The sequence below is a fragment of the Hippocampus guttulatus genome, chromosome 1 (genome assembly GCF_054856545.1).
Source record: "Hippocampus guttulatus isolate MCC_2025c chromosome 1, RoL_Hgut_1.0, whole genome shotgun sequence".
NCBI lineage: Eukaryota > Metazoa > Chordata > Actinopteri > Syngnathiformes > Syngnathidae > Hippocampus > Hippocampus guttulatus.
Window position 1 is genome coordinate 21072482 of NC_141261.1, and position 140535 is coordinate 21213016.

A 140535-nucleotide genomic window follows, 5' to 3' on the forward strand; every position below is an offset into this window, starting at 1 on the left:
CCGCATGCGAAGGAGGAAGCTTGGCTGTGAGGCGGGTAAAGTTTCATTATGTCCATCAAAAATAAATAAATAAACAATTACCCGACTATGGATCTGACTGTCACGGAGTCTCGCTGTTGGAATGAGGACACGGGCAGCACTTTACTGATGCACAACCACCAGTAGACAATGCTGATGGCCCATTTTAAACATTAGGATGAGCAGTTTTTGAGTCCATGGGAGAAAAGGCTGCATTTTGTGCAACCTACCCCCTTATTTTTTATTTTTTTTGTTTGTTTTTTTTACAACCGGTAAAAAAAAGAATTCTTGCACATCGGTTTTGGAGATATTTAAAGTTTTTGTTTTTAAGTTTGACCTATACAATCTTGCACAATATGGATTTCACCATGTTCTGATTTATAGCCATGACTTTTCAGAAAAAAAATCCACCTTTCGCTGACCCTAACCCTTCATTTGCAAAAATTGCTAAATATATTACCATATGCCATATGATATGATTATGAAAAAGTAATCCACAAAAGTTCACTTGCATCTCTGATTGAAAAAATGGGAGTAAATATTTGTTGACCAGTGTGACTGACCAATCTAACATGGTAAAAAAGGCTGTTGACGACGCAAGGTTAACGGCACATCAAACATGATGTTTTGGGGGTCTTCTGAAAAGTGACTACGGTACTTTGGAGGTACAAGGATTCGGCCTGAAGCCTCTGCAATACACAATTGCCACCATCATTCGGCTGTGAGTATGGGCAACAGATTGCACTTAAAATCAAGTCATGGAGAATCGTGGCAACCAAGTGTAAACACTACGTTCAATGAAGGTAGTTCACGACAAAAATATGCTGATCATTTCTGTTAAAAGTCCAGAAAATTGCAATTTGTTACAATCAAGTTGATTGTAACTCTGACGGGACTTCCATTCTTTTTTCTTATTTTCTTATTCGTGACTGACTCCTTCCATGCTGTCCCGCACGCAATGTGGTGAGCGCAGCCGACAGGCAAATATTTGAAGGTTCTATTGAAGTCCTCATGCCGCAACAACTTGATGGACATCTGCTGTCATCAGCTCTTTTTTGTCAGCCAGAGCTCACCAAAACAGATGACACAAGCAGAATAGTTTGGAAATGTAAAAGACCGCAGTACATTTGAAGACCGTCTTTGTTATGATGTTTGCAATGAAACCATGCCAGGGTGAAATTTTGTCAAATTTTCTAACTTCCGATTTCAATTCTTAAATAAAAATAATAACCTCAAGTTTACCTCTATCGTGGTCACCTTTGGCCAATTAAAATCCATGAAAACTAAGTTTTAAATTCCTTGCTATTGACTGGATTGAATCTTGGCATAACAGGAAAAGGACATTAGAATTTACGAAGTTGAAGCAAACAAACTGCCTGTCGACGGGTCTAACAAATGAACTTTCATTCATATTCTACAGTAAAGATAAGAATTGATGTAAGTTGAAATGATAATTAAAAAAAAAAAAAAGGCAACCCCGCAAGAAACTGTCAGTTGTGTCATCAAATCCAACCAGGTGTTTGGGATAAGTTGATCCCTAAGCATTTTCTGCAGCTGATTCGGCAAAGAAATGACTTATCTCACATTTGCTTCACTAGTCATTTATTATAAATATAAATTCGCAGTTAAAAAGCTTATCTTCCATAATAAAATCATTACATTCATTGATTACCGTAGAGTTTAAAATATTAAAATTGATTTAAAAGTAAGTCATTGAAAATGACGTTTCCTACTGCGGGCACTCATCGGAACAAGCCCACCGCTTTCTTCTTCTTTGCTTTGGAAGGCGCTCGCTCAGAGCGGCCACAGGTGGCGAGCTGCGGAACATTGACGTTGTCAAAATTCAGCACAAACTTATTTTGTTGAGCGCATGCAAAGATTGGACCAAACACTCAACTAAGCACACCAACATCGGACATGTCCACATGTTGAAGGACAAACAAACATAAAGCCATAATAAAATATGTGAAGAATATTCACCTGGGCAGTTATTTAATGAGTGAAATTAATTTTAAAAATTAAGACATATCTATGAATTTCTACATTTTCGGGAAACAAATGGCTAAAATAACAAATATTCCAGGACTCTTGATAACGTCTGCTCAACAGCAAATTTGAATCAGAATTGGCTTTACGAGTCGCTGAACATATTTTTGATGGCGATTTCAAAAATGTCTTTACTTTATTTCTAGCACATCGGGTTTTTGAGGTCCTATCATTTTTGTTTTTAAGGTTCGAACTCTGTCAAAAAGTGATTTGTTGTTGAACGTGTTTGTGTGGACATGGTCTTTGACTGCCATACTTGCTGTGTTGTGGCTGTGCGGACGATGTGGTCTCCCGCTTCCGCCACCGGACTGGTCTGGTTCTGCTCGCTGTTGGCTTCTCCTCGATCAGCGTCTGAAAGATGCGGTGGCCCAAACACGCAAATGTTCCTGGATTTTACAAATCTTTCAGCTTGCAGACATTGTTTTTGTACATTCTCGGTACCGTTTTTTTTTCTTAGTGTTGTTAATAGTTGTCTTTTTCTAGCCATCCGTGGGAGCTTCCACTTCTTAAATTAAAATGTAATTCTTCTCTTTGGTGTCTTCACCTCTTACAATGAACATTTTGGCATTCATTTACTGCAGTAAGGCCATACATGCCTCTTTTGAAAACTATGAATATTACATGAAAACGTGCCATTGTCCCAAAATTGATAAAGTATGTAATCTGGTATACGGGACAATTACAATTTTCAAGTGTTGAGTCGAGAATGAAACACACTTTACCCAAATGGTATGACTTATTCAAGTAAATACAATTCTAAAACATGTTCTTCAAGGGGTTTTCCTGACCCAAAAAGTCCACAATAGACATTGTCAACTCTTTCATATTTGAAAGAGTTGACAATGGAAATAACAAAATTCGACAAAAATCTTCATCTTGGGGAAGTTGTATTCTATTTGCATTACGCAAGCTAAAATGGTTCTCAAAAGGAAGTGAGGTGAACAAATGGGCAGCACACAGTTGTCAGAAGATTGGTTAAACCCTAACCAATCTTCTGACAACTCAAATAAAAGACGTTGGGGCCCAAACCTGAGGAAGTCGTGGCGGCGTCCACAACCGTGGCAACTAATTCGTCCTCCGCAGACAGTTTGCGTTTGCGCATGTTTCCGTGTGCAACGACGGCAGTGTAAAGCTCCTGGAGGTCGACTCCAAAGTTCTTCACGCTGTGATGGTCAGAACAAACCACGGCAAGAGTCTGATGAGAAGAGATCACGAGTGGTTTCTCATGTTATGTTCCACCAAGATCATCATTATTTCAGTGTATATACAGTACTTTTTGTGGCATTTTGAGGGGGGACTGTGAGACGCAATGTAAAATATGGGCCTTTGCTCACTATGGATCGGGAAACCCAACCCGTGTTAATGCGTGGCGATCATACTCATCAAGACTGCAAGCAGAAGTTGCGCCTCATAATAAGATAGAGAAAAAGACTAGAGTCTCTAAGTCCTTCTTTCCCCCGATGGATAGCATACACACTCCAAATTAGCTCCTCAAATATTGACCATCAGAAATTGGTGGTCTTCTGCTCGCTTTCGGGGGCTGAGGGGGCTCCTCAGCACACTCTGGTCAGGCTTCAAGGTTTTGCATTGATTTATTTTTGTGATTTGTTTGTTGAAATACGTGGGGACCGGGGTTCTTAGTTCTGCTTTAGGCACAGAGGAACCAATGTGCTGAAAGGGGTCAGGGGGGTGCCGACCAAGCAGAAAGCCAACCTTATACTGTATTTTTGTTCACAGTAACCCCTCCGCTCACTGGCCGTCCTATTCTGCAGCCTCTTTTGGATGATCTAAGACGCTGAGCTCCATTTGTTTTGCACATATAATCACATAACCAATACAGACTAGAAGATTCTCAGTTCTTGGTTTATTTAAAAAACAAAAAACAACAAAAAAAAAAATCTGATCATATGCCAGCTTTCAGAGCTCAGCAAAACCCAAGTCAAAAGCAAACAGTATGATTCTGGCTTCACTCGACAATTAAACTTCATATTAGTGTTGGATTTAAAGACATGGTTTGCTTCAGTAGCGCTCTGGTAATAAATCAGTTCCAGGGAAGCAACTACGCTTAGGAATTTAAGGTCAATCACAATTCCACATTTTCCTCAGACAGAGAATTGATCTGCAAGTACTTTTCTCTTCTGGTAATAGGACAAAGTCCTCCGAGGATGACAGAGAGAGGTGGGGAGGGAGTGCTCACCTGGTAGCCACACCCCTGAATCCTGCCTCCTGTGGTGGGGAAGGTGAGGAAGTCTATAGCCTGTTGACGTTTGGCTATTATTAGCAAGTTAGCAGCTCTGATTTTAGAAGCTGTTGTTTTCTTAAGGGGGGATGTGGGGGCAGCGGCGGGTTTGCTGGTGCCAGCGAGTCTCACACTCACTCACTTTCTCTCGTCTCTGTTGACGACCTCATGTTTACTTTCTCTACACCATGTGACCTCAGCTTCCTGCCCCAAATCAAAAAGTCATCTATGGCGACCTGCTTCCCCGAATTAATGATCACATTTGACAAAGACAAAAATTAACAGACATCTTGTCAACATTTTGTAGACTGAGCACTAAATTTGGACTATACGGAGGCAGATTAATGACGCACAGAAGTTGAAAGTGTTACCCTGAAATAAAGTATAGATCTTTTTGCCATGATGTCACACATGCATCAAACACTATGAAAAAGTCAATGGCACGTTGTGATTTCGGGGGCTTAAACCAGAACCAACAGCTTGGCCAGGAGCAGCCAGAGTCCTAACTTCAGAGGCTCAGTGACGAAACAATCCAGGAGAATCAACAAAAGCAACAAATAAAAAGGTTCATCCAGGGACCCAGCCAATGTGGTCTACGGTCTACCCTGTCAATACCTAAATTAGGTAGAGTCATTGGTTTCATCACACTGTACGCCCCTTACCGCTAAGGCAGGATGCAAGGTGGGCTACATGTGAGCACTACAAACGTCCCCAAACACCGGGCCACGGACTGGTGCCGGTCTTTGGCCAGATGAAGAAGAGCAAACAACTTTTGGAAATGACTGTGGTGGTCTTAAAAGTTCAGTATCTTTAAGACAGAAAGTACTTAGTTAAAATCTGAAATGGTTGGTCAGATTTAATGGTAGTGGCTTGTGGGATCCCACACGGGTCCATTCTGGTGCCCCTTTCATTCAATGTTTCCATTCAGCCCCTGGCAGTAAAAACGTGTCCTACCACGATGACACAGACATCTCGCTGACAGCGGGGGAATATGGGCCTTTGGACTCTCTCTGTCACAGCCTCAAATATTCTATAACTTCACTCCGACAAGTCTTCGGTCATTGTTTTTGCCCACCAAAAGTCAAGAATTGAATTTCTCAATGTAAAAAAAAGGAAAAAAATGGACTTGGACCTAAACATGAAAACCGTCACATTAAATCAAAGGTGTGCCGTCTAAAATAAAGAAAGACGCATCCATGCATTTTTCTCAAGCAGGTTAGATTACTGTACTGAAAGACAGGTGCTGTAGTGTGCATTCAGAGAGTACAATACTATTCTTTCCTGTGCTCATGTATCTGCACGGCCTTCCTGTCACTTAGAAAACAGACTTTAGTAGAGCTCAACATTAGTATAATCCTTTCTATGGCCTAGCACTAGTAAATCTCTGACATGTTGACCTCATATGAACCCCGACAACCTCAGAGGCAGGTCATATGATGGTGCCCAGAGTCAGAACTAAAACCGATGAAGCTGTGTTTCAGTTCCATGCAGTTAAACTCTAGAACTATATTCCTGCTGACATGAGACAAGCCTCTCCTCTAACAATGTTTTTAGTCCAGCCTGAAAATGGTTTGGTTTAGTAAAGTTATGCGTAAAGTTATTCAAACTGTTCTACCTGCACACTTCTATTTTACTTTACTCTGATGGGATATTGTTTGTTTTATTGATTATGTTGTATTTGGAAATGCGTTTTTAATTTTTGTAAAGCAATGTCAATTTCCCTGTCTGAATTGTGCGATACAAAAAAATTGGAGTCACCTCGCCCTTACCTTGAACACATTTTTTTAGGTTCCATTAAATATTATGAATCTGTTAACGTTTGTTAAGGAATACAAATGAAGAAAACTCCAATACTTTGTGTCGCTATATTCAAATCATTTTCAGCACTGTGCAGTGGCGTGCAAAGAATCTTGGCATATGGGAAGCCACCAAGAATAGCAGAGGTATTTCATTCGAAAACAGGAAAAAGAAGCCCCACAAAGAATTTTGTGGGCTGCATTTGGAGATTTCAAATTGTGAAAGCTTCGAACAGTATGAGGATGTCATCATCCTTCAAAAGGATGCTTGCTGTCCCTGGTTTTGGAAAGACCTGAAGCTATTCCCAAAAAAATAAACCCTTGAATTTGCTGGATTCTGGAAGTTGAAGTGTGTGTTTAGGAAGCCATTAACCTCGATGGTGTGTGAATGTAACGATAGGGTTTCCTGTGCTCTTTTACACACATTTAGGAAACTAGAAGGCATCTTCAAATCACGATTGGTCACATGTCGACCTTTGAGGAAGCTGATGTGGATCAAAGACGCGCTTGGGCTAATTCTAATCAAGTCAATGTTGACTTGAACAGGGAGGAAGAGGCTTGAGGAGAAGACCGCAAGCCATTCCACCACGGTCCCGACTCCCTTCTTTGTCACCAGGGAGCGAGAACTGTGGTGGGAAAGGCCACAAACACACAAAGAAGACTTTTGTATGTAGTCGGTTAAACACCTCTATAATAACTTCAACCTCCTCGTGACAACTCAAGTTACTATCAGGCAAAGGTGAGTCAAAGGCGATTCACCAATGATCACAGGCTGATTCACACTTGCGTTGGATGCGGCGTGATGGGTGCTCCTATGGTAACTGAGAGCCAGACACGCAAATAGCGCTTACATAGAAGGAGAGAAACAAAAACTCATATGAGTGTATACAGAGTTGGCCTTGATAAATATTACACACAAACACTAAACGCCTTCACCCAAACCTACATACACTTACACACAGAGCTAAATCTGGTGTGTGGCTCTCTCTCTAATGCATCATTTTCGAACAACCTTCCGATTTCGGTTGCCTCTGAAGGCGGCCTTGTCACCACCCGGTGGAATTTGCCACCAGAGTCCAAAGACCAAGTCTTTGTCTGTGCCTTCTTCTGTGGTGTTTACCCACCGAGGGTTGTGACCAGCCAAGGACGAAAAATAGCAACCATTGCGCCACATGCATTTGTCCACCACTGTGGAACCAGAAGTAACTTTCCATTATTGCACTGTCAGAAGTGCTTGCTTGTTTTCAATTTGCCCAAACGCAACCGATGTTTTCATCTCAAACGAACAACTTGTGTCGCAACACTCTTTCATTTAAATTACGTGATATCGTCGAAGCGATAGAGGGACAATAAAACAGCCAGTGACCTGAAATAAACTTGCGATCAAAAGACAGTCGGGCAGACACACCTTAGACATTCCTCAAGTTGATATGAAATGTTTAATCACTCACTCACTCACTCACACGAGGAGTCAGGGGTCAACAAAGGCAGAGACATGAAATTCCACACCTCAGCACAGTAAACACAGAGCTGCTATAGATTTGAGGCAAAGAGCGCAAGGTTCTCTCCTCAGCTTTGTGACGACTGAGCTCAAGATCAAAAATGGCGGGACTGTGCCACGTGTCGGCCTCTCACCTTTGCCAGGAAGCTGCCTCTGTAGGTGTGTCGCTCAAATATTTCTGTCTGCAGGCGCGCTGCACATGAGAAGGAACATTCAGCGTTAAAATTGCTCGGTCTTTTTACAATGACGTTACATACATTGTACGTCCAGGAGGAAAAAGTCGAAGTGCTTTCCAATGTTCCCACTAGTAAACAAACTCTTCTATGTCATTTGACCGAGGCGCATCAAGCAAGAGACAGAGGTAATGGCTTGAATGATGATTTTAGCCTTTTCTGTCCCGCGGCAGTTTGGATCTGTTGAGTGGCATTTGAAAAGAAAAAGGTTTGCGAGCTAAATTGCTTTCAAGGGAAAAGGACCGCTGGTCGTCATTTACATTTTAACAAGTACGTTGATTTAAAAAAAAATAAAAAATAATAATAATAGATGTGGAAAGTCAGACAGCGGATACCATTACTGAGGGACTGGCTACTTAATTTTCTCTTTCTTGGAATTTTAGCACAGAGATGCTCTTTTATTGCTGAAATGGGTTGCATGCTGTAGACTAGAGCACTAAGCTAGCATGCTAAGATATTATGTTTTTCAAACTGTAATTACTCAATGACAGCCAAGTAAACATTTTATACATACATAAATGAGAAACTCATATATATATATATGCACACACACACACACAGATATCTATATGAGTGGTTCTTAACCTTTTTAGAGGTACCGAACCCAACCAGTTCAGATGCACATTCACCGAACCCTTCATGAGTGAAAAATAAAAATATATATATTTTTACATATTCAAGATATTAAAAAATGCATTTATTAAAAACAGAAAATATTAAATAAAATTTCAAGAAATAAGTATTCTTTTTTTTTTTTAATTGTACGACGTCCTATCACGAGAGTCCCACGTTGACTACCTAAGCGAACTAAATTTCCCACAGCACTGATTGGACAAGCAATGTCATGTGATGATCTGCAGCCAGTGATGGCCAAGCGGGCGTGTCATAACTAACATGTTGAGTTGCGCGTGTCCTACCCTCCATGGCAGAGGCTCCATCGACCCCCTGAGACCGACACACCGAACCCGGGTTAAGAACAACTGATCTATATATATATCATTCCAAACCAACTTTTCTACACGTTGCATGGGCTTCTCCTCCTGGCTCTTTCCAGTCCGTTTCCTTTCTCTTCTGCCTCTCCTTCAGCTCCTATATTTCCTCTCTTTTATACCCAGCCCTCCTTGCTTCAATCAAGTGGGTTAAGCAGCCACACCTGTTGGGGTTGTGAGGCAAGCTGGAAAATGTAGTGTCTGTTATCATCTTGTTGTTTGCGTCAAACTCTTTGTTGTTGGGTGAGAATAGTGGATCTTTCATACATGCATTGAAAATAATGTATTATCCTGGCCCGCGACCCTAGTGAGGATGAAGTGGTTCGGAAGATGAATGAATGAAATATATGGTGTTGAGAGCATACATTTTGCGCGTATTCGGAAGTGCATGGTCCTATATGTACCCCTACAGTAGCATTGATGAGAAATTGTGGCCACCTCCAACATTTAAGTTGCCTATCCCTGGTCCATGCAGAAAACAGAAAACAAGAGCAACATGCAGAAATGAATGACAAAAATGAATAATATACATGTGTGTACCACATGAACGAGCTGTGTGTCGTACCTCTGCTGAGTGTGGCTCCATTCTCCTTGTAGTCCTGAATCTCGGCATCCTTGCTGACTAGCAAGCCTTCCAGCTGCTCCACCTGCTGCTGCAGCGTGTGGCTCATGGACAACAATGGCTGCACCAGATGAAGACACACCTAGAAGACGAAGACGTCTTTACTTTTAAAGACGACCACTATCATTCTATCAGGTAAGACTTTCAGATCCCTCACAAAATAACAAATTAAATCAAATCCAAGCATACCACGGTGACTGGAGCGGGGGTGCAGTGAAACTCCCAATGTAAAGGCAGCCCTGCGAGCTTGCTCTTGAGCCTCAAGCTCAAGTTGCCTCCATCCAGCCACATCACAGAGATGTTGGCTTCACCTTCGGGTGGCTGCCTGCTGCCTGACAGATGGGGCCGAACCACCTCGATCAGGTGCGAGAAGAAGGCTTTGACGGGGGCTTGCAGACGCTTGTTCAGCTCCTGGCACAACCGTTTGGCAAACAACCACATGTTTGTAAGATGACAAAAATATTCTCTCATTACGACATCGCGGTTCACCTTTTGCGCCTCGCCGCTATATTGCAAATTCATAACTTCTCATTTTTTATGAGTTTAACCATATTCAGGTACCGGTAAGTTTGAAGTTGCACGGCTTTAGTGTAGTGCCACTTGGTGCCGCAACATGCTGGGCAGCACTGTGCTCTACCAGAAGACATTCAGCGTAACAGAAGAAGCAGAGATGGTACCCAATTAAACTCCATTTTTACCACGGAGCAGAGCAAAGATGCACACGATTATTGTTGTATCTTGCCTGAATGTTTCGCTGCCGAGTGTGTGTGTCAACGTTTATAATTATCGTAAAATAAATGCTTACTTCCTTATGCCTGTTTATGGTGGTTTAAATTATGTGTTAGCAATAATTAGAATCAGAATCTCTTTACTGTCATTGTACCACAAGGTGGAACACAATTTCCATTTTGTTCCACCCTGTCCAAAAAAAACAATGACCAAACGAGGGATACAGAAGGTGAGTTGGCCATCTCGCCTTTTACAGCGCGCCGCTTTTGCAGATGAAAAGAGAAAAAAAAACAAAAGCAAGTGGGAGGTGAAAAAGTACAACCCCAGATTAAGCTCCTGTAAAGGGAGTACAGCAAGATTAGAACACCTCTGTAATCATGTTTGGTTGAACTTTTTGGTTTAAATATACAATATTTGCATCACTTTTGTTTCATGCATCAGTCATCAATTGGGAGAGACAAACAAACAGCTTGGAGCAAACACAATCAGCCTCTTATTTGAAGAACTGTGCAAGCAAGAGTCCCACTCAAGAGTCACACAAACTCAAGACTTGCCAATGTCATGTCACCCAACCAGATACTGTATATGCATGTACAGATGCTACTGAAATGACAATATATTTTATGATGGCAATTTATTTATGTTAAAATGTTTCCAATGTATTTTGAAAGTCTACTTTATAAGTTTATTTCAATGTGTTTAAGCATGTGAACGAGGTAAAACTATTTAAAAATGTTTTAATTATATGGTCTCTCTATATCACAGACGTTCACTATCAGAAGTGTGTCTGGAGAGTACACCTCACGATAAAATGAGGTGCCCTGTGTGAGAATAAAAACATTTTTTTGAATCTGTGCACCTGAACGCGGCTCTGGATGGCTGCAGAGTGCATGGTCTCCTCCCACACGCAGTGCAGGTCAGTCAGCAGGATCTGGTACCTTGTCTCGCCAAAGCAGCTCTTAGCAAGAAGTTGGCAACCATCAATGGCGACAGGAAGCCATGGATGCTGAAGGAGACCATCATTGGGTGCTCCGGTGGTCTCCATCCCAATCGACTGGTGTGCTCACAGGCTGCAAGTAAGAGATGACATTTTAAATGTCAAGTAACAACAACCATGAGCAGAGTGTTTCAATTCAAGTTATTTATAATCAAAGTTGGCATGTAAAATCTGACAAGAATGAAGACTATTTCTAATAAGACATTAAAACATGAAGCTGTGACACAATACACTTCTGCAAACAGGCCATCTCAGCTCATTTGTCACAATAACACACAAGACACGTTCTCCTGGTTCCAGATAGTAAAGGCATACTCACAGTTCCGGGCCGTGGCAGGCAAAACTAACGCTATTTCAATTAAGAAAAAAACCAAAATGACAACTTAAAACGACACGTTGTCTGATGAGTTTAACTAGCCAGTTGCTCTTTCTTTTTCGTTCGCTGCGACACTTTTCTATCACATTCGCAAAAGTAGCACCTTACTGATTACAGCAGCTTCTAAAAATGAGACATAAAAGTTTTAAAATAAAATGCGTTTTAACGAATAAACATTATCTCCGGACGCAACTGCTTCTCGATCCGGTGTGTGCGGGTGAGTAAAAACACCGATGTGATACAAGTCAATCATTCACAGTTCCGCTTTTATTCAAACGCTCACAATTTCTTTTTTTTTTTCGTTCTGGGTTATTCCTGGCTCTATTTTACAAAAGAAAATAGTGTGTGTGTGTGTGTGTGTGTGTGTGTGTGTGTGTGTGTGTGTGTGTGTGTGTGTGTGTGTGTGTGCGTGTGTGCGTGCGTGTGTGCGCGTGTGCGTGTAATACACACACACACACACATTCTATCACAGATAAATTTTTTAGGCACTCGAGTTTAAACATGTCATATCTATATTATAATATGTTAAACACCCCCAGCCAAGAGTGGCCCTTCTGCATTGTTGAAGCACACAGAAAAAGAAAAACTAACTGTTTGCAGCACTTCAACACGAAAATATTTATTTATAATTCCACAGTTATAAAATATCTTCTCATTGAATGTCATTTCTTTTTTTTTTTTCATTTTCAAAATTGCATGAGGTATACGACAATACAACCAATTCAATGGCACACAGAAAAGGTTTCTGCAGGTGGGAAGTTTACTGTCAAATGGATATCAATGATCACAGACCAGTATCAACCCTCTTATCTTGTACTTTAGGAGTAAATCATATGACATTATGCATTTTACCAAGCTTCTCTGTTTCCAACATACACTTCCTGAGACAAAAACATGATGTATGAAACAGCACAATTTACAACAGACCAATACATGAGGCTCCCACAAGAAGACCATCACAGCATCTTCAGGTTGGATTTGTGCAGGTACAGCGGATACCTCGATTTTAACTTATGGTGTAATTACATACCGGTACTTCCAAAAGGTTTTGGGGCGGGGGGGTTTACATGAGTAAGTAGCAGGTAGGGACATGGCATCTCAAAGTGTACATATTGTGTCGTTGTTCTGATTTTACTCAAGCAGATATGTTTTTATTATATGTCGCAAATACACCCCACAAAATTAAACGTGAGTTATGGCTGTAAGCCTGTACAAATCCTTCCCAAAGGATACATTAACAGACTGCTTTATTTTTCATGGTGAGACATCACTGTTAACTTTCAAGGCAAAAGGCAATCAAGAGAGAAAAGGAGGTTAGAGGTCATCAGACAGACATTTGGTACCGCTTTACTGAGGCTGCGCTTTCAGGACGGCATTCACCTCCTCAGCCACAGCAGTCAGGGCAAATTCAAACTGGTCCTGAAAAGAGGAAACCGGAGCCTGATGATGACTTTGGCAAATTAGAGCCATTTTGTGCGAACTGTAAAAATATGATTTTAGGATAACAAAACAGGCAATATCACCACATTATTTCCTCTGTCTATTTAGATCTATTTAGATCTTATTTGCAAAATATGTCTTGTACACAAATGTTCACCTTCGTGCGAACCATTCCAGGCCTCTGGTCACGAATGTGCTCCAGCGTCGCAGCGATGTCTATTTCCTTCACACCTGAGGAAGGAAAACAAAAAACAAAAAAACGAATGTCGCTCTTGCCACTTTTAACTAGGCCAAGCCTTTCAAAATTCAAAGCTCACCTTTAGCCATTCGATTTAGAACCATGTCGATCAGGATGTAAGTACCAGTCCGACCTGTTCCGTTACTATGGAGAAAATGACAAAACAAGAAAACCATCAGTTCACAGCATTTAGTGACTTTCACCAACACCTTTACGCACATGAACATCCTCAATGTACACACGGTGAATGAAAAGTAACTCCCTACTTTAAAATGCAGTACTTGCTAATTATAACTATTCCCTCGGGCCTATTAGTTGTCTCTTAGGTTTCCATTAGTTCTTTAATGTGTTTTGGCTTCATTAAAGGTTGAGAAACGCAAGCAAACACTCACACAAAAAAGAAAATACCCGCCATTAAAATAAATACATGATATATAAGTACAGTATGTTAAAACAATAAGAGTTACTTTTCTATCACCGTGTAGGTTGAAATGAACATCATATCAAACCTGCAGTGGATGATGATAGGGCATGCGCGTCCTCGGTAGCATTTATTCACCTTCCTGGGGAGAGACAAGAGGCAAAATGTTGCCCATTGTGAAAGTCTGCAAGGTCAAAGTCAACTAAGGTTTACGTTTGAGTGATGGGCCTCTTGCTGCAGCCACATCAGTCCATGATCATTTTTGTGACTATGCAACTGGACTCAGACTACTAGCTGCAGACCACAAGAATGACACAGACAGATATGTTCAACAATAAACCACTGGCATGACGAGTAGGGTACGGGACAAATGAATGTTTTCTTCACCACATTGTTGTCGTTTTAAGATTCATATCTTTTCGTTTGCTGGCTCAATGTCAGTCTTTTTGCTCTCTCTGGGGTTGTACCTGCGGAAGTCCAGTAGAGGGCGTGTGGAGGCGGGGATCCCATTAGCAGGCCAGCTGAGGAAGTGGAACTGAGTCAGGGTTCGGGTCTCTTGCGTCTGAACATTTTTCAGGTAGAAGCTCCGCACCAGGAAGTCGTTGCACCAGATGTGCTCAGACACCAGGTTCACCTGCAGATAGATAGCAGTCATAAGGCGTAAACAAGTACAAATACCTGCAGAAGAACAGATATTTCTGTAAAAAAAAATTATATATATATATATATATATATAGAGGCGGCCCGGTAGTCCAGTGGTTAGCACGTCGGCTTCACAGTGCAGAGGTACCGGGTTCGATTCCAGCTCCGGCCTCCCTGTGTGGAGTTTGCATGTTCTCCCCGGGCCTGCGTGGGTTTTCTCCGGGTGCTCCGGTTTCCTCCCACATTCCAAAAACATGCATGTCAGGCTGATTGGACGCTCTAAATTGTCCCTAGGTGTGAGTGTGGGCGTGGATGGTTGTTCGTCTCTGTGTGCCCTGCGATTGGCTGGCAACTGATTCAGGGTGTCCCCCGCCTACTGCCCGGAGATGGCTGGGATAGGCTCCAGCACCCCCCGCGACCCTAGTGAGGATCGAGCGGTTCGGAAAATGGATGGATGGATATATATATATTTTTTTTTAATTTTTTTTTTTACAGAAATATCTGTTCTTCTGCATCTGGCAGATGGAGACAGTGAAAGAACAATTACGTCACATAGCATGTGTGACGATGAGGATATAACCGCTGAGCACACCTCATAAATATGGTAGAGCGAGGAACCTTCATCTGGCCAGTAGCGGTCACATTGTTTCTCTCCCTCCTCCACCAGAGCTGTCATCATGACGATCACCGTGCAGCCCGTCTCCCACACCATCTGCACACCAACACGTCACATGCACAAAGTGGTGGGATAACATAACACCAAGTACAGATATTTTGATACTGAAGTCGACTTTTTAGATATTTATATATATATTGATTATTTCTTTTTGTGACATTTTTTCACCCTACATTTGAAAATGAACCTCTGCATTTTCTACTACTTTTCCATTATTGGCTTGTTGCATTTTACATCGGCCCAACATTCAACCATACAGTATTTCAACCATCGATGATGAACTCAGCTCAACGTATGTCAAATGCAGGCAAAGTGTGTCGCTGACCTGCCAGAAGTCAGAGATGGTGTGGGACAGGGGTCCCTGGGTGGCGATATAGGCCGGCATCCGAGGGTCATGTTCAATCTAAAACCAGGGAGGGAGAGGATGAGGTGATGGGCAGGTTTCCATGGGAACCAGCTGCAATGATGATATTCTCTACTCACAAAAATTTAGGTTTATTTGGCTTTTGGGTGAAATTTCAGGATGTACTATAAACTTTCAAGGTGACCCTCTGTAAACGTTTTCAGTCTCACGTGAAATCCGAATAACCCTAATTTTATATGTGTAGTGTAGAACTCAAAGTAGAGGCTCACGATGGTGCTGGCGTTGATGTAGTCGGACCGAGAAGGGTTGATCTCTGGTTTAAGCTTCACCCTGGTATGATCATCTAGGAGAACCAACATAGGAAGTATTTCTGATATGCTGCACATAGCAGTGTGATAACCAAAACTGTTGCTGAGGCTCACAGGGCAGCGAGTGGTGAAAGCGGTTCTTTTTGGTGTTCAGCTCGCTCTGAGCCACAGTAACGCTGCTGGGCTCTGCCTGGTAGGAACACAAAAGCTCCCACTCCTTCAACAGACGGTCTTTGTTGCTCAGGTGGTCCTCCATGTATGCCTTTTTAAAAATGACATCACAACAGTTAGTGTCTCTCATATAACTACAATACTCGCAAAAAGTTTGGAATATGGAGCGTCGGGGTGACATTTCGGGATGAATTTGAAATGCTCCATAACCCTTCTCGGAACAAACTGTTCAATGCTTCAGTACTTTTTGCAAAACTTGCTGTACTCTAACAAGGAGCTGAAAGTCAACATTTAAAAGAGTTGTTGGATCCATGATTGGATAAATAAATGGCCTGGTTCATTTAGAATTGGTATTTAAATGGTCCAGTATGAAGCTTTAAACAGGGAGCGGCAACTGGGATTAGAGTGTCATCAGCAGCCTGCAATATGAACACTCTCAGACTGGAAGAGTCACAGAAAGGTGGAGACGTAGATATCCTTATTGGGGGGAAAACCCCCCAGATATTTTGCCATTCAGCTCCTTGATAGGGAACAGCAAGTTGTGCAAAACGTAGTGAAACATTCAACAGTTGGATATGTGCCTTCAAAAGTATAGAAAAGATCAAAATAAGCAGAGGTGGATGCATCAGTGAACTTCCATCATTCAAACAGCGGTGGACCCAGAGGTCCCTCATCCTCTGTAATCATGATTTCGGACTACCCCAGTCCGTCACTGCGTCACTGCGGTTTTAAGTCGCTTCCTTCATTGCTCAATTTTGACACTCCTATTTTAGGACCGTAATTATAAACCTGGGTAGCAGCACACAGCTCTATTGATTTAGCAACAGTTTGAACAACGTTACACAGACACAAAACAAAAGGAAGGTCCACGGGTCCGTCACTGAAAACATGGTGTAAATGCCCACCTCTGCAAACAAATTCACCTGTAAAGGGTATTTTAGGGTCATTCTAGAACCCAAAAGTCCAATTTCGCAAACTTTTTTTGTCAGGAGTGTAGTTACAGATCCATCACCGGTAAGCTGATTATTGTACAGAGCTTTGATCTCGAGGAACACAAGGATGCCCTTTTAAAGCGTACCAGAATCATGTGGCCAGTGGAAATGTCCAGGTTGGCCTGTGCAGGCTCCTCGCACCATGACGGCGTGCTGCTGTGGGAACTGGGACTGGGCTGGGCTCCGTCGCTGAACTGGGACGACATGCTGCTCACTCTTGAGTCGGCGCCCCCAACTGCTCCGGGCCCTCTCCCGGCACCAAGCGCTGCTCCTCCTCCGCTCGGCCCCCCGACGGCGCCCAGGGCGGCGGCTTCCAGGCGTCCGAAGGCACCTTTGGATGTCATATGCTGGCGACACAGGTCCTGGTGAGCCAGTAATGCATGTTGTTAACTCGGTTCTGCTTTTACTCACTTTTCATCCTTGATTCAGCCAAGGTCCCACTAATTTACAAATCAAATCTATGAACATTCACATTGTATCAAATCATATTGTGCTACTAAAGGCTGAAAACAAGAACACCAGAAAGCATTCAAAATCAAATCTAAGTTGACAATTTCACTTTATGTATTTTTATTTTTTTTAAGGCTTCAACACTCACGGGCTTCCTCACCTGGTACTCCTGGTGGCTGAAGCCTCCACCCTCAGCCCCGAGGCCCAGCTTCTTGGCCGCCAGTCGCTGGGCGTGGCGACGCAAGCAGGTGACGCTTAGGCCCGCCACCAGGATGCCACCGATGCAAGCCAAAGCCACCAAGGTAGAGGAGAGCCAGCGAGAGTCAGGCTGGACTCGGGTAGCCAGGGGCAACACTTTGCCATCATTCTTCACTCGCTAAGGAAGAGTACAGAGAAAAATGTTAAAAAGATCACCAATTATACTGCTTGTTCTCATTTGCGGTTAACTGGAGGTTAACTCGGATGACTTCAAGCAAGAGTGGCACCATTGACTGCTCTCCAAACAACCACTCACACTCACATTTCCAAATATGGTTAAATCTGAGTCCTCAATTAGCTGGAGAAAAGACAGATTTGAACCCAGATCTCTTGACTGTGATGCATCTATGCTACCCATCAAATTTTTATTTTCCCTGTTGTATTTCATTGCCAGCTAATATTTGGATTGTTTTGGTGTCACTCACTTATTTAGTCCCTTTTAGGATTACAGATACACACAGGTGACAGGAATTCCGCTTCTGAACCTAAAATCAACTTTTAAGAGGCGCACTTAGTTAGTTAGTTAGTTAGTTCCGCCCGCTCCTATTTGGAACATTGGGCGACGAGTCTCCTCCATTTGTTCCGGTCACTGGCGACCCTTCTTGCTCCATGCCAGCTGACACCCATCTCACTGAGGTCTTCTTTGGCAGTCTGTCTCCACGTCTTCTTTGGCCTACCTCTCTTCCTCTTTCCACCCTCTGGCATCCAGTCCATGGCCACACTTGCCGGTCTCTCTCTTGGCAGCCGGAGTACGTGGCCGATCATTTTCCTTCTCCTTTCAGAGACAATGTCTGACAGTTCAGCCACTCCTGCCCTCTTCATCACCTCCTCGTTGGTGATGTGGTCTCTCCATGAGATCCTCAGGATGGATCTCAGGCAACGCCGATGGAAGACATCTAACTTGTTGGTAATGTTGGCTGTCTTCATCCATATCTCACAGGCGTAAATCGCTGTTGGGATAACCACTGACATATAGAGACGTAGCTTGGTGGTCATAGTGATGGCTTTCGATGACCAGATGTTGCGGAGGCGTTGGAACACTCCCGCGGCTTTACCAAGTCTACTGTTGACGTCTTTCTCCACACCACCTGTATTTGAGATGTTACTCCCAAGATATGTGAAGCTGTCAATGTACTCTATGTCATGTTGGTGTAGAGTGAGTGGTTGAAGGTGTTGGTGCTGTCCGATGGTCATGGCCTTGGTCTTTTCCTGGCTAAATCGTAAACCGACCTTAACTCCGTGCTCATGCAGATTGTTGGTCAACTCCTGGAGTTCAACTGTGGCATTCAGGCCCCTTCTGTCATTATCCAGTTTTGCGTTGAAGTCTCCAATGCTGATTGAAGACTTCAACGCAAAACTGGGGATCTCCTCAAGCACGGTCTGGAGCTGGTAGTAGAAGGTGTCTTTATCGTCCTCTGGGGCAGCTTTGGTTGGGGCATAGACTTGTACAATGGTTACTTTGGCATATCTGGTGTAGAGCCTTGCTGTAATAATCCGTTCATTCATCGGCTTCCATCCAATCAATGCTTTTGCTGCACTACTGGAGAGGATGATGCCGACTCCATGGGAATGGTGGTCTTGCTTCCCAGAGTACAAAAAGGTTGCTCCATCAACCATGAGGCGCCCTTGCCCCGTCCACCTCATTTCACTAACGCCTAAGATGTCCAGGCGATAGTCCCTCATATTCTTCAGCACCTGGTCCATGCGACCAGATTGGAACATTGTGCGCACATTCCAAGTGCCTACTTTTGGTTCCAAAGATCGGGGTCATCAGGGGTCGGGCTTCCTGCTGATTTTCACCCGGCCCCGTCATAGATACATCCAAGGATGTGCCGTCTCTTCTTCGCCGTGGTTTACCGGAATGGCTTCCTCTCGTCGTTTCTGTAACAGGTTTTGTTTTACAGGGTGAGGTTGTTAACCTCACGCCCAACCCCCAACCTGGAGGACCAGTTGGATGCAGTTTAACGTCGTACCCAGGACAGAGGCACACTTAGCAACTGCAAATAACTGGAGGAGATCAGGGCTGTTCTTTTTTCTTTTCGAGAGGCTAAGTCAAAATAAACTACTGAGTGATGTGGTTGCACAAGCGCATAAATGGGGATGTGGCTGTGTTCAGAATTAAGAAATCACATCCAAACTCATGTTAAATAGGAGTAAGCACACAACTGCCACATTTTAATGGGCCTCCGATTAACCCTAAATATATTTCAGATGTTGTAGTCGGCTTTTCCTGACATGTTTTACGTCATTTCTAGAGGAAGCGTGAAGGTTTTATGTTCACACTGACTGCTATTTGCAACAGTTCCGGATTGCTCCCAGCTTGTCTAAGACTTCCTGTATTATTATTACGAGTCGATATTTGTGAATATTGAGTGTGTGACTATTTAATTTCGCTCACTGGATGAATAAATAATCTCCCCCTTCTCTATTGAGCTCTCTTTCTCTTCATCACCAATACGTTTGTTTCTTGCTGTCACCTGGCCATCGCTGTTCTGCAGAATCTTCGTGCTTGTCTCAGGCTCCGGGATGCTCTTATCTGGAACTGACCATGTGCAGACTTACAACAGCTTTGTGACACTAAAACTTTGTGACTTAGATATTACGAATACATAACTATGGCAAACTCCCCAAACTGATTCAATATTAACCTTCTTTCCCCGACAGGTTCATTAAGTTTGGTTTGGTCTCGTAGGTTCTCACTGGAGCGAACACTCTGGCAAAAGGGAAGAAGAGAGCATTTGTTAAGAAAAGAATTCCCAAGTGTTTGTTGATATCAACTATTGTTATAGTTGATATCAACTTATCACTAAACTATGTTGGTGACAGTGTAGTCATACTTTTCGGGTATGTTCTTTTCCAGTTTGCCCACCATTGCAAAGTGAGTATCCTTTTGGACCTCCACTGGTTTGGAGGACTTGATGATTGGCAGACCGTCTGGGGCAGCCATTTTGTGCTCCATAACACCCTCTGTGATCTGATGAATATAATGTACTACTGTCACTTTCACAATTAAATATGTAGTGGGAAAAAGTGAGCTTGTTCAGCAAATTAAAGTCCCTGTAAAGTGAAAATAAATATGTCTTATAGCCTCCTGACTACCAGGAAAAAAAATGTTGTCCAATCACATTTATTTTGAAATTCCCCAATCTATGTGAAGTAATTGGACTACTCCAAAAGAAATTTTTGAAATCCCACTACATTTTTTAAACAGGCTCAAATACACTGAGAACAACTCAAACAACACTTTAACGCGTTCATAAGAGTCTTATAATTAAAATGCCAACAGCATTTCAAGACAAAATGTGTTTGATAAAAAATATTACTTTTCTTCTTCCCATAAAAAGTGCTTGCACGGAGGGAAGCCATTTTCTTACTTTTTCGAACCCCTACAAATTTGGTATCATTGGAAAGCACTGAATGTCCTCTTTAGAGTAGCAAAAGGAGTTAATGCGATTGGAGGCACCGGGTGGGAGATATTTAGGTTCACAAATGTCCTCTACAGAGGACACATTTGAACTACTGGTAGTCAGGAGGATAGGTACAGTATTTTTAAAATGAGGCTTCGCAAAACCACGACAAGGCATTCAAGAAAAAAATCCCCGACATTCCCAAGACAGCCCGAAGCACTGGTTCACATACTGGCTGTTAAAACAGAAAGAAATAAAAGTCCTGGCACTTAGTGCTAGCCAGTCCTAAAGCCTGGTGCACATGCTAACTATCAAGGCGGACGAATGATGCAATGTTGATTTAAAAAACGGAGGAGTTCCATTTTAATCTAAGAAGCGGAAGCTCACCTCTGCTTGTTGAAGAAAAAGGGTATCATAATTTTAATATAAGGAAAAAAAATGAGAATATACAGCATCCAAAAATGTTATTTTCAAGGTTTTTTTTATTTTTATAAACTCCGCATTTTGCCAACTACCTGAATTTAACCCACGGGGTCAAATTTGGCCCTAATACTAAATTAGGATTAAAGCATTAAATATTTGAAAAAAACATGTATTTTGGTGTTCAGTGAACATATAGCAGTCATTTAATGTAAAATTCATCATTTTCCAAAGAAGAAAAGGCTTCTTGGGTTCTCCAGGGTTAAATGATAAAACACCAACATGAATTGATATTTTATCTTAATGGCAAGAACTTAATTTAGATAAAAACGTCATGCAGTAAGAAAAAAGGAGAAAAAAAATCATTACCGGTAATTAATTTGACTGCAAATGTACTGTATGTGGACAAAAATGGCCACAAAGAAGCTGCAAAGGGTATTCAAAATCCTACAAGGCCTGAGCGTTACGTGATTGCTTGACAGAAGTAAGTAGTCCAGAATGCTGCTGTGCTAATGACATGCCTCATGCTCACCTTCTTTCCGGTGCTGACATTTTTCCCAGAGTTTTCTGGAAGGTGAACACATGACAAGATTAGCGATGATTTGTTGAACTGAATGCGCATTCAAACTGTGTGAGTAGCAACACTTGGCAAATGTGAGTGCGCATCAGTATGCCCATCCATCGTGTATCCTCGCTGAAGTATGACAGTTTGCATTGAAATGTGAGAAGCGGGATGCAGAGACCTTTGGTTGCTTTGTGGCTGAAGGAGCTTTCCAGCTGAAGCTGCTTGAGCAAAGCTGGCAGTTTGTCTCTCTGCTCAGGGGACAAATCTTGGACTTCCAGGCCGTAGTGATCCAGCAACTGAGTCAGACGCTGCACAGAGCGCGCTGCAAAACAATTCACCGTTACGCCGAATATTATTCATCATTTTATCCTAGGTGTGCTGCGAGAAATTATCTAATGTCAGTTGTTTGGAAGAAAAATTATTTTCGAACAAAAAGTATTTTTGTAGAGTATAGTACATTGTACAGTACAGTGTAGCAACAAGCAAAACAAGCAAATATTCTTCCAGTAGATGACAGAAGGTACACAATTAACATGTGAATCCACTTATTGTGAATCGTTTTGCGAAATTGTGTGCCGTGAGATTTAAAAAAAAAAAAAAAAAATTTAACCAATGTGAAATATGTGCCATGACTCAATAAGGGTTAGACAACCTTATTTTAGAGGTTTGCCGAATATGGGGGCGGATGTGCAGGGACAGTAGCAACATCATGGAGAAATGTGAACCAGAGAATACTGTATTAACAATGACGGCAACAGAGTTAGAGAAAAAGGTTCTCATTTTTGTTAGTTCGTCCACAACGTTAGCAAAGTAAGATACGATCAATACGCAGGAGAAAAAGAGGACAAAGTATTTTGTCTGCAGAGAAGTTATTTTTAAAGCGTGATCAAAACTGGTATTGTATATAACTGACAGGAAAAGAAAAGAAAATCATATTTCCTAATTGCTTTAGTACTCAACATTTCAGAGTCTGTACTTTTCTATTAATATTAATATTAATATAAATGAGCTGTGGTTATACTGTTGAACGGTCTGCGGCTGGATGGCAGTAAGGCTTGAGGAGCCGATGATGAGAAGAAAGGAGCGTTAGTGCGGAGCGCCGATGCGGATGTGGAACTGGGAGTCGCGGCTTGGAATTGAAGTGGATTTACATGGGACAGGAGATGTGAGCCAATCTCTTTGCTTCGTGTTTGCTTTCAAAACTTAGCTTGTAGCATACGTGTGCACATTTTCAGCATGACGTCTCTGATCCACTGGTGAAAGGACACTTTGATCCTCTCCTCTTTCATCTATAAACTGCTTCAGACAACAAGTGTATGCAGAAAAGTGGTGAAGATTGCACGACTGTCTGTGTCCTATGTGTTGTGTTGTGTTATTTTTGTTATTTTGACTTCAAAATGGCGCCGCGTGAGCGGCTGCCTTTCCAGCAGCTCCTATAGTTTGTTGTTCTACTTCTTCCTTTCATAACTTTGCTGCTGTGAATCGGGAATTTCTCCATTGCGAGACTAATAAAGGTTTTCTTATCTTAATTTTACCACTTTTACGGTGTGTTAGTACCTTCTACCACCTCTGTCTAATTTCTTGTGTTTCTTTTATTTTCACCCAACGACAGTATGACCTTCCTGACCTGCATCACATTATTTGGACAAAAGGATCTATCCATTGGACATTTCTCACCGTCTAATCCTGCGAGAGCATCATACTTCGGCACCACATTGCTCAGCGGCTGCTTGCTAAGACCTTTGATTTGGGAAATGTAGTCTTGGTCATAGTCTCGCGGGAAGTCAAGCTCTGGGAAGGAGGAGACTAATGCAAAAGATTTCGCAGGTGCCCCCCTGTAACGGGAAGCAGGCTGGACAGTGGAGGAGGAGGAGGAGGAGGAGGAAGAGGAGGGTGGAAAGGTGAGATAATAGGACACCAAGTTCTGGAGAAGTTGCTTGTCTCTCTCCAGAGCCTTTCCTCTGGATCCGGTGCGAGGAGACGAGTAGCGGACGAATGGAGAGGTTGGATTTTCTTCCAGGGAGTTGAGGGATCGTTCTGCCTCATCCTGAAAATAATAATAACCAAGTTCATGTATGTAGCACCTTTTAAAAATGTGTTTATAAAGTGCTTTGACAGGAGAGAAAAGTACACTTCAAACAAAATAAGATTTTATAATTATAAGCAATAATACCCAAACAGGCATACAGGACTGTCGATACTGTCACATGATCCTTCTCATATATTGGCTTCATTGAGGAACCCAAAAAATGCAAGAGCCCAACAGACGCAACTGATAGCAGCAGGGCTGATGTAAATTTGCCCTGTTCCAAAATGGCACCCTGACGGAGAATACTGTTTCATCTGTACTTTTAAGCTTTGCCTTTGGCCCTCAGAAGATTCAAAGACCCACAAATCTGAAAATCACTTCTCAAACAAACTGGAAGCCAATGTTGCAACGATGCTAAAATGAAAAGAAAATGCCAAAGAAGAAAGAGCTGTGGAGAAAATAAGAGTATCAATCTTTTGTGATGTCTTTTAATAATTAGTGATTTTATTCTGGCTATGGTGCATTTGATGGCCCAACTCCTGCTGCAAGTGCATTCCTGCAACACAACAGCTCACATTTCATGCGGTCACTTCTACTTCGCTACCTGTTGGTAAATGTACGGCTCCAGCAGGGGCATCTGCCCATGTATCGAGGACGAAGAGGGGTCGAGTACCAGGTAGTCGATGTGCTGTTGTATTTTTTGCGGGCCGCCTGCCTCTTCTGGTCTCGGAAGCCTTCGCTGACTGAGCAGCCTGGAAACACGGGAGTGAATACAAGGATTTTAAAAGGCTCCTTTACGATCTTCGTCGGCAGACTGTGCTGGTGTGACATTTCTTACTGATTGCGCTGGTGAAGCTGTGAGGACCTAATTGAGGGAATGTGACTCAACTCTCGTCCGATTGTCGCCTGGGTGATCTCATCCCTCCAGGTCATGCCTGCTCGGCCCGCACGGGTTTTAAGGGTGATATCTGCATTTTTTGCAATGAAGGTTGTTGATGAGACTCACCTTGAGCCATCAGGTCTTTAAGAACCTCCTGCAGCTTATGCAGAGCAGGAAGAGAAACCAAATACTGGACCGGATCGTGGTGAGGAGCCCAGCACTGTCCAAACAAACCATCTGCAAGGGAATGCAGTAGATTACTGCTGTGTCATACCTAACTCGTTGTCGAATATATTATTGCTCTGTGGTTGTTTTAAATACATATGTAGGTCTCTTTGTTTTATGTTTAGTTTGACCGTAAACTTCACCAGGGAGTGAAATAAACTGCTTGAAGTCTCCTTTTAGAAGGATTACTCAATATCTGCCAAACCGTTGCTTCTTGTGATGTGACTTTACTGCCAATGAGTTGACTGCACTTTCACACACGCATCAACATGCACCGCAGAGGTGATATGACTCGGCGTGCGTGCGTGTGCATGTGCGTACGTGTGCGCCAATGACTCATCGCATCTCTACTCCCTCTATCTCTGATCAAAACAAGCACGCAGACACACGCACACACACAAGGAAGGAACACAGTCGTCAGGGAGGTGATGTCACTGTCACCATAGCAACAGCTTCCACAGCCTGCAATTGGCGGATAGCCGCTGACGGTGGAGACGACGTTCACGTTGCACTTCCACCCACTTTGATTCTTTCGCTCTCTATCTTCGCGTATGCTGTCGTGAATCTCGTAGGCAAAACAATCCTCTTCACAGACATACACTTGTTTCAGTGCTCCAAACATATCCACGTTAGGTTTTATGCCACTTAAGGATGATTATTTCTGCAGAACTCCTGGAGTGCAAACTGATCTATTTAGTCGAGCTTTACACTCATCAATTGCACCCTGAAATCTAGTGGAAGTAGGAAGCTTTAAAAATGAAAGCCACAGGTTCACGCTGAGTTGAAATGACATGTCATTAAGTTAGAAGAAAACCGTAGGCTCATTATGGGTTGAGGGATATCACAAATGGTTATGACTAGAAAGAAGCATCAGGTTGTAAAAGCAGCACTCCAAACTGACGGCCGATGTACAAACTCACCATCACTGCACAGCTCATCTCTGGGACAAAGCTTCTTCTCAAATAAGCAACCTGTAAACAAGGAACAGACTGAATTCAGCGTAGACCCCCTCGCCCCACCCCCAAATAAATAATAAATATAAATAAGAATAAATAAAATAACAAATAAAAAGACAGAGCTCGGGTGGATTTTAACCTTAGTAAACGTGTGTATTCTCCACTTGACCTTTCTAAATCTTGCGAGGAGGTAAACAGCAGCAGATGGGAGGCCACTCGCTCTGTTCTCATTATTCATACCTGTTTGACTTCATTAAGGTTCTATCATGATGCTGTGTGTAATGTGTGATGATTTCCCGGGAGGCAGGGGTGAATCAGCTGACTTAATTAAGAGATTTGGGAAAATATAATTTTCATTCCAAGAGCGTCAGTTGCTTATTCAGGACACCGTGTGGAGTACAAAAACATCACACTGACATGAGAAAAGAGATGCAACAATTGCCGCTGAATGGCTAAATGACTGTGGCTAAAGGCCCAGGGGTGCCCATCACATCGATCGCGATCAACCGGTAGATTGCGATCAACCGGTAGATTGCGGACTGGTCCCAAGTCGATCGTGAGGGGTGTCGAGGAGAAAACAAACAAACAACTATTTGTGTGTCTTTGTGCATGTTAGTAATATATATTTTTTGTTAATGTAAACCAATTAATCATCCGATCAGTCTCATTTTCACAAAAAGTATTAAAAAAATACAATAAAATAAAGCAGGTAAATCTTTAACCTACGGTGGTTGCGTGATCTGCGTCACCGGACGTTGTTAGTGCTCAGCAGTCTGCAATTGCAGCTTGTGATCAGAGCTGTTGCGCGATATCTTTTATCGTTATTATTCTCATTCAGAGTTTGTTTCGTGTACAATTCACCGAGGGCACGGTTCAATAGGAATATAGAGGGCCGAGTGAAGGACAGTACTTTAAAACGGCACATGTGCGCAACGATAGTTAACAGGCTGCAAAAGTGCGTCGTATGCCTCCGTGTCAGGCTGTTGTTCATTATGGCGTGCGTGTGTATGTGCGTGGGCGGTAACGGGTCAATCGCGGGAGGTTGGTTGATCGAAAAGTCGATCTTCGGTCCAAAACGTTTGGGCACCCCTCGAAACGTACAGGGAGCCACCCACACATGCAACACCACCCACCCCACCCGAACCCACCCACTTGGCTTGGGCCACACAGCTAGAGAAATTACAGGAATCTCGTTGGGCTACTGAAAGGAAAAAAAAAAAACATTGTTCGTGAAAATTTCACAAAAATTTAGCAACGAAATGTGAACTTGAACATGTACCAAAAACATGATGAAATGTCATACACTGCAAGACCCTTGAAACGATCCCCTAAAAGGAGGTAATGGTTTCAGTGGTGTGCAGGTTCAATTTCAACAAAAAAATTCTGGGTGGTAGAATGGGCCCAGAAAGAGCCATTGAACATGATTACATTTCCATTGCCCAACCGAGCTTGCATTCTATTCAAGGTTTCTTCCTTTGAGTGTTTTTTTTCCTTGATTGTTGTCACGTTGCGAGGTGGTGGTGGACCCCAAAAAGCAGGCAAGAGAGAGGAGCAGGGTGTACTTGACAAATTGTATTAAACATAGAGAAAACTAAATCCAAAAACAAACCAAGTCCAAAGTATCAAACAAAAAACATGACTGAAGCTGAAACATAACAGTGACCAAAGCATGACTGAAACAAACGTGACAGCAGCAAACAATGACCCGACAATGAGTGGTCGGGAGGGAGCTCCTTTTATACTACTAATAGCATAACGACCAACAGGTGTGCAGCTGCATGGGGAGCCCTACAGTGCCACCTGTTGGTCACAAACAGAATCATGACAATTGTCAAGCCCTTCACAATCAGGCCCCCTCCTATCTTTCCAACCTTCTTTACCAATACACTCCTTCCCGCAATCTCCGCTCCTCAAACACAAACCTCCTCGCCATCCCCGTGACCAAGCTCAAAACCTGGGGGGACCGAGCCTTCTCTGTCGCCGCCCCCACCCTCTGGAACGCTCTACCACAACACATCCGCAACTGTACTGACCTCCAATCCTTCAAATCATCGCTTAAAACTCACCTGCTCCGCATTGCTTTTAATACCTTTTAATCTCTGTACCCATTTTGCTTTTTGTTCATCTAAATGTGCTTTTGTAAATTATGTATACTTGTTTTAAGTGCACATTTTTATCCTGTGTTTTAAGCTCTTGTAAAGTGTCTTTGAGTGTGATGAAAAGCGCTTTCAAATAAAATGTATTATTATTATTAATTATGTTGCCAAATGCTTGTTCATGAAGGGTTCAGTTGATTTTCTATAATGAATGAAGAGTGTGTTTCTTGACCATGTATAGTGTCTTGAGATAACTTTATTTGTCGATTGGCAAAATAGAACCTTGTCTGTACTTATAGTTGCTGAATATTCTGAAAGAGAAGCACACAAGGCAATGATGGAACTCCTGCTGAGTGGCAGGTGAGCCAGCAAGTTCAACTTTGGACCCTAGTGTTAGGCCAGAATCACTGTGACTGCACCACCGTAAGAGCAGCTCGAAGCGGCTCAAGGAAATGGGCGAGCGTGTGAGTATTATTGTCCCTCTGTGAGCACACACAATATTGACTCCTTCTCCAATGGTCTGCTCAAGGCCTCATTTCCTCCACCATGATCCCGCTTGACAGGCCAGTATAGACTTGATTGATAGCATCTCTATAACATCACTACAACTAGTGGTCAGTGATTAAAAATATCCCTTGAAAGATAAGATGTGTAGGATAAATGTTCCCGAGGAGGGAATTTCCGGATGATGAAAGATAAGAGAAGAGACTCCACATGAAAAAATACTCTGCTCAGATGATTGTCAAGGAAGACGCGGATTGCCTTTGAGACAATAAGAGGAGAAATAGTGACTATTTTCAGACTGTTGGCAATGGTCGATTGCCGCAGTCCCTGGCTTCAACTGTGCATTTCAATGACAGAGACTCTCCAACTAGCTGTGTCTCGTTTTTCTCCTTTCATGTGCATCTTGATTGGCTGTTACAGCAGCGATATTCCGATGCCGTTTATCAATTATTCAAATTTTGAATCACTGCAAAACTATTCGCCAGCAGTTGGCCACCCATGAAAACAGTTGCCGAATCCCGTCGACTGCTCAACAGTTCATTCAAGTTTGGGCTGTAGAGAGTTTACAACTTAAAACAACGTTATGGATATCAATGTTACTAATGTCGTTGTTGTGAGCCAGTAGCGGGTAACCAGACAACAAGCACTCACATTGTCACTTAAGGATAATTGAGAGTCGTCAATTAACCAACATGCTTGTGGGATGAGGTCGGAGTTCCCATATAAACCCACTCAAGCACGGGGAGACCATCAAACGCTACACAGGAATGCCCCCAACCTCGGAATTGTGAGTCTAACCAATTATCCACTAGCTGCATCTCGTTGGCTTACAATTCTATTAATTATATTTAGGAATAAAATCCCCGTTTCGGTGATGACGACTACTACGCCTGCCACACAACTGTATTCTAATGCTGGTCATGATAGTGGTACAAAGAGCGAGACACACTTTTTAGGTGGTATTTAGAGGATAAAAAAGTTTGAGAACTATTGTACTAGAACATACAGCAGTGTAATATTCTCATCGTGTAATGCACAGGTATCAAAGTCAAGGCCCGGGGCCAGATCCGGCCCACCAGCTCATTTTATATGGCCTGCGAAAAAATCATGTGTGTCAACTTGCTAAAATCTGTACCGAAATGTCAAATTGTCACGTGTGATAAATAACATTGAGATTTTTCTACTCTGTTTACACTCACTTGAACAATAATTGAACACACTATTATAATCGACTTGACTGATTTCAAACCTAGTAATCTATTAATTTGTTGTGTCCAAGTAATCATTTTGTGGTTCCACTGTCATAACGGCCCTCCGAGGGAAGACGTCACTCCAAATTGGACCGCGACTAAAATGAGTTTGACACCCCAGGTGTAATGCTTCAGATTTTTTTTTAAACTTTATTTTATAGGCTTATCATATCTCCCTGCTCGTTGCTTCCCTCTGGATAACAAAATTATCCATCCGGCCAGAAGCCATGATTTGCATCAGATGGTGAGTTGGACTCATTACAGCTCATCATATAGGCTACTTGATCATTTACATAACCGACAAGGCTCAAACATAATGCTGTTGATACAGTAAGTGCATACTATGATGTAGGGACTGAATATTGCTGTTGAATCAGCTCGGGGGGAGAGGTGGGGGGTTTAAGGAGTGTGCAGAGGAGCTCCTCTTACCGTGTCGGGCAGCCAAACTGAAGCGACAGGAGGCGTTGAGGAGGAGGCATATGGCCACCCACAGCCGACAACACTTCATGGTCCAGCCGAGATTCACTGGAGTGAAGAGGGGAGTGAGCCGCTCACGCTGTTGCCCGTCTAGCACCTGTCCATGGTCGAGAATAAGGTACAGGCTGCAGCTCGCCAGCTCTCCTGTCTCTTCTGCTGCTGGGATGGAGGCAAGTGGGGGCGACGTGTGCGAATCCTCACCAAAAGGGGGCGCCACAAAACACGACGACATACATAGGAAGTCATTTTAATTAAAGGATGGTCGCCGTGACTTTTCTGATTGGGGCTGCCAACATAGCTTTAATAATGGTAATTTCCAGAGTAAACATCCATCCATTTGCTAATCTGTTTATTGCCACGTGGCTCGCGGGCATGCTGGAGCCTATCCCAGCTGTCTTTGGGCAGTAGGCGGGGTACACCCTGGAGCTGGTTGCTCGCCAATCCCAGGGCAAGCATAGACGACAACCATTCGCGTTCACAATCACACCTAGGGACAATTTAGAGGGTGCCATTAGCCTGCCATGCATGTTTATGGAATGTGGGAGGAAACCGGAGTACCCGGAGAAAATCCACGGGGAGAACATGCAAACTCCATACCGGAAGTCTCGGGCCGGACTCGAACCCTGTACCTCTGCACTGTGAGGCGGATGTGCTAACCAGTCGCCCGCTGTGCTGCCCAAAGTAAACATGAACAAGTAAATATTAAAATCACACTAAGTCCTGTGGTCTGCTCCATTTTGTGTTTTTGATCTGAGACTAAAGCTGAATTTAATGACAGTACAATACAAAAAAAGTCTTAACATTTTTTGCTGACAAGGAAAAGGAAAAAATGACACAGATTATTACGGCTCACTATTTTTGATAAACTGTATGTAAGTATGATAGTTTTTCATTCAGAGATAAACAACTTCAAGGGGGAGGGCACATATGAATGTACTGTACATACAGTACTTTATAACAAGAGTAAGACAATTCTAGCGAACGTCTACACCTAAAATGGAGTTATTCAAGCTGTAAAACTTGGGACGACTCACCTGTCAATCACAGGTCTGACAGGACCTTGGTCACACTTCAGACAATTCCGATTTGTTGACTATGCACAAAAATGAGCAGTGAAAAAAGGAACTAACATCATCTAACAGTAAAATCGTAAAACGATTGACAATGAAAACTGTACTTGACTGTCACTGTGTATTGGAATGCTGTTAAGTAGTCTCTGCACCTCCTGTGTTTTCATAACGTCAGTGTCATGTCTCAGTTTTGCACCTAAGGACAAAATTACTTCAAATATGTTTTTAGTGCATGTGGTTCACACATCATTCGCACAAATAAGTTTAATCAAACACTCCATATCGGTGTGAATGTGAGTTTACATGTTTGTCTATATGTGTCCCATGAGTGACTGGGGGCCAGTCCATGGTGTACCCAAACAAAAAGACCCTACCCGGGATTCCATCCACATCCCAAGCCAAACATTGTTGCTGAGACGAAGCAGTGCTAACCACATGTGCCACCGCAGTGTTGAAACAGTTGTTGTATTTCAGATATTGTAATTTCAGTAGAGGCACTACAATCCTACCACATTTCCCCATCACTGGTGGCTGACAGCAAGTAACTTAAAATCATGATAACCAAAAGAGTTGAAACAGCTTCCAGAGTAAAGCAAAGCACTTCAGTCCTTCAATGCCTTTTATTGCAAATATAATGACAGGTGGTTGCAGCAAGTGATAACTCTTCTTTATCAACAAATACCTTCATCTTTTGAACTGACTCCAACTCATATTGGTTGTTTCCATCCTCCTGTTTCTAATCGACCACCAACACACTCCTCACATGGGGAAACAACTCAAAGAAAGCCTGCAGAAAGACGAATACAGATCAGCAGGCATTGTCACAGACATTTCTTGAGGTGTAGCAGTGAAAAACAAAACGAAAACGCAACAAGCCAGAAAAATACGTAAATATCAACAAAAAAATGTCACTTTTTTAACACTACTTTCTAAAAAGTTAAAATTAGCTTTTTTTTCGGCATCATATTAACTAGTATTGTGATACTCAGTGGTTTGCTGTGTTTCACAAAATGGGAGCTTACCTTAAAAAGGATGGTGCTTTGCAATATGCTGGAAGTACAGCACATCTCCCGGATTGAGTGCATGGCGAGCTGGGGAGCACCAATGTCCACCACGGGCACACCGAGCCCAGCGGCCAGGATGGGGCCGATGGTGGATCCGCATGCACTGTCGTTACGGACCATCACATCCTGCATGAGGAGGAGCCAGAGGTCACACTGGTCACTGAAATTTGGGTGGGCAGTAGACAGTATAGGAAATTTCACTATGACATCACACATTCACTACAGCCCTTTTGGGATAAAAGATGGCAGCATTACCCCAACAACGGTTTGTCATTGGTTCAGTTCAGTCCAGTCGTACTCAATAAAATTTCTTCCGCCTGAAAGTATATTCCCCACTTATCGTTTCCAAACATTATGAAATGGTCTACACTTGGCCTGTACTAACATTTGATCAAGCAATGAGAGCTCTGTGAAACTGCTGAAGAAGCAAAGTCCTCAGGGGCTGACAGCTCAGGAGGAAGGAAGAAGGACTGAACGTGTAGCTGTTGCAATTTTCTTACAACACCGACGCTACCTGTAGAGGAACGCCGGCCTTGCTGGCAACCTCTCGGACGATGGCGGCAGTCACGGCGGTGGTGGCGTAGCGTTGGTTGCTGTTGAACTTGATCACTGGACCCTGAAAAAAACAAGAGCGCAAATACAGGTCTAACACAGAAACAATTCACTCATTCCACATTTCTCCATCGAGGGACAAGTGCCCCAAATTTTAAGTTTTTCCACTTACAAGGCATCGCTTGCTTATTTTGCTTTGTGTTGAGAGACAAAATCTGAACTGACAGTCACCAATGCATCTTCAGCCATTTATTGACAGGACAGTCAAACACATAAAAATCAAAATGAAAACACACACGATGAACAAGGAACACACACTGAGACTAAACTAACCATGAGGTAAATGACCAACCAAGGTAAAGAAGTCAGAGCTTGAGAGTCATTCACTAGGCCACCCCCCTTAAAGATTCATCACCACTAATACAAAATATGACAGTGTGTCTGACTTTTGGCTTAATTACACTTTTCATAGCCAGTTTCTTGACATTCTCCATTGTTATATTTTAATATTCAACTTGACAATCAGTGCTAGTTTCCTTTATTAATTTTATATACAACCCCCCCCCCCCCCCCCAAAAACAGTGGTGTATTTTTCGAGATGCTGGTACTCAATTACATTTCATTTCATTTTAATGGGGGGACTTACCTTGTGAAAAGCTGGCCGATGGTTCTCCTCATGCTTTTCCCTGTGAAGACAAGACATTTCATTAATTTATTGAAACACCTTTTTTTTGGGGGGGGTTTGATGGTCTTTGTGATCTGACTGGTAGTTGGGGTGCACAGCATGAGCCATGTCAGCGCTAATCATGAAGGAGAGTGGCACCGCCTGCTGGAAAGCGGTGGGGTTGGAGGAGGAAGAGGCGAGGCGGCTGAGGATGAGCTCCGTTAAATTGGACTCCGCCCCCTGAGTGCTCCTTGAGCCCACCTATAAAACACAGTCAAGAGTCAGAGGTTATTTTGCATTACTATTTAAGATTAAGATGTCCTTTATTTGTCCCGCAATGGGGAAATTACAGTCAGAATTCAGAAAGGAAAACACTGGGTAGGGAGAGGGGGAAAAAAAAATTCCCACTAAGGTTACACAATTTTGTTAATTTTCCAAGCTGGAAACCTTCCATGGACATTATTGGGACTAAACGAGGGATTTTGATTTGAAGGTTCACTCTCAATAGGAAACTTAAATATAGTGGAAGGAAATGCATTTGAGCATAATGCTGATTTCAACAAGCAGATTTCATGCACGTACTGTTTAATTTCAGGGCGGTTACAGGATAACCAAGTCAATCTGGGAACATCTACATATGATAATGACAAGAAGAGGCCAATATAGCAGGAAGATCAGTCATAGCATCACAAACCTCTTCGTTGTCGAAGAGCGTCACCATGCGGATGTTGGGATCTTGGCTCAGCGAGTCTCCCAAGCAGGACTCAATCAGGCCCTGACACAAGTCAGTAACAAGTGGACCACATCAGAAAATGATCAATAATGGTGACTCACTACAACGTAGGTCTGGGCAATATGGCTATTAAAATAGAAATCCTCTTTTCTTCATTCAATAATAATAATAATAATAACAGTAACACATTTTAAAAGGGGAAACAACAAAGGTTTTATACTAGAGTTTGGGATTTTTCCTCCTTTTGGAAAATTCTTCTGGAAACCAAATACAGGCTTCAAACTGTCAAGCCCCCCACCCCCATCAACTGCATTAAATCACACAGAAACGTATATTTTTTCCCTTTACAGACAATTTCCTCTAGGGCGTGTCAAATCCGGCCTGTCACAACACGTTAAGTGGCCTGTGAAAGCAAATCATGCACGTCAACTTCCATGGTCCTTGCTGAAATCAGTACTAAAATGTCAAATTGTCATGTCTAATAAATAATGTTGAGATTTTGCAACCATTTTGTTCCCCTGTTTACACTCACTCGAAAAATAATTGAACTATTACAGTTGACTTGAGTGATTTCAAAATTAGTAATCCATCCATTTTGTGGGTACAAGTAATAATATGATGAGACAATTTAAAATGTTTTTGGTTAGACTGTCATAACGGCCGTCCTAGCAAAGACATTACTCCTAAGTGGCATGTGACAAAAATGAGTTTGGCACCCCTGCTCTTGGGGGGAAACATTTTAAATATTTGTTAATAAATGAATAAATTTACAAAAATATTCCTTTTGGAAATATTATGTAACAAAAATGACACTGCACAGAACATGAATAATAGGCGTTACTTCAGCACAAAATTTTGGCAAAGAAAACCGGTCTGTCTGCTTCGTTACAATGCCACTCCCAGGGGTGGGATGGTCATCGTGAATTTCAGGAAAATGTCATCATTTTCCCCAATGGTGTAGTTACGGGCCAGGCCTGGGCATTTTATTTTTCAGGACATGACAGCCGGTCGACGATAACATTTCAACGCATGATGGCCACCGAGGCTCAGCATGTATGTAAATGACTGCTTTTGCAACATATGAACCAGTGGTTCTCAACTGTTGTCACCCTGGAAGCCGCATCTTCCGATTATTGCAAAGTCAACCCCTACATGCTTGCAATTCAGAACCCAAGGATTCGCATATTTTCCGATTTTTCCCCCCAATTTTTTCTTTTTTTTTAATTTCTGGGGCTTTTCGGCTCATTTTTTTCTGCATCCCCTCCTCCTCCTCCACTCAATTTCCCCCATTTTTGTCTCATACAAAACGCATTGAATATTCATCAGTCTTTTTTTGAAGAATTGTTTAAAAAAAGTGCATATTTTTTCCAAAAATCAGTGGGCCCACTCAGAGTGGGGTCAAGCCCACAGGCCACCATTTGCCCATGCTTGGTCCACAGACTGCAGGTGTTTAGATGTGAGCGAGTCAGACCTGCAGGGCACAGTAGCAGCTGTGGAGGTTGTCCAGGCGAGGAGAGTAAATAAACTCTTCATACACACCTCCCAACGCCTGCACACGTATAACAAGATGACAGATGGAGAAAATGTGACAAAATACCTCCCAAGTTTACAGGCAATTAATGTGGAGTTGGTGGAAGGACAGGCTCACCCCCAGCTGAGTGTCTGCCAGACAGAGCTCAAAGTCGAGCAGGGCTTCCGGCTCAATTTCCAGCTCCGAACACAAAACCTTCACCAGTGCTGGGTGATGCTTGTCTGCCTGAAGGGGACACCAAACACAATGATGTCCAACATTATAATTAGCTTCTGATGTTGTCAAACCGTAACATGTGTGCTCAATATGATGTGTCAGTGTCATCTTCACCGTGCTGGCAGCGCCGGCGGCATCCCCTGATGGTGCACTGCCTGTCTCCAGCTCTTCCTGGACGGCGGTGGCAAGAATGGGCACACTGAGAGAAAAACCATTGTGTCAGCAAAACTTCTTAATGGAAATACACAATACTATGCCCCAAAAAACGACGACATTTGTTATGTTATAAAGCCCATGGTGAACAAGAATGTTACTCAATAGTTTGGGTTCCTGTTTTGCATGTTTTTCTCATGCATGTGTTGGTACTCCAGCTTCCTCCCTTATTCCAAAAGCATGCATGTTAATTGAAGACTTGATTGTCTGTCTATTTTCTCTGTGAGTGACCCCGAGGTGTATCCTGCCTCGGGATCAGAGTGAGTCAGGACCGATTCCAGCTCACCTGTGACTAAGGGCAAGCAGCAGAACATGGATGGATGGATGTTGCGAAAATAACACGAGAGGCGACCTGAGACGTTAAGCTCAGTAAAGTACAATTATGGACATCTCTCCTCCAAGTTACTGACAGGTGGTTCTCCTTGTTGGGGCCAAAGGAGTCGTTAATGTCCCTTTGTAGGTGGATGGCCAGGTGAGGAATCCTGAGCAGAGGTCGTGGCACGTGCACCAGCCGATGGAGTAGTCTGCCATCTCCCTGCATGACGATACACATGTATGGGCAACGTCTCAAATGCCCAAGCACACTGTGAGATTTTACTTGGGTTGCAAAACTCTGGGAATTTTCCGGGCTGAAACGTTTCAGAGGAATTCATGAGAATTCACAGGATATGAGTTTTTCCAGCTCTGTGTGTCTGTCACCTTTTTCAAATTTTTGAAACTGCTTTGTGTTGCAGGACAAAATGTGGTTACAGGCAGTGAGCTTTAGAGCTTTAGATAAACCATCGCTGGTGTGAAGTAGAAAAAAATGTAACAATTAATACTCAGCATGAGACTCTGCCCTTGGTTTCGTGTTTTATTGATCTTTGGTTTAATATTTTATGTTCAAATTGTATTTATGTGTAGCACTTTCCTTCTGCATTTTTTTTTTATTTTTTTAAACAGTGAAGTACAGTACTGTAATGTCCTCGCATTCGGGGATATAGAGCTGCAATATCTGTTTTTGCATGGCTGTCTTCGTATGACCTAACAAATTCTTTGTATTTTATGCTTGAATGTGATATATTTTATCCCCAACCCCATGGAAAGTTTCCAGTTTGGAATATTTCCAAAACTCCATCTTAACTTCCCATGTAAATTTGCCAGAAACTTTCTGGAACAATTCCCTTCACTTTGCAAGCCTAGATTCTATTAACATTACCTTAACAATGACACGGCCCGCAATGGTCAGGTCACGGTCAAACCAGGTGTTCCAGATGCCTCCGCCGTAGCACTCCACGCCCACCTGAAGACAGCCTTGCTTTGTCCTCTTGGACCTTGGCTTCACCTAAAAACAAAACAAAACATGTTGTGTTAGTTGAGTGGGCTTTAAACATCATAAATCTGTTGACTTCTCACTCTGAGACAGGGGCTGTCTGTGTGGGCTCCAATCATGGAGAAGCCATTTCCAGGCGAGTAACACCCCCCGACTGCAAAGGCTATGACACTGGAGAAGTTCCGGGTCACAAAGTACTACAAAATACACAGTTCACTTTTAGAGACTATTATTACCACAACAGCACATGCCCAGACCAACTTACTTTGTTGGACGGCTGGATGTCCCACTTGTCCTTCTCCTTCAGTTCGACAAATCCCGCCTCCAGCAGACGTTTACGGCATTCTTCCACCACTGAAGACGACACACTTATTTATTTGCGTTTGCATAGCTTTCGTAATCACCAAGATGTCACTTCTGAGTGTGATTATTTTATAGGCGCTAGGAGTCAAAGTGCAAGGTGAGAGACAATGAAAGGTCCCTGTTATCTTATCTCAACTTCAAAGACGTAAATGTAGTTTGACCTGTTCACAAGTCAATAGGTAGAAGTCATCCACAAAAGATTCAAGTTATTAGAGAGGAGTGACTCTCAAGCAGTGTGCTGTTATTAGCCATGTTACAAGTGACCGACATCTTTGTGGAATTTAAAAAAAAAATGGAATGCAGAACAAATCAATTCTGTATATAAAAAAAAAAAACAATAAGCACATGACCTATTCCACATGTTCCACTTGTGCTATATGAATTGGAATTTTAGGACAAGTTACGCCATTTGAAACACCATGACCATTTTAACGCGGTGACTTGAAAATTCTTTCAGAAGCCTGGTCCATATGAGCTGATTGTGGATATTTTTAAGGAATTGGAAAAAAGTTCCCAGAGTAGCAGAGAAAACAAAACTGTTAAGGACATATGTATATTGAGAAACAATCAAGTACACTATTTTACTCAAATGTCATGGTGTTTTTTTACCTTTTTTTTTTTTAATGGGTGAGATCACACAAAAACATTTTCCCAATTTTTATGGGAACACACACACATACACGCACACGCACACAACTTAATTTCTCCAGAACCCATCAATCAATTTTCAAAATTCTTGGCATGTAATGAAATTGAAGGGGCATTTCAACCGCACTCAGTCTTTTGGGGGAAATCTTCTCATATTACACTCATTAAAGATCATCAGTGTGATTAGTGTGATTATTATTTGCTACAAATAATGTATATTTGTTCATCCAGTTATGCCAGTAAAGTACAGTGACAGGCAGAACAATGATACATCTGCTACTATACGGCCTAAGGCACATACATAACCCGTGGATCCACTTTTGTGACATTTTTGCTTGGGTATGTCTATTAAGACTTTTTTTAAAGGAAAATAAATGCCCAAGCCCAATAAAACTAGCACAAAGGACACACAATAAGTGAGGATGAATGTCAAGATCGACTGATATACGACAGAAAATAATCTCAGAAGAACTATGTTGAATGCACTTGGATGACAACTCATCAGATTTTACCGTGATATGGAGACACGCCTTTGTTGACAAACTGTAAAAACTCTTTAGCTGCTGACTGCACGGCTTCCTTGGAGCTCTTCATTATTACGGACTGTGAAAGAAAAATGGGCAAAAACATCTGTTAAACATGAGGGGATACATTACATAGTCAAAGTCTAGGTCCCGACAATGGATCAATAATTGTTTTCTAACCTTTACTAGCAAACCTGCACGTCACTACGACCAAGTCTTGTTCGCTTGTCTTGTTGTTTCAACTTAAGCCGAGGTTGCGGTCTCTGTCAAAGCACCACTGGCGCATCCCACACTAAAAAGAGTCATTTAAAATGATCTCACCTGCATTAGTTGGACTTTGAGACCAGTATGAGAACCGGTCAATGAGTGACAAGCTGCAACGGAGGAAGCAGGGACTCGTTGACTCATGACAGAACAGCAGCAGAGAGGAATAGTATGCTTACAGCGACATGTAGCGCTCGGGAGGTGTTAAGACTTTTAAAAAAGAAAGTAAAAGTAATAATAATAATAATAATACATTTTATTTATAAGCGCCTTTCAAGACACCCAGAAACAAATATGTACTTCATGAGGTTTAAAAAATGTGGGGGCGGGTTGATTTGGGCATGTCCAACTTTTGGTACACTAACAACTCGATGAAACTTTGACAGTGATTCTTTTCCTTTGTTACTTAAAAAACGTTTTAAAAAGATGATTGAATACACGTTTTTGTTTGGGGAGTGGGGTTGTTTGACTTAGGAAACAAATTGTATTCCCCCCACCCCCTCCAAATCATGACTAAACCATTAAGCAGCTTATACTCGTCCGTTTTTTTTTTCACGATGCAAGACAAACACACACGCGCACAGACGCGCGCGCGCAAACACACACACGCCTAAAGAGATGTTGGTCTCCTTATAAACACATTGGCTAAACCCTGGTGGGACGTAAAAAGACGTCGTGGACGAGACTGCTATTGTGTAGAAATATATATATATATATTGTTGGAGGATGATCAAACGGGGAAGCGTGTTGTTGTCGACACGGCGGGATCCCTTGACCGTTCCCCACTTCCCCAGGTCCTCCGCGTGTTCGTTTGATTCGGGCTGAGTTGATGTGCAAAAGTCAGAGGCTGGAAATGGAGAAGTTCTTGCAAGATGTTTTACTGAACGTTCAGGGCACAACACGAATCGATTCGGGCTCCTGTGAGTCTCAGATTTCATCAGGAAGCCCCGAGCAACTACAGTCACACGTACATATAGGCATAGTTGTTAATTATGTTAATTAGGGGCGGGCAGTCCTTCCCCTTATGTAAAAATCTGAAACAAAGAAAGTCAAGCAAAGTTCGATTTTGGCATTTTGACAAAGTACAGACCATATCTGTTGGTCCATATGGCAAGCCATTTGAGCATTTATTCCAAATCCCTGATATCAAACATAAGTGTGTTACACTAGTTCGATCTCTTTCAGCACTAGTTCGACACTCGGCCACACTAGTGACACCGAATGTCGAACTAGTTGCACAGAAATCCTCACTAGCCACTCATTTTTGGCAACTAGTGCCACTTTTGTCCAACTAGTGCTGACAAAATTCTAACTAGTGACACCTGGAAGCACACAAGCAGAGGGAACTTCCCAGCTAGTCAGCTTTTTTATGCCCTAGTGGCCCACTAGACCAAACTAGTGAGGTTCAAAGTCTTACTAGTTTACTAGTAAGGTTTAAAAAGTGTTAACATGTTAACTAGTGAAATGTGGATTGTTCTAACATGTTAACTAGTGGCCTATGATTTCCTGCACTAGTTAACTAGTGGGAGCTGAAATATCCACTAGTTAACTAGTGGAGGATAAAACATTGATAGTGCACTAGTTTAAGACCGTTAAAGCCTTGATATCCAACTAGTGAGTCCAAAAATGTTACTTGCTCACCAGTAATGCCCCAAATATCCACTAGTTCCACTAGTGCGACATTTTGACTTCACTAGTTCGACTAGTGAAGTCAAAATGTCGCACTAGTGGATGTCACCCTACTCACTAGTCAACTAGTTAAATGGTCGTTTGATTTAACTAGTTAACTAGTGATGGCAAAATGTTCACTTGTACAACATGTGAAACACTAATGGCTCACTGGTCACACTAGTTACGCTAAATGCTAATCATGAGGCAGGACAGTGCCAGAAGTGAACACCTCCTATTGGCTCCACGATAAGAGCACCACCCAGCAAAAAATTAACCCTTTAAAACCTGATTCTGAGCTTTCACAATTATTTACCGCCATTTGCGTAATATCTACAGTATACAGAAGGAATCAAGCAATTTTTACCAGTCAATGTATCTGTAGGTGATGTTTATTTATTATGTACATGGAGATAAAGAGTAATGGTACAGCTCTACAGTATCTTTCCACTTTTATATATGTATGCTATACTAAATAAAATTAATACGGCACCATATAATGCAACAGTTCTGCAACATATTCTCCCTAAATAATGATGTGAATTTTCAGTTGTTGCTAAATCAGTTAGGATGCTATAATTTGTGGTGTAGATGCGAATTTAGGAGAGCAGGACATCGCATTGCAATTGGAGCAGCAGCTTGGTTGATGATGTCCCCAAACCGGCTCATCTATTATATTTGTCGTGCAATACAACGAAAATGAGCACAATTGAAAAACATAGGCTTCTTATATTTTAAAATAAAATAATTCACATGTTTACCGTTCTGAGGTTTCTACAATCATGAATGAAGGCATTATTTACAGCAGGTTGACAGCAGTGTAATCGAGCAGATTAGATGGAGTAGAACTTTATTGGGGCTTCACTGATTTATTTCATACAATTCATATCCAAAACACAGTTGAAAAATATTTGATTGTTAAAATATTTAAATACAAGAACTATATCAAGAAATTAACAAAACATACAGTTTTTTTAAATGAGGAGAAAAGTCTAAAAACATATCACAGATGACAAACGTTGTGCCTCTCCTCCTCCTGTTCTTCAATGAAGCTGATCACCCTCCAGCTCCCGTTAGAAACATCGTGCTGCTGAAGGTGTGCCGGCAGAATGGTTGTGATGCAGGAGGTGCTGTGGACTCTCCCAGAAACGAGGACCTAGTTTAGTTTAGTTGTAGATCCAGTAAAACATGCAAATGTTACATTATTTATAATGCACAGTTACAGTCTTGTGAATATTAAAAAATGTACTTCATGTAATGCAGGCAGCGAATAATTCAAACGAACTAAGGCAGCAAACAGTAAGAGCAAAATCATGTTCCAAACATTAACTTTAACTCTTTTTTAAATGTCAATTAGCTTGTGAGTAATAAGGCAAAATGTGACTGTCAGACAGAGAATTGTCAGAGAAAACGGCAGATTTTAGAAAGTCCTGCCGAAATAAATCTGCACCCGACTGCGACTGTCAGCGTTGAACTGCCGCCATTGCTGTCAAAGTCAGACACATCTCCGAAATCGTTGGAGCAAATTTTTAAGCAGGCTTCATCTTGATAAATTGACCACATATTTGACATTTAAACCATAACTTTACCGCCTAAAATAATCGTAAAACAACATCTTGTGTAACAACAAGAGTAATATTTACCCCAAAAGCTTTCAATGCGTCTGAAAGTTTTCTCCTCGGTTTTTGTTGGGGCTTGGCTCGAAATGCATCATGATTGGCTGCCCGAAGTCCACGTGTCTGTCGGACGTGCTCTCATTGGTCTACAATACAATCACGGATGAATAAATACTCAGAGGGCTTGCCAGGCAAGCCCTTTGAGTATTTATTCCATATTGCCCACTAGTTCACTAGTAAGATCATTTTGACGCTTACTAGTGAACATGTAAGGCCATAAATGTGCCCACTAGTTCACTAGTAAGATCATTTTGACGCTTACTAGTGAATATGTAAGCCGCAAAACGCCCACTAGTTCACTAGCAAGATCATTTTGATGCTTACTAGTTGACATGTATGCCCCAAAACGCCCACTAGTTCACTAGTAAGATCATTTTGAGGCTTACTAGTTGACATGTAAGCCACAAAACGCCCACTAGTTCACTAGTAAGATCATTTTGAGGCTTACTAGTTGACATGTAAGCCACTAAACGCCCACTAGTTCACTAGTAAGATCATTTTGAGGCTTACTAGTTGACATGTAAGCCACAAAACGCCCACTAGTTCACTAGTAAGATCATTTTGAGGCTTACTAGTTGACATGTAAGCCACAAAACGCCCACTAGTTCACTAGTAAGATCATTTTGAGGCTTACCAGTTGACATGTAAGCCACAAAACGCCCACTAGTTCACTAGTAAGATCATTTTGAGGCTTACCAGTTGACATGTAAGCCACAAAACGCCCACTAGTTCACTAGTAAGATCATTTTGAGGCTTACTAGTTGACATGTAAGCCACAAAACGCCCACTAGTTCACTAGTAAGATCATTTTGAGGCTTACTAGTTGACATGTAAGCCACAAAACGCCCACTAGTTCACTAGTAAGATCATTTTGACGCTTACTAGTGAACATGTAAGGCCATAAATGTGCCCACTAGTTCACTAGTAAGATCATTTTGACGCTTACTAGTGAACATGTAAGCCACAAAATTGGGTATACAGTAATATCACATCGATGAAATTGACATATTATGAATGTATTTTTAATGTAATATTTAATGACTTTATAATGAATACACGGGTGGCCCAGTAGTCCAGTGGTTAGCGTGTCGACCTCACGGTGCAGAGGTACCGTGGTACCGGGTTCAATTCCAGCTCTGGCCTTCCTGGGTGGAGTTTGCATGTTCTCCTGGGCCTGTGTGGGTTTTCTCCGGGTCCTCCGGTTTCCTCCCACGTTCCAAAAACATGCGTGGCAGGCTGATTGAACTCTCTGAAATTGTTCCTAGGTGTGATTGTGAGTGTGGATGGTTGATTGTCTCTGTGTGCCCTGTGATTGGCTGGCAACCGATTCAGGGTGTCCCCCGCCTACTGCCCGAAGACAGCTGGGATAGGCTCCAGCACCCCACGCGACCCTAGTGAGGATCAAGCGGTTCGGAAAATGGATGGATGGATGGATGGATATATATATATATATATATATATATATATATATATATATATAGGGTGTTCATAAAGTCTCTTTACCAATTCAAAAATGTATTAAAAATGCAATTGATTACATATTTTATTCAGATTTGTTCTATTGTAACATATATATATATATATATATATATATATATATACACCGTATAGTATATATATATATATATATATAAAGTATATGTATATATATATAGAGAGAGAGAGAGAGAGAGAGAGACAGATGAATCAAAATTATGAATTATATTTATAAAATCACTACTGTACTTTCTTCTTAAGGTATTACGAGCCGGGCGCGTAAGGGTTAAAGCTTTTAGACTGAATATTCATTCTTTGAATATTGACCAATTAAAATTCTTGTCCTGCCTGCTTCATTTGCATGCAGCCCACTTGTGAACATGTCGGTGTTCAAGTCGCAACTGAGACATGAATGATCGCATGTTACAGTTTGTTAGAGCCATAAGGAAAATTTGGTTAAACTATAGATGTAGCCTTTTGAATAATTCGAATTTAATAGATGCAAGCAGTTTGGTTTATATTTGATATTTTATTTTAGAACAAATTTATTAAGAATATCGAAGTATCTGGGCTCCATTGGTTGTCCTGTTTTTAGTCTGTTAAGAGGCTAGATTTATGTAAGCATGATTAGGAAGACAGTAGGGCACGGAGCAACACCTTTTTTTGACCGTACTTCGTGTTTGCTGATTTCGTACTTCATGTGAACCGATTTCGTATTTCGTTTAAGTGTATTGTAGAAGTTTTATTTTTTCATTTTGATAAAGCCTTAATTTGTGTTCAAGAAAATAAAGCGAATCATTTATTTGGGATCAACGATGGCGGCCTCGTGTATTCCTTGTCGTCGTCTTGGAAAGGAAAAGCCCGTCGAAGAAAAGCACGAGTCAAAAACCTACATGCCCTGCTGACGTAGCGACAAAAGGATATTAAGTTGCCGCTACACAGTTGACATGCTCACTTGTAAGGGCCAAATGTCCACTGGGTACACTAGTTAAGGTGTTCTGGCCTTAGCAGTGAACTTGTCAGTTTAAAAATTGATCACTAGCTCACTAGTCAGGCATATTATGTCAACTAGTTACACTAGTTGGATCTTCCAAACCTTACTAGCTGACTAGTGAGGTTCAAAATGTTCACTAGTTAACTTGTAAATGCAACAATTCCCACTAGTTGCACTAGTTGGTCTCATTTCAAACTCACTTGTGAACTAGTGAAACACATGTTTTCTTTCTAGTAAACTAGTTGAGTCCAGAGTGAGCCACTAGTTCACTAGAGACTCTCGTGTTTATTCAACTAGTTAACTAGTGGGAGGCATTTTGTCTCACTAGTCAGACCAAGAAATGAACTTGTGCAAGATTTGACTGAACACGTTTGACATTTTTCCTACATGTTGGGCTTTTCTTTTCACTTGTTGGTGTTAATCAGCACTTGTGAGCGACTGTGCACGAGTGCAACAAATATCTAACATGTAGGGATTTTTGTTGCACTAGCTCATGTTTTTGGCATACTAGCTGGCATGTACATCGTACTAGCTAAATAAAATTGCTTACTAGTTGACATGTGTGCACAACTAGTGAACTTGTAAAGTTTTGTAACTGCCAAACATGTCAACTAGCCAAATGTGATTATTTCACTAGTAAACTAGATGTGTGCACATGTCACCTATTGCCCAGTTTTGTCAAACATGTTCAGTCAAAGTCTATACATGTTCAGCATTGAGCCTGACAAGTGAGACAAAATACGTTCCACTAGTTAACTAGTGATATGAAAATCTGTGTCACTAGCTCACTAGTGTGTCACACTGAACCCCACTAGTTTACTAGTGAGGAAACATGTGTATCACTAGTTAACAAGTACAGTGAAAATGAGCCCAACTAGTGTAACTAGTGGATATCTCTACATTGACTTGTGAACATGTTCACATTTTGAAACCGTCTAGTTAACATGTAAGGTCAAATCGATTGCACCTAGTTTACTAGTTTGGATTTCTGGATTCACTCGTCGACATGTAACCAATAATGGGCATCCTCTAGTGAACTAGCTGCAAATCCTCAGGACAACTTGTAAACTAGTGTAAAACATGCAAATGATGTGGGTGTGATTATGACAAAATCTGAATCCCGATTGGTGTATTTTAACTGCAGATCCAATAGGAATCCTGCAGCCACATTTCTGCCCCACCTCCTCATTATATTTTGTGCAACTAGCTTACTAGTGAGCAGGTTGGCATCCACTAGTTCTACTAGTGAACATTTTAGACCTCACTAGTTGAACTAGTGCGACATTAAATGTCACACTAGTGCAACTAGTAAATATTTGGGGCATCACCAGTGAACAAGTAACATTTTTGACACTCACTAGTTCGATATCAAGGCGTCAAGGGGCTTTAACTAGTAAACTAGCTACTGTTTTATCCGCCACTAGTAAACTAGTGAGTATTTCAGCTCGCACTTGTTTACTCGCGCAGAAAATCACGGGTCACAAATTCACATGTTAGAATAATCCATGATTGACATGACACAAGTTGACATGTTGCTGAAAATGAATGACTAGTTGGAGTTTGTATTCAACTAGTTCGACATTCGGTGTCACTAGTGTGGCCGAGTGTCGAACTAGTGCTGAAAGAGATCGAACTAGTGTAACACACTTATGTTTGATATCAGGGATTTGGAATAAATGCTCAAATGGCTTGCCATAGGTCCACAAATCTTGAGATTAGGGTTCCTCTTCGAAGGCACTTGACAGCCTTCAGGGACTTTTACGAGGTGGGAGACGCAAAAGAAAACACTTGGGGGGCTGTTAATCACTCAAGGGGAAATAGGACCGCAGCTTCACACTACATTCTTTGTTTTAAGTAGCGGATGTTCAGGACAGAGACCTAATAGTCAAAGTCGACCTGTCTATGATACAAAGTTTTAAGCTAAACATATAACATATATAGGTGATATCTTCAATATTTAGACAGAAAAAGGACAAGAAGACAAACATACAGATGGATGGAGAGCGTGTCCGTCCGACCTCGAGCGTTGTGTCGTCTCAACTCGCTATCTTAGCTGTTGTCGTAGATAAATCAAAGCTCTTTGATGTGTAACGTCCGTTGCGTCAGCACTGATTGGTTGAACCCAACCGAGCTGATGCACGCACAGCAAAGAGCGGCGGACTATCGACTGCTGAGTCGCGCTTCACTCGAGTAGCGTCGCTCCAAGCCCACGCCAACGCACAAGAATTTTTTTTGGGGTGGGGGTATTTTTTAATGTTGACGTGCAGTTCTTACACTAACAAAATAGAAGCAGCAGTGCCTTCATTTTGTCATTGACCTGGGCCAATGGCGGCCGTCTCTCAATGTTCCCTTTCTCCCACCTTGGGTTGCCTCCCGGCCCCAATGCGACATCTGATTGTTGCACTGAAAGGCATTTAAGAGATAGGTCTTCATCAAGACCATCAAGCCACATGTACTGAGACAAGCTGAAGCATGAAAAAGGGTTGAAACAGGCCATAGTTGCTGTGATATCGTTAGGTGTCTCTTGAATTGCTCTTTGTGTTGTGCGGATGTTCAGCAAGTCAGTACATTATACCAACAAGATGTGACAAACGTTGCAAGAAAATAAATGAAGCATATAACAAGTAACAGTCAAGGGATGTGATCCACATCACCAGAATTTATTATCAATGTGTTTGTGCATATACCAATGATTTTTATCTACATATTTCTACATATACAGACAGGTTAGAGAACACGTTATCAAGATTAGACAGATTGAGGAGATTAAAGTGGGTGTGTGGGCAGGGGCAAGGTGGCGTCGGATCATGTGAGCAACACATATATGCGTGTGTGTTTCCAAGAAAAAATGTTGGTGAAAGTTGACTTGTGTGCTAAAGGTGTGTGTGGATGTGTGTTTGCGTGTGTGCGTGCGTGCGTGTGTTCAAGGTCATACAAACTTTGTACATTCATTCCTTGCTTTTACAAAGATCAAGACTCATTCTCCCTCTGTCCCCCCCCCCCCACTCCCCCTTTTTTTTTTAAAGAAATGATTCCATGAAGGAGATCTTCACATCTTTATCTGCCTCTCTGATGCTTACTGATGTTACCAGGCTGCTTTGTCAGACAACAACAGAAGCGATACAGTGACAGGCAGAACAATGAAATGCTCTTCTACTAAATGGTGGAAGATCAATCTATCCTGTGTTGACACCTGCAGCCATTCAGACAACAGAATGCTTTGTAATTAACTAAACAGGACCACATTTCACACACGGTAAATTTTGATGAGATCATCATGAGTTTAGTATAGATACAGTAATCCCCACTCCATCGCGGGGGTTACGTTCCGCAATCCCCACAAAAATTGCGAAACCCGCGCTATAGAAATACCCGAATTAAATACTCTCGAGGGTAGATTTTTTATAGCATTTATAGCAAGTTCTTTAAACACACTTAAAATAATATAAACACGTTTAATCACATACAATGTATTGAGAGAGAGCAAGAGCAATGGATTACACAAAAATATTGTACAGTGTACCAATCCCTCAATATGTTTACAGTAAACAAATGCTGTTTTTTTTTCCAAGCAAATTTATCATCTCACAATATAAGTCAATAATCATGCCCAAAACTGTACATTATAAAATTAACCAATAGCCATCATTTTCTGCAGGCATAAAAATCAGGGTTGAAGGAGATTGACGTTGAGTAAGACTGGTCAACAGCAAATTTGAATCAGAGATGGCTTTGTGTTCCAAATCTTTTTTTTTTAACGCTGAGTTTTTAAAATGCCTTTCCTTTTTTCCTAGCTCATTGGGTTTTTGAAACACTTAAATGTTTTTATTTTTAAGTTTGACCTAGAAAGTATAAAAGCTTGCACAATATTTTCCTGTACTTTTTAATTTATAGCTATGATGTTCCAGAAAAAAATCTCCAGTTTATGATTCATTCATAAATATCTTAATATCTATTAATATATTACATATTATTATTAGAATCTGATGTTGTAGAGAAAAAAATAAGGTCAAATTTGGAATCAGTGGGAAAAAATAATTCAGAACCGATTACTTACCTATATGACAAAAAAATTGTAAAAAATGTGTTCATTGGTGTAATTTTCAACACAATCTGGACTGTGATGAAATACAGCACTTTGTTTCATTCTTCTTCTTTCAAATGTACATGGTCTCATTCAAAATAAATTTACAGCTATCTTGTGGTCAACTAACGAGAGTTAGACCAAAATATCATATATTGTTATGAACTGTACAAAGATACAGGCGCTGAAACAAACTGCGGGACCTGGAAGCTGGAACCGGCGAAGGAGGGGGGTTTACTGAACAGTACTTTTGGTGACATTTCTATTTGGTGGTGTGCTGTCATATCTTTTCTGATATAAAATAAGTGTCTTCGCACCATAATGAGCTCGAGCATGTGGCAGTCGAAATGATCTTTGGGGTTCTGAAGGGAGTGTGACAAGGTGGCACTGAATGCAAGCTGCAACAAATCATCCAACGCTTCCAACACGCAAGCTGGGAGAGTTGTGGCAAGGTGACACGATCCATATGGCTTTCTTTCTAGCACTGTCGTCGGCTGAACATGCATGCTCGTCACAGGTTCAGGCATGGTGAAGACAACAAGCCAAGCCCTGAAGCAAATGTGACCCTGTATGTGCACCCAAAAAGCGGCAGTACACCCCTCCTTAGTCACAGGAGGAGCAAGGCACCCGTTACAGTAAAATCAACTTGAAGACAAAATGGTCCAGCACCAAGGGGGGCAAAACCCCATTTGAAAGGTGGCAAATGGAATCCAGTTGGCACTATGGGCCTGCAGACCGAGGATCGCCTGTTGTCTGTTGTGAGGATGCCTGTGCCTGAGGTGTGTCTGCATTCTGATCTCTGACCCTGAGGCGCTGAAACAGATGTCGACCCATCACATAATAGCTGCTGTGTGTGTGTGTGTGTGGGTGTTAGAGGGAAATTGTGCAGTGATGCATGGACACAAGTAACACAGGTGTGCACACATAGCACACACACAGGTGCGTGTCTTGACTGGGTCCAGGTGATGCGTTAGGCTCGTAGTAAAGGTCCTGTGGCCCCAGTGAAGGGCGCCGTCGAGCCAGAGTCGTAGCCCAGGTCCACTGCAGCGTGCGGCCCACCAAGGAGCTGTCCTGGGAAAGGCTGAGCCTGTACTTGCCTGTCCCGGAAATTCTGGATATAGCTCTGCATCACAAGACAGTGGGATTAAGCCTCTTGTATGATATGGAACTCAATGTTTGGTTATGTCCAGTTATTTTTTTCATGGATGTCCAAACTACAGGCGAGGGTCCAATTGTGGCATGTACAATGATGCCCTGAGAGTGACCAGCCTTCAGCTATTTTCGTTGATATTTTCCTTGCCTTTTGCAAGCGCCTTTTGTTTCTCCCGTTCTATCCTGGTGCGTGTACCGGCGTCTTTATTTATACTTTGTCACCTTCGCGCCACTTTTTCTGGAATAAATATTTCTTGTGTATATCACCGTTTTGAAAGTCCACTTGATAGCTTGGTACGTCTGCGGATCTATTCTAGTGGGATGCAGGATTGCTGACCGCCCCAAAATTCTGAAAAAAAAATCCTTGACTTTTTGATTTATCACACCTCAGGACCATTTGGAATCTTCAATCATTTGGACCCGCAACCTAAAAATTGCGAGACAGATCTGCTAAGCGCTCATGTGTGGCCTATGATTCTACTCACTGGTGAAAGGACGTCGGTGTCATAGCGCCGAATGGGATTGGGCTTGCGGCGATAGGCGTGGTCCTGGTGGAGTTGCTTGGCTTGGTTTTGGTTGGAGGAGGACCCCAGATGCTTCTTCTTTTTCTTCTTGTGACGGTAGCGGTCGTCCCGTTGTCGAATGCGCATCACCTGCATCCTCCTCTGCTGACGACTGATGATGACTGCGGAAGAGGAAACGGGGGCTCCGTTAGGTGGTTGAAATGAAAATGAAAAGAAGCTAGTAACAGAAGCACAAAAGGTATTGTGAGCAAAAGACTATCTGTGACCCAATTCAGGGGCTGTACACTTCAGACAACATTTAGGTGGCCCTTCAAATGTATACAGCCTTTCTACAGAGGAACGTCATCACCTCTGAATTAGGGCACAGCTAATGGCATGTGTCCTCACCCTTGGTATGTGAATAGCCCTCAGCAGTCACCTTCCACTGGACCACCACGCCCAACAGGGTGAGGGCAGGCCACACCCCCAGGACCACCCACGTAAGCCAGCAAACCGGCTTCCCAGGCACGGCTTTCATCCGCTCGTACATGTACAGTACGAGCGCAAAGAGCTCCACGAAGTAGTCCAGCGCTACGGTGATGACGGCCGCGCCGAAAACAGCGGTGGACAGCGTGGTGAAGATGCGTTGCCACTGGAGGGTGAGCACGGCAAAGAGCATGCCCAGGCCAAGCAGCACGCCCAGAGGCACCCAGACAGAGCGTGGCGGGCTGTGGGAAAGCTCCTCCATTCCCACCAGGGTAGCGACGGCCACCAGCAGGCCGAGCAGCAAACCCACCATGAAGAGGCCCACGCTGCGAACCAGCATGGTAACCAGGCCGCACAGCGTGCCGATGCCCAGGCCGATGCCCACCGAGGCCTCCACACTCAGCTGGGTGTCCAGCACGCGCTCCTTGTAGCAGAGCATGAAGATGACGACGGAGCCGAACATCAGGCCTGTCAGGAACATCACCGCCTTGAAGCAGCGGTAGCCTGCAGGAGGGTCAACCACAAATGGCTTACTGGACAGAAAGCTCTTCCAGCCTGTTCATGGATGAAAATTGATTTATACTGTCTGTTCATCCGACACAAGTCATATATTTGCTGTCACATAGCACAATTTTGAGACCAGGTACACCCAGTCATTGCCATCTTGATGTCAAGGAAACCCAGTACAGCAGTCCCCGACCTAGTCGTTCGCAAATTCGCCTATTGTGCATGACCAATCCTGTCATCTGCTGAAAACTCTCAGCAATTCACATTTTTGGGCTCTTTCTGTTACACTCGAAGACAACTTTTCTTGTTTCACAGACCAGTTGAGACAGGTACATTTGCTTCGCGGACCGGCAACCATTTTTTCCATTGCTTTTAAATTGCCAGTTTTAAAGCACTGGTGTTGACAACAAAGAAAATTTTAGAGATACCCCCCCACCCCCCATTCATTTCAGTGTTATTCTACTGTACAACAAATGTAGAATAAAATAAAATAACAGAGAACCACAAAGAAATGGACTGATCAGGAATAAGAATTACGCCTTACAATGTAAACATCATTTTAAAGTGCGGATGGCGTTTGCATCATGCGACTTGCACATGTGACTGATCAAAAGATGACACGATTGATTGCTGCTTTTATCGGTGGCTGCCGGCTAGTTGTTAGCGACTAAACTGCTAATGTTTACGTGGACAGGCTGTGCAAACTGCTCATGTCTTCATGCTTTCCACTTGATCATTTGGGTGCCACTTGTTCCAATGATTCAACAGGTTTCTCGTATCGCCTTGTTTTTGACGACATACCATGCACAACAGCTTCCTCCTCCGCGTCGCTCTGGAGATACCGCTAAGGGAGGAACTTCTCTTGTCAAAATGGCTTCATCTTTGAAAGTCATGGCTGCTCATCAGCTGTGCGTAAAGCTAGCTGTACGTTTGGTCAATTTGTTACTGTTGCTTTCGGTTTACTGCTTCTTCTTTCGTTGGCTAATTACATATTCATGTTCGAAGATGATTTTGAAATAAACTGTGTTGGGATACTAGTGGTATATTTATGGCTAAACTTCTCGCATTGACTATAATCACTTGCTGATTTTCACCATTCAAGGTAGGGTAACACAAATGATGGGTTTGCACAAGTGCGAGCACCCTCTTATAACTGGAATGTGGGTATTTTCAGAATTGACCAATTACATTCAAACTCATGTTGAATAGGAGAGGGGTTAATCAGAGGCAATTTAAATGGTGTCAGATGTGTGCTGACTCTGTTTCTCATGAGTTTGATTGGTTAATTATGAAACCAGATGCCTCCCAGTTATAAGAGAGTGTTCACACTTGTGTAACCACATTTAGTTGTTTATTTTGACTTCACCTCAAAAAGATTAAAACCACAAAAATGCATTGAGTTGTTCAGGTCACAATAATGGTGGAAACAGTGTTGAATGTTTTGTTTTAGCATTATCTTATTCTTTTTGTATAAAAAAAATTGTCATGTGACTTTTTATATTCACGTCGGTGTAAAACAAGCGATACTGTGGTGTGAGGTCGGCCAAAGGTTCAACTTACCAAAGAAGCAGTAAATTACACCAAAGAGGCAGCACATGGAGCACACTACGGAGGGAACCACCTTGTAGCGGCCGGCCGAGTCTGCGCATCCGTTCAGTAGCCAGGGTTTCAGCTCCAGTTCAGGGCGAGCCTGCAGTGGTTCCAGGATAGTCGTCATGATGAGCAAAGAGAAGAATAGAGAGCCCAGGAAATGGAGGATGAGAGGCGATCAGATGAGAAGCCAGGGAACGGGGAGACTACGGAGCGCCTCCCGGCTGCGTGCCTTCACCTGTGGATGAAACAGGTGCCTGTGACCGAAGTCAATCTTGAAAAACTCTCAATTGGAATTCATAGGTAGAAAGAGGAAGCGATCAGGAAACTACGCAATTGAAAGTTGAATGATCTGCCGCCCTGCACTCATCTGCAAAATGACCAACACCAGGTCTAACCTGCCTCCGCTCAGTCACATCATGTGCTACTCAGAATAACACCTTTCACGAAAACAGAGCCATGTATTTGAATTCAAGTTGCTCAGGATTCCTCCCAGATTCCAAAACCATGCATATTATACATTCATAAGACAGAAAAGACCAGGCAAATATATCATACTGATTTTGATTATCTTTGGAGTAGGCCTAATCCAAAATCAATTGAAAGTACATTTTGACACAAGTTACATTAATATAAGTTTATGGTACTTGTATGATATTACTCATAAAAAAAATTGTAATTACATTTTCTTTCACAAGTGACTAGTACCTTCATCAAAATGCATTTTTAAAGTAACCCACCCAACCCTGGTTTTAATATTGCAAACCTCTCGTTTGACAATGACTTATCACCACTCACAGTTTTGACGGTGTCTATGTTGGTGTCTCTGAAACATTGACATGGATAACATAGAGAATGATGTTCATTCTCTATGTTCTCTTCATGTTCTCCTGAGTCGGAGACAAAAGATATTTCAAAATGTTCCGCAACTTGTACACTGTGTCACTACAACACCGGCATGGACACAAATCTGTCATTAATAAGCAAGCATATTTGGTGAAGGAAAGCACCACACCAGACTGTGTCTGTCTGTCTGTTTGTGTTTGTCCATGTGTATGTTTGTTAGCATTAAGCCATTTTGTACCGCAGATGTCAATGTGCAACATCCTCTTAGTCAAATCAAACAAAATCTCACAGGCGAATTTTGATCCTGAACCATAAGATAAACAACCCCCCCCCCCTCCCCCCATCCGGCCTCTTCCTGTCTGTCACTATGACAACGGTGGAATGCTGACAGATGCTTGTGAGGCTTGATCTGTCGCCTCCAAATGACAGAGCAACGACTGCCATAGCAACAGCATGAGAGCCAATCAGAGGCTTGGCAAGCACATATTGTCTATGCATGCATGCATGTGACGGTGTTGGTTATGACTCTGTCGTGCACATGCTGATCAATTGTTGTATGTAAACAAACATCCGGCCATCCATCCATTTGCGTTCTGATGACTGAACTACTCCACACACACACACACGCACGCACGCGCACACACACACACACACACACAGTGTACATACCATAATGTCAAGCAAGTGGATCAGACTCTGGAAGATTGCAAACAATACAAATCTAGCAGACTTAAGCAATGTAGTTGGAAGTGAACAGCAAAAATAATAAACATCTCTTTCAGGAGCAACATGCAGTTGAGATTTACTCTGGTATCGCTCTTGAATCTACTCACACTGGCCTAACGAGATCTTCACAGAGCTCCGCGTAGCTTATCCTTAAATAACTCAGTGCACGTGGCAACCTCTCTTTGTCCTGTTCATCTGAAGTCACAAGTGAACAAATGCTGAGTGGTTTCCTGCTGCTCAATATTACTGTGCAGAGACCAGCCGGTGTAGATCGATATGAGTCTTTTGTGGAAAATGTGACTGGGTGCCAGCACGTGGACGACAGGCCTGAGCGTGACACAAAGGAAATGGTGGTACAACTAGGGTGGCAAATTCAATGGCGGAAATATCACATAAGAATGAAGGACAAAAGTTAACCTTAAAAGGGAACTTAAATATACAGTAAGCCCCCCGTCCAATGCGTGTTTCCTGCTCACGGTCCTGCTATTTGACAATGTGAAGAAGAACGAAAACAGGAAGCACTTTCAGATTAGCCTCGTTTTTGCTGAAGATTACACTGAGCAACAAATGCTTGACTATTTTTTTTTTAATCAGAAAGGCAACAAAAAATTTTACAATGGATTTTTTTGCACTGATTCCGAATCTTCCCTTATTGTTCTTTAGCTTGTCAGGTTTTCGTAATAAAATAATAACAATAACCTAATATTTATGAATTAAGAATTAGGTTTGTCAACAGGTAGAATTTTATTTTGAAACATCATCGCTATTGATTAGAATGCATGGTAAAATCCATTTTGCCCAAGCTTTTATAAGTCAAACTTTTAAAAAAAAACTATTTTTTTTAATAACTCAAAAACATTTCCAGCAAAACATTTTAATAACAAAAATAGATTTCGGGACACATAAAGCCATCTCTGAAATAAAGTGACAAATTCTATAAAGCTCCATTTAATTTCTATTAATTCCCATGGAAAGTCTCAAATTTAAATTGTTACCAAAACTCTCCATCTTAACTTTGCAGACATTTACAGAAAATGTCCCTAGATCTTTGCAGCCTTAAGTACAAGTGGAAAAGGGGAATATTTTCAACTATCTGACACTGCTTTCTGTGTGCTCTATTTGCACTTTGCACAGCTGCAGGTGGTTCTCAGGCCACCCACCTCCGTATGCAGCCACTCATTACACCGTTGGCGCCAACCTCCTCCGACAAAGCCTCCTCTTTTTCTGTCGCATCTCAGCCTCAGCAAAAAGAACCAAGACGCCTCCGTGCAGCGTGAGCTGAGGAATGTAAATGATGCTTGTTGCCACGGACAACAGCTACCGTTCTTCAGAGGAACTAAACAAACAAACAAAAGCCGCATGGCCGTGTTGCAAGGAGCTGGGAAAGGGGGATGATGACACATGAGCAGATCAAAACTAACATGTTGGGCATTTCTTTCCTCATGAACTCTCACAGAGCCATAGGGTTCAATGACTGTGTTGATATCCTGGCCACTTGCACACAAACCTTCGTTGGTCACATTAGAGTGAGGAGGGCAACTGGTGTGGCGCATGCAGCCCTTTGGTCAATTAAAAAACAAACAAACAAACAAACAAAACATTTATTGTTAATTTTTTAGGGGGGGGGGGGGAGATGTGCATTTTTCCTCTACAATAGTGGACTCCTGCATAACTGTGGTTCAGCACCCTTTTCACAGATTTCAATCTCGATTTTTTAAAATTGTTTAGTGTTTTTTGGTGGGTGTAGGGGCAACCAGCATTTTTCATGAAAATTGCATGCAAGAGGTTGACCAGCATTTTATTTAAAGATTTTTTTTAGGGGGGGGGGGGTTTACAATAAAAACAAAAACAAAAAAATCCAATGCATTTCAATGGCTCTCAGTTGTATTTTGCTCTTTGCAGGCAAAAAATGAAAATAGCTCAAAACCTCGAAAAAAAAAAGTATTGTAGTAGTTCAGCATCAAAAATACATTTCGGGACAAATTAAGTCCTCTCTTATGAAAATTTGCTGTTGACCAGTCTATTTTTTGCAGTTTTTGAATGAAATGCAGGACAAAAATGCACAAAATAACATCTTGCACATATTTTGGTTAGCTGTTCAGAGTTTTGTGTTTTGGTGCCTGATAGTTTTAATGCACACGTGCCCTTGGGGAGCACGTGTGGGGAGGGGAGTGGGACCGCAGTATTTGTAGTTATTTTGTGATTGCTCAAACACTTGGTTGTTAAAGGCTGGATCGCTGATATGTGCATAGAGCATGAAATATACTAAGATACTGTGATTCACATTGGGTCAATAAATCACAGACACATGGATGATTTTTGTCCATATTTAAAATGGCATTTTTGTCATAGAGCTGGTTAGGAAGTACATGATATTATGCGGCCCCCAGTAGTACTGATGAAAAACTATTGGCCTCTCCAGCATTTAAGTTGTCCATCCCTGCATTAGAAAGAGCATACTGCAGTAGTACATGGTAAATAAACCGATACCAAATAAATGCTCAAATAGCTATCAAAATGCCTACTAGTTGGGCCTTGTGGCTAGTGCAGCACAACAGGTTTCTTTACATGCTAGTTGGCCAAAAATGGTATGAATGGTGCACAGAAATGTCACACAGAATAGTGGGGGGGGGGGCATTTTTAATAAGGCAGTCGTGCGTGGTGGTGAGGACAAAAAGCATCCGAGTAAACTGACAATTAAGTGCACTAGACATGTTTGGACACATTTGTACAGCTGCATGCAACTTGTATGGTGCATTTTGGAAAATATGGATATAATTCACAGGAATATTTTAGTATATCTGTATCGTATTTGTCGAAATCCGCGCCTCGAATGTGAAATTAAGGTGATTAAAATTGAATAAACGCTGCCTTCAGCAGAGAAGTGAAATGGTGCGTGCAGCTGTCACGGACCGCGGGGAGACTCAGTGCTGCAAAAGCCCCCATGTTTGTGCCTCACGTTGCACTGCCATCCATCCGTTGAACCTCTCGACGAACTCATCGACCGCGATGCGGCCATCCACGAAACCCCGATCGACCTCCATCCCTGACTGACCTCAATTCAATGCCGCACATTCCGACTCTTCCTCACGAATGACTCGGCAGCATCCGTTGTTTGACAGCAGGTGGTGCAAAAGACGACTGACGGGGGACTCACCATTATCACCTCCGACGGGGTTACGCTTCGGCCCCGCGAGGTCCTCATGACTTCAGAGGGGGCCACGGCAGCCCGAGACCCGACCATTCCATGGACACCCAGCCCGTCAAAGGGTGTGTTCCGTCGGTCGGCGTGGGGCGGGAGGACGCGCCTCTCCCGATGATCCGGATGCTGACTAGTCCTCCATGACTGGAGCTCTTGCAAATAGGACGACGAAGAGGAGCACCGCGGGGAGGTCGGCAGACGAAAGTGGAGCGGGCCCGGATGGACGGACGGACGGAGGCGGGGTGTCGTGCTTCCCATGAAGATGGCAGGCAGCCGCTCGTGCCCGCGCGCCGTCTGGAACACTGTACTGTGTGAAGGCCAAATGCGCCACCCACAGGCTGAGAGTCGAAAAACACCCACCTTCTCGAAAAAGACGGGGAAAAAATAGCGGGTTTTCTTAGAAACACTCCTCACCTAGAAAAGTAGTCACAAAAGCATATTTTTCATTAAAAAAGGTTCTTCAAAACTACTCCCTCGCCTGAAAAAAGGGCGACAGGGTAGGTACCCCATGGACTGGTCGCAACACGAAGGAATAGCATTCGTCATTGTTGCATTCAACAAATTTTAAGAGTGCCCACCCATTTGTGCACAGTAAGGCATAAAAAGAGGACTAAAGAATAATGATCAAAGTGTACAGAACGACGTCAAACCGTGTATTCATCTTGTAATTGTCATTAGTGTAATTACCTTGTGGCTTTGTTTATTGTAGTTGAGCGAAAACTGGCTGAATTTATTTGTCCAACCCTTCTCACTCACAGTTGAGCGTTTCTTCTGCCTAACATGCTGCTCTGTGAGGCAAAATGGGCGGTGGGGCCTCGGGGAGTGCACGTTGGTAGGTTGACCATCGACAAAATCTCTTCTCGACATCATGACAATGAACGTTAGTGCAAGATCATGTTCGCTACAATACCTGAAGTCTCCAGAGGAGGGCGACTGACAATACTTATTTTGCATTACCAGTTTCGGCCATGTTCTGCAAGTAAGCCACTCGCCGATATCCCATCTGCAAGTGGTCTAATAACAGGAGTGAGTGCAAAGGGAACTAAAGTAAAAAATATGCTTGTTTTTTATTCCATGTGGGGTTTTTTTCACATCACAACGTACACTATGCAAGTTAATAAAAGAGGGAAAATGAATAGTGTGCAGCTTTTCATTGGTACTGTGTGAAGTTATGAAAATGTCTTGTGTATTGACAGTAAAGTATGTAAAAGTCAACCATGTTTGAGTCACCAACAAAGATGAATCAACTCAAATCCGTCATTAGATTTTGTGGTACAAGTTAAGGATTAAACACGCGTAGTGTAGCGTCTATCATGTGCCAAAGTCTAACAAGACATTTCAACCTTGTTTTGGGTGTTACAATATATTGTAGTCAGGAATACATACAGTTGTGATGTGGGTTTTGTTTTGTGTGTGTTATGTATTATTTTCATACACTTGAAAAGGTCCTTGCTTATGTAACTACTGGTTAGATCTATCTAACTGAATATGACAAACAAACTTGAATTGAAGACAATCTATGAAGTGAAGTCACTGATGGTGTAGTGTTACACTCGCCTGAGTTGTGTGCGGACAGCGGGAGTGGATGTGGGGTGTGAATGGTTGTTTGTCACTACATGTGCCCTGGGACTGACTGGCAACCAGTTCTGGGTATAGTCGCCCTTCCGCCTAAAGTCACCTGGCATAAGCTCCATCAACCCCCCACAACCCTGTTCAGCATAAGCGGTGTTGAAAATGGATGAATGTACTCAGTGAACAGTAATGAGAAAATTACTTGAATGAAATCCTTTTGTTGTTGTCTTTGTCTTAAGCTCCACCTTTTTCTTCTGTGCTGGATGCAATTTTCGGTTTCATTTCCTCAGGCTCGTTGCAGGAAACGAAGGTCGATGGGCTTTCCAGGAATGAGCAGCGTTCGCGTTTTGGCCTGGACGGTGGCGCAGTCGTCTCCCCTCGGCCGGACCTCGAAGTGCTGCATCAGCTGCCAACAACAAGTTGGCATTCCTGACTAAGTTCTTAGCACTTTTCACAATTCTGGTTGCGTGATATGAGACAAACATGGTGGCGCTTACCCTGCACAGAGCAAAGTACATCTCCATCTCGGCCACTCTCTTACCCACGCAGCCTCGCACGCCCACTCCAAAGGGGATGAAGCTGTATGGGTGGTGCCGGAAGGGGCCTGGCGTCACCCTAGCGGCGCGTAGCCATCGCTCTGGCATGAACTCGTCAGCACGGACGAACTGTGTGTGGTCGTGGCTAACGACGTAGTGGCACAGGTGGAACTGAGTCTGGAAGCAACATGGCACAAGTGTGTCCTTTGGATCTCACAGCAGCATGTGAAAGCATCTGACTATAATTTCGATTCATCCATTCAAACATTTTCTATAGCACTTAAACCTTGTTTTGGTCACCGGTGAGCTGGAGAGCATTCAGCCTCACCCACCAAAACGGTGTAGTGTTTTTAAAAAAAAAATAAAGTAGTGTACTTTATAAATGCATACACGATAAAACGGTGTCAGTGATTACCTGAGTGTAACATGGTTTTGCACCTCACCCCAGCACCACCACCTTGATAAAGTAACAGATACTTTACTGATTACCTCATTTTAAAATTAAAGTTAGATTAGAGGTTATTTGTACAGTTACATTCAGCAGATACCGACAGTCTTTCTAGACTTCGCTTAACAAATACATTTTAAAATAATATCTCAAATAAAAGCAGTCTTTTTGTGTGACATCTTTAAGTATTACTGTTGTAACAACAAAACAAAATCTTTATAATACGCTGTACATTGTTGATCACTATAACGATTACGTTTGAGGTCCTCCTGCACAAAAACAACTTGGTGAGACACCTGTGAATGTATACTGTACTGACATGTTTTGTTTGTTTGTTTTTTTACTAGTTATTGAAGCTAGATAACACCTTGTCGATAGCACGGCATGTGCAACAAACCTTACTATTTTGTTATGAGCTGGCACAAACTCAAAAGTGACTGTATTTCCAGCTTGAAAATGCGAAACTCTTGCTGAAAACATGACAGGACACATTTGTGATGGAGCTTCCTCGGACGGGAATGTGAAGATGAAAATTCCCAGGATGCCTTCCCATCTTCAAGCTGTAAATACCAGTTTCCCTTTCTTACGTGTTCCATAATACTCTATACGGCTGTTTGTTGAGTACCTTGAGTGAATACTATGGTGTTAGGAATCAAGTGTCCTCCTGGCTTTCACTATTCATAAACTCTTATGTTTTATAAATTCCAATAAAAGCGGCAGCGAAGCACCAGGGCTGAGAAGTGTGCGTGTGTGTGTTTTTTTGTTTTGTTTCGTTTTTAAGTCTTGTCAATTCTTTATCACTGCTGTAACCTGGAGGTAGTAAATGCAACTGCCTTTGATGGTAAAAAGTGCTACTTTTTCAAATACAGTGATCCCTCGCTATTTCGCGGTTCGTTTATCGCGGCTTCGGCGCATCACGGATTTTTTCAAACATATTCATAATTTTTTTTTGGAAGTCCGCAAAAAGTCCGCAAACGGTTGCGAGAATCAGTGAAAGTCAACAAAACAACAGTGAGTCACATAGAGCAACATATACAGTACATGTGGGGTGAGGGGGGGGGGCTGAGAAGATGTAAAGCCATGTTGATTGGCTGTGCATCTTCTTTCTGTCTTATCATGGTGGGTTACTCTTTGATCTTTAATCAGTGTTTTTACGATGCTGCTAGTGTCAGTGTGTGTGTGTGTGTGTGTCTGAGAGAGAGAGAGAGAGAGAGAGAGAGAGAGAGAGAGGAGGCTTATAAGAACAAAATCAGGTCTCTTCCATCCTTAATTATCTAATCATCATTAATTGACTAATCAGCACGCCTAGGGATCGCTGGCCTGTGTGTGTGTGTGTGTTAGTGCGCTCTGCTCAAGCGCAAAGGCCCACGTGGAGCATTTTTTTAATCTAATAATAATAATAATACATTTTATTTGAAAGCGCTTTTCATCACACTCAAAGACACTTTACAAGAGCTTAAACACAGGATAAAAATGTGCACTTAAAACAAGCATACATAATTTACAAAAGCACATTTAGATGAACAAAAAGCAAAAATGGGTAAAAGAGATTAAAAGCATTGCGGAACAGATGAGTTTTAAGGGATGATTTGAAGTATTGGAGGTCAGTACAGTTGCGGATGTGTTGTGGTAGAGCCTTCCAGAGGGTGGGGGCGGCGACAGAGAAGGCTCGGTCCCCCCAGGTTTTGAGCTTGGTCATGGGGATGGCGAGGAGGTTTGTGTTTGAGGAGCGGAGATTGCGGGAAGGAGTGTATTGGTAAAGAAGGTCGGAAAGATAGGAGGGGGCCTGATTGTGAAGGGCTTTATAGGTGAGTAGGAGCAGTTTAAATTGAATACGCTGGGGAACGGGGAGCCAGTGGAGGTTTTTAAGGACGGGGGTGATGTGATCACGAGTGCAGGTGTGGGTGAGTAGGCGGGCGGTGGCATTCTGGATGTACTGTAGTTTATTGAGGCGTTTGGAGGTTGTACCGTAGAGAATGCTATTGCAGTAGTCAGGGCGGGAGGTGATGAAGGCGTGGATGAGGGTTTGAGCAGCATTGAAAGAAAGTGAAGGGCGGAAACGAGAAATGTTTTTGAGGTGGAAGAAAGCAGTTTTGGTGATTTGGGTGATGTGTTGGTCGAAAGAGAGGTTATTATCAAAAAGGACACCGAGGTTGCGACAGTGAGAGGAGGGGGACAGGGTGAAGTTGTCAATAGTGAGGTTAAAGTTGGAGGTTGTTTGGGTGAGGGACCGAGGACCGATTATAAGCAGTTGAGATTTAGTACAGTTAAGAGTGAGAAAGTTTGTTTGCATCCAGGATTTGATATCTGAAAGACAGTTAGACAGGGTGGAGTGGGTTGTTGGGGTAAATGATTTGGTGGATATGTACAATTGGACATCATCAGCGTAGCAGTGGAACTGGAGACCATGATGACGAATGATTTGGCCGAGGGGTAGAAGGTAGAGAATGAAGAGAAGAGGACCAAGCACAGAACCCTGGGGGACACCTTGGGACAGTGGGGCAGTGTAGGAAGAGCAGTTGTTTATGTGTATGAATTGTTTCCTGTCTGTGAGATATGAGTGAAGCCAGGTGAGGACTTTGTCGGTGATGTTTAGGGATTGTAGGCGAGAGAGTAGGATGGAATGGTTGATGGTGTCGAAGGCAGCTGTAAGGTCAAGAAGGATGAGGATGGAGAGTAGGCCGGAGTCAGAGGTGAGGAGGAGGTCATTGGTGATTTTAAGGACGGCTGTTTCAGTGCTGTGTTGTGTGCGGAATCCAGATTGAAATTGTTCAAAAAGTTGGTTGTTGTTTAGGTAGGTTTTAATTTGAGATGCGACGGCACGTTCTATGACTTTGGACAGAAAGGGGAGGTTAGAGATGGGTCGAAAGTTGCTCATGATGTCAGGGTTGAGTCCGGGTTTTTTGATGATGGGGGTTACGGCAGCCAATTTGAGTGAGGAGGGGACAGAGGCAAAGTTGAGGGAGGAGTTGACAATGTTCATGACGAGGTGGGAGATGGTGGGAAAGCACTGCTTGACGAAGGAAGATGGGATGGGATCCAGTGTGCAGGTGGAGGAATTCATTGTTGAAATGATATTGATGAGTTCGGCTATGGAGACAGGTGTGGATTCAGAGAGAGGTGAAGTAGTTGGAGTGATGGATGCTGCTAGGAAGGGAGGGGGGACGGGTGAGGTGGTGAGTGAACTGTAGAGGATGTCGATTTTGGATTGAAAGTAGGATAGGAATGAATTGCATTTGTCAACGGTAAAAGAGGTTGAAATATTGTCGCTGGGTTTGAGGAGTTTGTTGACGGTGGAGAAGAGAGCCTTTTGGTTGTTGGAGTCGGATTTGATAAGGTTGGAGTAGTAGGTGGAACGGCTGGAGTTGAGTGCAGTCTTGTATAACTGAAGGTGATCGGTGTAGGCGAGGAGATGAACAGTTAAACCGGATTTTTTATAGAGTCTTTCTAGCTGGCGTTTTCGGGTTTTAAGTTTGCGGAGTTCTGGGGTGTACCAGGGGGCTGAGCGAGTGAAGGAGACAGATTTGGTTTTGATGGGGGCAAGTTGATTGAGACAGGAGGAGAGAGTGATGTTGTAGTAGTTGGTGAGAACAGTGGGGTCATGGAACAGTGGAGGAGGTAGTATGGACAAGTGGTTGAGGACGGAGATAGAAAAGTCAGTTGGGGAAACGGATTTGAGGTTTCTGAATGATATGGTGCGCTTTTCCTTGGGAATAGGGGTAGGGAGGTGGAGGTCCAGAGTGATAGCCAGGTGATCGGAAATGTTGAGGTTGGTGCTAGAGAGTTTTTCAATGGTGAGACCGGTGGAATAGACCAAGTCCAGAGTGTGACCGTGGGTGTGGGTGGAGAAGTTGACATGTTGAGTGAAGTTAAGGCAGTCCAAAAGGTCAAGAAATTCAGAGGCATGTTTGCAGTTGGTGTTGTCGATGTGGATCAATGTATATGTTAATTGGTCGCTACTTCGCGGATTTTCGTTTATCGTGGGTGGTTTTGGTCTCCATTAGCCGCGATAAACGAGGGATTACTGTACTGACTTCACCTGCAATAATACAATACAATCCATCTTAGTAGGAGTAAATATTTTCTGTGAAATAGTTTTCTGATACGATAAATGTAACTGCAATCTGATTTCTTAACTGGAAATAATTAAGGCATTAGATTTGTTGTTACTTGAAAATGTCCACATTTGCGAGTAAAACGCATCACTGACATTGCTGGCAAAATCACAATCTAAGTTCCCCCAGTGCACTTTATAGATGGGGTAGTTCGAGATGATCACTCCTTACACATTCCGAGCCCAACTGAACCATGCATGAGCGAGCACGAGGCAACAGAGGCAAGGAATCCTTCTTTTTAAGGAAGAAACCCTGAGCAGACTGCTGACTCTGTGTGCTAGTACCTTCTTTGGGAACCAGTAGTTGTCTACCACCACCTCATTTTCTGTAACAAAGCGTCCGTTGCCAGGAACAACAGGATACAATCTGGAGCAAAAGAACATTTCAGAGAGTCAGCTCACATGAGAGAACAGGACTAAAAACATTTGGTGTGCATTAGACCCTCAACTGGGTGGGTCCAAATATCTGTGCAAAGTGGAGCACATGAGACAGCTCACCGTAATGTCTCTTTAATGACAGCCTTCAAGTAGGGCATTGCTTGAAGGTCGTCCACGCTGGGCTTACGTCTGTCGGCACACACGGCATTTATCTCCCTGTAGAGTCGATCCTGAACTCGCGGGTCCCTCGCCAAGTGGTACAAGGCCCAAGACAGAGTGTTGGAGGTCTGACATCATCATAACAGATCAACAGGTTCACTTTGGATCACAGTAAAAGACAATTTTAGCATTGGACACGGCCCAAGATATGCTATCTTTGAGAGCGGCTGTCCCAGTCAGACAAACACGTCTCAGCCTGACATGTTAATTCAGCTAAATTCACGCAGCTACTTGTAGGCTCCAATGAGGGAATCAATCGGCAGCCAACTCAAAACGGGTGGAGTTGATGGCAGATTGATTCCCTCAACGAAAAAAGATCCATATCGTTTGACACCATTGCTCAAAAACAGACAATTTCTCTCTGTATTAACCTCTTCATGTTGCTGTTCACTAATGTTTTATATGAATCCACAGAGCCTATGCTCAACCTCTCGTGAAATGTTTTTATTTGGGGCTTTTTTGATTCTGTTTAAAAAAACAAACAAACAAAACAAAACTTATCTTAGTCCCATGGCTCTTATTTGATCAAACAGGCCGTTTCAAACACTTAAAAGTGGAGCATCTGAATTTGATTTGTCGCTCTGACTTCTCTTAAACTTCATTTGAAACTTCTGAAAATATTGTCTGTGTACTTGGTTGTTTTTGTATTTCAATTGGGAGTTTATGGAAAAGCGGAACCAACTCCCCTTGTAGTCATTATGAGAAATACCAAGAACTAAACTGAAGCTCAGAGGGGATCGAGCCTTTTTTGTTGCTGGTCCCTCTTATAACTGCTTGGAGACACATGTGCAATCCTTTCACTCACTTCTTCGACCTTTGCAGGTTGCACAGTGATCCGCCAAACATGATAATGGCCACATTTTCTGTTGCTGGTCCCTCTCTCTGGAATGACCTCCCACTGAACATTCGGCAAGCCTCCTCGCTGGCCATCTTCAAAACCCTCCTCAAAACTCACTTGTATTCTTTGGCATTTGACTCAGCATGACTTAGATTTGTTCTTGGTTTGGCTGTTCGGTGCTTTCTACCATCTTTTTTACCGATTTGCTTTACTGTTTGTTGTTTATGTTAAATTGCTCCATGTACAGCACTTTGTATGCAGCAATGGCTGTTTGAAAGTGCTCTGTAAATACAGTTAAGTTGAGTTGAGTAGTCCATATTAAGTTTGATTGCACTACAGTAATAAAATGTCAAAAAAAAAAACACTCTACAAGAACATGCACCATATGTGCATCTGGATGGACCACCTTTGTGTTCACATTCCACACGTTAAGTCATCCATTCTGAGGACCTTATTGTGGCCAAGGAGTACAAAGCTCCAAACAACCATTGCAACCGTGTTCTATGTGCTGTGCATAATGAGTGCCTGTATTGGCTGAGGCAAGTGGCCTTGAAATCCAGTACTTCCACATTCCGCAGACACGTGCCGCTGCTCTAGAGTACCTCTATTTGATTTGTAAAAGGTTGTTTTTAAAATAATGTTCCTGTTGAGTCTTTCTACACTATATGTACTGTACTGTTCTTTTAAATGTTGCACACAAGAAATATACCAAATTTAGAAAAATATTAAAACTAGTCAAAATTAAAGGATTTGGGGGAAAATGTAACTAATAAACACAAAAAACCTAAATCAAGCTAACTCAATAAAAAAACTGAAAATGAAATAAAAATAATGAATGAAAAATCCAAACTTATTATAGCCCTGCTTAACTCACATCAACATACAGTATTCCCTCGGCATCAAGATGACGACAAAAACAGCAGGCAAGTTTTTTTTTAGCAAATAATGGAGGGTAGATTCCACTCCCCAAAAACATAAATATAGTGGACTAGGGCCAGATCGAGTAATCGGGCAGCTGATTTATTCAGGCAGTGTATACTCTAAGTAGGCAAAAAAAAAAATTTCTTTTTTTTTTTTGCAGATTTTTGACGATTTCTTTATATTATTTTTTTTTTTTACACATTAACACATTACATCATAAGACAAATGTTATAATCAACAGGGCACCCTCCCCCCACGGAGAATTGACCAACAAATGGACAGATTTGAGCAAGCATTAAACTTACTTCAACTAAATTGAAATGTAATGTATTCATCTATTATCTGAGTCACACATCCTCACATGCGTTAGGGATGTGCTGTAGCCTATCCCAGCTGTCTTTGGGCAATATGCGGGTACACCTTGAACTGGTTGCCAACCAATCGCAGAGCACACATAGACGAACAACCACTTGCACTCACACTCACACCTAGGGAGAATTTAGAGTGTTCCATTATCCTGCAATGCATGTTTTTGGAATGTGGGGGGAAACCGGAGTAGCCGAAGAAAAACCACGCAGGCACAGGGAGAACATGCAAACTCCATGCATGAAGGCTAGAACCGGAATCGAACCCTGCACCTGTACACTGTGAAGCGGACATGCTAACCAATAGTGGGTTCTTCAGTTAGTTCCTGACATATGAAAATCGATTGCGAATCAATTGGTGATCGGAATTTAAGTCTGCCAAATTTTGGAATTGCATCGGCCAAAAAAAATTTTAAAAATCCAAATTAGTCAAGCCCCGATGTGAACAGATAATATGCTGGAAAGCGCTGTATGTGGCTGAGCTTGTCCTGTGAAAGTGTATCAGAAGTTGTTATCACCGTGTCAACTCCGCCCAGCAGCAGCTCGGTCACACTGATGTAGATCTCAGATCGGGTTATCTTGTCGGAGGACAGCAGGTAGGTCAGGTATAAGCCTTCTGTCAGCTCACCCCGCTCGGTCTGGGTTTGGATGTCAGCCAATCTGCTGTCGATGAGCTTCTGCGCTATAGCGTCAAAATTCATTGTGAGCTCTTTCAACTCAACCGAAAGAAAGTTCGGACCCAATGTTTCACACAAAGTTCTACGCGCAACTGTGAATAACCTGACAGTGATCCAGTGCAATACATTTGTAAAGTACAGCACAGTGCTTAAAGAGAAAGTCAACCCCAAAATTTTCTTGACGAGAATATGTTCTATGCAGCTCCACTAGTCTAAACGTGGCATTCTGATTAATTTGAGCATGTGGAATATGTGTTCTGCAGTAAAATCCATCCATTTTGTCCAGCTCAGGGGGCGGCCATTTTGCCCCTTGCTGATGACTGAAAATGGTATAATAAATTGCTTGGGCTCAGGTAACGACCAAGCATGGCTCAGCTTCACAAAACAGGTGGACATGCTATTAAACAACATTTGTAATGTGTTTTTTAACATATATAGCTTTATTTTCATTTTTATTTTTTTTAAACTTTCTAAAAACCTAACCAAACAAAAAACAAAACATTGACAACTACTGTTCCAGCCTACCAATATCATAGAGGTTGTCCCAGGCCTGAACAAAGCGTTTCCAGAAAGGAAGGATGCGACGGGTCCAGCGTGGAAAGATAACAACAATCTCAGAGAGCGTTAGCATGTCATTGACGGCAGCGATGAAGCGCTCCGTGTCTTTAGGAAGGTCCTCCTGGAGGCAGCCCAGCCTGGTCTCAAACAAAATGTAGGAAATACCTACATGATGGCATTTAGGAGACCTTAAACAGCACCCCACCTCCACTGTTGCATCCAGAATCACCGCAGCAGCAACTCACCTTCAAAGCCAAACTTGTAGAGCTCAGCGGTCACATCAGAAACAGAAACTCCGTCTGGACTGCGAGCGCGCAGAAACTCAATGCGTTTAAGCAGATCTTCGACCACCTGGTGGATGATGGGAGCGTAGGCTGACACTTCCTGCAGCTTCAGCATTTTAGGGTTCAGAGCACTTCGGATCCTGTACCACTCCTGCCCCTTGCTGAATGGTCAAAGTAACCCAAATGTCACCATTTAGCCTTATTAACCAAATCACAGGAAGCTTCATGTGTTTTTATATTCCTATTTTCAAGTGAAGTTACACTGTTTAAACTGCGCACAATGTTACAGTGGAGTAAACTCTTTTTTCATCTAGTCCGTTAAATGCACAGTACAATCTGTTTTTATTACTGCAGTTCATTTGTATTTAACTTTTAAGTCCAACACATTTGAATTTAATCTTCATGAACTGTTTGTGGCCGCCACGGTGATCGACTGTTTAGCACGTCCGCCTCACAGTGAAAAGGTGCAGAGTTTGATTCCGGCTCCAGCCTTCCTGTGTGGAGTTTGCATGTTCTCCCTGTACCTGCCTGGGTTTTCTCCGGGTACTCCAGTTTCCTCCCACATTGCAAAAATGTGCATGGCAGGTTAATGGAACACTTTAAATTGTACCGAGGTGTGAGTGCGAGTCGAAATGGTTACTCTTTTCTGTGTGTTCTGTGATTGGCTGGCAACCAGTTGAGGGTGTCCCTCCTCACCTACTGCTCAAAAACAGCTAGGATTGGGTCCAGCATGCCCGCGACCTTCGTGAGGGTAAGTGGATTAGAAAATGCATGGATGGATGAGCTCTTTGTTTTTAAACATGTATCGAGGTACACTTTTATGTGCAATACGTTTGAATTTAATCATATTTTAAAGACAGTAGTGTTTTCCCCCCCATGGTTAAGTGCAGGGATAACGTCATCAAACTGCATAATGTTACAATGGCTTTTTGCTTCTTTAATTGAGGATTTTTTTTTTTACTTTTCATTAACAGTACAGTGCATTTTTTAGTTTCTTGTCTGTTATATTGTGTGTGGTTTTTTTTCTGAAATAAAGGACATTTCCATAATGTGCAATTCATACTTTTTTCCCCCTGCATTAAAGCACATTGTTGATTTTCAAACTGTGCATAATGTTCCAAAGGGTTACAATCATGTTAAATTTACATGTTGTGCTGACAATAAAAGCGAATATACTATTTAGCAATAAAACATGAAGATATCACCTATATATGTTATATGTTTAGCTTAAAACTTTGTATCATAGACAGGTCGACTTTGACACTAGTCTCTGTCCTGAACATCTGCTGAAGTACTTAAAACAAAGAATGTAGTGTGAAGTTTAGATTCTATTTTCACTTGGTTAATTAACAGCCCCCCGAGGGTTTTCTTGCCTCCTCCACCTCGTAAAAGTCCCTGAAGGCTGTCAAGTGCCTTCGAAGAGGAACCCTAATCTCAAGATTTGTGGACCAGCAGATATGGTCTGTACTTTGTCAAAATGCCAAGATCGAACTACATTGACCTTTCTTTGTTTCTGATTTTTACATAAGGGGAAGGACTGCCCACCCCTAATTAACATAATTAACAACTATGCCTATATGTACGTGTGACTGTAGTTGCTCGGGGCTTCCTGATGAAATCTGAGACTCACAGGAGCCCGAATCGATTCGTGTTGTGCCCTGAACGTTCAGTAAAACATCTTGCAAGAACTTCTCCATTTCCAGCCTCTGACTTTTGCACATCAACTCAGCCTGAATCAAACGAACACGCGGAGGACCTGGGGAAGTGGAGAACGGTCAAGGGATCCCGCCGTGTCGACAACAACACGCTTCCCCCTGCTTGATCATCCTCCAACAAACACTTGGTCCATTCATATATCAAAAATGATTTTTTGCTATTAGTTTATAAACATGTGACTGACAAAGCTGATTCACAGAAGATGTTTGTACCCTGGAGGTACATGTACTCACTCTACATGCAGACCGTAGGCTTGTCCCCTCAGGTCCCTGTATTCCTTCCAGTGTGGCAACTCTGCTCGCACAGGGTAGCGTCCTTCCTGATAGATCACCTGAGCAATGAGCTCAGGACTGGCCACATTGACCAAGTCAAATTGGCCAAACTTGGAGCGCCAGATGGGCCCGTACAGATTCTTCTGTACACCCTAGAGAACAAGGTCAGGTGAAGGGAAAAATGCAGAGGCTCCCAAGGGACGTCGGAGCTGACATACAGTATGAGTTTTGCAGGTTCATTAGGGCATGCGGTGTAAGAATATGTTGTCACGCAGCACAAAGAAGGCAAGCTCTGTTAGCATCGTACTTACTAGTTTTGTTTTTCATACAAATCGGAATCAAAATGATCTTTATTGGCCAAGTATGTAGAACACACAAGGAATTTGTCTCCGGTATAACACGCTGCATTAGTATTTACTGTACTCTTCTCAACTGCCTTTGCTTTGCTTCTGTTGGCCTGTCTTATGCCCAGTTGTGCGCAAGTGCGGAATGGACACTTTATTTTTTAATTTTCTGAGGTGCATATTCCAAAATACCAAATTTCATAAATGCTCCTGAAGCTCAAGCTAACCGCTGTGTGCCTGAAAAAGCACAGCAAATGACTGCCCCCCCCCCCACCATTTGTCACACCTTTTTTTTCTCAGATGTGTTGTTATTCCTCAGGTGTGGTGGTTTCTTAAAATAATTTTTTAAAATGCAAACTCCTCCTTTTAAGTCGAAGAGTTTCAGACCCTTGAATACGAAAAGACTGGTATAAGTAGAAGTACTGTCGAAGAACTAATTAAACTCCTTAACATAAGTAAATGTTATAACAATATATAGAAAAAATAGCATGCAAAATAGGCTCCTTCTGTTCTTAACTTACATAGTGTTTGAACGGAGAAGGAAACTGTGGCAGGTCGTTTAAGAGCTTGGCTTGACATTTATGCTATCAAAACATGTTCCAGCCTCTTCCCATACCTTTGCTAATGTTTCGACTGACAAAAAATTGTCATTTAGCGAAAGCTAACTCCTTGAAAAATGCACCTTAAACTTTTTAGAGTGGCACAAAACACAATGTGTTTACCACAAATAATTAGCACGAGTGCCGACAACATTGAACAAGTCTTAAATACACGGATGGGGAATATATTGCGTTCCTACTTTTAATCTACTGCGTCAACCTGAAGATCTAAATCAATACTGTACATCAATTACAATGTCAACCACAGTTGACTTTACCTCCCTCTATTTGTCTTTTTTTTTACACTATATGAAATAAGAAGCAGCCTTTTACAAAAAGTACAATATTTTTTTAAATGTGGCGTAGGAGTCGTCGGAAAAAATACTCAATGAGAGAAAACAGAAAACTACTGTACCTAGGTATACTTCGTTACTTCATACTACTGTTTGTAGGTTAGTGATAATGAGAGTAGTATTGCGCAGGAAAGAAAAGCTAATACGCCGTGCAAAGGGTTCCATTAATTAGAGACCCATGAATAACAAAATAACAAAGAGCATGATTTGTTTTTTATTAACTCCACATTTGAGCATTTTAAACATCGGCAAGTACACAACATGCACAAAGACCTTCAATTATAAACGAACTGAAAGGATTTTAAAAATAAATCCGTCAAATTACACCCCTTCGAGCCGTACCCAGCAGGCTGAAGGTCCGGCCCGTGGTTCTGCTTACCTGCAGCAAGTGGCTCTTGTCCGCATAGCCTTTGACAAATAACCAGAAAAGGGTTTTGGACAAAGTCGGTCCGGGCAAGTCATCGATGGTCTTCAGTTTGGTCGCTTCAGCCCTTGTTTGTACGAGTGTTCTGGTCCAGAGGCCGACCAAACCTACGCGTCGACAGAGTGCAAAAGGGCGAGGCGGAGAGTGGGACATTTCCTTTTTTGTTGTGAGCGCTCAATATATTTTCCGAAGAACCGCTGATAGTGTACAGTACCGGAATTTGTTTTGGTTTGGGCGTCAATCTGTAGTCACTCACGGTGTTGCATTTAATGCCACCCAGTGGACTTTACGCAGAAATGCAGGGATTTTTTCCTCTCCATCACATTAAAGCAGTGGTTCTTCATCTGTGTTCGATCGGACCCTAGGGGTTCGACGGAGCATCTTCCATGGAGGTTAAAACATACCTGAATCAAAATGTCAATCAGTTATGACACGCCCACTTGGCCATCGCTAGCTGCAGATGATCACATTGCTTGTCCAATCAATGCTGCGGGAAATTTAATTCGCTCAGTCGTCACCGTGTGACTGGCGTGTTAGTACGTCATAGAAAGAAAAAAAACTATACTTATGCCATGTAATTTTGTTTTTAATAAATGTGTATTTTAATGTCTTGAATTTGTAAAAACTCATATTCTTATTTTTCACGAAAGAAGGGTTCGGTGAACGTGTGGGCTGACTGGATTCGGTACCTCTAGCAAGGTTAAGAACCACTGCATTTAAGTACTGTATTGAGAAGAAGCTATGTGTGCGATGGCACGTCAGGGGCATAATTCGGTTAAAAAAGAGAACAGTGCGGTAGCCAAATGGATGAATAACAGTTTATTTATGGTGTATGGCTTCGACAAAGCCAGCCTCAGACTGGAATGTTAATACAGGAGTTCGGTTAATGCAATGGGTTACATCGTCATCTGTGAGGTAGAAATAAGGTTGCTATCACTTCTGGGTAAAAGAATTACATGAATTTACTGAAAACCATACAACAGATGAAAACAAAAATGGACATACTATATGCCATAAAAATGTTAGCCCGAGAATACTCAAACCAGAAAAATGAAGAAAAAAAATCAAATTTCTTCCAAAATGGAGGTGTTCATACTAATATGTTAAAGCCACAACATTTAAATAACGTATTTTATACAGCATTTAATAAAATGCAACGACCCACTTCTTCATGCACAATGATGCACTATAAAATGATGGTTAATAGAGCAGACAGCATAAACATTATAAAATTGCTTAAAAACAACATGCACTCATTTTAATGAAATTACATGTACAAAGATAAGTTCCCACCAACACCTTTACAAACAGTCTCAATGAGTATTAAACCCAAATATTACCATTCACATGCACTCGAACTTATTTCTGAGTCGCATGTCCGCCTCACAATACAAAGATCCAGGGTTCAATTCCCGGCTCTGGCCCTCCTGTTTGCAGTGTGCATGTTCTCCCCGTGCCTGCGTGGATTTTCTCCGGATACTGCGTTTTCCTCCCACATTCCAAAAACATGCATGGCAGGTTAATGGAACACTCTAAATTGTTCCAAGGTGTGACTGTGAAAATGAATGGTTGTTTGTTTATGTGTGCCCTGTGATTGGTTGGCAACCTGTTCAGGGTGGACCCTCGCTCCCCCCACTGCCCGAAGACGGCTGGGATGGGCTCCAACATGGTCCTCATGAGGATAAGCGACTCGGATAATGGACAGATAGATTCCCATTCTCGTTCATAGATACATTTTCTGACCCATCAGAAAAGCAGAAAGCAGCTGCATAAAGTCTTCAAGACAATGCACTTGAGACTGGCTTCCAACGATATTTTTTTTCTTTTGTCCCCCCTAAAATTAGGGAATCCTGCCCCAAATGACTTAAGTACACTTAGTATGCAACAAGCAAAAATGTTCAGAACAATTTTGTAGTTTTCAGAAAACATACAAAACGCAAAGAGTGCAGTCAGGACAGATGTGTACGATTGCCACAAAAGTGGGCTGATGTGCACTTAGCAAACTTAAGCACAAAAACAGTAGCATACTGTAGCTACACTTAGGCAAGTGTGTAAAAATAAATGCTTTTGATAAATAAACATACAAAATGGAGACAAACAGTCAAGAGACAATGACAGGACAGGAAATAAAGAAATTGTGATTGTCATCAAGGGAAAAGTGATGAGGTGATTGCACGGGATACATTAGCCATGAATTGATTCAAGGCCAGAAATACATGTGCATAACAGAAGCACTCAGAACATCAGCGATGCCATTCAGCAACCAAAATATAAACCTGATACAATTTAATAATTTGGCCAATTGAATGAAAGAAAGCTATAGAGCTAAAAAACTGGAATAAATACATCAAGGGTAATATCCGTTACCTATGAAAGCACTTTGCTTACAGATAAAAAAATGAGGTCTGTTGTGCTGCTATTACACAAGTAGACCTATGCACCTGATAGATGCTCTCCTTCCAGTTGTTAGTTACATGTGTTCATAGAGAAATTAAAAAAAAAAAAAAAAACAAGATTAGCAAAGGCATTGCAACGCATATTTATATTCCATAACATTTGGAATTGCTTAGACTAAATGCACATGACCAGGTATCAGATACCAGTTTGTACCACAAGGCAATTCATACGTATTAAAACATACATTTGAAATGCAGGCAAAATTTTAGATGTCATATGTTTGTTTTCACACTGTATTTAGTTAGATTTTTTATTATTCCATCTTTAGGTCAAATGCAATTTTGAACCATTGGGTTTCATTGTTGAGATGAGAGTATGCCTCCAAAGGCTTTAGGATTTGTACATCATAAGGCCACTGTAGGATACTCAACACAGTTTCAACACGAAACCTGGAGCAACCCTCGAGGGAACAAAGAGTACCTGAAGTGGAGATTTGGAAATGGTTTTCCTTATCACTCAGCGGGGTCGGCATCCTGGCTGTTATACTCAGCTGTTTCCATCTTGAGGATGTAGGGAATGATGCTGTCAATCGAGACGTTGCCGATCAAGCCAGTAAAGAAGAGCTCCTCGGTGATGTTGGAGTTCATGAGGCGCAGCGCCGGGAGTCGAGTCAGGATGCGAGTCAACCTGAAGATGGATGGAGACATGCATGCACACATGCAAGCACACACACACACACACACCATAAGTGCAGAGTGAAAAACAAAGTCTGCTAGTTTTAGGAGCATGACAGATCAGTGATTTGCAAAATGTGATATGAGTACAATTAGTGGTATGTGGGCTCTCTCTAGTGGTAAGTGAAGTAATCACTGGATTAAATACAAATAAAATTTTGTTTTAAAGCATGAAATTCAACGAAACATGTAAGAATGTAATTGGTACCTATGCATACAGCCTGTTCACTTTTTAAAATCCAGAACAGTACATTTTTAAGTATAGTTCAGTTGTATTTAATGTTGAACTGTTTGTAAAATTATCTACTGTCAAACTAAACATAAAACAACGAGAATTGAGAACCGTGGGCATGTAATTCAGTCCACCGTACAATTTTCATTTAACTGAATAATGTCGGTAGTTTTATCATTTTCCAATATTTAAGCAGCGTGTTAATATAGCTTTTAGGAATAGAAATCTTTCTACATTGAGAGCTTAGGATTTTTGGAGTCACCATACAGAAAGTAGGAATGCCTTTTATACCTGTAAGTGTCATCTGGATATGTTTTCTGCACATAGTCCTGCAGCTCCATCAAGGCTTTTTCTTGAAACTTTTCCACCTGTCCGCTGCAGTCTACACCAGGGTGATCTGTTGACATCATACGAATGCATTTCTGTTTTGTTTTTCTGCTTTTGTATTCCTCGCATCCACATCATTTCACTATTCACAGCAGTGGTGAAACATAAAGACTCACCGGGACTGAACAAGACGATGGCCTTCAAGTAGGCGTACTCATAGTTGTCTGTCTCCAATCTCGTCATGCTGTTGCAAAACTCCTGGAACTTCCAAATGTGCTCCATCACCTGCTTCACTCTCTCCCCTGACAGCTTGTCTACAGGTCACACAAATTCACAGGACAACAAGGTCTGTGTCAACCATGCTGGATGGATCACCATCAGGTGTCAGCAATCACACATAGTTCTGGGTGATATGGTGGTGCTTTGAGAAACAAGTGACCCGTCATTAGCGTTTTTATTTGGCTTTGACTTGCAAACAATTCTTCAAAAAAAGAGACTTCAGGCTGTTTGTTGCCACTTGCAGTTGAAGTTTACTTTCAAACTAAACAGAAAAGACGATAAACGTGTTGTGTCTTTGAAACAACCACATATAGTACATTTGCCTTAAAGCCTGCTAGCGGATGCTAACATATAATAGAAAACGCCACAATCAGGCTAGCTAATAGTAGCGACGTGACCCATTACCCACTCATGACAGTCTGTCAAAAGGCTGAGTCAGTTTGGAACGGCCATTTCAACCCGAATACAACGCAGCAAGAATTTTAAAAATCGGATGAGGGCTTCCAGAGAAATTTAATTTTTTGTGTGAGCCAAAAACGGGGAACCATTTTGTAGACTGCCTTTCGAACAGCCGGTCAAAAGACATATTCAAATTACTGTAAAGCAGTACAACTTGATTAGTTCTCAAGAGATATTTTTTTCTGGGAAATTTTAGAGGTCATTTTCATAAAAATGTCACAAAGATGGTCACCACATGTCACATTCCAACAATTAGCATGCACGTTGCAGTTACTAGCAACGGATACAACGGAAACAAATGTTGGAACAACACATGTCGACAGAGAATATAACAACATTCAGAGGCATTCATTCTTTATCCTCTGCAAAGAACGAATACTTTTAACTGTTGCTGACTGTGGAGCGGAGACCAACTCCATGTGTATACAACTATGTATAATAATACATTTTATTTATGAAGAGCTTTACTATATACTCAGACATTCAACAGTACAGGATTGAAAATATATACAAAAGAAAGAGATACGTATTTTTTTTTAAAAAGCCACCTCTTTTATACTGCCCCGAGAAGGCCAAGTCACCCAAACCAGGAGGAGCACAATGATATCCATTGAATGGAAGCAAAATAATGCGACAAAAGCTGTTTGATTTCTTGACTTTCTATTTACCGGTAGTTATATCTTACTGCATGTTCTTAAAATTAGAATAATATAGTGTTTTCGTATTTAAGACAAATTACAAATATTTGTTGCTTTTGGGGAGAGGCTGGAACGGAGTACTGGTATTCTATTTACTTCAACCTGAAAAGATGATTTGAGAATTGTTTTGAGTGGCACACATGGTCATGGAACAGAATAATTTCGTATCTCAAGGCACAATTGTATCACAATTTTAAATTGACTTGAAAATATGCTACCACTGCCAGCACCAAAGAGTGCAACAAAGTTATTCCTTTTTTTTTTCTTTGATCAAGTGACTCCCAAGTCAGATTAGAAGGTTTATGAAGGTGGTGTGGCAAGACTTGCAGTTAGCTGGAGTTGCAAAGGACAGGGAGAGATGCAATAGTAGACGTCTACCTGCCAAATGCTGACTCGCATCTACTTTGCTCTAGCGAGTCATCAATAGTGTTAAGGCCCAAGGCAAAGAATAGGAGGGAATACATTGTATGACTAAAACATCCGGTGATCCTCACCTGTGAATTGGGCATATTTTGAAACTACAAATGTTGTCGTTCTGTCCTACTGTGAGATGAAGATAGCGGTGGCCCATACCATCCTGGATGCTGCTTTGAAGGTGGTTGACAATGGCAGCCAAGATGGTGGACAGGTTCATCACATGAGCACATTGAGCGAGACCCAGAGTGAAGAGCTCGTTCCAGCAGGCTCGCACCAAATTGGTGTTTTCTTCCTGCCTGGTAAAAAACCATGACAATGAACTCGATGTTGTGCTTCATGTCTGTCACATGCATGCTTTTTGCCTATGGCAGCTTGGCTCCAAAGGTTGCCAGCTGCATATGGTCGTTTTCTAAAAATGTGTTCTCTAACTTAAAGTATACCTCCGGCGGCCCAATTCGATGTTTTGATGGGGAAATGGAACAATAATATCAAGTTTAATAAATATCTTGTGGTCCCATTTTTGGGTTGAACCTTGTATTTGCTAAAATAACCCCCCTATCAATTTTAATGCATGGTGCCGTTTTAGGAAAAATGTGAGATCAAGTTGCTGACTGGGCTGTTCCTTCCACCCACCAGTTGCTATTGAGTGATACACCAGATCGCTTGCCTCAGGTTGTAAATCTGTCTTTTCTTGGGTTTTTTCCTCGCTATGTGACCCTAATAAGCTGTCATAGAAAGAAAAGAAAAAGTGTTGATTGAAACACCTTCCGTTGGTCTTGACCCTGGAAAAATGCGAGAGTGACAGATTCCTCGGAATCTGATCAAGAAAATGCTGCATTGAATTGGAAAGACAGCTGGGCCAAAAAGGCTTTCAATGCCCTAACGTCACTGCTTCGCCTCTTGCAGGCAAGTTTGCCTGCGCGCATTCGGTGTCATGGCCTCTCAACAAATAGGGTCCGCGAGCAGTGTACATGTATATATCTGGTATATACATATTAGTAAGTACAGAGGAAGAAAGCTGCTCAATTAATATAACTTGCTTTTCGCATATTAGTAAGAATATTTGTCTTTGAGCATTGATCTCTTTTTTGCCTGTATGTGTTCCTAGAGCGTTTGCATCTGAAAAGTCATTATTTGGAGGAATATTACTCCTGGAAGTAAATGTTAATTTTCATTAGCACGTCAATGGGATTTTACATTGACATTACATGGCATTAGCACTGGCAGTGTTTTATAAAATGAAAGCATGTCTTGGATTTAAATATAGAATGTGTCTCATTCTTTTTGTTGTGTGTTTAGTGTTAACACTAAACTGGAATGTCATTACTGTGCGTGTCCTTACCCGAGGGCTACGAAGGCAGGGATGGAACGTGCCCAGTGCATTGAGAGGAAGAGAAGCCTGGAGGCCGACTCACAGATATAGTGTACATTCAGGTACTCAGGCATGGGGCTGGGCATGGTCAGCTAGAAGGAAGACATAAGGACAAGTTGTCCAGGTTCTTTCAAGGAGACGTGTTCATGTCATTCACCCAAGTGGCCTTTCGATTCCTTTTTTTTTTGGTGGCAGTAATACTGTCATTGTGAATGATTGGACCACATCACACATATTCTCAAATCACTACACTGGCTTCCAGTGAGTCACCGAATATATTTTATTACTGGTATATACATCTCGAAATGGTCTTAGAGACTTAGACCAAAATACATGCAAGATGTACTCTGTGATGCATCCAGACCCCTTGGTCATCTGGGACAGGCCTCTTGTGTATTCCCAGAATCAAACAAGCATTGTGTTATAATGCTACCCGGTGGAACAAACTCCCTGAAGACTTGAGGTCTGCTCAAATTCTCCATTGATTTAAATCGGAGCTGAAAACCTTATTGTTTACTGCAGCATTCTCAGGAATCTAGCTTTATTCTCTTCTTTTAATCCCCATTTGCACGCTATCATTTAATATATCTAGACCAGGGGTGCCCAAACGTTTTTGACCGAAGATCTACTTTTCAATCACACAACCTGCCGAGATCGACCCGTTACAGCGCACGCGCATACGCACGCACGCATGCCACGATGAGCAATAGCCTGACGGTGAGGCATGCGGTGCACTAAGGCAGCCTGTTAACGATCGTAGCGCACGCGTACCGTTTTAAAATGCTTCTCTCGGCCCTCCAGATTGCCCCCTTTTTATTCCTTTTTTTTCCCCAAGATGGCGGCCGAGTAGGCAGCCTTCGGCAAGTGCTCTTCAAGAGCCTTGCTTTTTTGTTCTTTTTGTTTTTTGTTTTGTCACATGTTGTTTGTTGTTTCATCGTGTGGACCTGATATGGACTGTTTTCAGCGTTTTTTGGCCACGACATTCGTCAAAGGAGAAGTATCTGTGCTTGGTGGTTGCGCCTTCTCGGCAGCACGCCTGTGCCAGCAAAGATTTTGATTGGGGAGGGATGTCGGCGCCATTGACTGTCGGTGCTGGACAGACCTGGGCGCTTGTGTTTTTTGCGCCTGTAATGGGCAGCATTTGTCACAACCCCGTTTTGTTCAGTGGAGATGTTGGCGCTGTTGGACAGTCGGCGTTGGTGTGGCTGGATGGATGGCTGCTGAAGTTGAGGATGAGGAGAGAGGAGCGTTGGCGCAGAGCGCCGATGCGTATTTGGAACCGAGAGTCGCCGCTTGGAATTGAAATGGATTTCCATGGGACAGGAGAAGTGAACCAATCTCTTTTTTTGGTCAATGGATGCTACAGCTTCTTGTTGACTTTGAAACTTAGCTTGTAGCCGACGTGTGCACATTTTGAGCATGACGTCTCTGATCCACTGGTTAAAGGGCACTTTGATTCTCTCCTCTTTCATCTCAAACTGCTTCAAACAATAAAGCGTGTGACGGAAAAGTGGTTAGGACTGCACGACTGTCCGTGTTTTATGTTATGTGTTGTGTTTATTTATTTTACTTTATGTTAACTGTTTTGTTAAGCGCTTTGTTACAGCTGCTGCTGTTGTGAAAGCGCTATATAAATCAGCATGTATTGTATTGTATTTCTTTGGCCGTCCCCTCGGTGAATTGTACAAAACAAACTCTGAATGAGAATAATGATAATATAAAAGATAGAGCACAACAACTCTGATCACAAGCTGCAACTGCAGACTGCTGAGCGCTAACAACTTCCGCTGACGTGTTAGGTTTAAGATAACCTTCTTTTTTAAATACTTTTTGTGAAAGTGAGACTGATTGAATGATTAGGGTGCAGTGTGCATTAACACAAAAAAATATATTACTAACATGCACAGAGACACAAATGTTTTGGGGGGGTTTTCCCCTCTAGACCCCTTGGATCGACTTGGGACCAGTCCGTGATCTACTGGTCGATCGCGATCGACGTAATGGACACCCCTGATCCAGACTGATGCTTGGTAATTGTTTTAATCTCATGATTTTGGATGATTTTAATGTGATTTTTGGAATGTCTTAAGATTTTGTTTCTTTTTCTGTAATGTTTTATGCAAATCACTTTGAATTGTCTTGTACATAAAATGTGCTGTACAAATAAACTTGCCTTGCCTTGGCAGTATTTGATAGCCGTTATTGAGATGCTTGATCTCACCCACCTTAAATTTAACATGGCCATCTGTGAGCAGCGGCCCTTCCACCTCAATGATTGGGGTCTCCTGGTCTTGACCAATTAGCTGTAAGGTCGTTTCACTAACACACTTGTCGGTTATGACGCCCGCTTCAGGGGGATTGAGAACTTTGGCCAGGGTGTCAAAGGCACTGTGAAAAACACAAAACACACAGGCATGCACACATAAACAATTACAGTACATTTGTCGATTCACAGAAAACTTCAGAACACCAATAATTAGCAGCAGATGCTGTACTTTGACTCAAGTACAGAGTGAGGGTACTTTTGCCATCTCTGCCCACTTACAGAGTCCTGTTCGTGAAAAGCTAAATCATAAAATTTGCAGTGCTTTGCTAACCGTGTTATCTCTGTCGTGTTTTTTTCCATGTATTGGCAGTCGGATGAATCTCCATTTTTCAAGTTCTGCTTTAAAGAATCGCTCAGGCTGGCCAGTGATGTCACCACATTTGCCAACGTCCCAAGGTCACTATGGCCAGACTCCATCTAAAGACAAATACAACAGGAAACGCTTCAAATTTTGACTGTGTCTTGGCCAATGGCTGTTTGAAGCCTGTGGAAATATTTAATTGATAGTAGATTTTTGCACAATCCAGCACAGAGTCACACCTTTGAGTCAGTTGTCAGCATCAGCGTTCCATCACTCTGCATGACGGGCTGCTGGATGTTAACCAGCATCCCCTGGTCCAGCAGGCTCGATCTGCAAGCAACATGTACCATTCTCAGGACCCGCATTGCATCTGACGCATGTCAACATGCCAAGACTGTGAAGTTACCGTATATTGCCACTAACCTGGAGCCATCTGTCTCTGTGTCCGAGATGAAGGTTGGCGTGGCGATGAGCGGACTGTTAATGTCCTTGCGGATGTATATTTTTTGGGTGGAGGGTGCGCAGTTGACATGTTTCTCTCTAGGCACAACATCGGCAGGCTTCCTCTCGCTTTGAACGGCTGGGGGCAATGAGCAAAAGATATCCTTTATTTGTCCCGCAATGGGGAAATTACAATCAGAATTCAGAAAGGAAAAACGCTGGGTAGGGACAGGGGAAAAAAAAAACACGCTCGAACTATCCTCTTCCGAGGATAATTTAAGTCCAGGATAAAAAAGACCCTAGCACATGAATAAGCATTAGACAGTTACAACAAGTCACAAGACATAACATGTATAAGGGGGGGATGAATGGGAAGGGGGGGGGGGGGTGGCGGGAGGGGGGGGGGGGGGGGGTAACCGCGACGCGGCCGAAATGACCAGCTGCACGGTCACCGTTGCGCTCCGCATTATCGAACCACGTCACGGGGGAAAAAGAATCGGAGCGATGAAGACGGTGATAACAAGGATGTGTATGCGCGTGTGGTTGTCCAGTTGTGTATGTGTATGCGTGTACAGGTCATAGCTGCTTCGTCGAGGTCTGCTCATCATGAAGACAGTCCCGGCTTATCAGTCCATGGCCGAGAAGGAGGGGGGTGGTGGTGGGGGCCCTAGACTCCATGCGTATTTCCATCCAGGGGAAAGGCCAGATAGCGTTGTTTGTTTTGGAGAGACGGCCGCCAACAATTCCAGACAGCCTTGAGTCCTTGGTCTGTATCTCCTCACTGGCGCCGATCATTCTAATCCGAAAATTCTTTCCGCAGCGTGGATTCCAACGTCTCCATGGTATTATCGATCGCGCGGAGCGCTCCAAAACCGCAACCATATTGCGGTTGAGCTCAGTCACCAGTGTTGGACATTCGCGCCAAGCCATCCAGAGTGACCGGCAGCTTCTTCACTTCCAATAGAGCCGCTCCCGTCGGTTGAATTTTGCGATAGAACAGCAAGCTGCCAACACCAAACAGCAGCATACCTGTTATCAAAAGGCCAATAATGTAGATGTCTTCCACATCCTCCACGGACAGTACTGTCAGGCACACCGGTCTCCACTTTCTCCATGGATCCAGGGCGTATCCGGCAGCAAGTGTCCCCAGAGGGCAAGCAGGCTCCCCACTCCCCGCTCTTTTCGTCGAAAATTTTTTTGTCGATTACACCGAGAGACCAGCCAACTAATTCCATGGTTAGTTCTTCGGATGAAAACACGGTAGGAGGCTAGGGAAAAAAGTTAGACAAAGACAGCACAAAAGACTAAGTGGCGAGCAGGGAAAAAAAAGGTGGGAGGGCAGGGGAGCTGTGCAAAAAGCGTCCGCCTTCGTCGAGAGCCAAGCAGAAAGGAACCAAGCAGCAGAACAAAATATGTTCTGTATCACACTTTTAGTTTAATCATCCAGTCTCCAAACCACTTAGGGTTTGTAAACCACTTAGGGCAGGGGTGTCCAAAGTTGGTCCTGAAGGGCCGCTGTCCTGCCTGTTTTCCAGCTCTCCCAGGAGCAACACACCTGATTCACATCATCAGGATTGTTCTAATGCTGCTCCAGAGCTGGTTGATGAGCTGATCATTTGAATCAGGTGTGTTACAGCTGGGAGAGCTGGAAAACAGGCAGGACAGCGGCCCTCCAGGACCGACTTTGGACACCCCTGATTAGGGCTTGGAGACAGTTTAGGGTCATGGGTGAGGTGGAACAAGTTAACTTTTGGCTGACTGGCAGACACCTTGCACTTGGCTGCAAGTCAACCATAAGACTTGCACTTTAATTTGATCAACAAAATGCACTAAAAATGTCCAAATACAGTGGTGCCTTGAGAAATGGATAAATCTCAAATCAGCTTTCCCCAGCTTCAGCCTCAAAATGCAGAGATGCAGAGTTTGATTCCAGCTCTGGCCTTCCTGTGTGGAGTTTGCATGTTCTTCCTGTGCCTGCGTGGGTTTTCTCCGGGTACTCCGGTTTCTTCCCACATTCCAAAAACATGTGTTGCAGGTTAATGGAACACTTGAAATTGTCCCTGTTGTAATTTTATATTGCGCTGTTTTGATTCCCTAAAAAGAGCTCTTAAAGGAGCTGTTGTGTGACAAAATATTTTTTTCACTGTTGTTGATGGACAGTAAGTAATATTGTGTGAGATTATGTGTGAATAATTGCTCCAGGTGAAAAATGTTCATGTAAAATTGAAAATATAATATAATATAATAATATAAATATTTGCATTTTGCACATAGAAAACTGATGCAGGATCCCGTGTTGATGAGAGCATTAAAACGGGAAAAAATAGGACAAAAAAAAATATCAAAGGAAATTTAGAAACGAAAAGAAATGTGAGTAATCACGATTAATTATGAGTTAATTGTGAGTTAATTATGATGTTGCCTTTTTAATCACAATTAAATATTTTAATCGTTTGACAGCTCTAATATATATATATATATATATATATATATATATATATATATATATATCAGTCTGCGTTACTCCACTGTTTGTCTTCAAATATCCGTTGCTTAAAGGGATCTAACACTGCAACTATTGAGGCTGTTTTGGGTGCCGTTTTATTGCACTGAATTCTTGACTCACAGTCAGTCTTCATCCCCATGTTGAGGCATTTCTTCAACCGGCAGAACTGACAGCGGTTGCGGTGGTGCTTGTTAATGACGCAATCCTGCTTACTGCGGCAGCTGTAGGTCAGGTTTTTCCTCACACTCCGCTTGAAGAAGCCTTTGCATCCCTCACAACTCATCGCTCCGTAGTGACGGCCTGAAAACAGGTGATGTGAATGTGAGACTCACTTTGTGTGTGTGTGAGAGCAGATTAGCATCCTCTAAATCTCAGACTGGCAAAAACAATCCATGACATTACTGTCAACTCAACCACCTGAAGCCTTATCCCCACACACCACACAGTACTCGAGCATCTGTGGCCGACTCAGATCGCCCGAATGGCCGAGCAACTGCTCCATCGACAGAGGATCTGTAACAATCTGAGAACAAAGTGATAGAGACATTAATGCAATATTAATATTGGCATATATAGCCAAACATATTTCCTTTATGTAGCTCTGGTAAAATGAACACTCAGTTGTTGAATCATCTTGGTCAGAGGTGTCCAAAGTCGGTCCTCTAGGGCCGCTGTCCGGCCTGTTTTCCATCTCCCCAAGGAGCAACGCACCTGAATCAAATCATCAGGATCGTTCTAATGCTGCTTCAGAGCTGCCTGATGAGCTGATCATCTGAATCAGGTGTGTTGCAGCCGGGAGAGCTGGAAAACAGGCAGGAAAGTGGCCCTCCAGGCCCCGAGCTGAGATTCTTGGTGGAAAAAAGTGAGGTGTATTGCCCCTTCAGCACGCAAGAGACAGCATCATCCTTATGACTGAAGTTGAGAAATCGAGTTACTCACCTCCATGTGCTTGTGCTGTCCTTAATTTCCCTCACGGTATTTTTATTAATTACAGTGTATCTCCTTGCTATTACAAAATTCATTGAATTGTTTTTTTTATCGTGTGCTCTGCCCGGTGTGCACTTACTGCCGCCACTTCGACACCGCGCAGTCAGTGACTAAATGACAATTAGTCTCTGACAGTTAGCATTTGACAATCATGTGGGGGCTATTTCAAGTGAACCATCAGAAGGGCTCCCAATACTCGACTCCCAAATCATTACTTTTGACGGTCGATGTTTATTTCTTAGTTTTGTTCTGCAATGTTGGGCAAAATACAAATTTTGATGATTGAGATGCAAAACCGCTTATTAGGAGCCTTGTGTTGGGGAAGAACTAAGTTTAGCCAAGGATATGAACGGGGGTTACGAAAACTCTTTGCCGCCATGTCTATACCTTTGCTCTGCTGGGTAACTGTTCGCCATAAGCAGAACGTCATGTGACCAAACCCGGAAAGCAGGTCAGCAGGCTTCCTACATACTGTATCTACAATAACAAGGGGTTGACGACATGAAGGTTTCAAGCTGACCTTGCTACAGTTTTGTTTCCTTTATGGCTGATGTCTTCAGACAACAAGTTGAATACTAATCCTCATGAGGGTCGCTAAAGGCCTATCATTTGTTAATGTTTTAAAATTACAGATGAAGTCAAAATGCTGCCAGTCACGTCAACATAAAGAGAAAGGTGATCTTGTATGTATTGCATTGAATTGTTGTCACCTGTATCCTTCCTTGCATGAGGCTGTCTGCAGATGTAAAAATTAGCTGCTTTGTGCTGTGGTTGTCTGGAGAGGTCAGAATAACTTTTCCTGCCCCTGAGCTGTCCGATGTGGTCAAAATGAATTGCTGCTTGGGAGCACTGGAAGGGTTCATGGCAGTTACGATCTGAATCTTCGGACCACTCTGCCGGTCAGTTACAATCTGAGGAAGGAGAGCGACAGTGTGGCAGACATACTGTAGTGTGGCACAGGCTAATACAGGAAAAGAGTAGACAACACCAGAGGTGGAAGATAGCATACCTGTATCTGCTGTGATGTTGCTGGAGCCTCACTAGACACAATCTGAAAGCACTTGGGTGACTGACTCATCGCCGAGTCTGTTGGGAACAATAATATCCTACAATTTGAAAAATGTTTTATGGATCTTCATCAAGCAGCTCAAACAAACACAACCAACACATTGCCCTGCATGGTCTTGTTTACAGAGGAGCTTGTAAGCCAGTCTGCTCAGAACAGAACCAACATTTCAAACACTAAATAAAACACAGTTCGGACAAAACTCCACTGGAAGCCACACTTACCTCTGCCTCGTAATCAAAGTCCGCTTTCTGCTGAGAGAGCAAATTCAGATTGGCCGTCATGATGATGATGATGATGATGTAAGGTCATTAGTGAGGACTGTTTGGAACAATGGAAGGTGCATGATTAATCACCCACAAAGGTGCATAATAACAAAAGAGCGGATAAAATATTTGTGTGAAAGCTATTCATGATTTTTGTATTAATGCAGCATTTCCCGATCTTGCCAAGGCATAAATTTTACATTAGAAAAAGCTCAGAGCAGACCACCAAGAAAAATGTCAATCTAAGTCTGAATTTTTTAAAATGTTTATAAGATAAGATAAGAAAACCTTTATTAGTCTCGCAATGGAGAAATTCCCAATTCACAGCAGCAAAGTTATGAAAGGAAGATCTCAACTTGTTGAAATGTTAATCATGTTCAGATTTTCAACAATTTGCCTCATGTGACATATTTTTGACTGAAAATCACACATTCAAACTGCGGTGGTAGAGAAGATGACTTCAATCAACATTCAAGCCATTTACCCTGTTTTGTCAATTGACCTGCCTTGGTTGCTTGATTCCTCTCCTGTGGTGTGCGGAATGGAAACACTCATATCACATTCCAGGGTTCGACATTAACGGCCCACTACGTGACTGTATCGGGCCACCCAAAGTTCACAGTAAGAAATATGATGAAATCAACGCATTCTTGGCTTTTTTAATGTGAAAAATACTTTGGGTTTTAGCCGCCTAAATTGATCAATTATCATTCATATTTTTACTGCATGGAGCAGATTTTTTGAACATCAGATTAAATCCTTCCATAAATAATGTCTTGAACAAGATTAAAGGATTTGAAAATACAATACGATACAATCAAATACATCTTTATGTAGACTATTCAGTTTGATTTTTTACTACAAATAAACATCACATGAAAAAAAAACTACTCAGAAGTAATATTTTCTTAAATACCCCAGTATAAACTTGCAGAATATGAAATAATCATTGCAACTGGAGCTGTTGTGAAATCAATATACAAATAAAGATGCACTATAGTGTATAGCATTGTACTTATCATATAATGAACATAAATGCTTATTTATGTGCTAGGGTCTTTTTTATCCTGGACTTAAATTATCCTCAGAAGAGGATAGTTTGAGCGTGTTTTTTTTTTCCCTCTCCCTACCCAGCGTTTTCCTTTCTGAATTCTGACTGTAATTTCCCCATTGCGGGACAAATAAAGTCAAGTCAAGTCAAGTCAACAGTATTTATAGAGCACTTTCAAACAGCCATCGCTGCATACAAAGTGCTGTACATGGAGCAATTTAACATGCACAATAAACAGGGATATCTTATCTTATCTTAAAAGGCCAGACAGTTTTGCAAGGCCACTACAACATGGATCATCAGTGCCTGAAACCAAGAGGCTTCATGTAGCACCCTGAATTCCCTCAACTGCACTGTCAATATTTTGCACACTGATTACAGCGCACTGGAATTGTCATCTCTATTTTATTTCAAGTAAAATACAAAGACCTATTACACACTTTTCATATTTTTATATATTAGTAAGTTGGCATGCATTCATTTGGGATATTACTGTAACACTAAATATCCATTTGCGGCTGAATGTGTCTGTTTGTGATGGCAATGCTCGCGCTTTGCCACCCGGAAGTGTCTGACGCCATGGCGCGACTGTCTATAAAGGGGGGGGGGGCGTGAAGCTCCACAGTCTTGCAACGATTGGATACGAATCACAACACAACAAAATGGAGAATTTGGCGAGCAGCCAATAACACTGGTGGCGAATCCTCACGACGAATACATGTCAGCACATCAATGTTCACGCGCGCATAGTACTGAAGATGTGCTAGTAGCAAAATAAATGTTTGGCGATTCAGCATGGGGGTAGAGGGAGGGGGAGTCCCACGACATTTCCGCCACATTTGTGTCGCCGGGAAGGCAAAGGTAAAAAGGTCGTGTTGTCTACGGTTAGCTAACCAAGTTAGCATAACACGACCACATCCGCAGCTTGTTCGTCATTCATTCTACATTGACACATCAACAGCTCACGTTAGTAACGCTGTACGTCATACATACGCACATGTCAACCCAATTCATAGGAGCCGCTGTGCGCAACGACCCTCCTCGACCGTGTATCGAGTCGCGCATCGGCTCCAGCTAGCATACAAACCGGGAAATTAGCACCGCTAATTTATCACGCGCACCGTCTCAAGGCTTTTCTGTGCTTTTCAAGCCGAGGCCGACCCTTACCTCAAAAAGTGGACAAACGGCGATTTGGGAGCTGTCTGATATTTTACAAAATTAATTATTTGGATTTTCTGCTGTTAAAGGTCATAGTTCGTGACCCGTTGATGGTTGGTGGTTTTTCTTTTTTTCCCTCCTTCCTCTGTCGCGTCCCCGCGCTCCTCCTCCGGGCGCGTGCGAGCCAGACAGAGGTGACGTCATTGTGTCTACCAAGAGACACGTGTGTCTGCATATGAATCAGGGCATGGTTCATTCTTTCACTCGTCGATCAAAAATCTAAATCTAAAAAAAGGCTCATTATTTTGTTATTCTTTTAAACATTTACAGTATGTGGTGCTCAACCCCTCCCCCTACTTAATTAGTGTTTCCTCAAGGTTGTCTGGTCCTGGTCTGTTGACAACTAAGGGAGGGTTAATGTTTAAAAAAAATAGTATGAAATATGGATTAGCCTATACAGTGTGTGTATATGTATGTGTGTGTGTATATATATATATATATATATATATATATATATATATATATATATATATAAATTGTATATATATATATATATATATACAATTTTTAAAAAATATATATATAGTACAACTTTATTGTCAAATGAGCTGTATGTGCAACATACAGCACAGATGAAATTTCTTCCCTCTCAACCAGACAACAAGGGGAGCCGCTACGAGTGTCCGCGCCCCCATCAAAAGAGAAGTTAATATAAAATGACAAAATAATACAAGACAACACGTTAGACACAGACAATTGTGCAATCTTCACCACATGTTTGATGACTCTGCCACGTTGTTATTAAAAGTCACATAAAACGTAAACCTTGTCTGCTGACCATCATTACATCGGCTAGGCTAGTTTAGCTGTTGTAGTTCAAAGCTTAATATGTGGCGTGGGTTGGGTCGGCGCCGCGAGTACGTGCTCGCGCTCACAGCAGAGAGCAGCAGACTATCGACTGCTGAGACGCGCTTCACTCGAGTGACGTTGCTACAGTACGTGCATATTATGGAGCAGCTTCCGGACAAACACAAATTGTCCGCCGTGTAGAGCCATTTTGATCTCCTTTTGGAGAATAATGTATTTATTAAAATCTCCTTGTCTCACCAAGTGCCTCTCGGATTTTTGACATGTCTTATTCCATTGTGTTGTTATGTGTTCTCACAACAGGGGAAATAGCATGCATTAAACGCAACAGACTGAAATTTAAAACACTGGAGCATCTTATTTTTCTAAATCAAAATTTGTGAAGACAAAGCCCACAAGCATCCTCATTCACATGATTTTCACATTATTGAAACACATTGAATGATACAATATGAATGCATGGATGTGAATGATATTGTCAAGGGTCAATGTCATCTTTATTGTCAAATATGCTTTATGTATGACATGCAGCATAGATGAAATTTGTTCCTCTCAATCCTCAGTGCATATATGCATGCAAACATGCTGTGCATTAAACACACACAGCTAAGAAAGGATAGCAGCTACACTGTATAAAAAAGACATGTAATCTGAACAGTATAGACAATATAAACAGCATAAACAACAACAAACAATGGTGCTTGTGGGTAGAGTGAGGTAGTGCATTGTATACACTTCATCATCAAATCAATTTGTTCAGCCTGTCAAGTGGGTTGGCTGCAGGGATTTTGAAGGTCCAGCAGGTGGCAGTGGTCAGCGACACAGTATCAGCACAGTATCAACACAGTGTGTCATTGTGTCGACACGCCTCATGAGGCCTCATGGACCCATCACTACAATGAACTAAACATGACAGAAACTAAGAGCAAACAGCAACACACATGACAGTAGCAAGAAGCAACAATGACCCGACACTGAGTGTTCGGGCTGGGAGTCCTTTTAAGGCCCTAATTACCTATGACCAACAGGTGTGCAGCTGCCGGGGGAGCCCTACAGTGCCACCTGTTGGTCCCTAAACCGAATCATGACACCCCGGGCCTAGGTGGCTTTTCTCCGGGTACCCCGGTTTCCTCCCACATTCCAAAAAACATGCATGGCTGGCTGATTGAACACTCTAAATTGTCCCTAGGTGCGAGTGTGAGCGCAGATGGTTGTTCGTCTCTGTGTGCCCTGCAATTGTCTGGCAACCGGTTCAGGGTGTCCCCCGGCAACTGTCCAAAGACAGCTGGGATAGGCTCCACCCCTCCCCCCGTGACCATTGTGAGGATTAGCGCATCGGAAAATGGATGGATGGATGTCCACTGGGACAAAAGTACAATCGCCCACCGTTTTCCCGATCCTGTCGCCCTGATTATAAAACCGAGTAAAACAGTTAAGAAAGAGTGCGCTATGCAATACAATACAGGAGTAACTGAAAATGACATCACTAATGAGTCCTTAAGTTCTTTTGGGGACAAAACTAGCCACTCGCACACGGTGATAGTCCTCGCAGTAAAAAAAAAATCCAAAAATAAAAATAGCGCGTGCACGGGGGAAGCGGGTTTGGGCACGGGACAAAAGGGCAAACTCACAGTCCACTTAACTGACAGTAACAACGTCCAATCAGAGCGCTGGAGCGACAGCCCCTTTTAAAAAATGAAACCCCTTTTTTCTTCCCAATATGGTACCTTTTTAACAACAACAAAATTATTTTTTCTTCCCCGCGTGGTATTTGTTCTTAGCGTGAAAAATTTAAGTAAGCCCGTGAGCGTGGCATTTGACACAACTTGCGTGAATATTGACATCTTAGCAGCACGTTCCTCGAGCAAATCTTAATATCAAACGGGCTTCCGTTGCAAGCGCGTCTCATTCTGCTCGAGACACTGTGCGGCATAGTTTCTATGGAGGGTGCGGGTGGTGGAGTGGACTGCGTACTTTGGCACATTTTTATTAAACGTGTCACAATCGACAGTTCGTTCGATCGTGTCGTGTGCGCAGCTGCTTCGCCCACATCTGTGCTGACGTTTAGCGCCCGCAGCATCCGCGGGGCTCGCGCAGCGTGAGAGGAGGAGCGACCACCGCGTGGAATCGACGATGGTCGTTCGGGGGCTGTGGAGATGCATACCAAGGTTGGGAAAACGAGGGGGGCGCTCTGGCTTCTTGTCGTGCCTGTGCGTTGCCATCATTAGCGTTGCCGTCTTCGCGTTGCTCTTCGTGGACGTCATTGAGTACTGGATCACGTCTCTGCGGATGAGCGCCGTGCGGGAGCCACATGCCCGCATATTCCCCCCACAGAACGTACCTCCCACCAGACCCGAGGAGTTTCTGCTCATGCCCAGTCCGCTGGTGTGCCAGCGTGCCAAGCCGTACCTCATCACCGTGGTTATCTCGGCCCCTGCTCACCACAGGGCACGTCAAGCCATCAGGGACACGTGGGGCGGGGAGAGCAACGTGAGTGGTTTGAGGGTCATGACCCTCTTCATGCTGGGTGTTCCATCTGACACAGGACTGGCCAAAATGCTCTTTGAGGAGGCTAGGGAGCAAGGGGACTTGGTTCAAGGGCGTTTCCTGGACTCGTACGCCAACCTGACCCTGAAAACCTTAGCCCTGCAGAGCTGGGTGCGCCGCTTCTGCCCCCAGGCTCACTTTGTGGCCAAAGTGGATGACGACGTCCTATTCAATCCCAGCGCACTCCTGCACCTATTGAACAAGAGCCACAGCCCGTACGAACAAAGTGACTTGTATCTCGGCAAAGTGCATCTCCGCGTGGCTCCGAACCGAGACCCTCGCAGCAAGCATTATGTCCCAAATGAGGCCTACCCGTCATCTGTTTTGCCAGACTATTGCAGTGGTACAGCATATGTTCTATCCCGCTCCGCATTGCTCAAAATATCATTGGCTGCCTCTGTGTCGCCCCTATCCACGGCTCAACCCCCCGAAGATGTGTTTGTGGGGGTGTGCGCCCAGGCAGCTGGCATCCTGCCTACACACTCTCCCCTGTTCTCTGGTGGACCACCTATGCCGTATGGACGCTGCTGCTACCAAGCCATGGTGTCGGTGCACCACATTCCACCTCGTGATATGCTGTACTACTGGGCTGATATCCACTCATCGGGACAGTGCCTGTGGTTGAGCACGCGAGCATCCTTGTGCAAGTGCAAAGTCGGTGCCCTGCTGGGTTCAGCGCTTGGCCTGTGGAAGGAGGCGTGAGTGGGGCGAAATTCTGTACTTTTATAAAAATGACAGTATGCAAAAAGGGGGACTTGGAACGGCCATTTCAACATGAGTACAACACAGAAAGAATTTTGAAAATTGGAAGATGGCTTCTGGGGGTTTGAATTCAGTTTTATTGCATGTATCTTTTTTTGTGATATCACCTCCAGAATTTTTTTTTAAAAACGTTCAAATTTTAGGAAGGTATAACTTGATGACACGTCGTTATACGTTTTTGTACAGAATGTAGCAAGGAACGTGGCACGGAAATGGACACACATGATTTGCTTTTGTGGTCCACATAAAAGGATTGGCAGGCTGCATCTGACCCCTGGGTCTTGCGTTTGACACCAGTGTCCAAAGAGAAGCCCTTTTACAATTGGCTGACAAGTTCAAGTGAAAATATCCCACCAATAAGCTCATACAGGCCGAAATTTCAAGGGCTTCATTCTTGGTCAAAATGACCATGTTTCAAATGGCATCAGTTATCCTAAAATATTTCTTTTTGTTTGTTTTTCAAACTTGCCATGTTCATTCTTGAAGCACACATTCTTGTTCAGCTGGTGTAAATAAATTCAATTTTTTTATACTGTCAGTGTTGATACCAAAAGGGACACTTGCAGGAAGTGAGTTCATCAGATATGATCTGAGCATCTTTGCACTGGCACAAACTATTGTCAGACCTGTTTCCCAACATTGATGAGTCAAGGCACAGATATTAAATTAGAAAAAACAAATCTGAGCCCGTTTTGTTGAATTCATTTTTTTTGTATGAATGTAAACTGCAGGACACACATGTTCATTGTACTTTCTGCCATCTTGTAGAAGAGCATTTAATTTTTTGTCCTGTCACTATATGTCACTGGAATTGATAGATGAACAATGTTAATTAGTTTTAGTAATTCATTTTATGGAAGCACACTCGACGGAAGGTGATTTTTGTCAGCCAGCTGCGCTCATCTATATTACTGAGTAACTAATGCTGTCCCACAGGAGTGCAACTAACGTAGTTCATGTTTTAAACTTAACATCAACCTTGGTAGGCAATATTAGCTATTTGACATCCCGTCACCGTCATGGCTGCAGAGCTGCTCAGAAAAATAAATTTGACACCACACACCTGTTGGCTGCATACCTTCACATTTGTATCGCATGTACTGAGCTCGTTTTTACCGTATTTTATTCTAACACTGGTCGTTAAATAAGAATGACAGAAGCAGAATGTTTCTTAGCAAATGAAACATCTTACAGGTACAAACGTGATACGTAATTACAGGGGGATTATGCAAAATCTCAACTACCGTGATAACAGCACTGAACACAAATTGGAACATTGCAACACATACTGTATGTATAACACATTCTACATAATGCACGGTGTCCCCGCTGTTCCAATTCGAGCAGTATTTATTCTGTTTTATGACGAGACTAAACATTGTTTGAGGGTTGTGCCGATGAGGCGATATTAACAAATCGACCGTTCAACCTCAGTTTATCCTGCTCCACTTCCTCAATCCAATCCAATGTATTCCGAAAAATGAACAAATGTGTTTTACATTGAGGAAATTACTGTGAACGGAATGTGGCCATTCAATAAAGGAGTCAAAATCTTTCCACAATTCCCGTTTTTTTTTTTACCCGCCACGCAAAACACTTTGTCACGAGTCAAAGTACGCTGCTTACGCCAACAGTGTGTGTATAATATTTAACCAGCACCAGGAAACAGGCGTCACAAAGGAGATGAAGTTGTGGCTGTCGTTTTACTTCCTTCTTTGTGCTTTTTCCAGCCTTTCATTTCAATTACCGGTAGTATTTTTTTTGTGTGTGTTTGCATTTTGATGCGACTGTCAGGAGAAATTTCAACTGCAGAATACATGCACATTGTGAACACCATAAAATGATTTCTAATCTGAAATGACTAAGATGGGGATACCTTTGTTTAAATTTCTTAGCTGGACTATTTATTTCTGGCCTACAAACAGTTGCAAAGTACAAAGGCAGGGATCAGCTGTTAAATCATAATCCATTTGCAAATATAAGCAATGTCATGGCGGAGGTGGTTATGCTTAGCAATAAACTACTTTTGACCTCCACTTATCAGTTATTTTTCATGTCACACTGAATGGACTCAAGCACTTTGGCATTTCATTTCTATTGAATTGAAGAAATTTCAATTTTCCTTTGCAGACAGGACATGCTTAAAGGTATGAACAAGCTACACTGCCACATCGCTCACCACTGACTACAAACGAACGTCACTCATCAGAAGCAAAGTCCTCCTTCTGGGTTTGTGGCACGGCTTGTTTTGACCACACGCGGCGTGCATCACTCAGAACGAGGATGTCACAGTGTTTGAGGGGTCCAATGGCTCGCTCCTCTTCTATTTTTGGAATCTGCCCAGAGCTGATTTTTGGCTGGCGAGAGCTGCCATCTTCTTTTCCTTTGCTTTTCGTTCTTGCTCCAGCTTCATTTTGTCCTCCATACTTTTCACTATAAGATCCTGGATGGTGAAAGCAACAACTTGTTGATATCCCCAGCAGATGCAACCACCAAGACACCAACATTTGATTGCCGACGGGTTTTAAGGTCATCACACTTACCCTCTGGTCAATATTAGCGACTTGCCTCTTCCGCCTTTCCACATTGCCCGCTGAGCTGCGGCCTTTTTTCTTATGCCTGGGGACAAACTTTTCTTTGGCAAGAGGATCAAAGCCCTAGAGAGACAAACAGTTTTCATTTATATCTAGCAGGGTTGCTTATAACTTTGAACCTCGATGACAAGCATTCTCAAACTGACCAGGGCCTGCACTCTGTCTTGGTGCTTTTGCTGGAAGGTGCCAAGATCAACCTTTCCGAGTTGAGTGGGGTCCAAACTGATAAGCTCAGGCTGGATCTTTTCCAGCAGCGCCTTAACTTCCCATTCCTGCCTCTGCTTGGCACTGCGGTATGGATTTGAATCCAGGCCATCAAAGTTTGGCTCACCCGCTCCTGGAAATGAAAATGAGGAGGAAGGTTATGTTTTCTTTGAACCATCCAATCACCTTTTAAATATTGTTACAGCTGCAGCTGTTGTTAAAGCACTACATAAATAAACATGTATTATATTGTATGCAAGTACAGTGGTGCCTTTAGATATGAGTGACCCAATTTAGGAGTTACAGATTTAAAGATAAGATAACCTTTATTTGTCCCACAATGGGGAAATTTGCAGTCTACAGTAGCAAAATTGGGTTCATTGCACAAAATAAATGTTTCAGAAAGAACTGCACACAGTTCAATAAAAGTGCAATATAAAATATAGCATTAGCAATACAGTATATTTGTAGAATAAATATAATAAATTAGCAATAGAATGGAAAACACAGCATAAGGTGGCTGTGCTATTTACAATGGTTATAGGTTTTCACGTATGTTTATTCAGCAGCCTGACAGCAGTCTTCATCGATAGACTTCATTGGTACAATTTGTTTTGCTTTGACGAGAGAGAGAGAGAGAGAGAGAGAGAGAGAAAATAAAGATCAGAACGACAACTTTGCCTGAGGAAGGTCCACTTTGTTTAAGAATAATAAATAACAAATCACTAATGATGGGCTAATAATAGCATCAGTGTTGCTCCGTTATAACCCTTAAAGCAACTGATGCTTGACCACAAATGGTGGAAGACAGCATGAAGACACATTGGACAGACAATAACAATAGTCAATACCGAACAAACTAAAGTCGTATCTGAAGGCACCTCAAAAGAGCCAAATGTGGTCAGACCTGGTACGAGCATGCTACTGAAGCCTTGTCCGTGCCCGATCCCGAGGACATCCTCGAAGGGGCAAAAGCGTAGCTCACATGCTGCAGCCTGGGCTCTGTGGGCCATGTAGGGTTTTCTCACCGGAGAGCTCCAGACATCCCTGTACACCTGCAATGGAGGTTTACTGTACTGTATATTGTCAGAAGAAACCACAGATACATTTACAGTACAGCTTTTCTGGGGGCCTGTATGTGACATTGGGATAAAAATTTGGAACTAGACAACCAGGAAAAGAAAAATCTACACCTGCCATTCAGACATGCTATTTAAAGAGGCAAAATCAGCCATTTCGTAATTTGTCTCAGGTGTGATAGATCCAATCTGGTGCTAAGCTGATCAGCTTCTGCGTCTGTTATCGTGCACAATCAATGTTTGCAAGGGCTAACCATTAGTAAAGAAGACCATTCGTATTGACCACTGTTTACGCTAAAACGAATCCTTGTTCATCCAAGACGACGTGACTGACCTGGACGACATCCCCCGTGGCTGCAGCCAGCAGCCCCCGCTGGCTCAATGACAAACAGGAAGCTCCAGCAGGGAGGAAGTAAGAATTGAGGTTCTGGAAAGTTCGGACGTCAAACACCTTCAGCTTTTTGTCCATGCCCGACGTCACCATATAGCTGCCAAAACAGGTAATGTGACATTAGTGTCCTCCGGTCGACCTGGTGAAAATAGCAGACCATACAGAGAAGCGAGAACACCCGCCCCCCCACCAGCCGTTCGCCACTTTTGGAGGGAATCTAGCCGTCATAATATGTTGAAAAACTCTGTCTTTGCTGTTTTGGTGTTCTTTCTGAAGAGCCTTTAGGTCAGTGGTCCCCAACCCCTGGACCACGAACCAGTAGCGGTCCGTGGGTCATTTGGTATCGGGCCGCACAGAAAGAATAAATAACGTACATTAAAACAATAGATATATACTGTATGTGTATCTAATTTTGAAGACAGGTTTAAACATTAACATAGAGACCAGAGAATGTTTTGCAACCAGATAGGACGTTCCTCGTGTTATGATTCGTGTTTATTATTATGTTTAGAAAATACCCCAGTTTTCATGCAGGTCATATCATATTATTTTGTTGTATTTATCCGCCACACCTTAAAGGTCCCTGAAAATATTGTGACATTAATCAGAATCAGAATCGCCTTTATTGTCATTGTGTAATATCCAACGAAATTTGGGTGCCACTCCTTAGTGCATTTCGTAAAAAAAAAAAAAAAGAATAAATGAAATAACGGTTTAATAAATACAAAACTCAACAACACACAACAACAGCAGCAGTAGTGGTGGTAGTGTGGACTGAGGCTTACATTGCACGCAGGACACATATTGCACATGAAATGAAATGGCTCAGAAACCATAAACCGGTCTATGGAGCACAAAAGTTCGGGGACCGCTACCTTAGATGGCACAAGATGGCACCAACGCCCCGTATGGTTTTGGTTTTATTCATCCTATATTAATGAATTTTTACTGTTGTGTTAATGGTGTATACTATCCTCGAGGGGCTCAAAAGACATGTTACAAATGAAATGCATAATTCTTATACCGGTCATTAAAACAGAAGTGGCCCCGATTTCATATGAGTCAAGGCTTTGCCCTTTGGCCAAGGAACTGTGCTCAAGTAACATCTCAACTGAGAGACAAGCTACAAGCACAAAGTATATGGGGGAGAAGCTAAGTTGAGCTCAGGTCAAGCCACAAGAGTCATCGGACCATTTTCATGTGCTTTTTTTATAAACATCAAATCCTCTTGAAGCAATTCCTTTTTAGGGCAATTTAACACGTGTGAAATGATACTGAACTGTTTTTCATCTGTAATGTGGCAACTTTATGTTTGAAACTAACTATTCCAAACCACCGTGGTCATCACTAACTTGTGATTATTTGCTATTTGTGGAAGGGCTCAGGCCGCTATCCCGCATATACTGTATATTCAGTGGGCACATTATTTGGTAGACATCAAATTTGAAGAAAAAAAAAAAAACTTACTAAAGATTAGAATGCCCAGTTCCACGTGTACTAGGCAATGCCAATTATTCTGTTTAAGGTTCCTTATGACGACGATTATTTAAGCACAACACACAATTGTCCCCCGTCTTGGGGTATCAATACGCATTTACAAACAGTTTTAGGGGCTGTCAATCCATCGTAGGTTTTCACCATTCATGGTAAGGGCGTGACAGAATTTTTAAGAGAGGAACATTGCAAATGGGCTTTTTCGTTAGTTTTAACTCACGTTCCTGTTTTGTCCACGGCGACAGAGCGCACTCCACCGTGGTGACACAGCATCTTGACGAGGGGCTCTTTTTGACTGGGCGACCAGAGGGTGACTGTGCCGTTGGAGTGCCCGAGATGGATGACGGCGTTGGAGGGGTTCTGGCACATCACGTCCAGGCGGCCCTTCTTGGTGCATATGGCGGCGACCTCTTTTCCCACGGATACATCAAGATATTGCAGGAAACCCGTCATGCTCTAAAACAGAAGAAATGAACCGCACAACAGCAGAATATCAAAATCCAGTCAACCCCTCAGTTTTTTCGCAAAAGAGATACTTCAGGCACAGCCACAGTCTGTAAAAATCATGTCTGGAGACACTTAAAAGAAATTTTAAAAAAAGATTTGGCCCTCCGACTAGAGTTGGGAGATCTGGCGATATATGTCGCAAACACGATAGTTCCGTTTTTATCGTGCTACTTCCCTCCTATCGTGTCTAGCATCATTTGTCCTCATTCAGGGTGAATAATTACATTTGTTAGGGTGAATTATGGCAAATAACAAGAATGACAAAGGCAGCTTTATTTGATGGCTAAAATGTTAACTTACTATGCCCGTTCCATTGTGTATACAATATTGTTACGAAAAATATCTGTTTGTGTTTTTTTTGGGGTGCTGGAACAGATTGATGCCATTTCTGTTCATTTCAATGGGAAGAGACAGTATGACATGAGTGATTTAACACAGTAATAATAACACATCAGATGTACAGTATATAGTGCTTTTCAGGACACTTAACATATCCTTGTAGATCACAGAGAGAAAGGGGGAGGTGTGGTCACGGAACAAAGCTAACTAGTAGGTGTAAGTCAAGGCACCGGTACTGCGTGAGCTAACGATGACATAATTAAAATGTGTGTCCAAAGAGTTAATAGTGTAAATTGTAGTTATTGTGTTGATATTTCTGACACAAACATTTAACAAATTATAAACTTACAGCGGTGGCCAACAAAAAGTGGTAGGGCAGAAACTGCATGCGAAGGACATCGTTGAACTTGCGGATGCAGTGAAGTTCAATTCCATTTGAGTCATAGATGAACAGCCACTTCTTCTGAGCCACTGCAAACATGGTCTCGGTGTGAAGCCATCTGAAATATGCACACTTGTTTTGAGTGCATCATAAATTGAACAATAGCAACTTAATTCATATGATAGAGAAATCTATGAGCAAAATGGTTAAAGTTTCGGTTAATTTGGGCATGTCTGGACATACTCGGCACAGAGGTGTCGGCCATTTGGGCGGAGGGCCTTTTTTTGAGTAATCACGTCATAGCAAGGGGGGCGAACAGATGGAAAAAGGCTTGACTCAATCACAAAGTGGGAATAAACGAATTGGGAATAAAGAGTTGTTGAATACCAAAAGACAGTTTGGGAACAGCTGTCGCGCCCAGGCGGACATTTGTCATCAGCAAAGTCTGTGACTTGTGTATTCGGGTAGACCAGACTGCGTATCAGATCACTACCGAGGGGCTGGACCGGGGGCGCGGTATGCAAATCTCGGGGGCAGTGTTTTCTTGTATTTTGCATATGTTAACAATAAAAGTCCGACAGGAGACACAAGGGACTCTGAGTGTGATCACGGAGCAACTAAACCGTCGTTTGCTCTCAGAGATCCACTTCCGCCGAAGAAAGACAATCTTCCCTGTGTGTTGAGTCATTTGTTTAACTTTGTCCGGGTAAAAAACCCTGAAATCATACTTTACTCATAAAAGTGGTAGGATGTGACGAAACTCGCTACCATTTTTCCAGCCTTCTTGCCTGAGCGTGTGGTCTCAAGTTGGACAGTCAACATTTCTTGAAAAGAGTCGAGTGCTCGCTTCAAGTTGTTTTTGTTTACAGACACTACCAGCCCAACATTCATTCATTCATCTTCCGAACCGCTTCATCCTCACTAGGGTCGTGGGGGCGCTGGAGTCTATCCTAGCTGTCTTCGGGCAGTAGGCCCGAAGACAATTCGACCAATTCGGGGACATCCCGAATTGGTCGCCAGCCGATCGCAGGGCACACAGAGACGAACAACCATGCACGCCCTCACTCACACTTAGGGACAATATTTAGAGTGTTCAATCAGCCTGCCATGCATGTTTTTGGAATGTGGGAGGAAACCGGAGTACCCGGAGAAAACCCACGCAGGCTCGGGGAGAACATGCAAACTCCACACAGGGAGGCCGGAGCTGGAATTGAACCCGGTACTTCTGCACTGTGAAGTCGACGTGCCAACCACTGGACTACCGGGCCGCCCACCAGCCCAACAGTAGTGCAATAAAATTAGCAAAAAATAAAGACGGGTACACTTTATGTATGTAAGCAAACACATAGCTTCGTCTTGCAAACGCCTGCTAGCTCAATGCTAAGACATAGCGCAAAACATTATAGAGAGGCTAAAGAATATCATAGATGTTGCAGTATACAACATCACAAATGACGCAGAAATATACACAGAAAGATGCCTGAGCAATATGCAAAGGCATATATTCTTCGTAATCTGTGTGTGTGTGTGTCCGTGTGCGTGCGTGTTTTTGAGGCTTACCGAACATCACGAATGGACTCCATCACATTTATTTCACACATCAACTGTTTGGATTGCCAGTCAACACAAGCAACATGGCCTCTCCTCCCACCAAGCAGCAGGTGACTAAATCAAAACAATGACGCAAACAATTAAGCACCAAATAAAAATATTCATACATACTATCCCCAAAATGATTAATCCACCATATTGCAATCAAAACTTAACAGAAATATTTATTTAGTTTTACTGCTTGAATCGGTACATTCTGACTGGAAACGTTGAAAGATGAGAAAAGAAGTTGAAGTAAAGACATTGATTACATATATGATATTGATCTGATTGACTATTCTGAGAAACTGCTTTGACAATTAACACTCTTAATCAGTAACACAAACACAATTCAAGTAGGGAGAAGAAAGTGGGCTACTGACCGTCCAGTTTTGCTGTAATCCAGTTGGTATGGTCCAAATTGAGACAGATTCAGGTCAAAATACTGAGGACAAAGTAGATGTAAATAAAAATAGGTCAACTGTAATAATAAAATCTGTTTCTGTACCCATTTCAACCACGGTAAACCATCAGAGCGGTAATCGGCCCTTGCCTAATTACAAGAGTGAACAACTGGCCAAGAGTGATAGACAAGATTGCTCACCTTGGTCCCAGACGTTATATCCACAGCATCTGCGATATCTTGCTGTGAGATAGTACACGTGTCCTCATTTTCGTCTCCTTCTAGAAACCTGAGGAAGTTCATAAATCAAGTTACAACAGTGTGGCATTTTCAGACAACCTCGTCAAGCCATGAATATTTTACCCTGCTTCTTCTGGGAGTAGAAGGTCAAACCGGGCAGCTTGTTTTTGGGCCATTTCTGAGGCTTCATCTGAACGAGCAATGGCTTCTTTCAGCTTTAAGTGGTGCTTGCTGACCTGAAAAAAAACAACCCCAAAACAAAACAAAAAATATAAAAAAAACAACCCTGCTTTAGCCAGCAGCACAATTGAAATACCGAATGGAAATTGCTGACCTCCTCTTTCGTTTTCCCTTTCCTTGTAAACTTCTGCAGCGTGGCTTCGGGAATAGAAGCAGGTCCTGGAAAAGCATCTTGTTTCTGGGGGAGTGCCAATAATTGGGTCAGACAAACCTCAAGCGCAGTGTACAAATTCCTTGGTTGGATAGTTATTGATCATTGAGGGATTTTTTTTTTTTTTGCAGAGAGTATCTGTATATTAATAATTGTTCCTCATCAGTCATGTCTTTGCTTTTCATAAACGTCAGAATAATGACAGGAGCACCAAACTTGAAAAACTGTTCTTCCCATTTTATGTGAAGTGAGGATAAACCTGACACTGTCAAACAAATATGTACTGTCTCATTGTGTTAGACCTATAACTGTGTGAATGTTATTCTACATCCAAAAAAATATTATTATTCTGCTGTTCTACCTTTTACAGATATTCAAACTTCATGAGATTCCTACAATTCAGAAGACCCAGTGCAATACATGTTAATGAGCGCATAATTTAGGAAAACGTTTTAATTCAATTTAATTTTGAAGAGTTAAGTCCAATGCTAATGTTGAAAGCATGCATAATGTTACAGTGGCTTCCAATAATATTTCATTGTCTTTTTGGGGAGATTTTCCTTCTGTACTGGTGTAGTATTGATGAGGATGGTGGTGCTTGGTGAGCATATTGGTGAAAAAATTGCTCCGGTTGTAACATAAAGGAAGCACTTGAGCCAACTTCAATTGCTTTAAAAATTAAATGTGTCTTACCCCAGATTTAAAGCGTTTTTCTTGTCCATGGTCGTTTTTTTTCATCCTCTTCTTTGCTGACGTTTTTTGAGGCATCTGCTGCTGTGCATCAGCAGCCTGTTTTCCACCGTCGCTTTCATCTTTCTTCTCGTGCCAGTAACGAGCTCGAGGCTGTCAGAAATAAGCCATCCATACTCCTAAGATTATCAGCGGGCATTTTAAAACTCGAGTGAGAACAACTCGGTTAGCACGCGTTGATAAATTAGCTCAATGTCAATCGATGCCTCTTCTTTATAAATCATCGTGTTTTCCGTTTTGTCGAGGCTGGCATTAACCGAAAACGATTCACACGACTGCAGTCGTGTGTTATTGTCTTTATAATGGATTACCTTTTTCGTTTTATTGTCTTTATAATGGATTACCTTTTTCGTTTTGCCCACGTGTGAGCCTTTCGGTGCCTGTTCAGCGGCCGCCGCCATCTTTGTTGTGAACTCGAGCCCTTCCTTTTCTCGATTCGTCACTTCCGTGATGAAAGCCAAATCTGGATTGACGCCCTCTCTCCATTGGCCATCGTTTTCGACATGCGTACAAAGAAATCTCAAACCGCTGTTTAATTGATAACATGTCACCTCATTTTAAATATAAAGTAAATAATTGAATAATTCAATTATTATCATTTTAAATTAAAAACAAATATACACTATCTACTCTGCATGTATAACACAAAATGTTTTTGTTTATTGTGTGCACATTAGATTAGTAAAAACACCACTGCCCCACAGGGATAAATAAAGTTTTCTGAATCTGAATCTGAATTGTCATTACAGTGAAATAATGATGAGCAAATGCAAAGGAGTAGACTGCAGTTTAATTCGGCATGCAGGAATGTTATATTATTACTACTACTATTTTACGACTGCTATTAGCACAGTTATTGCTATGACTAATAATGTGTACTTCTACAGTGAGATAAAGTATAAAACAGGGGTGTCAAACTCATTTCACATTGTGGGCCACATACGGCCTCGGTAGATGTCAAGTGGGCCAGACCATTAAACTTATACAATACTCTGCTATAAATAACCAAAATATGTCTTTCCTTTGTTTAGGTTTGAAGAAGCACAAGAACATTAGGAAAATGTTGAAATTTAATGAACATATCTTTTACAAAACATTTCATGAAGCCCCTTAGATTTCCTTAGACAAATGTGCAATTTACTTTTATCATTCACATATATGCATTGCAACTGATTCCACTGAGGTTAGCAGGTTGACTTCACAGTGCAGAGGTACCGGGTTCGATTCCAGCTCCGGCCTCCCTGTGTGGAGTTTGCATGTTCTCCCCGGGCCTGCGTGGGTTTTCTCCGGGTGCTCCGGTTTCCTCCCACATTCCAAAAACATGCATGGCAGGCTGATTGAACACTCTAAATTGTCCTTGGGTGTGAGTGCGGGCGTGCATGGTTGTTTGTCTCTGTGTGCCCTGCGATTGGCTGGCAACTGATTCAGGGTGTCCCCCGCCTACTGCCCGAAGACAGCTGGGATAGGCTCCAGCACCCCCCGCGACCCTAATGAGGATGAAGCGGTTCGGAAGATGAATGAATGAATGAATGAATGATTCCACTGATTGTAAAAGGCACAACACTTAAACAAGTAATTGGTATTGAAAAATATAGTCATGCATTTTAAGATTAAACAAGATTTATAAAGAAAGGAATTTTTAATCCATTTACACATGTGCATATAAAATCTAAATTTAATCCCTGCCTACACCTTACAAACTAAGGAGAGTGCTATTAAATATTTAAATATATTAGAATAACGTACATGTCCTTGATAGAGTCTGCTGTGTTGGGTCTGTCTCAGTGACAGACTGCGACTGCTGTTGTCTTCTTCTCTGATCAAAAGAATGTTGTCTTCTTCTCCGATAAAAACAGCGTTTTTATGAATTAAAAACGCTCTATGAATTACGCACCTTATTAAAAATATTTATTCCGTGTCTTTTATGCATTTTTTCACTTTTAAATGATCCTGCGGGCCTGATCGAACCTCCTTGGGGGCCGGCTCTGGCCCGCGGGCTAGTTGATAAAATGATAAAAACGATAAACATGCTTCAAACAATGAGAACTGTAACAGAGCAATCAACTTTGGTTAAAAATGTGATGTATAGTGAAGAGTTTAAAAGGAATAGTATTTTGACTGATTTTTAAATGCTGAAAAAATGTATTTGGAAATAATTTTCATTCGTCATGTATTGACACTGAATGCTGGTGATGCAGTGGTTCACTCGCCTGACTTGAGTGCAGGCAGCGTATAAGATCTTACTCTGTGATGGTGTGGAATTGGGTGTGAATGGTTGTCCTTCTCGGTGCTAAACTGTAAGTCATTCTACTCGCCACGTTAATTCTCCCCCTTCATACTCGCGTCCCACCGCAAGCTAACGCGAACGCAGCGTAACCATGAATTTCCCAGATCTAAGCAGCTCATTGATTGTTTCACCAGAGAAGGCAACGCTCTGGACCATTGCTAAACGACACTTGAAAGACTCATACCAATCTTGTGCACGTGCAGCACTGGGATTTTCTGATCATTGTTTAGTACATTTAATACCTACATACAGGCACAGACTCAAATGTGTAAAACCAGTTGCCAAGACTGTCAGGAGGTGGACCGATGAAGCAAAGCTGGCACTACAAGAATGCTTGGACTGCACTGACTGGGGCGTCTTTGAAACTTCAACTGGCAGCCTGGACCAATACACAGACACTGTGACATCATACATCAGTTTCTGTGCAGACATGTCCCAACCAAGTGCTTCCGCACCTTCAAGATGGTTCACTGCCATACTCGGGCAACATAGAAAAGAGAAAGAGGCCGCCTTTAGAAGCGGAGATATGGCAGTTAACAAACGCGCTCGAAACCAGTTGACAGAGGAAATTAACATTGCAAAGAGAACCTATGCAGAGAAGCTGGAAAAAAAAAACTATTTTCTGCTACCGACACTGCATCTGTGTTGAATGACTGGTGACCATGTCTGGGTGTAGTTCGCCTTTCGCCTGAAGTCAGTACGTCCGCCTCACATCACATCGATCATGTTTGGTGTTTGAATATTCTCTCCGTCACGTTGCGAGGTGGACCCCAAAAAGCAGGCAGGAGGAAGGAGCAGGGTGAACTTGAAGAAGTGTATTGATAAAACACAGAGAAAACAAAATCCAAAAACAACCATAGTCCAAAGTAACAAACAAAAATAGCAACTGAAGCTAAAACAGAACCGTGACCAAAACATGACCGAAACAAACCTGACAGCAGCAAAGGAACAGCAAACAAACGAACATGACAGGAGCAAAGAGCAACAATGACCCGACCCTGAGTGTTCGGGCTGGGAGTCCTTTTAAGGGCCTAATTACCTATGACCAACAGGTGAGCAGCTGCCGGAGGAGCCCTACAGTGCCACCTGTTGGCCTCTAAACCGAATCATGACACTCTCCGTGTCTGTGTGAATTTTCTCAGGGTACTCCGGTTTCCTCCCACATTGCACATTCCAAAAACATGCATGGTAGGTTAATTGGACACAGTTTGTCGATGCTTTCCCTGCGATTGGCTGCAGGCAATGCGCTACTTCCTGAAGACAGCTGAGATCAGCTCCAGCACGCCGTCGACCCTCGTGAGGATGAGCGGTTCAGACAATGGATGAATTTACACTGCTGTGTATGGAGAAGTACTTTATCATCACTTGCTTTGTGAACCATTCTTGACATTATGTGTCGAACGTTGTGGACCTTCCTCTGTTGATTGGTGTTTTGCGTGACTGACGAGCAGCAGGATTCCAACACCCCCCTACCACCAGTGTTGAATCCAAATTGTTGTCGTTGTCATGAGAATAAACTTCTGCCAAAATGACTATACTGGTAAATAATACCTAGTCACCTCGAAATGTGAAGTGCATCTTTGTGGATAAAGTATTATCATTGTTTACTAATAAAAACACAATTTCTACTCCTAAGAAAAACATGTTTGCTTTTGCGTCGAATAGCGTTTTCGAAGTGGTGCTGGATTTTCAAAATGTTCTGTCTGTAATTATCATCCACAAGGGGGTAGTATAAAACGCGAACTGGAAAAGATCACCCTTTCACATTCGACTGCTCCTGATGTTAACCATCATCTCAGGTTGAGTTAAAACACGCGCAGTATACGAGAACGCACAAGTAGCCAGATAATAAAACGTCCAATGGCAACACAGCACATAACAAGTCAGTCAAACATCGTTGTCTAGAACTAAGGTCCAAACACCACTTGACAATCACCTTGAAGGCAAGCAAACTTACTTAATGGGCCATTCATTTTTTTTGATAGTGCTGCTTGCTTGAAAAAATTAGAGGTGTACGTATTTGCATAAATCCTCTTATTTGTCCAAACTTCAGCTGTCGGTTAACATTGTTCAGCACAAACGTGACCATTTTGCATGAAGTGTTTTCCATGAACTGGTTTGTACGTCATGCTTCCACTGAAGAGCGAGGGACGTATAATTAGTCAAACATGCGCTCGCCTGTTTGAAGAACACTTCGATACTATACATACATTCTTGAGGATCTACTGTGCAGCTCAGTGTGAGTGGCTTTGTGTACTCTTCTTTTCTGTGGCTTTTGAATTGCGGAAAAGGAAATATTACATTTGTTTTGTATTTTGTTTCTATATTACACGTGAGTTTGAGTTTTGTTTTCACTGCTATTTCAATTTCTTACATGACTTGATGGTCCTGAGTACCTTTGGGGAGTTTTTAGGTGTGTACTGTATAGGTAATATAATCCAAAAATTGCATCTAATGATAAAATGGTAATGAATGGCAAGCATTTGTGATCATTTTAAAGCCTTTTTAGAACATGAATAATTACATCTAAAAAGATGCTTGGGGAGTTTTTAGGTGTGTACTGTATAGGTAATATGTTTTACCCCAAAAATTGCATCTAATGATACAAGTTTCTGTGATCATTTTAAAGCATTTTTAGAACATGAATAATTACATATAAAAAGAAAGGTGGTAGGGATTACCCTAACAATAACAGGTGTGGTGAAAGGAATCCTAAAAGTTGGTCTTGCTCACATTATTTCTACATATTCACCAAGTGTATCGTGTAGTGAAAAAATAAAATTTAAAAATCCGTACAGCCCGAAATTCCTCCTACGATCTTGCTGTAGACATATCCCAGACTGCTCCTCAATCTTTCCAACATAGTACTGTATTTGACATTAGCAAAATGTTACGGAACACCATTAAAACATTTTGCAAAAAGAATATACTGCATATTGACCATTAAAACATTTTGCAAAAAGAATATACTGCATATTGAAATACTGATAATCTCAGATCAATTTATTTATGCATGTTCTTACTGAGCGAAATCTGAGACGGGTTATTTTAACACAAATATATTATTCTGTTGAATAAGTAGGAAAAGTTGGATAAACAGTTACTTCCGCCACTGAGTCAGAAACAATTTCAATGCTCTTCCGTCCACTTTAAATCACTGTTATCTTAGATTTACTATTAGATTAGATTTATTAGAAAATGAGCGACTTGCTTGCTATGTTCAAAAACAGGTTCAAAAGTGTAATACAAAAAACCCTGCATAAATCAAAATTAAGTTGATAAATTTGATATATTTATTAAATATAGTACGAAATCAGAATTAAGTTGATCAATTTATTAAATGTAGTAATGTAATGCAATATCCATTATGAATACAAGAGAAAATCGACATATAAATGTGCTCGAGTGTGTATGTATGTAGTTCCGATACAAACCAAAAGTTGTAAAAATAGATCTGTATAGCGGGCGGCCCAGTAGTCCAGTGGTTAGCACGTCGGCTTCACAGTGCAGAGGTACCGGGTTCGGTTCCAGCTCCGCCCTCCCTGTGTGGAGTTTGCATGTCCTCCCCGGGCCTGCGTGGGTTTTCTCCGGGTGCTCCGGTTTCCTCCCACATTCCAAAAACATGCATGGCAGGCTGATTGGACGCTCTAAAATTGTCCCTAGGTGTGAGTGTGGGCGTGGATGGTTGTTCGTCTCTGTGTGCCCTGCGATTGGCTGGCAACTGATTCAGGGTGTCCCCCGCCTACTGCCCGAAGATGGCTGGGATAGGCTCCAGCACCCCCCCGCGATCCTAGTGAGGATCAAGCGGTTCGGAAAATGGATGGATGGATGGATCTGTATAGCATATACTGTTTAAGGGTAAAAGCATTTGTTTAGATGCAGAGTTTTTCCTTTTCTGATTGATATAAAAATGATCTATTTATATATTAATACATAACAAGGGGTAGGACAAGACAAGTTTTTTACTTCTTCCGACTCCTTTGAACATATAATTGTGTTGTATGATGACTGTTTTCCTTTTTGAGCATTTTACTTACCTTTACTTTCTGTCAATTTATTACTTTAACAATAAACAAACCTCCCCCCCCCCACTCCCAAAAACCAAATAAAACAGAGACATTCTTTATCATGACTAAATATTAATTTTTATGAAAATGAAGTGGAAATGGAAGATTGAATTTGATCAATTCATCTGATGATTTCTTACCACACAGTGGCAGGGAATTCCTGTTCTTGTCTGTTCTCACAAGAATTAAGTAAGGAAAAGTCTTCATTTTGCATTTAAACAGAAACTGATGGCCGCGCCACCTCGACCAGAACTGTTTGACTTTTATGGAGTCTCCATGACAAAATTCTTCACTGACAACTGGCAAAATGTAAAGAGCTTCAAGGCCAAACCGGATGATATTGTCATAGCCACTTATCCCAAATCAGGTCAGGTTATGAGTATGAATACGCACTTCTCATAAATTCATTGACAATCAAACAAATTGTCTTGCTTTGCAATAGCTCTTATGGTGTATTTGTATTAATACCTCAGGAACGACATGGGTCTGCTACCTCCTGGATCGGCTCTTCTTTGGAAAGACATATCCAGAGAAAGACACATCCCTCCCTCTGTATATGAGAGTACCATTTCTGGAGCTCTGCATCCCTGGTCATCCCAAAGGTTGAAAAAAAAAGCGGTTATATTTGTCACGCACATACAGTAGATTAGAAACAATGGCCCTTTCATCATGACCTCACACGCACTTCCGGGTGCTTTTAGCTGTGAATGACACTCACTCATTTGTCCAATTCTTCATTAAGGAAAAGACCTGGCAGACCAGCTCACTATCACTCCTCGTCTTATCAAAACTCATCTGCCAGTCCAGCTTGTACCGGATATGTTTTGGGAACACAACTGCAAGGTTAAATGTCCGCCATGTCTGCATACAGTTGTGGCAGGTGAAGAATTGAAAGCAGAGATACGTTGACTCATTTATGGATATCTTTTCATTCAGGTCGTCTATGTGGCTCGTAACCCTAAGGACGTTGCAGTGTCTCATTTCCATTTTAGCAGCATGAACAGCATCCACCCTGCACCAGGAGACTGGGATGGCTTTTTGCAAAGATTCATGGATGGGAAAAGTGAGGTCAAAGTGTCAACAGTGTTATGTTTTTGTCAAACAGGCTCTTCCATCCTTCACTCCTTCATGAATGTGTTCTTCTGCGGCGTCAGTGGCTTATGGAGCTTGGCATAATCATGTGGTCGGCTGGTGGGAGAAGAAGCAAACGTATCCAAATCTGCATTACATGTTCTATGAAGATCTGACTGAGGTGAAATGTTCGCAGGCTCTTTCCTTGCAAACGCACACAACGTCTGAGTTTAATGCGATATTTAAAGTCCATGTAAATTGAAAACAAAACACGTCTTGATGATGAATTTTAAAAATCGGCAGGTACAGGCCTCAAAATTGTGAATAATCAATCAACCAAACCAGTATCTTTCCCCATCCAAAAGGGAGATGTACTTTTGGGGTGGAGGCAAAGAATGTTTTGGACACTCGGGTAAAGAAAGAGTGCGGAGCTGTCAACTGATCAACACCTTGTGGTGAGTTGTCTCCGATGGTGGGGGAAGATGCCGGTCCGACCTGGCAGACCCAAACGGATTGTGAGGATCTGTTGGTAGTGTCTGGCAGAATCCCCTGTCAGAAGGAATTTCAACTCCCACCTCCGGCAGAGCTTTTCGCACTTCTCATCCTGGGGGAGGCGGGGGACATTGAGTCTGAGTGGACCATGTCTCGCACCTCTATTGTTAAGGCGGCCGATCGAAGTTGTGGCCGTAAGGTGGTCGGTGCCTGTCGTGGCGGCAACCCCCGAACTGGCTGTTGGACATCAGCAGTCAGGGATGCCGTCAAGCTGAAGAAGGAGTCGATCGGGCTTTTATGGTCTGTCGGACTCCAGAAGCAGCTAATGAGTACCGGCTGGCCAAGCGGAACACAGCTTCGCGGTTGCCGAGGCAAAAACTCGGGCGTGGGAAGAGGCCATGGAAGCCAACATCCGGGCCGCTTCGAGGAAATTCTGGTCCATCTTCCGACGCTCCCGGCGGGCGAAGCAGTGCACCATTAACACTGTGCACAGTGGGGATGGTCCGCTGCCGACCTTGACTTGAGACATTGTGAGTCAGTGGGCAGAATACTTTGAAGACCTCGTCAACTCCACCAACTCAGTCAGAAAAGGATAAGCGATGGATGGATGAAAACCTTTGATGAGATTAACCTGCGAAAATTTGCTCCTCAAATGACGTCACTGATTAGCAAAACTGCTAATAGAGCGCATTAATGTATTAACCAGTGTAAAACATTTTTTTGCAGAAATATTATCCAGAAAATTAATAATGAAGGCAAACCCATGCAAATATAGCCGATAAGAAGAAAGAAGCAGTTATGGCTCAGGCTGAAAAAGAAACCTTGGCCAGCCCTAACCCAAAAAGTAAAAACAAATGGCAAGTTTAAGAGGAAATATTTGAGAGGAAAAAAAAAAGATCCAGGGAAATTATGTCTTATAGTCCTTCCATTCAACATATTTGTATGAGGATTACAACATTATATGTCATAAGGTCAATACATTTTGCTTTATGTAAACTAAGCGTGCAAATAGCGCGGCTATAAAATGTTTTAAAACCTGTTGTCTTATTTTTGGGAACATTTGAAAAAAATACAAACTTGATTTTTAAACCACACCTTGTGGTTAAACCTGTCACAATCGTAATTGTGACACGTTTACTCACGGCATTTGAGAACATTAAATTCAACACTGTGTAACTTCTTTCAGTATAAACGAAGAACGCACAGCAAGATTCCTCAAGGCATATTGTAAACTTCCTCAACTTCTTCTAGGCAACATCTACACTAATGTATCAAAAAAGGCTAATTATAGAGTCTTAATTTCCCTTTCCAACACCCTACCAAACCATTGCGGTGCCAAGCCAAACCGAAAAGTACTGATGCTTTGCATAATTTCTGAGTGTGCAGTGCATGTTGTGAATTGAACGGAAAATGTTTTGATATTGATTCAGCAAGTCTTTCGCGTGTGCAGAACTTGGGACGTGAGATCGACAAGCTGTGCAGCTTCCTTGGCATGTCTCCCTCCGCCGAGGAGAAGGAAAGCATCATGGCTGCAGTGAAATTTGACAACATGAAAGACAACAAATTGACCAACTTTACCAATGCCCCTTTAATGAATCTGAAGGTGTCTCCTTTCATGAGAAAAGGTACGCAGCAAGATGGCCGTGAGTGCTTTGCCAGCTTGTGAGCTGATTAGTTGGAATGCCATCTGAATTGATCTCTCTGCCTTTTGAAGGGAAAGTTGGAGACTGGAAGAATCATTTCACCGTGGCCCAGAATGAGCGGTGTGATGAGCACTACAAGCGGCACATTTGTTTCCCTGGACTGGAGTTTCGCACTGAAGTTTAAGGCTAGAACAGATCAAACAAACTGATTCTTCTTACAAGGCGGATGACGTTGAGTCAAACTGCCCTAGCAAGCCCTTCTAGATTTCACCTCGTCATCATTGTCGTCCTTTTGGCATTAATTCATTTGGGTTATGGAAATAAATTCACTGTTAAACGGAACCGACTTTATGATTCATGTAGCTCCATACAGGGGCCATCAAACACAATAAACATGAATCATGATCACTTTTTTTTTTAAATTTATTTGCATCCAGACATGAAATTCGGTGAAATGAAATAACAAATGTTAAATATAATCCTAAAATAAACAGCTGTAATACTGAATCTCTGCATTGAGACAGTGGGGCGGGCACATGTACTCATTTTCTATGGCACGTAGTACGCTTTGCAGAGGGAGCAACACTGAACACACTTGTTACTTTCACTCTGGTCTGGAATTCACTGGAATGTAGAGCACAACACGAGGTCATTGGACAAAAATCACTAAACAACTTAAGCATCACTTTGAAAACTGGACGTCATCCTGTCATGCTCTGAGACATGAATAAAGGTATTGGCCACTTCTGGAAATCCTGCCTGCAGTCTAATAAAGTAAATGCATCATGATTTATGGATGTCTTGTGCTGCAACCCAGCAATTGCACATGCCCTGTCAAAATCCACCCTGTACACTTGGAGTATTTTTAATTTAAAAAATACTTGTTTTCTAGTATTATTTTCAAGGAGAATCTAAATATTTTTGCAATACTCGCATCCATATTTCAATCCTCAGCGCCGCTGAGAAACCCCTGATATCAAAACAAGACGGAACAAGCAAAAAGCATTTTCGATTGTCTTTCACAGTGACAAATGTGACTATGTTTCAAAAATATCTGGAACATAAAAACAAAAAAGTATTTACATTGTTGCTTCTATATATTTGAAAGATACTTCTATCGAGAGTAATAAAATACTTCAGTCTCGTGCTTTGCTGAACAGTGAAGTGCTGTGTTCGTGAGTTCATGCCAAGCTGGACGTTGTTTCTTGGCGCAGTCCTGGAAACCTGTGGCAGGTTGAAGTTCAATATCTCTATTTAATTCCTGTATAATGCAATTGACGTCACCCAATATTGACAATCACCTACAGTTAAGCACATGTAAGTACGTACTGTGTGACTGCAGTTGTAGTTTTCTACTACAATGTGTCATCAGTTCCAAAGTACCTGGGCCAAGCGGCAGCATATTAAGAGCTTAGAAATAGTTGATGAGTCACCATATTGTAGATAATAGGCTGCAGGTAGACGCAACCATTACAAGCACAGAACAAAGTCAAATCATGTATGGCACATTTTTACATGACGGAGGAAAATTGAAATGAAAATTCTCAGAACCACATGAACAAATGAAATAAGTCACTGTTGTTGATACACACACACACACACACACACACACACACACACACACACACACACACACACACACACCGAAACAAAAACACACTTTGTCTTTCACCAGTAACAATTCTGATGTTTAGTGATGTTACCAGGCCACCATGTGATGATCTAGTTATATTTTATTCGGATACTGAAAGCAGCAGCCACCTACTCAGCAACCATCCTTAGAACCGGAATGTATGCATGTTCCATGATAAACAGGGAGTCAGAAAAATTTCCACATCAATTCGCAGGTCAATAATTTTGGCCAAACATGTTGAAATGACCTCAGTTTTCTACAGATTGTAGAGAAACAGAGCAAGATTTTATATGAATGATTTATTTAAACAGATCTACGTCTCTCCTCTTCCTGCAAATGCTGATGAACTCTGGCATTGGGTAATGCCATCGGCCCAAGACATGTTGCAGCGTGAATTTAACAAGAATTTAACTACCGTCTTGTGTGCCGTGTCACATGTGCTGCACAGATTGAACACTTGAAATCAGTCTCAGAATAACGTTATGATGATCAACACCGAAAATGTTAAACTTTGTAGTTTTCAAGATAATTGCTTTTGAAATGATGTCAAATGTCTTGAGACACCCTATATGCATTTTTTGGATTGTGTTGATTCTTCACAATTTCATAGACCAAGTATATATTTTCCATTTTCTTTGGAAAAATGTGACCGCCTTTTAGCTTTTTTTGTTTGATCGCATGGTGGTCTACTGGTAAGCAAATTTGTTTCATAGTTCTGAGGTTTGGGGTTCAAATCTTGGTTGCTGCCTTTGTATACTCTTGCGGGTATCATGTGACTGATTTTTTTTACGCCGCCGTGCTGGCAGGTATTCGTGATATTGGCATTTGTGTGGATTTTCAACCACATCCTAAAAACATACATGTGTGATTCAATGACGATTCTAAATTGTCCATAGTTGTGTGAATGCTTGTTTGTCGATATGTGCTCTGCGATTGGCTGGCAACAAGTATGCTGGGATAGGGTCTAACTAACCCGATAGCCTAATGTGAATAAGCAGTACAGAAACTGAAGGCATGGATGGATGCTTTATAGTTCAATTTAATAGTGCGTTTGATCTATGTCAGCCCCTGGTTCTCAAGCCTAAGATTTGTTTCATAAATCAATAATTTCACTGCTCACACTGGCAGAGTCGTCATGTCGGCTGACCTCCAGGTAACTGCCTGAACCGACGGGCTTTGTAGCCATCGCCCACCCTCGCTCAGAGTCCGGTGTGATGAAGGGTCGTGTGTCATCCACTCTATCTTCCCCCAGATATCCCGTTGATGTCCTGGTGGGGTGAAATGACACAGGGCAAGACACAGACGAGGGGACATTTACCGCTTCATTACCGGGCCACCTGTGACCCTGGTGGGACGGTGTGGGTGGGGCAGTCACCTGCCTGCTTGGGACACTGCTGAGAACGCTGCCCCCCAGAGGCATGGAGGACTCTGTCGGAGCCTCACTGCTTTCCGAAAACTGAGGGTCACTGTTTCTGCGCAGCCAGAGCCCCGGACTAACTCCAGATCCGGGGGAGGGAGATTGAGATGTTTGGTTAAAGGGATGAAATAAACTACCCCCTTCGAGTAGGTGTTCTCGGTGCAGGGCCTCATCAATGCTGCGGGTGAGGTTAATGGGAGATGGGGGCCGAAGATCAAACTCGCACATAGAGAGAGAGGTGTCCCTATCCGGCTCCAGACTTCCACTGACTGAGCGCTGTGGTGTCAGTCCGAGCGCCTGCAGTCTCAGCAGGGAGCTCGCGGAGCTATCAGATATGCCGCGTTCTGCAGAATGGCCTCTGTGGTTGCGAATTCGGTTGCTATCTTTGACGCATTGCGGTTGGGCAGCGGCTTGATCATGATTATGGTTCCTGATGAGACTCTTGGTGATGTCAACTCCAGAACGTTCTTGGCCAGCCCAATTGTTGGGCACCTCTGCTTGACCTCCTGCTGCAACACCGTTACTATCGGACTTTCTGCAAGGTTTCCCCGTCAGACTCTGGACGATCTTGGACCAGCATGTGTGTCTATGAGAGGAGCCTCCAGAATGGCCAGGGGACGGCGTGTCTCCTGTTATTCTTCCTTCTCCTGTTCCTCCCTCATTTCTTCCTCTGCAACACTGTGGCCTCCAGAACACCCACGAGGTCGATAGGAGGAGGCATAACCCCCAGGTTAGCTCCAGGAGTCTGGCCCAGAAATGGACAAGCCACCAGCCCCAGTTGAAGCTCATCCAGTCCCCAAGAAGTCCATAGAGCCAAAGGGTGGCATGAACATGTAGCCCACAGCACAGCGCTCCAACAACCGCACAAACCGCCAGCACCTTTCCAAGAACCATCCCTTCTCTCCTGCTACCTGTCCAAGCCTTTCTCCTGGCCTCTTCAGCGACTCCAGAGTGAGGAATGGGAGGGCAATGTATTCGCGGAAAGACATAGAAGAGGAATCCTAGACAGAGACCCAGACCCCAGCACAGGGAAAGAACCTGGAGAGTGACAGGTACCACAGGTGACAGAGCTGGCGAAAGCAGATCTGCTGCCAGCAACAGAGTGCACTGCAAGACAGCCAACACGGCCACCAGGGGAGGACGCTCCAACGTTGAAGGTAAAACTGTCACTCCGGCCACCCTCAGGGCCAGCAGGGCCACTGCAGCGTGCGTCCACACCAGCAAGTGTAGCGGCAAATTGTAAATGGCCGCGACTGCCGAACGAGGGAGGATTTTCTGTGTCCCGTAGGGATCAATCAGAAAGAGAGAGGCCCTCAGTCCTCCGACCAAAAACAACAGGGCGTTGGCCAGAGAAAGAGCCCCCCGATGAGGACAGTTTGAACCCGGAGACAAGATGATCCCGAGAGCAGATCCAGCAAACAAAAGCAGGAAAAGGGTTGCTGACCCGTAGACATGCAGCTCCCACGCAAAAGTCAGATTCCTGCTCAGGTCACCCCAGTAGATAAGGCTTCTATTTGGGGAAGGCTCAGCGTTAGCAGTAGGGGACGACTTTGAAGCTTGATAAGGATCCGCTAACAAGATGGAGCCATTCTTCTGATCAATGAAGCTTGTTTGGCTGACTGGTGCAACACTGGTAGTCAGGAATGACAGGTTAGCTGCAAATAGTAAGAAAAAGAATAACGTTAGATATCTATCATTTCAAAATTGGAATATGTTCATATATCGACAATATCATTAAATTTGTAACACTTGTATGTGAGGATGAGAAAAAAGATTTTTTTTCTTGTCTTTTTGATATCGTGTTATCAGGTTGTTGTAAGACCAAGCAAGATGTCTGTGGTTGAAGGGGAGGCGCCATTTATATGAGGCAGATGATAAGTGCCTGGTCATGTATCTACATATGACCCCGCTTCAGGAGAAAGAGTCAGACATTTCTAAGTAGCAACCCTCCTGGTTGTACTTGAACTGCCTCCTTGATGCAAGTTTTTGTCCAATTGTATCTCTCAATATTTTTCAACCCACTGAAGGGTTAGCATTAAGGTATTATCATACGTATAATTCCTGAAGGGAATCGTAAGAAAAAAACTCCAAAAGAGTAAACATTTGAGATGTGGTGTCGAAGACACGAGTGGGCTGTAGTTCAACATCACGGTAACAAGCTATCGGGCCATCTGGTCCATTCCAGTCTCATTATGCGGCTAACTTGTAATTCAGCTAATCACCCGAGGTCTAAATATGGTTTTCACAAAGGAAGGTAACTAAGTAATCTAATGAAACCTCTAAACTATGATTGTGACCATCATGATGTAAGCCGCAGCACTGTAAATATCTCCTGCGTGAGCCCGACAGTACCAGTTCACAGGGTCAAGAGAATAAATTTGAGCCACTGAAGGGACTCGTGGACATTACAGTCAAGTCATTTCTTATGTAATTCAACTCGAATGGCAAAACGTCAGCCGCATAATCTCAGATACAATAATATCACGAGGATAATATTCATTAACACACCAGACATAATGCAGAGCAAGTCATATTTGGAAAAAGGTAGCAATTACGTGTCTTAATTATATTAGATTTATGTAATTAATAGCAAAGTACGCATGTTACATAACGCCATAGAGTATTTCAGTGGAACTCAGAACACTTTGACATTTTACAGGATTATATGGTATATTACTGTACATCTTAATCTGTCGTAATCATGTATGAATGCATACCACTTCATTTTTTTGCTCCTGCACCGGGAATACACCATGGGGTGGCACCATGGTGGACGACTACTTAAGAGACAACAGATGTGCGATGTCAAGGGCTAATTTATGTCAATGTAAGCCTCTACATTTTGGGAGTTTGATGGATGGCGGCACAAAGAGGTCCAAGAGTTTCTTAACTTGGCCACTCGGAGCACGTGACACGGAGCCTAATGAGGTATTGTTCAACTCCTTAAGCATGTTTCTTGGTTTATGTCAAAGTGTTTGACTTCCTTCCTTCCAACAATTCCTTACTGGGCTGTGATCTGGACACATTCCACAATGCGCAGCTGGGTATGCTTAACTTACCTCTAGCCTGGAGTCTTTCCCATACCACATGCACCGTTGTAGTGGATTGAATGCACACATGTGGCAAGGGACTACCTGTACTACAAAATGCTGAAAAATGTCTACGCCGAGTCAATACCATTATCGTGTTGTCCCCTAACAATGTTTCACACGTTCGCTTTACCATTTCCTTTTCCGCAAACCCGGATTCCGTTTTCTATACATCTGCTTTTCATTACCAACTACATTCTCAGAGTTTCTATCACTTTATTTTCTTTGCCACACATTCCCCCAACCCTATGCTTCTGTTTCAACAGTCTTTTTGGTTTTTTTTTCTGAACCCACTTTCCTCTTGTATGTTTGCTTGCCAGCGATTCCAGTTATTTCCCTCCCTTGCATCCCACCCTGCTGCCTCCTGCTCATACTTTCTACCATCTGGGTGAACCTCCAAATGCTTTTTCAAATCGTTTGGAGTATTTCTCTTGCTTGTCACAACGCTGATTTGTTCATCACTGTGTATGAAAATGGTCAAACTAGTTAGACCAGCTGGTTTGCTTCATGTACATTCTTCAAGTACCTGTTGATGTTGGTTGCACAGTTGTCCTTGTTCTGTTTCTCTCCAAATGTGCAGTTTTGTTGTGTTTATTCGTAGCTTTGCTTGGTGTTTTCTGATCCAACTCGGTAGTAAGAGGGATATTAACTGCAGTTGTGACAGCTATTTTCTCTGTCATGATTTTTGGAAGTGGAATCTTCTTGCTTTGATTGATGACCGGCTGTCTGGTAGTCTGTGGGTGTTTGCCAGTAGAGCCGATTGTGGTGACAGTGGAGGGTCGGTTTAAAGTCACTGCAGCCTCAGACTCATTTTGTCTGCCAATGGCGAGTGTCAAATCACCTGAGAATGGGAAGAAAATACAATAACTGTGAAGTGCAAGTGCTGATTGTAATGTGAAAGGCAAAACAGAATCAAGTTCCTCACCTGTTGATACAACAGCAGGAGGAGTGGCATGTGTTGCTACTGGAGACGGCATAGCTCGTGATACAGTTTGTGTTGTCAGTGCCGACACTTGAGGCTCCATAGCCCGAGTGTCCACTGATGAATTGTGCATATCAGCTATTTTAGTCCGTGCTTGTGGTTGATACTCTGTCAATTTATCAGTAGTCGATGGCACAGGAGCGAGCAATTCCTCCTTTTCAAGCATCAGTGTTGCACTACCTGATCCGAGTCCCTGCAAATCATTTGTCTCTTTAAGTCGACTGCTAGCTGTTACAGGTTTGTCACCGGAGGGTAAAGTGAGCACAGATGTCGTCAATTCTTTTTCCTTCTCCAACGTCCCACGTAGTGGCGGTGTACTTGAGTCCATCTTGGGCCCGGTAACGCTTGGCCAACTCATGTTTCCTCCACGGCTCCGCGTCTGAGAAGAAAGGATTGACGTAGTCGAGTGTATCCTCGGCTCTTGCTGCTCTGCATTTGTTGCTGTCATCCAACCCCGCGCTGTAACCTTAGCTGGCGCGGCAGTGCGTCCGCTGGGAGGCAAAGAAGACCGGGATCCATCTGTCTGCTTGGTGGGTTGAGAGTCTTCAGGAAGATCCAGAGGAGAGAAGGAGGGCGATGTGCCAATGATGACCTGAGCATCAGATGGATGGAGGGACGAGATGAGGAAGCTTACTAAAAGGAGTGGTATGGAAGCCATGGCCTTAGTAGGTAGCAGTGCCTCTTGCTTTTACACCATCCTCACATTGGGCTTCTGTCGATTCAGAAAAAAAAGAGAATCATTTACCATATTTGCTGGTGCTGGTGTCATAACCCACAAGAAATTGGTTTAGAATTGTCGATTGTTATACAATAGCGCTGAGCAGTACCGTACCTAACCGGGTTTGGGTAGCTTCAGATTTTTTTTAATGGTCATTTATGTGATTAAAGTCAAGTCAATTATGATTAGTAACGGATGATATTCTTGCTATTTTTAAGAGACAGGACATTGTAGAAAGGCAGATCGTTTGCTGCTTGCCGAAGGCCAAGACAATACTGGCACGTTGCGAGGTGGTGGTGGACCCCAAAAAGCAGGCAGGAGGGAGGAGCAGGGTGTATTTGAAGAATTGTATTTAAAACAAAGAAAACTACATCCAAAACAAACCAAGTCCAAAGTATCAAACAAAAACCATGACTAAAGCTAAAACATAACAATGAACTAAACATGACAGAAACTAAGAGCAAACAGCAACACACATGACAGTAGCAAGAGCAACAATGAACCGACACTGAGTGTTCGGGCTGGGAGTCCTTTTAAGGCCCTAATTACCTATGACCAACAGGTGTGCAGCTGCCGGGGGAGCCCTACAGTGCCACCTGTTGGTCCCTAAACCGAATCATGACAAATACATTTTTTAAAATGTGTGAAGATGTATGTATTATTCTTTTTAGGGAATACAAATGTGTAAACCAATTTAAATTAAGTTTAATTTAAGTTACATCTTTGCACTTTAAAAGTTGTCACATAAATTCTGTGCTCTAACCGCAAAGTCATATTTGGTCCCTGGTTGACGAGTTTAAATGCAATTCGGAACTGACCGCAGTCTAGAGCTAAATTCATTAATTACAGGAAATATTTGTATGGGGGGAAAAAAACAAAGCAACATGTCTATACCACCCTTAGCATTTAATAGTCTTCGGTTATTCTGTGGATTTGCTATGCTAACTGAGAGGTCATGTTATGGTGAGGTCAGTGAAACTCCTGTCGGGGGTTCTGCACAGTCAGGCACGTCACGAGCATTCACACAGGGATGTGTCAAATGTTTGCTTTCACAATACACAGCACAGCGAAACAAGCAGAAACATACACTAACGGAGGCAGTTTGACTTCATGAAAAAAGCCTTTCCTAAAAGTGTCAAAACAAAATGATGCAAGATTCACAATTTATTGTCAAACAGGCACACATTTTCATAGCTCTTTAAAATTCACGTTTTTTAACACTGCATTATCGATGCTGTTTCTTTATGTGAGGGGTATGTCATGCAGTAAATGAACTATTAGTCATCTGGTTTGTCATTTTGACATATTTCATCAAGTATTTTGACTGACAATTTGTTCAAAGCATTCAAATGCTTTTGATTCAGAACCCACTGTCACTCAGAAACACAGCACCTCAAACCTGAAGGATTACACAATCCCCAAGTACCAAACAGATACCCTTCCCGCTTCCCAAAACGAGTATCTTCCTATTTTAGCACATGGCTTACGTAAACCTTTCTTGTTCACACTGGCCTCTATCTGTGACTCACAATGGGAGAAACCCCCGAGCGGCAGAGTCAAGACCACGCTGAAACTTCAGCATCATAAAACATTAGCAGAAATCAGTCTGTGCATTTTGTGTGTGTGCGTGTGTGTGTGTGTGTGTGCACGCGTAGGCCTGCGGGAGAACTCATTCTGTCACCAATGACTAACCAAGGCTTCATTCACAGCAGTGACGACTTGCTTGCACCTTTGACGCTCATTTAAAGTACCGTACTGTTTTCTTTGGTGGGTGGAGGGGTGAGTATTCCATATTGGGAAATAATGACAGCTCCCACAGACACCAACCGAGAAGTCACAGACAGTGGTCAGAAAATCCCAATTACCTATGCAGAGAAATTAACAGATGGGTACTTTACCCTATTTTGCCGGTTCGTCCTCTGTCTGTGACCTGGGTAGTACCCTTCCGTCATCGTGGCCTCTCTCCTTATTCATGCAATAATTGTCCTCTGTCCCTGTCCGTCCTCGTCCTTTTAAAGTGCTTTCGTCCCAGTCCGCCCCCCACTCCAAAAAAAAAAGCATTTGTGCATTACGCCAAGGGAGAGAGGCAAGGGGGGAGACAATTAATACCCTACAAACGAGACAGCATTTACTTTGCTCCATACATTCGCGCAGGACTGCTGATCCCATCTTGAATGGCACCTTTTGCGACAACTGCGAGCAAGTACTATCATCGACAATATTTACATGACATACTGTATACAAAAAAGCTGCAGCCATATTGGATCTGGCAAAGTAAAGCAAATTGTGATGTACTGTATTATCCAGCACCAACTCACTGGATTAATATGGAATTATTGCTTTTGATTATGTGATGTTATCAGAGCTCAGTTTTACAATATTATTTGCCAAATTTATATCAGAATGCCCATCGCTGGAAATACAGTATACAAGGGAATTGACCAACAGTGCAGAAATATAAGTGTGCCGCATAACAGTAGCCTCAGTGTTTATTTTGCTTCCTGTCTCAGTCACTTCTTCTACTTACAGGCTCATTGGCTGGTGTCCAGTTCAACTCCCTTCCTTTCCTCTTTTCCGTTTCTCTTCCCCTTAACCTGAATAATTCTAGCCCAGAAATACAGCATGCCTCTAGATTATTGTTGAATTGGGCCAGTGAAGATAGCGCAGCAGAAGACAGGCAATTTTAACAAAGTGGAGGTATTTTCACGACAGGGGAGGATAGGCAGATAAAGCTTCAAAGTAATAACCAAGATGGTGGAGAAGGCAAGCGATGAGATGAAGTGACAGCGGAGAGGAAGGACCGCGGCAGGATGGAGGGACAAAATGCTCACGAGGAGAACAAGTGAAGGTTTAAATTTACAGCGAAAGGGCAGGCTGGTTAAACCACAATGGCAATGGCCACAAACAACAAACAAACAGTATGTGCCATTCGGAAATAAGACTACATTGACAAAAACAGGACTGCATACATCAACGATTTTTTTGTTTGCAATGCCTTATTTCTCAGATTATCTCATCGCTTAAGAAGATAAATATTGATTTTGCACTATTAATCAAAAACATATGCATGTGAGGTGTAAATATTGTAGTCCCCCTTCAGATCACAATCCTAATGTGTGTGACCGTGTGTGTGTGGCTTTAAAAGGTGGGGCCGGGCCTGGTGAGTGATGTGGGAGTCACTGAATGAGAGTATAAAATGGCTGTTAACTGGATAACTGTAAGACAGTCTGCGTGCCAAGAAGCTCATCAATGCATGTGCTTATTAAGTATTAATTTTGTTTCCATTGTTGAAGCGATTGAAAGTGCACCGGTGGTTGGGTCCAACCTTGGCATATTACAAGACTTCTAGCTAGCGGGGGTAGGCTATATAGAGTTAGCAAACATTGTGAGCTTGACTTGGCAGTCATGCCACCGTTGTAGTGTCCAGCGCCTCTACAGTAGTATGAGTTTGTCAGGAAAAATGATCGCTGTGAAGCTTCGAGGCAAAGATTCTGCTTCAACTTTTTTTGTGATTGAAATATTCCATGTATTGTTTCAGCCCTTTACAAAAGTATTTGGACACAAGTCCGATACTCCCACCAGAGTGAAAATGAAGGAATAGTGGGAATATTTTTTTCCTGTATTATGTCTCTGAGGGACTCCCCACCTTGAACTCTGTTCTAGTCCAGCTCAAAAGTGTTTGACGGGGTTGAGATCAGGGCTCTTATGTTCTTTCACACAATACTCACTCAATCAATCTGAGCAGGTTTCTCACACTAGGGTGCTGTCATGATGAAAAGGGACCAGTAGGGTCTACCTCATAGGTGTCAAATTCAAGGCCTGGGAGCCAGATCCACCCCATCCCAAACATTTAATATGGCCCACGAAAGCAAATCATGTGTCAACCTTGCGAAAATCTGTACCAAGATTTTTTTGTGTCTCTTTTTACACTACCTTGAACAATCAGAATATTATTAACGATGACACTAAACTTCTAATTTTACAACTTGCAATCCATCAAGTTGTGTAATTGTAATAATATGATGAAACAAATAAATACTTATTTGGTTTCACCGTCAAAATGGTTCTCTGAAGGAAGCTGTAACTTCAAAGTGGCCCGCCATAAAAATGAGTTTGACACCCCTGGGACACTTAACTCCTGATTCATTTATAAAATTATGTGTGCCATGACTTCAGTCTATAAAGTATGCCCTGTTATAAGACTAAGACGTTCCATTTCCCCTTTCCACTTTGGTGAGGTTTCCATTTCGCCACAGAGAGGCTGCAGGCCAAACATAAACAATATCACCAGTGAGCAATGGCTTTTAATAAAGACATCTCTCATATGAGTGAGATGAATGCGTCTTGAAAGAATTAAGACTTCCCTGAATGTTTGTGTTTGGATCGGCGCATTAAAATCAAACAACTATGTACGATTAGGAAAAGACAGCGCCACTCTGAACACATTTAATCCCCGAAGAGAAAGAACTGTCACATTGGCTCCCGTTGTGGCTGTCCATGGGGGGAGAAGGCAGATGGGTGCAGCCAGTCTGAGCATTTCCATCATGTTAGGCCCCCAACCCCCAACCACTCCCCTCCCGCCAGGGGCCAAAGGACACATCATTCTGCTCATTCACGTGCAGACGGGTGTGCATGTTGTGGAGATGTCGTCACTCTCTCTTATACAATATGTCCTTTCTCCAGAACAGGAAACGCTTACGGCCAAGATGGAATAGTATCGCAGCGAAACATGGAAGATTACACGATCGCTTACTTTATCACATGGATCACAACAGGCACTAATGGCTTAATCAACGTGGTCCTTTCTGTGTTAATAAATTAACATGTGCAGTCAAGTGTTGTTTGGTTCATATAGAACTGTACAGACAGGGCGGTGGGGTGTATGTGGAAGATTTTGGAGACATTTTTTGTTTCTCCTTCTGTGCCAGCGTCCAGACAGCTTGGCAGCAAAATGTTTCCTTTCATTCCAGAGAAAGTTTAGTTGTAAACTGTGCTATTTCTGCAATGACTGTAAATAAGATTTACAAATTTGAGCAGCAAATGTTTATCACAAAACACATCTGGTCTGTACTGTATGAAGTATAAGACGAATGTGATGTCAAATGTTACATTTGAATGTTAGCAGCATATAATGTAATTTGGTTCCCCAGTGATGAGATGTCAAACGGAGCTAAGGTAAATGCTCGGACAAATGCTCATAGAGCCAAACAGAAGCAGATGAGTGGCGCTATTTTATTCCATGAGGAATACTGTTTCACGCAACACCGAACACATTTCCTAGTAAAGCTCCTCCTCCAACAGTGTATCCAAAACTGAACAAAGCAATGTTCCTTTCCATATGATGTAGACTACTAAATAACACAGCATTCAAAGAGAAGAAAGCAGCCTGAGTTAAGACCAGATGGAGAAATGTTTCATCCTAAAGAACCTTACAGGAAATATAGCAGGTGTTTTAACACGTTGAATTTGCCCTTTGGATGCTTTTATTTAACCTATCTGACTGTGTGAATCAGTTTTGACTCATCCATTACTGTTTGTGTATGCACAGTTTAACAATTCGTTACTTGATCACACAGTGCTCATCACGTAAACTGACTTCACACACTCTACGTTATCAAGGGGGCACCGTGATTAAAAATCACAGTCCGAGAAGAAGCTGAGAGGTAGAGCTGCTTCATGGAGGACAAGAAGGGACCTTAGCACGCCCTTGAAAATGCAACCCCAAACTTTTCAAGTAAAAATCTGAAGGAAGCGACAACAGAAAATAAAACTGGATGAAATAAACTGTGTTAAACTGTTTTCTACGTTATTGCTGGAATGTCCACTCTCCACAGCAATTTACTGTATGGCATGCTTGCATTGCCTCATGTACTGTAGGGGGACACATGAGGCTGTGAAGCAGCGTATGCACAGCGAGAAATGGGGAAATGGGAGGGAGAGTATATGCGGTTATCTTGGTATGTGGTAGAGTGGGGGGAGGTTGCGGGTATAACCGTTAAAAATTCCACACCTTGGAATAACATGTGGATCGCCTCCATAATATTCTCCTGCTTCTCCTATTTATTTGACAGATTTGCTCATCTAAACACAGCTAATAATTCAGTTTATGTTACGCTGCTTAAAACCTAGGAAAATAAACAAGAGTATAATTCATTCTACTGCAGTGCTGAGAGCCAACTATCCCCAAAGCTGCCCGCTGAGCTTTTAAGACACTCCAAAACCGGTTAAAGATGACTCTCTCGCGCCTGGGGGAGGTACAGAATCTGCAACCTCCCAACCTCCCAGCCGACGAGGTCGCGTCGTAAGAAAAGAAGAGACGCCATACAAAACCAATTGCGGTTGCTTTTGATCACCATCCCAAACGGATGTACAGCTTAAAAGTGCTGAGCCCAACCACATCTTTGACTGATGTTGCGCCCTCTGATCAAAGGCCGAAGGTTGTGGAGGGTGGGGTATTTCGAGGACCCTCGGATTTTCCCCCAAACACACGCTCACACAAACACAAACACACTGCACAGCCTGCAAATATTGACTCATGCTGGTGGCCATAGAAGGATTTTCCAGAAAATATCATTGTCAACTAGGGGTGTAGCCATCATGAGGAGGGGGATAGAGGAGAGGAGGCAAAAGTGGGTGTTAAAGACTGTACAAAATGGTTATCAATGCACATTAAAGTGCTCCTCTCTATAGTGGCCAAAGAACTAATTAAGCAAGCTCTGGCTGAGGTAAAACAATGCAAATGCAGCAATGCTTTGAGGCACGAGTTGAATTTATTCTGTGAAAATGCTTATGACTCAATGCAATCGTACAGTGGAACCTCGGTTTACAGGTTTAATTGCCACAAGTGAACAGGCTAAGTGGGAATAGGTGGGTGCCATGATTGGGTATAAAAGGAGTCTCCTGATACACCTCTTTGTGAACAACTGCATAGGAAAATAGTCAAACAGTATTAGGACAGTGTTCTTCAACGTATAATTGCAAGGAATGTAGGAATTTCATCATCTAAAGTTCAAAAACTGGCATCTGTGATAGTATGGATCTGTGTTGTGCCAATGGCATCTCTGAAAGCACTCTTCATTCAGAAAGGTACATACAGGTTTTGGAGAAACATACAATATGCTGCCATCCAAGTGACGTCTTTTTCATGGATGCCCCCGCTTATTTCAGCAAAACAATGCCAAACTACATTCGACACATGTTACAAGAGTGAACCTTTGTAGTTAAAGTGTGTGTGTCCTAGCCTGGCCTGCCTGCAGTCCATTGAAGATGTGTGCCACATTATGACACATAAAATATGACAATGGAGAAGCCGGACTGTTGAACAGCTGAAGTCGTACATCAAGCAACAACTGGAAAGAATTCTACCTACAAAGCTTGAACACTTACTGCCGTCAGTTCCCAAACGTTTATTGAATGATGTTAAAAGAAAAGGCGATGGACCAGTGGTAAACATGGTCCCCGCTTTTTTGGAAGCCTTTGCTGCCATAAAATTCAAACTTAACGATTATTTAATTAAAAACAATAGTTTATCAGTTTGAACATTAAATATCTTGTCTTTGTAGGGTATTCAATTAAATACAGTTGAAACATGATTTACAAATTATTGGGCCAAAACCACCCACGATCCGCGATGCACCGAATCCGCGATAAACGAACCGTGAAATAGCGAGGGATCACTGTATTCTTTTTTTTTTTATTTATGTTTAAGACTTCATTGGAATTGGGTTTGTATGATACCCAAGGTCCCAGGTTTGACAGTAACATTCAGCTAACTAAGGAAAGCTGATGAACATTTTTGCCTTTTCTTATATGCTTCGGATATAAAGCTACCCGACTCATTCCCAAAGCCACACATTCCACATATGCAAAAAGAATGAGTATGTTCAGGTGTCCAAATAGTGGCCCCACATTCCCAGTGACGCACCACAAGTGGCCGCGCGAGACAGGTGCTAAATCATGTGTAACCACCAAACACCCCCGGCAAAAGACACTATGCACATCACAAGTCCTCAAGTGTTGGCCTGCAACAGAGAATGAAGCAAACGTCTCACTCTGTTGCAGCTTGATGCAAAAAAAGGTGATAAATGAAGTGTTGCATGGCAAACACTTGCCATTGAAAGATTTGTGATGCATCTACATGAATATTTCATGCTTATGGTACGAAGCTGTTAAAAGCCCGTAATTGTGTTTAATGCAAAGGGGGCTCGTGCTTTTTTGGTATACAGAATGTGAGTAATGTTTTATTTCTCAGTTGTGACATCTTACGGTTGTGAGTTCTGGCAAGATAGTCTGCTGGAGTCTGCGAGAAAGTATTGAACTACACCGCTTGGTTAAAAGCCTCAAGGTAAGCCATTATTGTAGTAAAACACATGCAACTCAATACAAAGGCATGGCTTCTCTTCTGTCCTCTTAAAGCCTTTACGCAAAAGCCAGCTTGTCCATGAGAAGGACTATAGAACAAGCTGTAAATCTTTGTTGAACTGTGTTGGAGGAAAGATGAAGCCGTTTTGTTCTGCCAATGGATCAGGGCGTGTTGTTTTTCTTCTGAATGGAGTTCATCTGGCGGCTTCTGCTTGACGTCCAGTAGCACGTTGGCCCAGTTTCCTCTCTCTGTGTGATGTATTCAAATTTTCCTAACCCGTGTGTTGCAACCGCACACAAACACAACATGCTGTACACCTGATAGTGTGAAACAATTGCAGAAACACCACTGAACTTGTTGCTAGTTTAAGTGTAATGGCTATTTCCACTCTCTGTGCTCTAACGCTGTTTCAATTTGCTGGGTTATTGTTTAGGATAATTTGGTTCCTGCTTCAGTCTAATGAAACCCAAGAAGGTGATCTTACAACAGATCATTGGGAGAGATGTGACCATGGAAACAAATCCGGAAACCTCATTATACTCTGAACTAATAGAGTCTTTGTAATCCTTGCTTTACAAGTACTTACAACTGCTTGACAACATCTACCCATGGTCTATTTTCATGTTTACTGGGTTTTCAGAATGAACTCATACAAAGTCTCTTTGCAGCATGTGGGCTGTGCTGTTTCACTTCCCAATATTCTGCCGATATGATTTCAACAAGCCCAAGCATGACTAAGTTGCAAACCAACACCCTTCTCAAACTGATACAGCAGAATAGAACTGAATGAGCAAAAACTTACTGCAAGGTCCATTGTAATCATGGCGCACCACAAACAAAAAATGGCTTGTACAATAAGTCCATATTATCCATCCATCCATTATCCAAACCACTTATCTTCACTCGGGTTGTGGGCGTGCTGGAGCCGATGTCTTCGGCAGCTGTCTTCGGCAGTAGGCGGGGGACACCCTGAACTGGTTTCCAGCCAATCGCAGGGCACACATAGACGAACAACAACCATTCATGCTCACAATCACACCTAGGGACAATTAAGAGTGTCCAATTAACCTACCATTCGTGTTTTTGGAATATGGGAGGAAACCAGAGTACCCGGAGAAAACCGACACAGGCACGGGAAGAACATGCAAACTCCACACAAGAAGGCCGGAGCTCAGATTCAAATTCTGGACCTCTGTACTGTGAGGCAGGCACACGAACCGGTCGTCACTGTGCTGCCGTCCATCTTATCCAATGTGCAGAAAGATCTTATTTCTGCACATTGGAGGCCAGGGGAATTAGTTTCTTTGAAAGTTCCAACCTAAATGTTCATCACCTGTTTAAAAGAAATGGTCTATCTATCTCATGTATTAAAAGCTAATTCTAACGGGGAAGTCAAGTCAAAAATTGTCTTGACAAGTATTTGTTCTATGTTCCCCATTACACCTGTTTGCTGAGTTTGGTCATGTGACATTTGCAAGCTGAGCCATGATTGGCCGTTACCTGAGCCCTGAACAACTGTGAGGTCATTTTCAGTCAACAGCAATTGACTGCCCCCTGAGATGGATAAAAATGGGTGGATTTTCCTGCTTAGTTCATATTCCACAAACACAATAATCAAATATTCCAAATACTGTGTTTATACTAGTGGCACCGCATCGAACATATTACTGTAAAGAAAATTTCTGACTTAACTAAATATAACTAAAATAATTTTTCTTTTTAAATCATGATGAGGAAGTATTGCAGTATATAAAATGGATGTATTACTATTATTATTTTGTTTAGGGGGGCTGGAACAGATGAATTTTGATAAATTTCAATGAGGAAAATTCATAATATATATATGTATAGGGTAAAATGACATAATTTAGACTTAGTGTTCCACTGTGTTAAAAAAAAAAAAGATTGACTAATTAAAACAATTTTCCCCATTACCCATCGAGAAAATTTGGTCCACTGCACATCCCTAATAATCATCTGTATTTAATCAGTATCTTACGAAAAAATAATAATTTCATTTGTTTCCACTAAAATGTTATCTCAACATTGTTACAATTCATGGAGGCCCCTACTTCTTCCACCGCCACTCACTCACACACTGCAATGTTTTCCATTAGAAATGGGAAATTACTCAGATTAACAAGTGTTATAAAATATTACAGTGGGTGATGTCGTGAGAAATGGACATGACCTGCAGTAGCCTTTACTAGCCTACTATTATGGCCACGACGCTCGTTCACGTTACATTGTATGACTGCGCAAGAGTGACGCCGTACCGCAGTCTCCACGAAAAATATTGGACGTACCTGCTGGTTGCTACTCTGCGCCACGACACCGGTTAGGATGCGCTAGCTGCGGGACAAGTGTCCATAGCCCACCGATGATTATTGGAAGAAGACGAAGAGGAAAGTGAACTCACGCTCGGGTCTGCGCTGCTGCAATCAACCGGCTCGACAGTGAGCTCGCGAGGAGGACTGGAGAGAGAGAGGGTGACGCCCCCCTCCCGCCGCATCTCTCTTCACGTCCAACTGTCCTCTCATGTGCCCCAACAACCCAGCTGGAGAACGCAACAGCTCACCACGGAACACGCAGCCTACACATTACGCAACCGCACCAACCACGCACGCCGTAAACTGGCAAAGTGGACCGTGACGACACACATTCAGTGATACCTTGATGTACGAATTTAGTTCGTTCCGTGACCACTCTCGAAAGTCATTCATCAAATCACTGTTCGCTAATGAAATGAAGTGAGATGCTATCAATCGGTTCCGGACCCCAACGTTTTTGGTTACGTTTGTTTGTTTATTGTTTATTGAACATATAAAGAACATACAATAACAGATTGACAAAAGTGAAGGCAAGAAAAAAATTATAAAAGGAAATAAATACACAAATAAATAAATAAATAAAAGCAGACATCATCACAGTTATATGTTCAAAGGAGTAGGAAGAATTAAAAAACTTATCTAGTCCTACCCCTTGTTATGTAGCAATATGAATACGTTTAATGAAAGAAATATCACACCGTATTGTATAGAGCAGTACTGTACATGGTTCTAAATCTAAAGCCATCAATCCGCTCCAGAGTCCCAAAATCACATACGTATTTTGTTGCGTTTAAATAAAACTGTATTGTATATCACAGTGACTGTTTTTTCCCCACCAAGTACCACAAAAAAATCTCTGCAAGTACCACCATCATTACCAACAATAGAATACAGTCGTGCAGTAGTTTCTTTAAAAAAAAGAGATGGAGGTCATGTTCACAGTTAGAATATTAACACTGCATTTAAACAAAGAAGGGGGAAAATACTACAGTATACAGTACTTAATGAGTCAATGTAGGCTACCACACACACACACAAGTACAATACAAGTGTTTTTAAAAAGTATTGTGCTTGTTGTAAAAAAATGAGCCACTGTAACATTATGTGCAGTTCCAACATGCACATTGCAAATTAAAAAAAAACATCTGTCCCAAAATTGTATTCAATTTCAACTTATTGCATGTTACAAGTGTACATGTACGTGCACCTAGACCACAATTTGAGAATAACTGGCATAGACTTAAACACAGACTAACACATCTGTAAAGGATGCAAAGAAAGAAACTGGTTTTATAAAGTGTAATTATTATATGTTGGGAAAATGTCCACCAACCACACTGTACCGTGTGTTACGCTATTTGTCCTGATTGAAGCTGAATTTTAGCGGTTACTTTGTGCCTCCCAGTATGATTAGAACGTATCAGTCAAAAACTCCCACCTTCTTGGATGGCTTCTTCGGAATGCCTGCTCCGCGCTCCTCTCCAGGCTAGCATCACAACATCCGTGTAAACAACCACCCAAGGTCAAGCGACACCAAGGCATCAAACTCCCTGTGGATACTTGCCATACATCTGTTCTACAAGTCTCCACACAAATAGCGTTCAGCCACTGAATTCTAGCAGCAATGACTCTGAAGCTTGCTTGGAGCATAAAGCAAAAAAACTGATAACGTGATGACTAATAACATGAAAATCTATCTCTTGGGGAATTCATACGTCAAGGTACCACATTGTACTATACAGACATCATTCCACAGCACTAGTGACCCCAATGGCGCGTATAAATGCTGTATACGTTTGCAGAGGAAGAGATAGCTGAAACTGTACGTATGCATCAGCAGAGGACAAGGGAGAATATGAGCTGACCTCCATCTTACTGCATCATCATGCTGCACCTTGGCCCTGTGCCTGCTTTTTAGCCCCCACCTGCTCGGCCTCTGGGGAGCAATAACACTCCTTCTGGGACATGCTGCTGTCGCTGTGGGAACAAACACACATATAATGACAAAGACCGTATATGACAGTATACACTCAGGAGCCACATATTGTGCAAGTGGTGACTACTTGCACAATATAATGACGTACAATCGCTGCAAATCATATGCGTCAAACTTTCTTCATTAATTTTACTTTTAATTGACAGAGGTGGCAAAGGTTCACACAACAGGCACATGCAAACATGGGAACTAGGTGGTGCACAAGCACTTGCCCTTTTTTTCCCCTTCATTCATCAATATTTTTAAAAATAAAATTAAAATGAACCTCTTCATTCTCTCTGAAATACACACACCCACACATATTACTATATATTTAATTATTATATAAGTTGTAATTTAAGAAAGATAAAGTGATTATTATTTATTCAATGAACCAGCAATCAATGACGATCGCAACATTGGTTACCTTTATCTCTCTCTACTTATGTCTTCTTGATGAACTAAGGAGAACAGGTATCTGTTTTTAAGTGTCCGGAATAAAAGTAAAAAAAAACCCAAAAAGATTAGAAAAATACAGATACAGTAGCAAAGTATTTGTACTGTATTTCATTACATCTCACCACAATATGATCATTATTGTGGTTGTTGTTTGTTATGGTCTGATGCAGTACTCGTACATGCATGAAGCAGGCAGACATCATTGGTGTTATTTGTGTCCATGCGGTCTGCAATGTAATCCTAAAATAACCCGCGCACGACACAGGATTGCCATAATGCCATTACATGGTAACTGAGCCAGCGGGAAACGCCAAGCGGGTTCTAGACATGGGAAGCGACAGCTCTTCGGTTTTGTGGAAAAAAAAAAAACAAAACAAAACAATTTATTAAGGGATTATTTTATCATACTTTATAGTAGATAGAGAAGCTAACTTGTCTGAAACATCAGTTTTGTCAGATTTATACTGTGATTGTTTTTGCGGTTTTGTCTTCTCTCTGTCCACTTACTCTCAAAAATTGTTCTGTTCGACTGCATTTCCAATCACAACAAAATCACAGAAGGGATATATGTCAGCCACCCTTGTCCAACAGCAAAAATGTTCTGGCATTAAAAGGCATACAGATCTAGCACACTGCATGATTGAGCAGGCGAACAGGACAGGTTAAAAATAAGAGAAAAACAGCGGGAGGCAGTGAGAAAGAGAAACGGGGAGAGAAAGTGACAGAAAGAACTCATTAAAAGTGTCATTCATATTGTGAAGTAAGTTGTTTACGTGAGACGGTTTCATCTTTCACACGTTAAGCGCTTCCTTTAGCGCAGGCACCTTCTTGTACAGGGATGGGCAACTTAAATGCTGGAGGGGGCCACAATTTTTCATCAGCGCTGCTGGGGGGGCCCCCACATAGAACCATCTACTTCCTGATCAGATAGATGGATGACAAAATGCTATTTTAAATATGGATAAAATGCATGTATATGTGCAAAATATGTGCTCTTAAAAAGATTTCATTTTTGACAAGACATTTTTCAATGCATGTTGAAAAGATCAACTTTACTAACCTGCAAAGAAGCGTTTGAACCAAACAAACAAACAAAAAAACAACCCAACATGAAGTGCAAGAACTCATTTTTTTCTCCACAAAGATAAATTCACTCCAAATGTTCATATTATTGACATACTATGTTTGTGCGGCATATCATTCCAAAGTCGCAAACTTATATTAGGCCTACTCACGTTGTAGTACAGGGCAATATAACTTTGTCATTTTGAATTGTATCTGGGATGGGAACTTCAACACTGGAACAAACGGAGCTGGATCTTACTTATACCATACAAGGCACTGGGGCCTTCGTCACTTGCCAGCCAAAGTCAGAGCCCTATCAGTTGCACGAAAGTATTCATGGCCGTGAAATAAAACGAGGCCTCATTTTACCAATAACAGCTGAAATATTCATACGCCAACATCAATCCATCAACTCAACTCTTTCTGTCTGTGGGTGTGTAGACGGCAAAGATGAATCGTGTGAGCCCCCAGAAAACAGACTTCCACATGAGTACTGGCTCCAACGGCACAGGGTGGCACCGCTTTGACCACATCTATGGTGAGTCAACACGTCTCACTATTTTATCCATCTTAGGCAATGCATCACACATACTGTAATACATCTGTTACTATTCAGCAGAAATAACATCCATTGTTTAAGAAAGTGTGCTTTGAACACTTTGGGAGATCTCAGCAGTGTAAAAGCCCAGAGTAGCCTTCATCTCTCTTTGCAAAATAATTGTAATTTCATTGCTTACATTACATTAATGGTGGGGAGTAGTGAAATACATGTAATGATATTTCGCAAACCAAATACAAAATGTATGCAAATGTAATCTGTTGTAATGCTGAGAAAAAATGAGTGATTACAATATAGTTTCTTTTGGAAATTTTAATTATTACATCTATGCATTTTCTAATCCGCTTATCCAGGCGTGCTGTAGCCTATCCCAGCTGTCTATGGGCAGTAGGTGGGGTACATCCTGAACTGGTTGCCAGCCAATTGCTTGGCACACATAGACGAACAATAACCATTCATGCACGCACTCACTCCTTGGGACAATTGAGAGTGTTCCATTAACCCGCCTTGCATGTTTTTGGAATGTGGGAGGAAACCGGAGTACTTGGAGAAAACCCACGCAGGCACAGGTGGAACATGCAAACTCCACACAGGAAGGCCGCAGCCGGAATTGAACCCTGCACTGTGAGGCGGGCGTGCTAACCTGTCGACGACCGTGCCGCCGTTAATGATGACAATAGTGGTTAAATTTGAAAAAAATCGCCACAAAAATTCCAATCATCAATTTTTTTTTTCTTCCTATGAGATTTTTTACTTACAAGCTGTTGCATCATCTATTTTCTGCTTTGTGTTTCGAGACAAAATTTGAGTTACAATCTTTGGATACACCACCACTCTAGTGAAGTGAAAAAAAGGTTGTACTAGCTGTAGCTGCAGTTCAGTGTCCGAGTGCTGTTAGCGATAGGTGTGGCGGTGTCTGTTAGCGCGAGTTCCCTGGCAGCATTGGACAAGTTATTGAACAGATGTAATAGTGAGGGCCCACAGGGAGTTCGGTTGTTCGGTGTCAATCCACCCTGGATGGTTGTTGACGCCGGTGTTGTATTGCTAGCGTGGACACGAGCACATAGCTACTAGCCACCCCTGTCGCTAGCAGCTTGGGCGCTCGCGGATACTTCATGGTAGTCAACTGGAAATTGCGTTACAGTGAAAAGTAACTCATCGTCAGGAATACAGAAAAAGAGTAGGCAGTTTCACTAAGCATAATACCCACGCCGGTGTTGTGTGACTTATACTTTATTTGAGCATGACAAATTGTTACATCCCTTGGTGTTTAAATCAATTCAGCACAGTAAAACAAAGCACATGAGCACAACCAAGGACAAAACATAAGCTGAAACCCATCACTTATATAACACAGTGTTGTGTGTAAGTTGTAGCACGTGGCCTTTCCTTTCAAATTCATGTGCCCAGCCTTAGCGTATAATACCTTCACCAAACCCTCCCTTTTTGTTTCATTTATGCTGCTCTTTTGAATCAATTTTCACTGTGCTGTTCTTCTCTTGCCTGGCTCTACCCTAAAGCAGGGCCCCCAGCTCGCGTTCAGTTTAAATGGAGTGGGCATGAACGCTGACTCACATAATCACGAAATACACATGGGTGCACACTTCAACATAGAAAGAGCAACCACGGTAGTTCGATACACACATAAACGTAACATATGCAAAACCGTATTCAGGATGTACTGAATTCCCTGAGTCGAGGGGAAAATGGAACATACTGAATATTGTTCATGTGGCAAAGAGGCCAGTATTTTTTACACAAAGACCAAAGCAGTGACAGAGACAGCAACAATCCCTGCTGTAAAAAGGCCAGCTGACACAGTTAAACCAATGCTAATAAACACGGGACACTGTTGCACTGTACGACATGCACTAAACTCAATAGAAAAGCCCATAATTGAGATGCAGGCCACCAACCCTTGACCTGTTTTAGATATGAACTCAAAAGCCATGATGTATTAATAGCAGGGATACTGGCAGAATACACTCACTCAGTGAAAATAGGCTACTTGCTCTTCAATGCTTAAAATAGACAAGCAAATGGCCCATGTGTGACATTAACGTGTAAAGTAATACTTTCCGGTCGCTGATGTTAAAGTGGTACACTCTCCTGACTTGTGTGCGGGTATCATGGGATGGGTTCCCACTCAGTGACGGTGTGGATGTGGGTGGGAATGGTTGTTAGTCTCTATATGTGCCCTGCAACTGGCTGGTGACCAGTTCAAGGTATAGTCTGCCTTCTACCGGAAATCAGCTGGGATAGGCCCCAGCACCGCCACGCGACCCTGGTCATGACAGGCTGCGTTGAAAATGGATGGATGAAACATCCTGTAGTAAAAGTTAGGCGGAACGGTGTCGACTGGTTAGCCTCACGGTAGATAGGTCAAGGGTTGGATTCTGGCCGCGGCCTTCCTTTGCTATGTTCTCGCTGTGCCTGCACAGATTTCCTTCCACATTCTAAAAAAACATGCATGGTAGGTTAATGGAAGAGTCGAAAATGTCCTGACGTGTGACTGTGAGCAGGAATGGTTGTTTGTCAATGTGTGCCCTGTGATTGGCTGACAACCAGTTCACTGTGTACCACACCTCCTGCCCAAAAAAACGGGATAGGCTTCAGCATGCCTGCCACCCTTGCGAGGATAATGGATGGATGCCATATCTTCCAGTACATACTGCCATCTAGAGACCACTTCTGAATCTACTGGAGTTGCTGCTTTCTAAGCAAGAAATAACTGTTTGTGGATTGAGATTTTGCTATTTTTGATTTATTAAAAAAAGACTCAGCACGGTGCTGAATTTGTAAATTCAAGGGATAGTTTACACAACAGAGGTTACATGAATCATACACCCAAACTACTATTTCACACACTTGCGGTATCAAACTCTATATTGTAGAAAAATACAGTACGTCATACGACCTGCTCCTCCTTCACAGACACCGTTTCTTTTTGTTGACATGCTGATTTGGGTTTCCTGTTTTTTACAGTAGCATTTTTAACAGTCCTAATATTTGCTCTCTTGCCTGTTAATGTGCTTTCATTGTCGGACTCTTCCTTTGCCCTTTTTAAATGTGGTGTTTCTTTCAGCTTTTGGAATTTCTTGAGATCGGCACAGAACAATACCTAAACAATGGAGAGACGCTATGTGGTTACAATGGACAAAATGCATGGAGATGTTCAACAATACATGCACTTACTGACTGTGCCCAACCGGCGTAAGGACCCCACAGATTTCTGAAAAAATCACCTGTGTACAAGCATAACCAAGCTTTAGCCTTGTGGATACTTCCAAAATATGATCAGTGAGACATATGAACACACACCAATGTCTTTGTGAAGCTTTTCTGTGATGCTTTTGGGTTCATTGGCAGCAGCATATTTATAGTCACGCTTGGCAATTTGCCATACGTGCGTGTCGATTGGCACAGCATCTGCCTTATCCAGGGACATCAGACATACGCAATCTGCCACCTAAAGAAGCAGACAGAGGCCAAGTTACCTTTCCAAAGTTCACTCCAGACCATCTAGTCATTTCAGCTGCTGTACCTTTGTGCCCACTCCAGGGAGGGCACGCAGAGCCTCACGGGCCTCCGCATATGGGACACTGCGTAGACCTTCAAGCCATTTGTGACCATGGTTGTCCAAAATCTGCTTTGCACTCTGTTGCAAGAACCGAGCTCTGTATCCAAAACCGAGTTCTCTAAGGCATGCCTCTACATTGTCGTCTATAAAGTACAAACGTTCATTTAGATATTGAAAACAGTGTAGTACAGGCACATTGTTAGCCATGACACCACATACAGTGGATATCAAAACGCTACATATCTGTAACAA

At 42.4% G+C, this 140535-nt stretch overlaps 11 protein-coding genes across 21 annotated transcripts in view; 2 read left to right on the forward strand and 9 right to left on the reverse strand.

Moving 5' to 3' along the window:
- Positions 1-1603: 1603 nt before the first annotated feature.
- On the reverse strand, positions 1604-11772 carry nhej1 (nonhomologous end-joining factor 1). 4 transcript variants are annotated; one of them, XM_086118503.1, is made up of 9 exons: positions 11490-11772; positions 11033-11243; positions 9634-9855; positions 9388-9526; positions 9261-9284; positions 7735-7793; positions 3094-3259; positions 2321-2415; positions 1604-1835 (listed from the first exon to the last, which is right to left on the reverse strand). In XM_086118503.1, exons 2-9 carry the CDS (start codon positions 11216-11218, stop codon positions 1761-1763), a joined length of 966 nt encoding a protein of 321 aa, XP_085974629.1. In that variant the 5' UTR covers positions 11219-11243; positions 11490-11772; the 3' UTR covers positions 1604-1760. The 4 variants fall into 4 exon arrangements, 3 of the variants coding, with proteins under 3 accessions (XP_085974629.1, XP_085974638.1, XP_085974650.1); XR_015101678.1 differs by having other exon boundaries at positions 1785-1835; positions 3094-3227; XM_086118512.1 differs by lacking the exon at positions 9261-9284.
- A 516-nt stretch (positions 11773-12288) lies between these two features.
- Positions 12289-30489, reverse strand: LOC147210928 (receptor-type tyrosine-protein phosphatase-like N). 2 transcript variants are annotated; one of them, XM_086118546.1, is made up of 22 exons: positions 30268-30489; positions 25953-26003; positions 24934-25044; positions 24766-24862; positions 24532-24679; positions 23576-23945; positions 22077-22220; positions 21866-21900; positions 20344-20480; positions 20155-20219; positions 19984-20042; positions 17409-17624; positions 16885-17160; positions 15750-15897; positions 15597-15670; positions 15289-15366; positions 14880-14999; positions 14113-14279; positions 13734-13787; positions 13304-13368; positions 13144-13217; positions 12289-12965 (listed from the first exon to the last, which is right to left on the reverse strand). In XM_086118546.1, the coding sequence occupies exons 1-22, from the start codon at positions 30344-30346 to the stop codon at positions 12894-12896; spliced, it is 2640 nt and encodes an 879-aa protein (XP_085974672.1). In that variant the 5' UTR covers positions 30347-30489; the 3' UTR covers positions 12289-12893. The 2 variants fall into 2 exon arrangements, with proteins under 2 accessions (XP_085974672.1, XP_085974663.1); XM_086118537.1 differs by having other exon boundaries at positions 19984-20048.
- A 1497-nt stretch (positions 30490-31986) lies between these two features.
- On the reverse strand, positions 31987-40132 carry dnpep (aspartyl aminopeptidase). Of its 2 annotated transcripts, none has more exons than XM_086118566.1 (15): positions 39386-40132; positions 39194-39284; positions 37936-38024; positions 37754-37867; positions 37557-37682; positions 36769-36893; positions 36260-36344; positions 36047-36154; positions 35870-35947; positions 34360-34440; positions 33766-33926; positions 33648-33687; positions 32964-33065; positions 32408-32575; positions 31987-32172 (listed from the first exon to the last, which is right to left on the reverse strand). In XM_086118566.1, the coding sequence occupies exons 2-15, from the start codon at positions 39273-39275 to the stop codon at positions 32122-32124; spliced, it is 1410 nt and encodes a 469-aa protein (XP_085974692.1). In that variant the 5' UTR covers positions 39276-39284; positions 39386-40132; the 3' UTR covers positions 31987-32121. The 2 variants fall into 2 exon arrangements, with proteins under 2 accessions (XP_085974692.1, XP_085974684.1); XM_086118558.1 differs by having other exon boundaries at positions 39527-39579.
- A 7776-nt stretch (positions 40133-47908) lies between these two features.
- Positions 47909-59300, reverse strand: tmem198ab (transmembrane protein 198ab). 3 transcript variants are annotated; one of them, XM_086118600.1, is made up of 5 exons: positions 58335-59300; positions 53576-53843; positions 51431-52012; positions 51005-51204; positions 47909-50490 (listed from the first exon to the last, which is right to left on the reverse strand). In XM_086118600.1, the coding sequence occupies exons 2-5, from the start codon at positions 53730-53732 to the stop codon at positions 50338-50340; spliced, it is 1092 nt and encodes a 363-aa protein (XP_085974726.1). In that variant the 5' UTR covers positions 53733-53843; positions 58335-59300; the 3' UTR covers positions 47909-50337. The 3 variants fall into 3 exon arrangements, with proteins under 3 accessions (XP_085974726.1, XP_085974736.1, XP_085974745.1); XM_086118610.1 differs by lacking the exon at positions 58335-59300 and adding an exon at positions 56338-58225; XM_086118619.1 differs by lacking the exon at positions 58335-59300 and adding an exon at positions 55285-56302.
- A 122-nt stretch (positions 59301-59422) lies between these two features.
- On the reverse strand, positions 59423-73405 carry cyp27a2 (cytochrome P450 family 27 subfamily A member 2). 2 transcript variants are annotated; one of them, XM_086118579.1, is made up of 9 exons: positions 72953-73405; positions 71239-71429; positions 69251-69450; positions 68973-69170; positions 68289-68452; positions 65548-65714; positions 65335-65416; positions 60449-60664; positions 59423-60357 (listed from the first exon to the last, which is right to left on the reverse strand). In XM_086118579.1, the coding sequence occupies exons 1-9, from the start codon at positions 73148-73150 to the stop codon at positions 60238-60240; spliced, it is 1536 nt and encodes a 511-aa protein (XP_085974705.1). In that variant the 5' UTR covers positions 73151-73405; the 3' UTR covers positions 59423-60237. The 2 variants fall into 2 exon arrangements, with proteins under 2 accessions (XP_085974705.1, XP_085974714.1); XM_086118588.1 differs by lacking the exon at positions 68973-69170.
- Positions 73406-73801: 396 nt separating this feature from the next.
- Positions 73802-90179, reverse strand: nr2c2 (nuclear receptor subfamily 2, group C, member 2). Of its 2 annotated transcripts, none has more exons than XM_086118633.1 (15): positions 90024-90179; positions 87764-87860; positions 87483-87559; positions 87184-87384; positions 85904-86009; positions 85607-85786; positions 82963-83119; positions 82779-82869; positions 82510-82655; positions 82138-82300; positions 79883-80004; positions 78697-78836; positions 76864-77001; positions 76652-76757; positions 73802-76081 (listed from the first exon to the last, which is right to left on the reverse strand). In XM_086118633.1, exons 3-15 carry the CDS (start codon positions 87549-87551, stop codon positions 75907-75909), a joined length of 1794 nt encoding a protein of 597 aa, XP_085974759.1. In that variant the 5' UTR covers positions 87552-87559; positions 87764-87860; positions 90024-90179; the 3' UTR covers positions 73802-75906. The 2 variants fall into 2 exon arrangements, with proteins under 2 accessions (XP_085974759.1, XP_085974767.1); XM_086118641.1 differs by having other exon boundaries at positions 87483-87579; positions 87738-87860.
- A 2601-nt stretch (positions 90180-92780) lies between these two features.
- b3galt4 (UDP-Gal:betaGlcNAc beta 1,3-galactosyltransferase, polypeptide 4) lies at positions 92781-95752 on the forward strand. Its single transcript, XM_086118666.1, has one exon. The coding sequence runs from the start codon at positions 93015-93017 to the stop codon at positions 94128-94130; it is 1116 nt and encodes a 371-aa protein (XP_085974792.1). The 5' UTR covers positions 92781-93014; the 3' UTR covers positions 94131-95752.
- wdr46 (WD repeat domain 46) lies at positions 95297-104974 on the reverse strand. The gene is made up of 14 exons (XM_086118653.1): positions 104899-104974; positions 104498-104647; positions 103748-103831; positions 103537-103649; positions 103375-103462; positions 103154-103215; positions 102741-102845; positions 101148-101298; positions 100173-100408; positions 98402-98555; positions 97896-98043; positions 96931-97121; positions 96734-96847; positions 95297-96633 (listed from the first exon to the last, which is right to left on the reverse strand). The coding sequence occupies exons 1-14, from the start codon at positions 104953-104955 to the stop codon at positions 96514-96516; spliced, it is 1773 nt and encodes a 590-aa protein (XP_085974779.1). The 5' UTR covers positions 104956-104974; the 3' UTR covers positions 95297-96513.
- A 3974-nt stretch (positions 104975-108948) lies between these two features.
- On the forward strand, positions 108949-114456 carry LOC147210935 (cytosolic sulfotransferase 2-like). Its single transcript, XM_086118692.1, has 8 exons — positions 108949-109080; positions 111131-111275; positions 111382-111510; positions 111651-111751; positions 111845-111971; positions 112063-112160; positions 113922-114096; positions 114186-114456. Exons 2-8 carry the CDS (start codon positions 111137-111139, stop codon positions 114296-114298), a joined length of 882 nt encoding a protein of 293 aa, XP_085974818.1. The 5' UTR covers positions 108949-109080; positions 111131-111136; the 3' UTR covers positions 114299-114456.
- Positions 114457-115348: 892 nt separating this feature from the next.
- Positions 115349-132798, reverse strand: LOC147210936 (proline-rich transmembrane protein 3). Its single transcript, XM_086118678.1, has 4 exons — positions 132622-132798; positions 121179-121947; positions 120780-121094; positions 115349-118819 (listed from the first exon to the last, which is right to left on the reverse strand). Exons 2-4 carry the CDS (start codon positions 121891-121893, stop codon positions 116841-116843), a joined length of 3009 nt encoding a protein of 1002 aa, XP_085974804.1. The 5' UTR covers positions 121894-121947; positions 132622-132798; the 3' UTR covers positions 115349-116840.
- A 5120-nt stretch (positions 132799-137918) lies between these two features.
- Positions 137919-140535, reverse strand: part of ogg1 (8-oxoguanine DNA glycosylase) — a 4628-nt gene continuing 2011 nt past the window's right edge. For both annotated transcript variants that reach the window (XM_086118706.1, XM_086118712.1), the window contains exons 4-7: positions 140248-140426; positions 140025-140172; positions 139899-139948; positions 137919-139824 (exon numbers count right to left, since the gene is read on the reverse strand). In XM_086118706.1, the coding sequence (XP_085974832.1) occupies positions 139612-139824; positions 139899-139948; positions 140025-140172; positions 140248-140426 (590 nt within the window). In that variant the 3' untranslated portion in view covers positions 137919-139611. The remainder of the gene's footprint in view (positions 139825-139898; positions 139949-140024; positions 140173-140247; positions 140427-140535) is intronic.

Excerpts from the sequence above, each read along its gene's own strand:
- nhej1 (XM_086118503.1), bottom strand. The coding sequence starts at position 11,218 with ATGGAGACCACCGGAGCACCCAATGATGGTCTCCTTCAGCATCCATGG. Across the intron at positions 9,527-9,633 it reads CCCCCGCTCCAGTCACCGTG|GTGTGTCTTCATCTGGTGCA; the intron begins GTATGCTTGGAT and ends TTCGTCTTCTAG. Across the intron at positions 3,260-7,734 it reads GAGGCAGCTTCCTGGCAAAG|ACTCTTGCCGTGGTTTGTTC; the intron begins GTGAGAGGCCGA and ends TCTTCTCATCAG.
- LOC147210928 (XM_086118537.1), bottom strand. The coding sequence starts at position 30,346 with ATGAAGTGTTGTCGGCTGTGGGTGGCCATATGCCTCCTCCTCAACGCC. Across the intron at positions 24,680-24,765 it reads CAGCTTCACCAGCGCAATCA|GCTGCTCAGTCAGCGAAGGC; the intron begins GTAAGAAATGTC and ends CCGTGTTTCCAG. Across the intron at positions 13,218-13,303 it reads TCTAAATCGAATGGCTAAAG|GTGTGAAGGAAATAGACATC; the intron begins GTGAGCTTTGAA and ends TTCCTTCCTCAG.
- dnpep (XM_086118558.1), bottom strand. Across the intron at positions 38,025-39,193 it reads AGGCGTGTCTCCATATCACG|TGGTGGAAGAATGCCGTAAA; the intron begins GTAAAATCTGAT and ends TGTCGTCTTCAG. Across the intron at positions 35,948-36,046 it reads TGGCAGACACTCAGCTGGGG|GCGTTGGGAGGTGTGTATGA; the intron begins GTGAGCCTGTCC and ends ATACGTGTGCAG.
- tmem198ab (XM_086118600.1), bottom strand. The coding sequence starts at position 53,732 with ATGACGACTATCCTGGAACCACTGCAGGCTCGCCCTGAACTGGAGCTG. Across the intron at positions 51,205-51,430 it reads GGGCTATTCACATACCAAGG|TCATCATCAGTCGTCAGCAG; the intron begins GTGAGGACACAT and ends CCTCTTCCGCAG. Across the intron at positions 50,491-51,004 it reads ACACCGACGTCCTTTCACCA|AGCTATATCCAGAATTTCCG; the intron begins GTGAGTAGAATC and ends CTTGTGATGCAG.
- cyp27a2 (XM_086118579.1), bottom strand. The coding sequence starts at position 73,150 with ATGTCCCACTCTCCGCCTCGCCCTTTTGCACTCTGTCGACGCGTAGGT. Across the intron at positions 71,430-72,952 it reads ACAAGAGCCACTTGCTGCAG|GGTGTACAGAAGAATCTGTA; the intron begins GTAAGCAGAACC and ends CTTGTTCTCTAG. Across the intron at positions 68,453-68,972 it reads GGACAACCTCTATGATATTG|CGCAGAAGCTCATCGACAGC; the intron begins GTAGGCTGGAAC and ends TTGACGCTATAG.
- nr2c2 (XM_086118641.1), bottom strand. The coding sequence starts at position 87,823 with ATGACGGCCAATCTGAATTTGCTCTCTCAGCAGAAAGCGGACTTTGAT. Across the intron at positions 86,010-87,183 it reads TCATGCAAGGAAGGATACAG|ATTGTTACAGATCCTCTGTC; the intron begins GTGACAACAATT and ends CTTTGTTCTCAG. Across the intron at positions 82,870-82,962 it reads ACAGAGACAGATGGCTCCAG|ATCGAGCCTGCTGGACCAGG; the intron begins GTTAGTGGCAAT and ends TGTTGCTTGCAG.
- b3galt4 (XM_086118666.1), top strand. The coding sequence starts at position 93,015 with ATGGTCGTTCGGGGGCTGTGGAGATGCATACCAAGGTTGGGAAAACGA.
- wdr46 (XM_086118653.1), bottom strand. The coding sequence starts at position 104,955 with ATGGCGGCGGCCGCTGAACAGGCACCGAAAGGCTCACACGTGGGCAAA. Across the intron at positions 98,556-100,172 it reads GCCGTGGACAAAACAGGAAC|CTATATGGTGACGTCGGGCA; the intron begins GTGAGTTAAAAC and ends CTGTTTTGGCAG. Across the intron at positions 98,044-98,401 it reads CCACGGGGGATGTCGTCCAG|GTGTACAGGGATGTCTGGAG; the intron begins GTCAGTCACGTC and ends CCTCCATTGCAG.
- LOC147210935 (XM_086118692.1), top strand. The coding sequence starts at position 111,137 with ATGGCCGCGCCACCTCGACCAGAACTGTTTGACTTTTATGGAGTCTCC. Across the intron at positions 111,276-111,381 it reads AGCCACTTATCCCAAATCAG|GAACGACATGGGTCTGCTAC; the intron begins GTCAGGTTATGA and ends TTAATACCTCAG. Across the intron at positions 112,161-113,921 it reads TCTATGAAGATCTGACTGAG|AACTTGGGACGTGAGATCGA; the intron begins GTGAAATGTTCG and ends TCGCGTGTGCAG.
- LOC147210936 (XM_086118678.1), bottom strand. The coding sequence starts at position 121,893 with ATGGCTTCCATACCACTCCTTTTAGTAAGCTTCCTCATCTCGTCCCTC. Across the intron at positions 121,095-121,178 it reads TCCTGCTGTTGTATCAACAG|GTGATTTGACACTCGCCATT; the intron begins GTGAGGAACTTG and ends TCCCATTCTCAG. Across the intron at positions 118,820-120,779 it reads TGTGCAACCAACATCAACAG|CTAACCTGTCATTCCTGACT; the intron begins GTACTTGAAGAA and ends TACTATTTGCAG.